Below are 125,186 nucleotides of genomic sequence, written 5' to 3'. Positions count from 1 at the left end.
GGCTGGGGTTCTAGTTTAGCAGTAGAGCACCTGCTTTGCATGAGGCCCTGGGTTTGATCCATGGAATCACAAAAAAAGTAAACTGGATTTATGAAATTAATTAAATGTAATGTGCGGAGCTTGTTGCCTCAAACTTAAGAGTCCAATATACAACAAGCTGTGAGTAATACCTAAGGACTGGGGAGATGTAAGCATAGGCAACATGGGTCATGTTATTTTTTTCAGGTGCAAGTATTTTGGGTAGGGTTTTTTATTGTCCCATAGATGGGACAATAAGGTGCCAGCATGTAGTCAGTCCTTGGAGCAATCTCTCCCATCTGGTTTGTAGGGTACTTTTATTTTGTTATGGAGCTATGCCCAGTAACGCTCGGGAAGCACTCCTGGCTCTGCACTCAGGAATAACTCCTGGTGGTGCTTGGGGGACCCTGTGGAATGCCGGGAATCAAGGCAAGCGCCCTACTTGCTGTCCTATCTCATACCCCTGATCTGGAGACTTTTAATGAAAAAAACTATTGGGGCCAGAGTGATAGTACATTTGGTAGGGAGCTTACCCTGTGTGCAGCTGACCAGGGTTCAATCCCCGGTATCACCTACAGTCCCTAACCTCTGCCAGGAGTGATCCCTGAGCACTGAGCCAGGAGAAAGCCATGAGTATTGCTGGGTGTAGCCCAAAATTTAAAAACAAGCCTTACAGAGAGTCATATTTCTCACCCTGGAACACTGACACTTGGACAGGGAAAGTGCTGCAGGGCATCAGAGGAGACCTAGCAGCATCCCTGTCCTCTACCCACTAGATGCCAGTAGCACCCCCTGGTTGGAACAAGAAGAAACATCTCCAAACACTGCCCGTCTCCTGGGGGCAAAACTGCTCCATGTTGAGAAACACAGTTAGAGAAGAATACTGACGCAGTTATGGTTGGAATCACACTATATCTGCGGTTTGCCCAAATAACCCAAGGGGGTGTGGGAGAGAGCGGTAACAGGGTGGCCAAATACAGTAATTGAGTCTGCGGGTGGACACAAGGGAGTTCATTAGATTGTTCCCTCTGTTTATGCTGGGAGTTTTCCATAATACAAAGGTTAGAATATTGAAATATTTCTATTTTCCCAAAGCAGCTTTAGGATCTTTGGTTAAACAAGTTGTCTCTAAGTCAAAGGTTTCAAGTACAATTTGAAGTCATTTAAGAGTCTGAGTAATGCCTTGTCCAACTGTCCCAAATCCTGAGAAGCAGAAAAATCTAAGGAGCATACATTTTTTTTTTAAATTTTTGGGTAAGATCCAGCAATGCACAGGGGCCACTCCTGGCTCTTGCACTCAGGAATTACTCCTGGCGGTGCTCAAGGGACCATATGGGATGCTGGGAATCGAACCTGGGTGAGCCGTGTGCAATGCAAACGCCCTACCCGCTGTGCTATTGCTCCAGCTCCATAAATTTTGTTTTTAATTTTGGGGCTACAGCCTTACTCCTGGATCTGCACTCAGGAATCACTCCTGGTGAGTGAGACTATATAAGATACTGGAGATCAAACCCAGGCTGGCTACATATAAGGCAAGCGCCCTATCTGTTGTACTATTTTCTGGCCCCAAGGAGCAATAAATTATTTTGTTCTAAACCATCCCTTCCTAACCTCTCCAATTCTTGTCATGTTATTGTCTTTTATTATTATATATATTTTTGCTTTTTGGGGGTTATACCCAGTGATGGTCCGGGGTTACTCCTGGCTCTGCACTCCAGGGACCATATGGGGTGCTGGGGATCAAACCCAAGTCGGCCACATGCAAGGCAAACACTCTCCCCGCTTTATTGTTGCTTCAGCACCTGTCTTTTATTATTGATCACTGAGATATTTTCATTGTAACTAAGAAGTTCTAAGAATGGGTGCTGTTGCTATAGTAAAACAGGTATTTCCACATGCTTATTATGACACTAAGTTTTCGGAGCTTATATAAGGTGGAAAATCAGGGCCGAGACTGCCTCAGCAACAGAGTGCCTTACAGCCATGAGGCAGAGGGCAAACCCAGTGCCAGCTGATGGCAATGCCTTTCATCTCTGGCACACTGTGACCCAGTGTGTGCGAGCACCCAAAGCAAAGAGTGCATTCTCCCACACACACAAAGAAAAATGAGAGCCAGTAAGGACAGGGCTTAAGGTGCAGCCTTGTACGCAACTGACCCTGGTTTGGTCCTTGGCACTGCCAGTGTGGCCTGGGTAATCCCTAGCACTGAAGGCCTCAGGCAGTTCTATATCCTTCCTGCCAGCCAAGAGGGTTCCCTGGGTCTCAGGAGGGCCACTGGAGAGGCCCCCTCAAAAAAAGTAAACTAGTAAGGCAATAATGAAAGCTCAGAGTTGCTGATAGACAAACGCTTAATTAGAACACTTCTGAGAGATTAAACTGGTTGAGAGGGACCAAAGCAACAGTACCAAGGGCAGGATGCTTGCCCTGCACATGGCCAACCCAGGTATAATCCCCCACGCCCCACAGGGCACCCTCTAGGAGAGACCCCTGAGTGCAGACTAGGAGGAAGCCCTGAGCTCAGCTGAGCATGGCCCCAAAACAAACAAAACCCCCCATAAACAGAAAAAAGAAAACAAACAAAAAAAAGATTTGCAAAAAGTAAAAAAAAAAAATTAAAATTTCCCTGTAGGTCTATTTCTATTATTTACCACAATTTTTTCGATTCAATAAAGTTCTTATAATCGAAACTATAATCAAATATTAAAAGTAAAGTGCATCTCACACCTTTGGAATTACTGAAGAAAAGTAATCTATCAAGAATTATTGGTCAAGGAGCCAGAGAAAGAGTGTTTGCCTTGCGAGAGGTCAATCTGGGTTTGATCCCCAGTACTCCAAGTGGTCCTCCCTGAGCCCGCCAGGAGTGATTCCTGAGTGCAAAGTCAGGTGGAAGCCCTGAGCACTGCCTGACGTGTGGCCTAAAAACCAATTCAAAGATAAACCACAAAGAATTATTGGTAAAGACAAAAATACTTAATCAAGTCTGTACTAACAATAATTGATACTAAATATTTTTATGGTTTGAGATAACTACCTATGACCACAGAAATTTAAGTTATTTTTGTTACTAATAATTATCACAGAATGACGAAAGGTAAGACATGCTTTAAAATATTACATTGGGATGAATGTCTAAAGTATAATAGGAACAAAAACTTTTGCTCAAGCCTCTCTGAGAAGGGCTATATACAGGCTTGCCTGAGGTCACTTTCAAAGGACGCTCTGTGGTCCCTCAACATGGTCAATTTCTGCAATTTCAGTGGTCAACTGCAGTCTGAAAAGATTAACTACAAAAAGATATTTTGAGGGGCTGGAGCAATAGCACAGCAGGTAGGGCATTTGCCTTGCATGCGGCTGACCCGGGTTCAATTCCCAGCATCCCATATGGTCCCCTGAGCACCGCCAGGGGCAATTCCTGAGTGCAGAGCTAGGAGTAACCCCTGTGCATTGCTGGGTGTGACCCAAAAAGCAAAAAAAAAAAAAAAAGGTATTTCTCCTGTCCATGATTTCAAACATCTATCTACTAGGTACCCTGGAACATATCTTCCTCCCACAGATAACAGAGATTTATTACATTTTGGGGGTGCGAGGGATCAAACCCAGGTTCTACACATGCAAGTCTTATGCACTGAACCACATTCTTGATCAGAGATTTCAACTTTTGATCTGTAATTTTCATCTTAAAATTTCAAATGTGGGGGTGGGAAGCAGATGGCATAGGGGTTAAAAGATGCTTGCCTTGCATGTGGCTGATGCATACTGGATCCCTAATGCATGAGAACCTGAGAACTAGTGATCACTGAGTCTGGAGTAAGCCCTGAGCACAGGCAAGTATGGATCCCGAAACAAGAAAAGCTCACAGTACACTGGCAATTATACACTTCAAAATTTACATATTAAAAAAGAAAAACCTTAGATGTGAACTTCAAGATGCGCAAAAGGACAGAGTTTGTAGAGTCCTTTTCTGGGGGGCTACACAGGCAGCTCAGCCTTTGCTGGCTGCAGGGGCCACTCCAGGCTCATCTCAACCTTCCTCCTCCTCCTTACCTTTTGCACTGGTTTCTTTGATAAGTACCTTTCTAAATTTCTCTGTAGGACAGTGGAGAGCAAAGTTGCTAAAACCATCTGCAGGTTTCAGAGACATGAGAAAAGGGAGGGTGAGAAGGCACCCTTCACCAGGCGTCCCCGTCCCCATCCTCCGGGGCTCACACACTATCACCTCCTGTTCTCTCCACTTGTGTCTACCTCAAAACAATTCCATTTCCGTCCACCCTTCCTGCCACCCAGTTTCCAACAGTCTGGCCAAAGAACACTGAGGAGGCTCATGACCTAGTTATATCTTTAAGTTAGGCTGCCCCCTGGGGTCTTAGTTATAAACAAGCAACTTCTCCCAGCTTTGCCTCTACATTCTTCAAGTCTTTTCTGGTGCCTTAGGTGTAAGCCCTGGAGGGACATGTTAGGACTCCCCCATACAAAGCTGCCTCTGTTCATAAAACAACCTCACTCACCTGCCAAGGAACCCTTCACCACTAGCATGTCAGCATGAAGCAACGAGAGGCTGGCCTCTACCCACCTCTGCTAGGAGGAGGACCAAGATCAAAGAATATTACTTTTTTTTTTTTGCTTATTGGGTCACACGTGGTGATGCACAGGGGTTATTCCTGGCTCTGCACTCAGGAGTTACTCCTGGCAGTGCTGGCACCATACGGGATGCCAGGGATCGAACCTGGGTCAGCTGCATGCAAGGCAAATGCCTTACCCACAGTAGTATTGTTCTGGCCCCCAAAATCTTTAACCTTTAATAAGCACCAAGATTAAAGAAAGTGAAACTCACATGTTAAAAACTGCTAAGAGAATTCAACGATTTGACAGCAAGGGGCTGTTTTCAGTCACAATTGTCAACACTGGCTCTCCCTCTAGTCAACACAGTTTTGAAGGCCTGGCTAACAATGAAACCGAGAAAAATAAACACAAACATGAACAAATGACCTTTTATTTCATACAGAGATACAAAGGCAATTGTGTGCAGCAAAAATCTGACGGGCAGTCCAAATTCTTGGGAGGAAGTAAACTCACGGTAAATGTCAAAGGGCTGGTGGAGAAGGTCAAAGGAGAGAGATGAGACAGAGATAAAAGCGATAAATAAAAGTAGGAAGAGCTACATGGCTTCAGTCTCACAAATAGAGATCACTGGGGCATTCTTGATGCTACAGAACTGTAATTTGATTTATTAACCACCTCATTTTTTCAAGGGCATTCTCTGTCCTTTTGCATTTAAAATTCTATCAAGGGAATGATAATTCTTAGAAATGACTGAAACACTGTCTTTATTAGGAGTTCGAACCCTCTCTCTCTCTGATGAGCATTTGGGCTCAATATCTTTTAGGAAAAAGGGATGTGCCCTGGCACTCTGGCTAGCCCTAGTTTGAGGGGCAATGGTATTGAATAAATAACAGCACCTACTTTTATTTTTATTGCATTTTATGAAGTAAAATAGTTTTTAGAGAAATAAAACTATTTTAGAGATACTGAGAGAAAAAAGTATTTTAGAGAATGAGTTGACAGTACATGTCTCAGATTGAAACATTTTGAGAATCTCAATGAGAGCACATAAGAAATTGAGACCCAGAGCTAAAAGTACACGTCTCAGGTCCATGATGTGGGTAAATCTCCGAGAGAGAGAGAACACCTGAGCATCTGCCTTTAATCGGAGGAAATAGTTCCTTTATAATGGTCTTCCAAAACACAGCAAAAGACATCAGGCACGTGGAGGTGGTTTGCATCTGCCAGGAGGGCATCTGGGAAAGACTCAGACCACCCCCCACACACACCCATGGCCCTGACCGCTCAACAGTCTGTTCCAATGCTTTCACTGTCAGAGAGCATGGTCTATAATCTGTTACTTATAAAACAATTCATTGGCTTTAAATATACACTGATCAATTTTTAGAAGTTAATTTTCTTAAGTTTTATGTTTCATGATGAAAAAGAACACTGAACCCAAACAGCAGGGAAAACAGAGGCTCAGTAGCATGATTTCAGTATATTTTCTTAGAGAAGCTTTAAAAAAAAAAAAGTATGACTTTGGTTTTGTTTCATTCTATTTAAGGCGGATTATTTCCCTGAAGCCCCATAGATAATTCCTAGTGTTTCAGCTACAAGAAAGTATTAAGAGTTCAGATATACAGATAAGCATTTTTTTTTTTAAAAATCTCTTTTCTTACAGTATTCTAAAGTCCTTCAAAGCATTACATAAATCTTCAAAAATTCCTATCACCCACATTTTAAGAAACAATTCTACACTTCAGCAAGGCACTTAAGACACAAAACAGCTTAGGAAACAATGACACAGGACACTAGGGCTAAGTCATTCTGCCAGGACACAAAGTAGATGTTTTCCTACATGGAAACATCTGGGCACTATCTGGGCACTAACACGAGAAGAGATACCTCAAAGCAAGGGCTGAATTCAATCAATGGAACCACAGCTCCTTGCTCCCAAGGAAAACAAAATGAGAACAATGCCTCATCTCTTTTGATTTTACTGATGGGAAAGAAATACAAAGGAATTCACTTTTCAGCAACAACTTAACTACAGATAACCTGACACTGTGTGTCTTATATCTAGTATGTCACTGGTACTAAAAAGCTTCCACTACTAATAAAGAGAAGTCAAATCCCATCATCACTATTGCCGATTAAAACAAACACCAAAGCATACACTAGGGCAATGCAACCTCTACTACCAAAAACAACACAGATTTCCTCAGTGTTTCCATCTTTCCTAGGACAGAAGGAAATGAGGGAACAAGATGGGCCAGAAAGCCTGAACTACAATGAAGAAAGGGAATGAAGGTCCTGCCAGAGCAGTCAGAGTTGAAAACTTGGTGCCAGGAGTGATCACAGGAGGCAAGGCTGTGGGCTGGGCCTTGCTTCACAGAGCTGGAAAGGGCCCTGAAGGGCAGCCTGAGGCTTCTTGCCTTCATCCTTCTGGCTGGCAGCAGATGATCAATTACTTCCCGTAGAACTTTTTGTTGAGAAGGAAGATCAGAAGGTTGACATTTACTTTAGCTCTATCAAATAATTTCATGACTGCAACCCCTTCATATTGCAGCTGTAGCAGGTCCTGTTAAAAAAATAATAAAAATAAAAACACATTCTGACAGTTAATCAAGCCCATGGGACAGAAAATAAAGGACAAGTGGGGCAGGAGCCAGCCAGAATGAGGCCAGTCTGGAGGGCCAAGGGAAGAGTCCCAGCTACCCATCCACTGTGCTGCTTCTCTGGTCCACCTAGTTTCTGCTTCATTGGGGTGAAGAAGCCAGGTGGGTTATCTCGAAATACATAGGGTAGGGAAGGGAAAAGCAGTTTCTTGGGTCCTCACACACAATGCTGGCTCATCCATTAACACTTGTCAGAATTCCCACATCACAGGGGAAAGAGTAGAAAATGTTTGGGGAATCTCTACAGGTCTGACACTGTAAATGCCTTAAGAGTCTTCTTTTCTAAAAAAAAATTAATATTTTTTTTGGCTTTTGGGCAACACCTGGCAGTGCTCAAGAAATGCTTACTCAGAAATGCTGGTTCTGCACTCAGGAATTACTCCTGGCGGTGCTCAGAGACCCATACTGGAGATAGAGCCTAGGCTGGCTCTGTGCAAGGCGAACACCTTCCCACTGTACTGTCTCTCTGGCCCTGACAGTGCTACTATGTCAGGTTTAAAGACAAGGCTAGGTAGGTGCTTCAGGTGGGAGGTGCTGGGTCTAACCCCTGGCATCAGAAAGGTTCCAGGACTGGTTGGGCAAGGCTGTATACAGTGAGATATGGCTGCCAAGCCCCAGCCTCTCCCAACCCCTCACTGTCCACAACAAATATAGAGTATTGGAATGGTCTCACCCCTAAACTTCAGACGAATGATGATGACAAAACCAAAGTCAGAGTTGAGAAGTACACTTTGTTGTTCAACGAATTCATCTTGGGCCAGAAAGACAGTACAGCAGGGAAGGAGTCTGCCTTGGAGGCAACTGACCCAGGTCCAATCTCCAGCACCCCTTGGGATCCCCTGAGTGCAGAGCCAGGAGGAAGCCCTGAGCACTGCTGGGTGTGGTCACAAAACAAACCAAAAAGTACCCCAACTCAGCTTTGGAAAAAACTGAGCACTCCATGAGGACGAGGACCCTGTTGGCCTCCTAGGTCTAAAAGAAGCCCTCTACTCGAACATGGCCAAATCCACAGCCCAAGGCAGACTGGCTGGCTGGTGAGGATTGGGCAAGGGGGAATAGCAGAGCCTTTCCTGGTGTGACACATGAATTGCTGATGTGAATCCATAAGCATTTCACTTGTGCTCAGCTGACAGCCCAGAGGAGGAAACAGAAATGCTGCCTGTCCAGAGGGGTAAGTCTGGGCACGGGGACCAATGCCAACACCTATGAACAAAGGCTGCCACAGGCTGTGGAAGACCATAAGAAACCCCACATCAGGGGGTATGGTGCTACCCAGCAGGTCAACCTATACCTGCAGGGTGAGTGCATCAGCAGCCTGATGGTGCCTTCAGGCTTCCTGATACCCCAAAATTGCTGCTGTGCCTTTGGCCAGACCCCAACAACTTGGGACCAAGTTTACCAAGAAATTGAAAGGCCAAAAGTTAGGTATGTGGGAGTCATGACCACAAACCACCTCAGGTTCATCTATACAAGCTCAATAATCTATTTAGCTCTTGCCTAAGGGGCAGGATGCGGTGATAGAGGGAAGACTCAATGGTGGTAGGAAGGTGCAATGGTAGTGGGACTGGTGTTGGAACAATGAATGCCTGAAAAAGCTGCATTATAAACAACTTTGTAAATCAGGCTGTTTAAATATAGTTAAAAAGAAAAGAAACCCCACATCATAGTTGGGGGAGGTCACACACAACCAACCAATAAGTGATGGAAGACTAAGGGAGTGCCTGGTTAAGGGGGAGCAGCAGGGACAGGGTAAGCCCTACCCTCTGTACTATACTGTTCCATCCCCCAGACTCGTATTTTAAATTTAAACCTTGCTCCCCTGTTAAATTCAAAAAGCACTGAGCAGTGAACCACTTTTTTACCGTAATGACCTCTGGTTTTCATTCTCATCTTTATGCTTTTAAAACATGAGGGCGGGCCTGGGAGAAGGTGCAGGCCGCTGTGGCTTGGTGGACCCTGGGACTCAAACGGGGCGAGTGCAGAAGCTGCACCCCTGAAGGCCAATGATGCTGGGTTGAGGTGAGATGCGCACTGCCGTGCGATCTCAGGCGGGGACAGGCCACGCCAGGCCCGCTGCTGAGGTGCTTTTTCCACCAGGACTCCTTTCCATCTAGTCTCTTGCCTCAACCAGAAGAACACAACTTCCACATCTCCAGAGCTTCTGGTTCCTTCTACCTGGTATATACCCACCTGATAATGTAACATGAAAGTCTCCATCTGAACGCCCATGAACTTGGCTTTCACTTCAAAGTCTCCAACCTCTTCAGTTGGATTGATTTCAAAGATAACATTTTTAAACCTGTTGAAACATAACAGTGAAACGTTGTGATTTTTATGCTCCCACATAAAAATGTGGAAAGGAGACAAACAGTCTGAGTGAAAAAGGGCCTGAAACAAAGGCCCCTCCTGCAGCACCTGCAACCTCATGAGAGATGCTTGGATGACCTCAGAAGGCATGACAGAGACGTTTCTAGGCCTCCTATGTGGCTACCACTAAAAAATGAGGAAAGGAGAATCAGGAGAAACATGGCTAGAAGGAGAGGGAGGAAAAGGTCGTGTTCAAATATGCATGCTTAGAAGATATAAGAAAAAGTCCTGCAGGAAGAACTGAGAACAAGACTCTGGAAGGGCAGGGTTAGGAAGGAATGCCACTGCCCCTTTTACAGGCACCCACCACTCTTGAATCCACTCTGCCCAAAATGCTCATGGCACTGTAAGAATGTAGGAGTGTATCGTCCCTGAGGTGACCAGAGTGAATAACACCGCCAACTTCTAAAACTCAGTTGTGGAGGTGCTGGAGGGCACAGAGGGGCTAGGAGGGAGGGTACAAAATTCATGCCCTGAAACACACGTTTAGCCCACCAGAAGAGACGAGGTGTGCTTTCAAGAAACTTATTAGGGGCGCATATGCTGCCCGAGCCCATGTGCTGCTTATGCCCACGCGGCCGAGAACATGTGTCGCCGGCATCTCCCCTCGAGATGTGTACTTTCATGCTTTCATGTCTAATGCTGGTATGTGTGTAGAGGCTCTCTCTGCCCGTGTTCTCTCTTGAGTACGTTACTCTCTCTCACTCTCTCCCCCTCCACACCTAAAAACCCTCCAAATAAAATCTATTTATTTCAGGGAAAAAAAAAGAAACTTATTAGGACTGGAGAGACAGTATGGAGATGAAGGCACTTGCCTTACATCAGGCTGCAGCTGTTAACAATGGTTCAAATCCTAGTACTGCATATGGTCCCCCAAGCACCATAAAAAGTAAATTCCTCTTTTTGTCTATCTTACTTATTCTTGGTTTAGACTTCCTGCTTTAAAATGACTTCCCGCTCTAAAGAGGAAAATACAGAGCCAGTGAGATAGCTAAACAGGCCTGAGGACACTCTGCACTTTACATATTTTGCATAGAGGATAGGATTCCACTCCGAGTACCGAATGGTCCCCCAAGCTCTGCAGAGGGTGACCCAAAACCAACACCAAAATAAAATCAAGGGGAAAAAGGTTGGGCCCATACAAATTATATGAATGCATCCTTAAACAACTGCTCCACGACAGAGAGACTTTCTCTTCTATGTCAGATATGTCTGAGTATTAGATCCAATCTGCACAGAGAGACATAGAGACATATACACAGAATAGAAAAATGACCATCCAATTTAGAAGAGAAATAAGAGCAATAAGGGCTGCACAGTAAAGGCAGAAATTTAAAAGAAAAATCAACATATAAGATGGTGTCAAGAGTTAAGACAAGACTGGATGCTCACTGGTTAGCTTGCAGGTCCTCGATTTCCAGAAGAACCCCCTTCTCATGCAGTCTTGCTGCTGTGTATTTCAGAGAGATCTTCTTGCTTTTCTTCCCTTTCATTTCCCTCGGCTTTTTAGAGACCCTGTAAAAGTCATATTGTTACTTTCAGTAACTGCCAATTCCAAGTCATTATTGGTAATTCAAAGATAGGAAGTCAGAAAACAAACTTCCATGCACAAGTGTAGTGAGTGAGCTATTGACTCTAAAATGGCAAAGCAAAGTTAGAATCAGCCTTAGCTCTACCTCTAAGGCTGAAATAGGGGAGACGGCACTAAATTGCTCCTCTTTAAATTATCTCTGAGCATGCACCAAGAATCCACAGCGTCCTATTCCTCCCCTGTTCTTCTCAGGACCCCAGTGTGAGAGTATCTGACACACCCGCACTTGATGCCCCTTGGTTGTTCAGGGAAACACACAAATAAGAACTTTTTAATGGCATGTAAGTGAGACAGCAATGACAGAGAAGTGGGAGCAAATAAAGAAAAAAGGAACTTCAGAGGCTACTGAGATCTTCAGAGCAGGCAGCAGTAAGAAAAAGGAGACACAGGAAGAGCAACTGAGAACCAGGGACTGGACTCCACACGTGGGACTCCCAACCAGGAGCGGCCCTCTGACAGGAGCATGAAGAATCCTCACGAGCACCCTGTGGAATCACAGCCACAAGGACTTCTGACCAATAATCACACTTCTAGGTTATTTCTCTTTAAGATATATATATATATATATATACACACATATATACATATATATATATATATATATCTTCACATTTACAAAATGAGACATCAAAAGGTAACTTGTCGAATTTTTCGCCCCACCCCCGGCAGTGTGGAGGAATCCCGGAACCATGCCCTGTGATTCTTGGCCACCAATGAATCCATGCGAGGATCACAGAAGGAGATGATGCTCAGGTGCTATGGAGCTGGGGACCAGGGGCTCTAGGGCTACATCCAGCACTGTCCAGTAGGCCATGTGGTGCTGGGGAGGGGTCAAACCCTGGTTGGGAGCATGCTAGGGTAACATCTTCCAACCCTGAAGATTATTTTATAACAAGTGACTATAAAAAAAAAATCTATCAGTGAAGAACTGATTAAGTAGCTGTATAAGCCAGGGACAGCTCAAAGAACTAAAGGGAATGCTTTGCAGGCAGGAATCCTGGCCTCCCCACCCTGAGTGACACCTCCCCTACCACAGAAAAGGAGTTCGAGACCAGAGACATACTCGAAGGGCAGGGCACTTGCTTTGTGTGCTGGAGGCCCAGCTCAGTCCTTGGCCCTGTATGGTCCTGTCTCCTGAGCACAGAGCCAGGAGTGGACCAAACGCTGCTGGGATGGGTCCCGGTCCCACTCCCTTCCCCACAAAAGCTCTACATATCCTCACAGTGGAACAGCATGAGCTCATCAAAAAAAGAAATGAGAACCTGTTGTCCCTACAGAAGACTGGAAATACTAGTAATGCCTTGGCAATAAGCACACAGAGCACCTAGCTCTCGAAGTTCATGGGTCACTCCTGTCTGCACTGTGGGCACATCTGTGGTGATGGGGAATGAATGGGGTTCTCTCCACCTATACTCTCTCTCGAATCCCAGATTTCTGTCTCATACCACTCATGAAGAGAAACCAGTGACCCTTGGGGAAAGAGCTCTTTCCAAGCGTAAGATATACCACAAATGGGACTGGAGCAACAGTACAGTGGGTAGGGCATTTGCCTTGCACGCAGCCAACCTGAGCTCAATCCCTGGCATTCCATATGGTCATCCAACACTTCCAGGAATAATTCCTCAGTGCAGAGCCAGAAGTAACCCCTGAGCATCACTGAGTGACCCAAAGAAAAAAAAAAGATATACCAGAAACATCTTGCATCTGAGGGTGAGGATGTGTTCCAAGAAGAAAGAGGACAGGAAGACAGGAGGCAGCTGTGGAGCTGGGCTGGGCTGGGTTGGGTGGACCTAAAACATTCCCTTAACGTCTACTCCCCCTCCAGGAAGTGGGGGTAGCGGGTGGGGTGAATGCAGCAAGGTAAAAGTAGTGCATCTAGGTGAAGGGTGCATGTGAGGTTCCTTCTTCGCTTCTGACATCTGAATATTCTTCAAATGAAAAGGCAGGAGTGTCGAGGGTATGGTGCCCCCAATAGGTCAATCTGTACCTGCGGGCGAGTGCATCAGCAACTTGATGGTACTTTCAGGCTTCCCGGTACCCCAAAAATGCTGCTGTACCTTTGGCCAGACCCCAACAATTTGGGACCAAGTTTACCAAGAAAGTAAACAGCCAAAGGTTAGGTATGTGTGAGCCATGCCCACAAACCACCTCTGGCTCAGCTATACAAGCTCATTTATTGGCCTTATTTCAGAGACCGATAGATAAATCTCAAAAGAGATCAAAAGCCACAGTTAATCGTGAACCCGCGCATGGCTGAACAGACTGGGATGAACTTGGCGGGGGGGCAAGTTGGCCTGTGCCTGCCCAAGCAGAGCTCCCAGCAGCCATTTGCTTCCACAATCCAAAACTGCTACCACACCCCCAGCCTGACTCCACCGTCCTAGGACACACCTCACCAAGATGTAATTTGCTGAAAATTTGGGTATGTGGGTTTTGTGACTGAAATCTCCAGGCTTTCACGAAGTTGAGATGGGCTACCTCTCCCCACTTCCCAGTACACATGGAAGCAATGGCAGTTACCCCCACGAACCAACTCCGGCACCACCCTATAAACTCTATTACTAGTCTTGCTTCAGAGACCCATAAATAAATTTCAAAAGAAATCAAAAGTCAGAGACACAGCAGTGAGTCCCAGAAGACACCACAGAGCCAGAGATCTCTCCAGGTCCCATACCGAGCCAATTTCACCAGGGCACCCCATATGGAGCAGGTGTAGTCTCCCCGCCTACTCCAGATGGAATCCTGGTCACCAAGAGCTTCCACAATCAAGGCCCAGGTATGTGGGGTCCGGGACTAAATCTCCATGCCGCATGGCAGCAGAGGTGCCAGGCTGTCTCTCCTCAGCTTCCTGCCCACTCGTGGGCCTGGCTGTCACCCCACACTGTGCCTCTGGGCACCATCTTAGGGCACCAACAGCCCTAGTCCAGAGACACCCAATTAAATCCAAAAATGGATTAATTGCCCTACAGAAATGTCTCTGGAACCCAACTATCTACAATCTAGGATTCCAGAAGCGTAAGGCTGCAGTACCCATGATATTCAAAATGAGCAAGGTAAAATAAATGATCTAGCATCTGCTCCTTTCAGGCAGGCTTGAATGGTGGTGGGAAAATTTGAGCAAAACATAATGCCCAAAAGTAGAGAGAGAACATTGGGGAAATTATCTGCCATGGAGGCAGGGTGAGGCAGGCTGAGGACTGGGATGGCAGGGGGTAGGGAGAGAGGATATACTGGGCACACTGGTGGTAGAAAGTGTGCACTGGTGGAGGGATGGGTGTTCAATCATTGTACGGCTGAATCTTGAACATGAAAGCTTTATAACCGTATCTCACGGTGATTCATTAAAAAAAAAGTTAATGTGGAGTTCATGCCCAATTCAATCATCTTAATCAATGGCTGAATAAATAGCAGTACTCCTACGTTAAAAAAAAAACTCAGGGGTGAAAACACATACGAATCCTGTACTGAGAAGCTGCAGTGTAACCTCACTTCCCTGGAGACCATTTCTCTCAAGTAATACGCGCATGCTAATGGTTTGTGTCAGGCACTGAGACAGCTATGTGAGCTTCCGCTTAGCTGCCAGGAAACACAAGGAGCTAAGCTGTGTGCCCAGAAGGTGTGGGGAAAGTCTGGGGAGTCAAAATACTGACATAGTCCCTCAAGTGGCTTCGAGGCACATCTAGGTTTGGGGGATGAAAATCTTTCCTGCTTCTTCAGTTTCTAGGACCAAGAACAGATTTTGGAGCAACAGCTGCTTGGCAACAAGGACCCTCAGGATCTTCTCTCTTGCATTTTCCCCAGTATTGAATGGAACTAGGGGAATGACTGGAAGCAATTAGAGCACTAGTGGGGGGCAGGGACTGGTGCCAGCAAGCGTGGGGCTGTAGTCCCCAGGTGTAGGCTCAGAAAGCAACACTCACTTGCCCTTGCTGGCTAAGTTGTCCAAGCAGGTTTTGATGTAGCTCTTGTAGTAATCCACCTGCTCGCCATAAAAGGTGGCCTTTGAGTTAAGGGCAGAGTAAGTCTGCTGCAATTTCACTAGCTCCGCCTTTCTCCTCTGTCGGTATCTCCGCTGATTCCGAATGTCCTGAGGCACAATTATGAAAATGAGAAAAATAATGAGCCATCATGTGCTTCTGAATCATTAACACCAGAACCCAGTAGAGCCTGACTTGGCCTCGCATGACCACTCATTCTCAATAGGCACCAATCTATGTTCAAAAATTAACAAAGAAAGATCTCATCACTTTCCCCGCCCATACCCCAACTTGTACTTTCTGCAGGCAGGAAAATATATTAGACTTCCACATTCTTAGACTTTACTTGCAAGGTTGGTTTAAGCCCCTTACATAAGACCAGAGAGATGGTTCAGTAGTAGAGTACATGCCTCACATATATGACTTTGAATTCCAGCACTGTTTAAAACATAAAAAAAAAGCAACAGCCAAACACATAAATGAAAAATGAACAAGCAAACAAAACCTCTTAAGTATGTTGCCAAATGAGGAAGAAAAGCTGATTTTCCAAGAGCAATGGCTAAGATCTCACAGCATGCATGGTATGTTTTCAGGGCAAAAGCCAAACACCTCCCAAGCCTCAGCCAGGATGTGAGAAGATTCACAAGGGTCAGAAGGATCAGGAACGTGACCAGTTACCTGATGAATTTAAACTTCAGGAAAGTCATGATAGAGATCAAAGGGAGGTAGGGAGAGGCTCATGGGGATGGAGCACAGGTTTTGCATGTGGGAGAACCAGTTCTACTGCCAGCACCACATGGCTCCCCAAGTAATGCTGGGAATGATCCAGATACTGATTTGGGAGTGACCCCCTAAAGCTAGGAGTCGCCCCCAGCTAGAGTTATGAGAAACACCTGAGCACTGCCAGGTGTGACCCTAAAAAAAAAAAAAACAGGTTGGAGAGACAGCTCCCTTGAGTGAGGGCATGAGAGAAAGCTCTGTGCAGTGGAAGGCATGAGAGACAGCTCTGCAGAGTGGAAGGTATGAGAGATAGCTCCATGGAGTGGCGAGCATTTCTTCCTGCAGGACAGGTTTCAATCCCAGCACCACATGGCAAGAAAACAAATTCTACAGGTGTTCTGGACACCGAGACTGGTGAACAGGAAGTTCTATTAGGGTCTTTATCTCCACAGCCTGGGCTGCAGAACAAGCAACAAGCATGGGGAGAGCTTCAAACCAGTCAGAATCAGCTCCCAGGAGAGCCCTTTCATCCGTCCCAACCCCTGCAGGCATGCTGGTTTCTGAAAATCTCTGTCCCGATCCCACGACCAGCCTCTGCGCCAGTGCTGGCCATGCCACACCGGCACTGCTCCCCGAGACAGTACCCTGGCAATGTCGTTGATCAGCTCCTGGTATCTGTTCTTTGGGTTGACGGTCCCAAGCTCTGAGAGCTTCTTCAGGCCTGACTGGATCTTCTCCTTCTTCTCCTGAAGCGTGAGGTTGCTGTCCTCTTTCACAGACTTGGACTTCTTCATCTTATCAGGGGTCTTGGCATCACGAATAGCACGTCTCTGCATTGCCCTCTGATGTTCCGCTTCCTACAGGTAAGACAAAGGTCCTGCGATAGTCATACTAGCCAGACCCCAACTGACACAGTTTAGCTGCCCTGGGAAGTGATCTCCTCTAACTTTGTTCCAAAGACAGAGGAGAGCAGCAAATAGCCCTCACAAACTGTCACAAGCAGAGACAGATTTTTCTCAAATGCCACCTTGTACAGCTTCTCTGCATTTTCCTCTTGCTCTAAGCATGGGCTTGGCACTCAAGTGGCCAGAGATTATCTCTGAGAGCCTCTGCAGATGAGGGTCTGGCCCCTGATTTCAAACTGTTTGTACTGGAATGTTAACAGTTGAAATTTCTCCCAAACTAGAACAATTCCCTTTTCCTCTAACAGTTAAGCAGCCACCTCAGATAACAACTTTCTTGATTTCCCAGACACCAGCATCTCCCAAATTGTGCCAATTTTACCTGCTTTGAAATGCACTGAACTGGCGCCTGCTGTCATTACCAAGAGTATTCGCAGGCTCAGAATTCACAAACCAATGAGCAGACCTACTTGTATCTTGGCTCACAGAATGTGAATCAGGAGTAAAACCCCAAGCGACTCCCTTCCCACTGCCAGGGTCCCCCCAGAGGATAGGGCTGGCATGCTGCTGAACGCCCCCAGTGACATGGCTGGATGGCAAGAAAGCCACACAGCTCCTTACCCTGCAGCCCTCTCTGTTCAGGAGTCCACACATTTGTTCTGCAGCTATCCTCTCTGCTACGTGAGACCTTGAGTCTCACCTGCAGGCCAGTTGGGCCACCCTCCTGCCATCTCCTCCTCTAGGCTGATTTCTTCTCCCCCCAGCATGCCCTCCGGCCCCCTCCTGGCTACCTTCCTCAGTCTGGCTCAAGCCCTCTTCTTTTTGGTGCTTTGCTCCTCACTGGACTCCTTGAATCGTCACATTATCCAAAATCACAGGGAATTTCCCACCCTCTGCTGATCTTTCCAGGGTCACAGTTGGGCATGCCTCCCCACCTTGAGCAAGCACTGGCGGTATTTAGGAGCCACCTTCCATACCTTTCAACCTACCAAGGCACTCAGTCTAACCTCACAAGTGAGCTTCCCATGAACACACCCCACATCCTGCACCCAAGCTGCCAGGGGCCGCTGTGCCAACAATGGTCTGCATGTGGGTTTCTGAGAACCTCCACTCAGGAGGCCACACCCCAACCTGCTCCCAGTCAGCCCTGGGTGGGGTCACCAGGGTCTCTCCTAGCAGCCCGAGCCTGAGTACCTCCCCTTGGGAAAGCCCTAAGATACCTGCTCACTGGTGGCTGCTGTTTCCAGGATTTCTGTTAGGGTCTCTCCTGGCTGGAAGCGGATGACATCCACGATTAACCGTTTTGTGCTGCAAGGAGAGCAGGGCGGGAGCATCCAACATCACCAAGTGTCCCACCTCCTCCAGGGAGCACCAGTTATACCCCATACAGTGCCCCACTAGCTCATCCAGATTTATTTATGCAACTACAACAGAGCCGGTACCCAGGTCAGGATTCCCAAGAGAGGGAGTTCATCACGGCATCTCCTTAGCAAATCCAGGCAGTTAAGTCCTGGATCAAGTATGATACATGAGGTGAGCAGACAAAAAGGCAAATCCAGGTCCAGGGGTTTGCTTAGCAGTGGACCCATGTCTCAAATGTGAGGCCATGGGTTCGACCCCTGGCACAGGGAAAAATAAAAGGCCAAGACCACCACTTGGGGTACAAGCAAGCAAACTTATTCACCAAGGCTCCAGGCTCTCAGATCACATGTACTTCCCTTTTCCGCTCCGACACTCACTTCAGTAAGATGGTCCGAGCATCCATTTCTGCGTTCTCATCCCCAGGCACATCAAACTTGTTGGTCAATGTGAGAGACACTTCTGTCTTAGCCAGCACCTCCTTATTTGGGTCATTTACATTGCCAGCACTTTCTCCTGTGGTTCAGGAGGGTATAGTCAGTATCCAACAGACAAGAGACAGTAATACAAGTAACAGACAATGCGAGTCTAAGAATATATTTGAACAAGCCAACAGTGGTAAGGATTCTTTCTAATGAGAAATAGATCATCCCAATAGTAAAGGCGAAGGATCCAAATTAAATTAATGACCCAAATATCTGAGAGATCATCTGAACACTATGATAATGTAATTCTCTCTCAAAGTCTCTTCAGTTCTCTTATGGGATGTCTAATCTAGTTTTAGGAGGATGCGTGCACGTGTATGTGAAAGTCTATCCCACTGGCTTCCGCTTCAGAGCGAGAGCACCTCAAGGTGTGAGCAGGGCCCGAATGGTGCAGAAATGGGGGAGACAACACTGCTACCCCACCCCCTCTAGCTGGGGAACTTTACCGATCAGGGATTCAATGGTGGGCACCTCGCCCAGGTCATCCAGTAGCTCGTGGATTGGGTCATTGTGTTCTGGCGCAATGGCGTCCTGGTGATCCAACAGGAGCTGTACCAACACCCAAAAGTCAACTCCATCACCACATTTAGACTGCTGGCCTCAACCCTGCATACCCCAGAGTGATGCCCCATAGGAAGCTGGCTGGCTAACAAAGCTCCAGTAGCTCAAACTGACAAGTCAACTGTTAGCAAACTAACCCAAGGAAGCAATATAATACACAATGCATCATGCTGGCCTCTCTTGAATGATATAGGCTGTGATGTGCACAGAGGAAACATTCATGGATATTTCATATATGTATGAAAATCAACATGACCCAGACATCAAAATTCACAGCCATCTGTTATAAGGTAAGAACCACTTGGAATAACTTAACTCAGAGAAAAGCGCACCACGTTAATGCATCATACATAGCAGCACTCATGAAAATCTCTCAAGATGCTGTAACTCAGGGCCAGGGGACAGCTCAAATGGAAACATACAGCGTTTCCCTACCATGCAGGAGCCTTTAGGCTTGATTCCAATACCCAGAGGGTCCCCTAAGCACCACTGGGAATGACCCAAAAACAAAAAAAGATGTTATTATCCCAATGACAATCTCAGAAATAACAGCAGCTAAAATGTGATGCACATTTTATATATTGCTTTTTGTTTATATTTCCCCAAAGGGAAATTAAATGAATTATACAAATTTGGGCGAGGTGGGGGCGAAGTGATAGTACAGTTTGCTTTGTATGTGGCTGACCCGAGTTCAATTCCCTATCCCACATGGCCTTCCCCAAGTCTGCCAGGAGTGATCCCTGAGTACAGCTGGGCTAGGATCACTTCACAAAACAATGATAGTTAAGAATAACAAACAGAAGCAAGGAAAACAAGCAGGCAGGTGTGACATGAATAAGATCAAAGGGAAATTAGGTTATCTGGCTTTCAGAGGCGGTAGGCAGCAGCAAGGACATGAAGTGATTAAAGAAAGCCACGAACCGTGTGGGTGTTAATGATCTCCCCGATTGAGATGTAGATGACTGGCTTGGTGAGAGTCACCAGATCCGAGTATTCATCCACATTAAATTTATCCTGAAGCTCAGGGACATCACAAGCAGACTGGAAAAACCGCCTGAAAGTAAGCACAAGGGCCTAACACGTGAGTCACATGTGAGGCCAAAAGTCCAAGGGAGCAGTCAAGATGGTTCATCGTGGAGGGACTGCTGCACCCTCGGGCTTGACACCAAGGCTGTTTGGGTACTAATGACTTTGTCTGACTATCACTCACCCAGAATGCAAAGCAGCTGTAAACACCTCTACTATTAGAACCCTCATTTCTAAGATAATGCCACAAATTGACAATGAGGGGTAAATTTTCAACTATTAAATGTTCTCCCCGATGCGTCTCTGAAGACAAAGAAGCAAGGGTTGAATGTTTCCAAGCCTGGCTTTTACTGAAGGTCTGTCTATTTCTCAGGCAAACATTCCCAGGGCTGAAGAAGTCCACTCTCCATCTCTTCAGAGCTGAGCCCACACCAAGAGATGGAAAGGCATCTGCAGAATCATCCAAACACCTCGTCCCTTACCCCTTACCTGAATTTCTGGTAGGACTGGGAAAGATATTCGTTAATGATGCTTAAGTGAGCGTTATCTCCCAGAAACATCTTATTGGAAGCTGCGTGCTGCAGCATTTTGGCAATGGAGCCAAGGTTCCGGCGTTGGTCGGTGGTGAGTTGGCCTCCTGCTGACAGGTCGATGATGTCGAATGCATCAGGAGCCACAATGGCTGGATTCATGTACCGATAGTAAAGCAAGTTACCAATAATCTGGGAACACATGAGACAGGACAACAGCTGTTAGAAACCACTCCACTCACAAATCCACAAGTGACTTTGCTAGCAAAGAAAACCAGAAAAGCAGTCCTGTGAGGTACAAATAAATACCACACAAAAGCATGCATGCATGCATACTTTTTCTTAAAGCCAGAAGATAAGATAGCCAAACATCCCTTGATGGATGCAGAAAACAAAGAGAATAAGAACAGAACTGGAAATCATGAAAACGAAAGAGCAGATTCAGGAGGTAAAAACAACAGCTGTCAAGTCTTTGAGCAAGGGGTGGGGGCAGCCTTGGAGCACATCACAGCAGCAAATACAGCTACTGTCACCCGTACCATTTTGCAATTAATTGCACAGAGCTGGACTTGCATTCTAAGATGCAAATGAACATTAAGGGACTCTGAAGTCCGTAGACATGGCCCAGGGAGCATAATGCCACCTGCCCAACCCTCATCGTCCTCATGCCATACACTTCAAAGGTGGACAAGTTCATCCCTGTAGAATTCAGGTCAGTCAACCAACACACATCTTGTCCACAGAAGAATTCAATGACAGTTATTTCCCCTAGAGTTTCATTCCAAAAAAAGAAAAATTAATTCACCTGAACAGAAAGTCTATAATCGAGGCCTCACTGTAGGAAAGCAGAGAACTAGGAGAGAGAAGAAAAAGGCATTCAGATTAAAAAGAAAAGAAGAAGAAAAAAAAAACGGAAGGAGCACAGTTGAGTAAGAAAGTGATTTATCAGCAATAGTTGCAGCAGAAACAAGGGTGCTTACTACAGTTCACTGGGGCACCAGCAGAGGGAGTAATTCTTCAGCGAAAGACAGGTCTCAAAGAATATGACTGTAAGAGCTTGTCTTCTAGACTTGTGATGTCTGTACCAGTCAAACCACATAAGAACCTCATAGGAACCATCTTGAATGATTACAGTCTCTCTTGAAAACTCACAATCAGTGGTGCCGGATCAGTGCTAAAAACTGGGCCTCGATGGGTAAAAAACTGGGGGGGTCCCTTGGAGGTTGCTGGGAGGGACAGGAGGTGGCAGCTTTTAGGATCTTACCTTCAGCAGCTCATCCTCACCAGCGTCGGGGAACTTCTCATGCAATGAGTCCTTCAGCACTTTGGCGATGAAGCGCATCCCGTAACTGTGGGCAGACAAAATGGAGTGAGACGGGCGGCGAACAGAAGGGCCTGCCACCCGGCTCTACACTAGCAACCACATGAACAGTACTCACGGAATCTTGTCCACAGAGCTGACAATGGCTGAGAGGAACTTGTCGGTCACGGCCCGCATGTTCCTGATGGAGCTGTCGAGCCGGGTCTTTACTTCTTCATGCGTCAATGCCTGCTCAGGGGTCACGTCGTAGGGCAGTTTGCTGGGAAAGCAGAAAGTTCCCCCCAGCCAAATCAGCCCAACAGCTGAGGTTGCCCTGAGGTTACACCATGTTCTCTCAGCACCAGAAAGACTGAATATCAGGAAGCGCACTCATGCTCCAGGGACTGCTAAATGTGAGGGTGTATGCAGGGGGTGGGAAACAGAGGAGTCTGAATTTTGAGGGAGAGTGCTGGGGCCTACCACATGGAATGAAGGAAGGAGGGCGTCCACGAGATGAGGAGGTAGGAACAAGAGTGCTGTGGTGGGGGCCCCGGGGCAGTGCCGAGAGCTTGAGGAGGCATTGTCAATGCTCCCCTTTGGGTCCTGCTTCGGGAGGAACATATTGGATGTGAAGGCAGAGGAATATACAGGAGCCCTGGGGAAGACAGCTGTGCTAGGTCCTGCTTCTGAAACTGTGGGCCTCACTCAGTGTATCATCGGTGGGTGGGAAGAGGGGGGATAGAGGCAGGGGAATAGGAAAATATCTTAAAAATTTGTTTTAGAAGAAATCTTTATGATTACCAGTAAAGTTTTCACTTGAATGCCTATTTTATTTCTTAGGTTTCTGGGCGATACCGGGCAATGCCCAGGGGTTACTCCTGGTTCTGTGCCCAGGGATTAGAGAGCTCAGGGGACCATATGGGATACTAGGGATCAAACCTAGGTCAGCACTGTGCAAGGAAAGCACCCTACTCGCTGTACTATCTCTGACCTTCCCTTGACTGCCTATTATATATGCCTAAGTACCTGGATCGCATAATAGTTTCTCAGGCTAAAAGGAGTGGTGAGTGGAGAAACTGATGGGCTCCCAGCTCAGAGGGCTAAAAGAGTGTCCTTTGGGCTCTTTCCATGACCTGCTCCCACCATCACCCGGGCTCTAGTGCCACAACACACTACACCTGTGCTTCAGATGCGAGAATCTCATTCACGAGCAGACCTAACACATAACTTCCTGTAAGATGCCTATGATTGAGTTCAACCCAGCCCCACACCACTTCCTCCCTCCTTAAGACACACAGAAACCACACTTGGCCGCCACACTCTTCCCTCCAGTCACAGTTATGGGGAGACCAAGAGCATCCTTTCTCCTGATTCCTGAACTCCTTCTACTAGAAGCACTCACACAGGAACTGGCCCACTACTGGCAAAGATGCCCCACTTCAGGCCTTTCTCCTTGCTTTAAGGTACACCCTCTTGAATTCTCCATTCCGGTTCCCGATGCAAGACCTTAAAACTCCCCCAACTTATGCTTTTATTCTCAGACATCTATTTGTGATCTCTGCCACTCCATAAACTATGAACAGAGAATAGGCAGCATGTGACGTTCATGAATATGTTTGCCTTGTGACCACATAACTGCACACGGCACATAGAAAGAAGTATTTGCTAAAATAATGAATCTATTACTATGTCAACAACTTAAAGACTTCTAAGGAAAAACTGAACAATTACTAGTATGTAAATCTAATGGGTGAAAGAGAGAATAATGAGAACACAAAAGAGAAGCTATCCTACCTTGCCTCTCCTGTCTGTGACTCCATCTGGTTAACCCACGATTTGTAAATGTCCACAGGGTCGGTTTTAATGTTAAGAGATTTGTCATCCATAATCTCCTTCACGACAGGGGCCAAGATCTGTCTCAAGGCATTCTGGCCCCGGGCACCACGGTTGAAACTCACAACCATCTTAATAACTGTAGGATTTCCTGTCACAATCTCTTGAATCTGATCTACTTTTGACCTGTAAAACATTAAATACTCAATGAAAATAAATCACAAAATATTTACCCTTAAAGAGCCCACCCTCTCTAAGCCAAGAGGAAGGAGAAGGCAGACACTCTCCCTAGACACATTTCTCACTCGTTGCTGACAGATCACAGGTCCTGTCTGTGACTGCTACAACTCAATAATGGCAGATGACAAGGTTCTTTATTAGACAGAAATGGGGTCTCTTCGTGTTTGGATTAGACCTTAAAAAACTATTTATCAAAGTAGACGTTTCCTAGACCAATTTAGCAAATCTCTAAGGATATAGGTAACAGATACATTTTTCTATACCAGAGCAGCAACGTGCTATGATTTATAAATTATAGATTGGATGCAGCAATCCACACAGACCCAAGCTCAGGCTCCAGCTCCCGACTCTCATGCCAACTACCCCACCCCTGCAGAAAGCTGCTCACTTGATTTCCTCCTGCAGCGCAGTTTGAAAGAGCCGCAGCAACAGGTACTCCTCTCTCTGGTTGGATGCATAGTTGTAGAGGGTGAAGATTACAGAATCCATAAACTTAGTAGACTTGTTCTGGGGCATCTGAAAAATCAGCTTGGCCAGGTACGTGGGGTTGGTCTGAAATGAGAACAAGGGGTAATTTCAAAGATATATAAAAGCAGGCAAAAAGACTCCAGTTCGGGAGTCTTGTGGACAGCAGGTTTGAGCCGGGGGCGGGGGGCGGCAGGGGCCTCATGGGAAGGGGGGCGTTCTGGGCCGTCCTTCACGCCCGACCGAGGTCACCAGCTGCCCCCCACGAGCGGCTCTCCGGCACGGCCATGACTCCAGAGCACAGAAACCAATCTCTTAACTATCTAACTTTTAATAGAAATACTTCCAGGGTTAATAAGTAAAACAGCAGAAATCCAAAACCGCACGGCTGCAATTGCGGCCGTGCGACATCATTTTATTCTTAAACCCAGCTGTAGAAAGCAAATCATTTCACAACGCTGTTTCAGCATATCTGATTGGGGGGGGGGGGTCGTAAACTCTAAACAATAAATGTGCATCTCCTATCGAAACAATGTATCTAGTCAAAGTAGATGGAGTATTAACTAGAACTCATCTGCCTCACAGGAATAGGGAGGGGTGGGAGGTGGGGTTCTATTGGGGTTTGCGGTTAAAAATAAGTATTGGTAAAGGGAAATGTGTTTGATACTTACATGACTGAGACCTAAACCCGAAAGCTCTGTAACTTTTCCCACAGTGATTCAATAAAGAAATAAATTATTAAAAAAAAAAAGACTCCAGTTACCTAAATGATTAAAGAAAAGACAGTTTTTCGCTTACTCCTTGTTGGAAATCAGAAATACCTGGACAGCTCCAGAGATAAGACTTTTGTATGAAAATGTAAACCAGCTCAATTCTATAAACCTGATTCCAGGAGTCACGCACCTGCAGTAAATAAAACAGGTGCTGATAAGCTTCCAGCTTCTCTCTCTTCTCCTTGCTCAGAGCCTTGAGCCCGCCCTTCTGCTTACTCAGCATCATCATATCAGACAGCTGCTCCTTATTTTTCTTGGTGAGTTTCTTACTGTGAGAAACCACATCCTATAACAAAACCAACATGTAAATCAGAAAGTTCTTGAAGCTGGCCACTCTGTAAAAGTCGTTCCCTAAAGTCGAGCATCTATCCTTGTCACCACACTGTAGCTCACATCAAGTCCAGCCAACGGCCAGCTGAGAAACCGAACCGAGCGGCTATGGATACGACTTAAGGAGCAGAGCGCATTTCTGCAGGCACGGGGTCCTGGGTCTGGTCCCCAGCTTATTCCTGTCCCAGCACTGCTGGGAGTGAAACCCCCCAACTACCAACAATGACAGAATTGTAAGAATGTCCATTGGCTCTAGAAATTAACCGCGACCTGGAGCGACAGCACAGCGAGCAGGGCATTTGCCTTGCACGTGGCCAATTCGGGTTTGATTCCTAGCATCCCATATGGCCCCTGGAGCACTGCCAGGAGTAACCCCTGTGCATCACTGGGTGTGACCCAACAAGCAAAAAAAATTAAATAAAAATTAATTGAATGTTCTATGTAATTTTCTTGGAATACAAACTTAATGTCCAAGAGTTGAGGGGGTGGGAGGAAAGTAAATCACCATATACCTTTCTAACGAATTCTTTCTATTGTTGCTGTTTTGGGAGGCTGTACCCAGTGGCAGGGCACTACTCCTGGCTCAATGCTCAGGGAACCAAGGACAGAACACTGACAAGTATGTACTCCAGCCTAGACCTAGCTCTCCAACCCTCTGATAGTCTTTGTTTGGTTTCTTGGTCTTAGGGCCACACGTGGCAGTGCTCTGGGCTTATTGCTGGTCCTATGCTCAGGATCACTTCTGGCAGAAATCAGACCACCTAGGGTGCCAGGAATCAAACCCAGGGCAGCTTCTTGTGGGGCAAGTGCCCTACCACTGTACTATCTCTCCAATCCCTCTGATAAATTCTTTTTATGCTCATTTGGTTTTCGTTTTGTTTTGGGGCCACAACCAGCAGTATTCAGGGCTTATTCCTGGCTGTGTGCTCAATGATCACTTGTGACTGGCTCAAGTGCCAGGGATTGAATCAAGGTTGGCTGTATGCAAGGCAAACACCTTACCCGCTGTATTATTGCTCCAGTCCCCCCCATAACAAATTCATATGTATTTGGGGTCAGAGTGATAGTACGCCAGGTAGTGTACTTGCCTTGCATGCAGATGATATGGATTTAATCCCCAGCACCCTGTATGGTCCCTTGTTCCCTACCAGGAGTGATCCCCGAGTACAGAGCCAGGAGTAAGCACTAAGCATTGCTGGGTACAGCCAAAAAAACAAAAAAATAAAAATTATAAACAGTACTTAAGGGGCTGGGAAGACATCTCCAAGGGGGAAGAGGACAAGCCTAGCATGTGCAAGATCCTGGTTTCAGACCCTGGTACTACAAGGTGCCCTGAGCACTGTGAGCAAAGCCCCCTCAAAAGAAAATATTTAAGACTACCATGTGGAAAGTAGTTCATCCTCTAATATTAACCTAAAATATAGCATACAAAAGGATTGTGGGTGGTGAAATTATAGGAGTGTTTTTTGGTGTTTTTGTTTTTGTTTTTGGGATCACACCCGGCAATGCTCAGGGGTTACTCCTGGCTCTGCACTCAGGAATTACTCCTGGTGATGCTCAGGGGCCCCTGTGGGATGCCAGGAATTGAACCCAGGTTGGCCATGTGCAAGGCAAATGCCCTCCCTGCTGTACTTTGCCTCCAGCCTCTAGGAGCGTGTTTTCATCTCATTTTCTTTCCTCAACCATTCCAGTGGAACAGATGCCAGCCTCCTCCCTGCCCTATGGGAAGGTAGAGCTAAGCCCCGAGGCCCCAGGCCTGGCACCTGCCTGCAATGTGATCTTGTTCTTCACCAGCAGTCCGATCTTGATGTCCATGAGGTTGAGGTCATTCTCCAGCTGCTGGTTAGAGCGGATGAGGGTGACAACCTCTTCCCGCATTTTCATGAGATCCAGCTCCTCCTGAAAATCCTGGTCACTCTGGTCGAGCAGGTGGACAAACTTTCGGACGACAATCATAGGCGGGTCCTCGGCATTGACTGACAGAGAGATCAGGTCAGTGCAGGATGCAACCACAGGCAGGCCTGTAGGCTGTGGGAACTAGCAGCACCACCTCGAAAAGGCAGCTCTGTTCCCACAGGACATGTCTGCTCATGACTTTTGCTTTGGGGGCCACCAGCAATCCTCAGGTCTACTCCCAGCCAGGTGCTAAGGGAACCATGCAGTGCCGGGGAAAGCAGCTGGGCATCCTGCATGCAAAGCTTCTGGCCCACCCACTGAAACAATCTCTCACTTCTCCATTGGAGAAGTGCCAAGACAATTCTCAAGGGCAGCTGTGCCTTGCTGTGCTATGGCCACAGCAAACAGAGCAAGCAACGGGTTCCAGCATAGGTTAGGATGGGAGAGATGAAGGGGAGATGCGCCCCCTCCCCCCACCCCCTGCGTTACTCACTGAGGGTCTTGTAGTCATCACGGGCTTTGTTTGCACGAATGAAGGCCTGGATTTTGATGATGTCATTTATCTAATGGATAAAGAAGAAAAACTGCCTATGTGCATCTGTCTGCTAAAAAGAAGCACCAAAGCTCATTCCTGTCTCATATGGGGCATTCCCAAGGGTACATACGTGGTCTTGGAAGTACTGCAGGCGGTCTCGATATCGCTTTCGAGCTTGATGCATCCTTGCTAGGGACTGCAGCTGAGGGACAGGGACCCCAGAAGTCAGAAGAGTCCTTCAGCTGTGCTCATGCTGTTCCCCCACACCTGGCCACTGTAGCTTGGCCCCCAGGCCTACCTTAATCACTTCATCTCTGTGGGCACGCAGGTAAGCCAGCCGGTCCTGATATGCCTTCTTCTGCCTGTAGCCTCGCCACTGTGACTGAAACCACCAAACAGCACAGGCGGTACATTATTTCCCAAGTATGGATGGAGGGAGAAGCCTCCCCTTGGAATGCAATCCGAGTGCTGGGCAGGCAGGAGCTCTCAGGATAAGGGCATCAGGAATGAGCGAGGGTCTGAGAGGCACCTTCACTAGGAGGCCTGGAGGCTGAATCCAGTCCCGGACATGAGTACAGCCCAAGCCCCTCAGTGCATGACCAAGCAGATGCCCTTTAGGCTCCTTACAAAAAATCCAGTAAGGAAGATAAAGTGAACACCACAGGCCTCAAATAATATCGCCTTTCAATGTGTTTTGTGTAGAACTCTGAGGAGAAAGCAATCCAGCCTACAGAGATGTAGGCCCTGCTTTCCTTCTATGTTTTATTTGAAGTCAGTTCCAAGAACCAATATTGGGGCTGCTGAATGAGGATGGACTATCCTGGGCACCCAGTTAGTCGGGAAACAAGCTTGGGCAGAACATGAGTGAAAGTTATGCCCTAAGCTAACTCCCAGTCCTCTTTGGGAAGCTGTGCACTCCTGTCACTGAAGCACAAGCTCAAGGTTCAGATCTGACACGAGGGTCTGTCTGAAGGAGACAGAGAAAGTACTGTCAGAGGAAGATGAGGTAAAAGATCAGAAGCAAGGAAGACACAGGAACATTCCATAGTAAAAGCAGACAGTTTATTGTCCCTGTGCTAGACACCCACTTGTTGTCTGGAGAGGCTCTGAAATACCTGGATGCAGGTGATGGCAGGGACTTGTTTCTTTAGGAAATTCATCCGGGACCGGAATTCCTGTCGAACGAGGTACCCCCGGCAGCAAGCCTGCAGCTTGGTGATCAAGCCCTCATTGGCCAGCCAAAGCTGTTCCCGGTTATATGCAGCCGTCACCCCAGAGATGGAACTCTGCAAAGGCATTGGTCGTGTGAGAAGACTTTTAAGGGGGGCCAGAATGATAGACCAGGTAAGGTGCTCACCTTGCACGTGGCCAACACAGGCATACCCCAGCACCACATACAGTCCCGAGCACCACCAGGAATGATCCCTGAGCACAGAACCAGGTGTGGCCCCAAATCAAAATAAACAAACAAATAAAGGAAAGAGGTAAAAGAAAGACCAGCAAGGGTAGGAATGGACACTCTGACAGTACCACGCAGAGCCAATGCCCCTCTGCGTCCCAGGCCCACACCAGATCTTGGGCTGTGCGAGCCGGAGGGAAGGCTTCACGTCTACTTCTCCAGCCCTGGGAGTTCTCACTTACAGAGACAAGTCTTCACCCACAATGGCAATCCTGCTCATCTGCTGTGTCAATCCCTGACCCACTCACCAACACAGCACTATTGCAGGTGACCTGGGGTTACTGGGGACAAGAGGATTGTGACAGATGCCAACCCTAAAATGCCACAGGGGAGGAATCTGCTTGGCCAGACTGCAAGTGGGCTGGAAAAGTAGTCTGGACTGCAGCATGGGCCCTGGACTCCAACCATAAACAGGGACCCAACCAAGCTGACAGGCTTGAGGCGTAGTTCTCAGTGGATCAATCGGATACTGCTGTCATGTTCCACAGGGACAGCCTGGGGTGGGTGTGGCTGCAGTGAGAAACACCACTGAAATTTACTGAGCAGAATGTCTGTCACTGTCACTATCACTGTCCTCCCGTTGTTCATCGATTTGCTAGAGCGGGCACCAGTAATGTCTCACAACAAATCATGAGACTGTTGTTACTGTTTTTGGCATATTGAATTTGTCACGGGTAGCTTACCAGGTTTTGTCGTGCGGGCGAGATACTCTTAGTAGTTTGCCGGGCTCTCCAAGAGGGGCGGAGGAATCAGACCTGGGTGAGCCTCATGCAAGGCAGACGCCCTACCCAATGTGCTATCGCTCCAGCCCAAACAGAATACCTACCTCAGTCAGTTCTATAGTCTGATATTTTACTCATTCATTTCCCCTACCCTAGAGGAAAAAATTACTTCCCATTTCATTACAAACCTAAGTTTCGTCTGAGGATTCAGACCACATGCCTTGATCCTAAGTAACATCAGCTCTGAAATATTCCTCCTGCGGGGGCCCTCGGGACAGTGAGAAAGGACACTGAGAATGGAAATGGTGAGAGGCACCTGGGACCTACCTGGATTTCCTCCCGAGAGAGCTGCATGGAATTCTGCACAAAGCCCTGGGGCTCGTCCCAGCCTCCTGCCTGACTCTCCAGATTGTGGTAATAATAATATCCACCTTTCACCCAATGCTTCACCCACTTGCTGCTATTGTCTCCTGGCAGAAAACACAGAAAACATTAAATAAGCCAGAGTCATGCCTGCACCTGTGCACGGAAGGGCTCTTCTGCTGGGGCTCAACAAGTAAGGTAAAGGCAGCAAACACCTGTTTCTGGGATCCAGGTGAGCCAAGAGTGTACCAAGTCCTCTCCAATCATGATTTTGTGAAGTTCTCTTTAGCCCACTCCTCTCCATTATAAAAACTAAATGCCCATGCAGTTCATCCAATTAGCAAAGGCCTTTGACTTTGCTCCTTGCGAAAGCCTATTTAAATTCTAGTGTGTGAGAATATCTGGACAGATCTGTACCCAGGGCTGGGGAGAAGGCTGAAGTGCAGGCTCTGCATGTGGGAGTCCCTGGGTTTGATCCCTGGAACCACCAGGAGTGACCCCTGAGTACTGCCAGGTGTAAATCCAAAAAAAAAAAAAAAGACAGTCTGCAATCAGTTCAATTTAAAGGTCATGAAACGGGCTGACAAATCTTCCCTTCATTCCCCTCTTTCTGCAGATAAAGCATCTACATGCTCAGATAAGGGAAGCACTGAACCTTGCCAAGCTTTGGGAAATTTTTCAGAAACAGAGACGTTATGTCCTCCGGGTTTTAAAATAAGTGTTATTACCAAATGAAAGATGCACACGGATCACCTTTCCCTATGGCAAGGCCTCTCCTCTTCTCTCACCATATGCATGAGTTCACATCTCCAGGGCATACACTCACCCACGGCCAGTTTTTTCTTCTTGGCTTCAGCCAGGTCACTCTGGTAAGTTTCGCCACACTCAGGTATAACGCCATATAAACCCACATCAGGGGAGCGAAGAGCACTCAGAGTTCTGCCAACGTCTCCGCTGTCCACTGCTGCATTGATGGTGTAGATTCCTAAGGCAACTATCCCGGGAGAGAAGCAGGCAGGACTGTTAGGAGGCACCAGCATTTGCACACTGCTCCCCTATGGCTGCTGCGTAGCTCTCACCCCTCCAGGCCGCCAGCCACTCTATCTTGGGTGAGCTGACCAGAGAGGAGGCCCCGTACTGCCCCAGCCTCTGCTGAAGGAAAGAAAACCACGTACATTTTTGGGCTTCCTGGGTGTCTCTGTTGGACTGATGGATTCCACCTTGGATCTCATCCAGCCATAGCACGGCTGACTCATCCTGGGTCTCCTATACACCATGAAAAGTGGAACAAGGTTAGAGCACTGGAACCAGGGTACATGTGAAAGAGAAGTGAGAGTCACTCCAGTCTGGAGGGAAAGGCTGAAACACAGAAGACACACAGGAGTACAATGAAAGGAGGAAAGAGAGGGGAAAAAGTTACAAGAGAAATCATCAGTTGATGTGACAGATTCACAAAGAGGACGCAAGCAGCTGAGATAGAAACAGTTGTGGGGGGTGGGGGCCTTTAACACAGGGACACAGAACTTTTGAGAAAGATGCTTCCTTTGCCAGAGCTATCCAAGAAAGTTCAGTCTTTCCAGTGGCTGTCTTTAAGGTACCAGAGGGACTCAGAAGATTTGAGCAAACATAGGGGCAGATTCTCTGGTCAACTGAAATGATTCAGTCTTAGGAAAGCAAAGAAAAAGAAACTAAGGAAAAAGAGGACACCACCCGAACAGATGCCATCCTAACACCCACAGAATGGCATCCCAGGAGGCCTGGAGCAAGGGGAGGGGGGCAAGAAGATGCTGAAGGACCTGGAATGGAACCAAACTAAGGACAGACAGGGAATTTCACAAACAAAAAAAAGATACAGAGCTGCACAGGCTCTAACTAGTGAATTTTACAAAAAGTTCAAAGAGTTAACACCAATCCTTGACAAACTCTTCCAAAACACAGAAGGGGGAAGAATGTTTCTGGATTCATTCCGAGACCAGTACCACCCTGATACCAAAAACAGACCCACCAGCAATCTAAAAAGAGAAAACCATAGGCCAAATTTAAATTCAGACATTCCACAAGCTAAATCTGGAACTTAGCGGATTATTATTTTTTTAAGAGGATTATTTTTAAAACCATTAAAACCATTCCAAGATGGCCCAGAGGAGCTTAAAAGCTGAGCTGAGTGCTGAGAAAAGACAATTTCACCTCCTGTATCTATCCAGCAAGGCAGCTGGAGCTGGCAAAACTCAGCAAAATTTCCTCTCACTGCTCCGTTTCTCCACCTCTGATGAACTCTGAAACATTCGTCTATGGTGAAAGGAAATGCTTCAAATTGTAGTCACATCCTCTAAAACTTTAACTCCCATGACCCAAACAAAGGAGCAACAGAGAGGGGAGAAGCCCTCATCTAAGTCTGCTTTCCGTTCTCAGCCATAGAACCTGACGCTGCATATTCTCCCAAAGTCCACTGCTCTCCTGGTCAGCTGCAGGCTCTTTCAGAACTGAAGCCACTGGCCTTCATGGTATCACTGCCAAACAGGCCCCAAGGTTGCAACTGTGAATCAGCACAACAGAATTATTTTGAAAATGACTTTTCAAGTGTTCTAATGATCAGTTTGGGAAGGCCCGAGTCAGTAAGCTGACTTCAAAGACAGACATCCACTTTCAGCTTCCCGACACACTAAGAAAGGTATGTTTACTCCCAGCTTGCTAAACAGTTTTATACACTTTACCAGCGGATTAGCACCTCACTGCTATTGACCAAATGTCATTAAGAGAAGCCTGGCTGCACTTCAGGTCGAGGTCAATGGAGGCCCTGTAGGTTGACAACAGCTACTCCAGGCTCAGTGCTCTGCGCCACCCCCAGATCACGCACTCCAGTCCTCTGAGTCACCTTTCTGATCCTCATGAGCAATTCTTGTTTAGGGCTCTTCTGTGCTCAGGGCTGACTCCTGGCTCTGTGCTCAGGGACAATATAGGATGCCGGGATCAAACCCAGTCAGCTTCATGCAAAGCAAGCACCCCACCCTAGTGGGTTACTGGTGGGAGGTATACCATCTCCTCCTGCTGTACTATCTCCTCACACTGTACTATCATTCTGGCCTTCTCATGAGAAATTCTTACCATTCCCTTAACTACCAAGAAGGATGAAAACTGGGGTCTTGGGGCTGGAGCAATGGTACAGAGGGGAGGACATTTGCCTTGCATGCAGCCAACCTGGGTTCGATCCCTGGCATACTATATGGTTTCCTGAGCACACCAGGAGTAATTCCCGGGTACAGAGCCAGGAGTAACCCCTGAGCATCACTTAGGTATGACCCAAAAAGCTTAAGAGTCAAAAAAAAAGACAGAAAGAAAATTGGGGTCTTGCCAAGAATTAGGTTATTATCAAAAATGACCTATACGAAAATCCTCTCTCTGACAGGACAAACATTTCATCACAAAACATCTGCTCTTCATCATGTGAAACCCCCCTACTTTGTTGGCTGAGTTTCCTCCTTTCCCTCTGAGGGGTCAGGCCCCTGTTCCATTATTTATTTTTTGATGGGGCAAGAGGAATTTAAGCCATTTCCAGTGGTGCGAGGGGTTCATTCCTGGCAGTGCCCAGGAGACCATGTGGTGCTGGGAATTAAATTGGGGTTGGTTGGCTGCATATAAGGCAAGCACCTTAATTCCTGTACTATCTCTTTGGGTCCCCCTATCCCATTTCTTTGTTTTTTGGACCACACCCAACAGTGCTCAGGGCTTACTCCTGAGTCTGCAATGAGATAATCACTCCTGAAAGCCTCAGGGTCCATATGGGAGCCAGGGATCAAACCCAGTCACACACATATAAGGCAAGTGACCCACCAGATGCACTATCACTCCAGCCTCCCATTCCATTTCTTAGCTCAATACAAAGCCTCCTATTTTTTGCTTCACTATCTTTGGAATACACATGTTAATTTAGATCCCCCACACTTACACAATTAATTTTTTCCCTCCTAAACTACTGGGGTTTCATTACTCAACAAAAGCCCAGAAGAATCCAGAGGGACAGAAGGAAGCCCCCTTTTCTCCCCAACAGGGCCAAGACAAATGGTGTTATAATTATTTTGGAAAATGTGAATGTCCATAGCAGCATTATCTTAATAATACTTCACATTCTGCAGAAAAATCCCATGTCTATCAACTCATAAATTAAAAATTAAATGTGATGACAGAGCCATATAATGCAATAGTCTTAGCCACTTAAAAAAATTAAAAAGCACTAAGACATGTCATGGCTTGTATAAACCAAGCAAAGTGTTAGATGACAGCCCAGAAGAGCATGCATTGGTATGAGGAAGGGCCCAGATGAGGCAAATTCATAGATAGGAAGCAGAAACTATGGATAGTTGCCTAGGACTAGAAAGAAGATGAAGAGGCACTACTAATGTGCACTGGATTTCTTATGGAGGTGATGAAATGTTCTAAAACTGTGATGGCTGTACAATTCGGTGAACTAATTACCACTGACATACACTTTAAACCTGGATGGTTTGTACCTTACTTTAAAAAAAAAAGATATTTTATGGAACCATCAATTAAATCCTAACAAATATGTATGTATACTTTACCTTTACACAAATTCTACATCTAAATGCAGACCTAACAGAAAGGAATCCATATGCTCACCAAGACAAATACCAGAGAGTTATGAAAACACTATTTGCAGTAGCCAAAAGTGGGAAGACACCAAAACCAGACCAATAGAACAGAGAACTCTGAGACAGAATCAGCCCAACACTGAGAATGAAGGAATCACATGAATGCATTTCACTAACAAATTTGGCAAAAGATGCTACACCAAAAAGAGTAACTAGGGGGTATGGTGCTGCCAGCAGGTCAATCTGCACCTGTGAGGAGAGTGCATCAGCAGCCTGATGGCGCCTTCAGACTTCCAGATACCCCAAAATTGCTGCTGTGCCTTTGGCCAGACCCCAAAACCTTGGGGCAAAGTTCACCAAGAAAGTAAATGGACAAAAGTTAGGCAAGTAGGAGACACACCCACAAACTACCTCTGGCTGAGCTATATAATTGGCGGCATGGCTCACTGGTTCCTGATTGGACTGCTTAACAGCCATGATCCCAGAGACTCAGAAACAAATCTCAAAACCCAACGGCTTTTGGCAGAAATGTGTCCAGTCCCTGCAGTAGGTTTCCGGTGCTGGGCCACCCCAGGTGGGAATAGGTTTCGTGCCTTGGCCTGTTCCTATTCCCTTCTAGTGGCCGCCATCCTCTAGAAGTCACTGGACAGTCAAGTTTGGCCCGCAGTGACGAGACACACGGGGCCTCATGGGATGGGGGTGGGGCTGGCCCTTTCCTCCCAGTCCCAACAAGACCCCGAGTCATCACCCACAAACGCCCTCTGGCTCCTGATCAAGCTGCTTAATGGCCATGATCTCAGAGACTAAGAAACAAATCTTGAAACCCAGTGGGTTTTGGCAGAAATGCATCTGGACCCCGCAGTAGGTTACTGTCACTGGGCCACCCCAGGGGGGTAAGGGTGCTGTCCCTCCACCTGCTCCCCCTTGGCGGCTCGGTGGCCGCCATCCTCCAGAGGCCACTGGACAGTCAGGTTTGGGCCTGCAGTGACGAGACACACAGGGCCTCACGGGATCGGGGTGGAGTCGACCCTTTCCTCCCCATTCCAAAGAGACCCCAAGTCGCCGCCCACAAATGGCCTCTCTGGCTCCTGATCAAGCTGCTTAATGGCCATGATCCCAGAGAACTCAGGAACAAATCTCAAAACCCAGCAGGTTTTGGCAGAAATCCCTCCAGATTTAATTGTTAAGATTTTGGAATTTCAAAATCATGTGGCCACTACTGCTGCCACGCGACATCATATGTTATTCATAACCCGCAATAGAAAACAAATTGTCTACTGTTGCCTTTTCAGCATATCTGAGCGTTGGGGTAAAATCCCAAAGAATAATGGTGGGTCTGGTGTCAAAATATTGAATGTAATCAAAGAAGAGAGAGAGTAATGTGGAAATCAACTGCCCCACGGTAGGAGGAGGGTGTGGGATGGGGGAATACTGGGGTTTTTAGTGGTGGAGAATGGACACTGGTGAAGTTACAGGTATTTCATGGTGAAGGTACAGGTATTTCGTTGTGTGACCGAGACTTAAACCCGAAAGCTTTGTAACTGCTCTCACGATGATTCAATAAATAAAATTATAAAAAAAATGGAAAAAAAAGTAAGGTGGAGTTCATGCCCAATTCAATCAGCTAATCGGTGGCTAAATAAATAACAGTACTCCTACATTAAAAAAAAAAAAGAGTAACTAATGTCTGATCTCCCTTAACTACAGCTCAGAATCAACAACTAAGGTGCTGAAATAGGGACAGTGTTACCAATAAGCGAGAGGACAGAGAGGAATATGAGGGCTTTCTCGGAAGTTCATAATCTGGTAGCATAACACAGGAAAGCACTTTGAAAAACTCATCAACTGATACTTGGGTAACAGGCATTTTTCTGTCTCATATTTCAATACAGACTTTACTGATAAAGAGATGCAAAGAGGCCCAGGACACAGTCATTGGAGGAATCAAGATCAATGTTCCTTTTCTCTCTCTCAGTCGTGGGAAAGTTGGGGATATCAATAGAAAGGCCCATGGCCATGTCACCCACCTGGGCTTTCTCCCGCTTGGCTCTGATCAGTGTGTCTTGGTAATGCTGGGCCACTTCCTCGAGGACTCCCTCGAGCTTGGCTGCAGGAATCTGCAGTGCCTGCAGAGTCTTCTGGGCGTCTCCTTCATCCAGTGCTTCATTGATCAGGCCAATGGCTAAAATCCCTAAGGATGAAGGAACACAAGCCCTCTTTAAAAATGAAGAAAACAAATGTCCATAGAAGTTATACAACTGAAAGGCATCATGAGTCAAACTACAGCTTGTCATCCAGACTCGAGTATAGCTGTGTAAAAAAAAACAGGCCCGATTCACCAAACTTCAACACTTTATAGTTGGAAAGATAAGGCTTCAGGATGGCTTCTCCAAGAGCCCAGACAAACACGAGGGGATAGAGGGCCCAAGTCCACAGGACCTCACCATTGTAAGGCAAGGCTCTTTATACTACCTACATCAATGTAACATTTCCCATAACCTCCACTTTTCCAGCTGTACTACCTTTGTAAAGACTCTGCTGCATAATGTAGATGTACCTCATTGAGTTGAAGTAATAATAGGTTCTTTTACAAGCTCAAAAAAATAATTAGTTGGCAAGTCTTGGTCCCTAGTTCCTGGGAAGGAGCTACTCTCTAGATCTTGGAATTTCCCAAGTGACAAGACCATCATTGTTATTCCTGAGATAACCCAGTGGCCCCCAGACAGTTTCAGGATGCAGCAGCCCTGGAGGAAAGGCCGACCATGTAAGAGAAGACAGCTATGTGTCCTACTTCTCTTCTCTGCTTCCAGGGAGGAGTGGATGACTAGAAACTGAATTCAATCGCAGGGCAAGGATACCATCAATTGCACAAAAGTAATAAAGGCCCTGGGCTCCCAGGCTCAGGGTGGCACCACACCTACGTGGCAGCTGGGAAACACGTCCTAAGGACACAGAAACTTCCCCAGCTGGAGCCCTCCCAGACACTGTCCTCCTGGCCTCTTCACTTACTGGTCCCAACTTGCACCTTTTATAATAAAACTGTAACCCTAAGTATACCGCTTTTGTCAGGTGTGTGAATCATCAAGCAAATTACTGAACCAGAGGAGGAGAAGGAACCCCTGGGTTTACAGCCCATTGTTGGGAAGCATGGTCATGTGGGAACTTGGAGCCGAAAGCCTGTGTCTGAACTCAGGAGTGGAGTGCAGGACTCCAGGTCAGAACCACTCATCACTGCACTGCATGCTCAATTTATCTCCTAAGTATCATCCGGCAGTGCTGGGGGCAATTCCCAGTACAGTGCTTAGGGCTCCATGTAGTGACAGGGATGGAGCCCGAGGTTCCCACATGCCCGGCATGTCTTCTCGCCCTCATGGCCATCTCCCAACAGGTGTCCGGTTGTTTTGAAAACAATATCCAACCTTCACTTTCTGAATGACATATACGTGTGTGATTTTTTCAATGTTCCCTCCTCCCCCTAAAAAGAGAAAACCCCTCCCAGGAGTAGTCATCACCACCAGGTCGGGATCCCATTATCTTTAACAGTGGGGGTATGGGGTGAATCAGTACTCACTTTCATGTTCCTCCTGCACCACCAGGTTCACATGGTCCACACAGGCCTGGATGTCGTTCCATGTAATAAATTCATTATTTTCAGCATGTGCCTGCGCTTTCAGTTTCATCAGCTCATCAAGATACCTGTCTCAGGGCCCCCCAAAACATAAGGGTTTTATGAATAACAGAAACAAGAAGACTTGAGAGCAAAGGACCCAAGGATCCAGACAGCCTAGGCACTCCACCCAAACAACACACGCTAGAGACCAGCTGGAGGGCCAAGGAGTTTCCCTAAACCTGGTGAGCAAGTGCAAGACATGCCTCAGTGTGACTGGCCTGCCACATGGCTTCACTCCACGGAAGACCAAGTCTAGAATTAGAGGCAGCAGCCCAAGCAATTGCTCCAATGACAAGAAAGCAAGATGACACCAGCTAATACATATAGGAGTGACAGACCAATAAATCATTTAGCCACTTGCATAAAGTCTTGCATTAGTAAGAGTTATCACTGGGGCTAACACACTAGATGAATGGTTAAGGGGTAGAAAAGGTATAAAAGAAATTGTGTTCAGGATAATGGTGACAGGATAATTGTGGGGCTAGCAGATTTGATACGCCTCTTGGCAGGAAAAAAGATGAAACAGACATCACTAAAAATCGAACTGAAGCAATAGTACAATAGGTAAGGAGTTTGCTTTGCACACAGCCGGCCTGGGTTTAATCCCTGATACCCCATATGGCCCCCCCGAGTACCACCAGATGTGATCCCTGAACTCAGAGCCAGGAGTAAGCCCTGAGCACTGCCAAGTGTAGCTCAAAACAACTCTTTAATGTTGAACTGAGTCTCAACCAGCTAATTTTCATTGTACAGAAGAAACCAAATATAAGAAGCAACCTGGACCAGAAGATGAACTATCAATAAAACTAGTGTTTCCAATTTTTTACAGGTCAGCTTCCAGAAAGAGATGATTCTAGATTTAAGATGCCTAAAGGACAAAATAGTAAGCAACAGAGAGTCCTAGACTGGGTCCTGGTTAGAGGAAACCGCTGGGAAAGGGACTTTTTTGGGAACCATTGGGGAAGCATAGGAAGGGGCGAGGTTTAGAGGGTATTGGAGAAGGGATGCTGCTGTGTCCAGGCACAGGCTAGTGGACAGTTATTTAGCAAGTCGCCACATGAGTTTAACAAGCATCCTTGTGCACTGTGAAGTGGGATGTCCCAATATCTAAGTCACTAAAAATCCTTCATGTAATTAAGAATGAATTGAATCGAGAGAAAGAAAGGTTCTATGAAAGTCCCAATGCCCATGATGGAACCTGGGGAGAAAGGTAGCCCAGAGGTCCCACCCACCTCTGACTATTCTCCTCTTCAATGTTGGTGAGGCCTGTCACCGAATTGCTCAGCTGTTTCCACACTGTGTTCATGTCTCCAGACTCCAGTGCCCTGTTGATGAGGGCCACCGAGGACAGCATCTCCACTGCCACGGAGAGCTCAGGATGGGTGAGACTATGCTGTAGGGAGGAGACACATGACAGAGCATGGGAGGTTACGCATTCAATCAAGCCTTAGGGACACATTTCCTATGAGGGAAAAAAAAAAGGTGGAGGCAAGAGACACAGGGCAGTGAGGAGCATGCTTGACTTGCAGATGGCCGGACCAGGTTCAATTCCTGGTATCCCATATGTCCCAAGCACTGCCAGAAAGTGAGCATTCAATTCCCTCTTGCTTTGTACAATAAGCAGGTGGGGCTCACTCACTTCAGGGCTCTGCTGTTGCAGTGTGGCCAGCTCCTTCTGGTAGAGCTCAGCAGCGAATGGGTACACCTGTGGCAGCTGGGCTTCAGGGTTCATAAGCTCCAGAACAGTCTTTTCAGCAGCCCCCTTCTGGATGGCAGCATTGATTGCTGCCACTGCAGCCAGTCCTGGCAGGAAGCAGGAGGTCAGCAATGCAATTGTCTTAGAATTGCCTTTCAGAAAGGAAAGTCGTGCCCTGCAGGAAACTGTCAGCCTGATGCTAATCTGAGACTCATCTCTGGAAAGCAGCCTCCAGTGGGCACGTGAGCTGTCTCTCTATGACTGCTTATGGTCTGGGGAGAGCTGAAAGGGCTGGGCCCCAGGCTCAGTCCCCAACACAGCCAGATGCGGCCCCAAAAAACAACTAGCTGGTGAAGAAAGCAGTCTCCTGCTCTCCCCGTTGCCCCAATCTACTCTGTAGCCACCACCTTCGCCTCTTCCAGGAGGCCCAAAGCACCAGTTTCTTGAGCTTCTCAAGTTTTTTTCCTACACAACTCAGCTGCAAACAGTCAAGAAAGTCTTGCTGTGCCTCTGTTTAGTACTTCTTTTTTCTTTTCCCTCTCATGCCCTGGATTAGGAGCCACCCTTCCTCATCTCTCTCTGCAGCCAAATCTGCCAACTGACCTGATTCTCACCTCCTCCGATTTCTCTACTCCACCCATGCCTTCACTGTTGTAAAATGGGTGATCAGGGAGGCCCTACTGTCGCCAAAGAGACCTCATAGTTGGTGAGAGCCAATGGGCTCGAGGTGGAGTGAGGGGTGATCAGCCTAGTCTCAGACGTCCAGAAACACAGAGCCACTCTCCTCCCCTACATAGATTCCAGTGGCCCTCAGCAGAAATCTCTTACTTCTCTGATACTGCTGGGCACTGAGGTTTGCAGCCTCCACTCCAGTCTGCAGCTCCTCCTTCTGCAGGGGATCAGCCTGGCCTCCCTGAGAAAAGCAAAGAACATGATGAAAAAAAATGGCTGCCCGTGGCCCCAGGCTTGCCTCTTATCTCAATCTGAGAGGCGGTTCATTGGGAGAGGGCCACTGGGCGGTCACAGCAGCCCTGGTGAGAGAAAAAAAAAAACCCTGTAAGTTGAGGGTAGAATGACTTTCCAGATACTGGTCCAATAGAAAAATGTTTTGTGCAAGATAAAATGTTTGTGAAATCATAAGCACATTCACACTGCTCACTTTGTCAATTCCCACATGCTGGAAATTTGTAAAATGTATAAGTGCCCTTAGATAAAAAAACAAAGTTTCTTTTATATGTCCTAAAAACCCCCACATGAGAATGATGTCACAGACTGCCTTCACCGTAAAGCACATAATTACTCAGTGTGGGCCAAGGGACCCAGTGGAGCCCAGTGTGTTTTAACTTATTCTTACTCCTAGAGTAAGAAGGTCCAAAAGGGGGCTGGAGAGAGAGCACAGCGGGTAGGGCATTTGCCTTGCACGAGGTCAATCCGGGTTCAAGTCCCACCATCCCATATGGTCCCCTGAGCACCACCTGGAGTAACTCCTGAGTGCAGAACCAGGAGTAACCCCTGTGCATCGCCGGGTGTGACCCCCCCCCCAAAAAAAAAGAAGGTCCAAAAGTGCAGTTTTTTACAGAAGCTTCCATCAGGCAGTAAGGGGTGTACATGGAAGCCCATGCAATGCACACTCTATCTGAGGATAGCTAAAAACCCAATCAGTGGGCCAGAGAGATAGTCCAGTGGCTGGGCACTGGCCTCGCAGGCAACCGACCCAAGTTCAATCCAGCTCCACATATGGTTCCTTGAGCACCACAAGGAGTGATCCCTATGCTTAGAGCCATGTAAATCATCTGGTGTAGCCAGGTGTGGGCCATCCTTACATCCCCCTCCTCCCTGACGCGCCCATGGCTCACCTGTTGCTTCTGCTTCCGGTCGCTGAGAAGCTGTTTCAGGTACCAGTCCCCATTCTGCTGCTGCAGCCCCCGCAGGCCCAGGGCCGGGGACTGCAGAGCCCTCAGCAAGGCTGGCGCAACTTCCTGATCTAAAGCCTGGTCCACGTTTGCAACTGCAGAGACAGCTGAGGAGGGGAAAGGCAAGAGCTTCAGAAAAACCAAAGCTAACCTTACAGCTCGGGCTATTTCTCTTTTGCCAAACCATGCCAATCTTGGTTTCAGATTAGAGACATAATACAGACAGCCTTTTTTTCTGGAGTCCCCCAGAAACATGTACTGGATTTGCAAATGCACCTTATATCACCGAGCCCAGGGGCTTCCCGTCAGGCCACTGGCCAGACTGCACTGATCACCCAGACCTACTTCCACACTTCCAGAGGCAGAGCTGTAAAGATGGCTCACAGGCTCCTAGCATGCAGGAGCCCTTGGTTCGATCCCAGATGACGCGAGCACCACTGAGAGCAGAAAGCATCCCCTCAGGAAAAAAACACACCTGTGACTAATTCTGTCAAAAGCAGTGACAGATCTCATCTGGAGGGGGCACACTCCTAAGCAGAGAGTCTGATGACCCCCCAAACCACCCTGGACTACCACTCTGAGTGCCCTCATTACCCTGGCACCTCCTGAATGACCCCAGCTCCCCCACCCCCTCTGCTGTGCAGATGCCTGGGGGTTTTGGGCTCCTGAGTCCCTATCTCAGTAGAGAAGCAGGGCGACAGGCCAGAGCGACAGGCCAGAGGTTGCAGTGCATGCTTCACACATGAAAAGTTCACCTCCAGCAACACGTCAGGAAGAACCTCTGAGAAAAGAACCAAAGTCACACCAGGTTCTCAAGTAAGTACTGACGCTGTGAAAATCCAAGTGTTCCTTCATCTGAAAATGAGGAGACACACTCCTCACAGGGTGACTGTTCAGATAAAATGCAATCATGCACGCAGAAGCATTTTGCTGAACAAGGTATAAGGATGAAAGTCAGAATAAGGAGTTTTTAATTCCAAAAATAATAGCCACTGATGAATCAGTATATTATTTTCTGTTTTCCTCATTTATCTTTTTATTTGTAGAATTATCTAGATTCCTAAGAGACTGTTCACTTCCTCCCAACCACTAATCTCCACACCACTATGACTACTGAGTCACAGTGAAAGATGATCAGGACCCGTGACCAGCTAACCATCCATCCCTCCCACAACATTCACCATCTGATGCAGGCCGCAGACAAAACAGACCAAGAGCTCCATCCTCATGGAGCTTCTGCATGATGGGAGACAGAGAAATAAGCTAATACAAGAAACAAAGAGGCTTCCTGGGGCTGGAGCGATAGCACAGAGGGTAGGGTGTTTGCCTTGCATGCGGCCAACCCGGGTTCAATTCCCAGCATCCCATATGGTCCCCTGAGTACCGCCAGGAATAATTCCTGAGTGCAAAGTCAGTAGTAACCCCTATGCATCCTCAGGTATGATCCAAAAAGAAAAAAAAAAAAGAGGCTTCCTCCAGGCTTCAATGCAGAGCTTCAGACCAGCAAACATAAAGTCACCAGTGTCCAACAACACAGAGCTTTCTTAAGAGGCCTGTACTAATACCAGGGTCTGAACGGACATGGGAGAAAATTAGGCAGATGGGCTTTCTGAGGGCGATGTCTGCAGAAAGAACACCATTAGACTAGGGCCTGGACTTTGGCAAATAATAAGGAACAAGTGCAGGTGCCTGTGACAAGTGGTTCTGCCACTGTTTCTACCAGCACAGTCAGCAAAGAGGTGCAAACCCTGACAACAAAACTTTCAAGAAATTAGTTTCTCTAAGGTATATATACATATACATAAAAACAAAGAGAGGGGTCCATGTTTGACTATTCCATCTTGGGACTGGAGAGATAGTACAGAGAGTAGGGCACTTGCCTTGCCCACAGCCAACCCAGGTTCAATCCTCAGCATTTAGGGTACTCTGAGCACCCGCTAGGAGTAATTCCTGAGTGCAGAGCCAGGAGTAAGCCCTGAGCACCACACAGTTGGCCCCAAGACAAACCAAAAGAAGATTGGCTCTTCTTGTCGGGACCTAAGTTTTATTTGCTTATTCTGAATTTGTATTACTCTATGAATAATAAAACAAAGTACAAAATTATTCTGAAAACAGGAACAGAAGAACCTGAGGGTGCACCTGAAGAGTGCAGTGCCTTAGGATGCTGCCCCGCATATGAGACTGTGAGTTCAGCCTCAGAGCTGTCACATGCACTGAGTGTGATACTGACCGCTCTGCTGCCTGTGACCCGTGGTGCTGCCATGGTTTCTACCAGCACAGTCAGCAAAGAGGTGCAAACCCTGATGAGAACCAATGACAGAAGCATGAGCCCTGGGGCGCACTAGAACAATCATCCTCACAAAATGACACAAGCCACAATGAGCACAGTCTTTTGTGTGGCTCCTGGCTAGCACCATAACCAAGATGTCTGTGTGCACCACAGCCAGACATATGCGCATGTACAAGCCCCACCATGGAAGAGAAGGGGAAATAAGAGGAAAAAAAGTCCCAGTTCAGGAGGCTCAACTCAGGGACACACTTACTGTTGACTTTGTTTATGTTGCCCTGGATCTCCGCCTGAGTGAGCAGCTCCTCGTAAACATCTCTTTCCCGATCCGAGTTTTCTGTCTGAGGATGAGTAAAAGTGAAATCGTTATCTCTGGACTCTTAAGAAGATCACAGCAAGGCTTATGCTCCTCCCCAAGTATAGAACCAAGAGAATGCAAACCCTTCCAGAGATGACAGCAGACACCACACAACCACATACACGCCAACACAAGAGGCAGGTCTGGAGGCCTTTCCTACCTCATGGCGCTTCCTGGCGAGCAGAGCTAGTGTGCCCATAGCCGCACTCGGGCCTGGTGTGGTGGCTGCTACTTTGCCTGGGGGGCCAGAGGTCTGCTCTAACATCAGTGCTACTTCCGTCTCCTCATCTGACTGCACCCCACAACTGTGACAGTTCAACCACTAACTTGGACAAAAACTGAGTCTTGTGTGAAGTCTTACTTATTTGTCTGTTATTTGAGCCAACCCGGCAGTGCGCAGGGCTTACTCTATTGCAACTAGAAAATGTAAGCTCTAGTGATAAGAATGGCAATTTCCTGGGGTCAGGGGCAGAATATGGAGAGCAGTAACAAGACAACTAGAGGGGACATGGGAACTGAGGTGGTGATGGTCCCATTAACAAACACACTTGTCAAAACTCATCAAACTACACTTAAAATACATGAATCTTATTGTTCGTAACTTTTAAAATGAAGCCATATTGAAAAATAAAAGAATATAAATCGGGGGCTGGAGCGATAGCACAGCGGGCAGGGCATTTGCCTTGCATGTGGCCGACCCGGGTTTGATTCCTAACATCCCATATGGTCCCCTGACCACCGCCAGGAGTAAAGTGATTCCTGAGTGCAGAGCCAGGAGTAATCCCTGTGCATAGCCGGGTGTGACCCAAAAAGAAAATATACACACACACACACACACACACACACACACACACACACACATATATATATATAAATCAAATAGAGATAACTGGTTCTTCTTATTTACCCTGTTTTTAGCATTTGTCATTTTGTCCTGCTTGGCCTGGTAAAGTACATCCTGGTAAGTGGAAGCCAAAACCTCCTCAAGATTCACAAGCATGGCATTGGGGTTCCTCAGAGCTGTAAATGTGTCTGCAGGGATTCTCCGGTCCACAGCTTCGTTAATCGCGATAACGGCAGCATGCACTGAAGGCAAAAAGAGGATACAGGGTGAATACAGGTTGAAGGCACAACGCAACCCTCCTGCCCAAGAGATGTACCACTTTCACATGGAAATGATGCCAGGCTGGGGCTGAGGGAATGGCTCCCTGGGTCATTAGATTCTCACAGGGAAATAATCGCAAGATCCTTGGGAAGAGCATTTGTTACAGAAATACTCATTATTCTTGATCTTTCTCTAAATACCATAAGGAAATAAGCAATACAAAGAAGCAGTGAAACTGAAATCAATCACTTATTCCAAATGACAATAACATAGAGAACTAATAAAGCAGTGTCTCAAATTGCATCTACTAACCCGACTACTAAGAAAATTCCTAGTGTTCAGAACCATCCTCACAGCATTCATTATGGAAAGAAGTTGCAACTATCCCATTTGAACCCACAAAATCTTTCTTCTTACATGCAGCTTCATCCACTGAGAGTTCATTAGCAAGGATGCCCCCAATCTTGCTGAAGGCAGGCATCTGGATCCCATACTTCTCCAACTCAATCTTCATGTTATTGATTTCTTCTTCTACAAGAAGGATGAAGATCTGGTCAAGCAATGTAAACTCCTTTCCACAATTCAGAGAAAGAAACAGATTTCTCAAACAAGTGATATTGACCCCGAATTATGATAGGATTTATGGAACTTAACACAGTTATCAATAATGTCAACAGATATTAACCATTTTGCTGCTAAGAAGAGGATAAGGAATAACACAGAAATCCCCACAGGAAATAAGATTATGGAACTGTTGCTATTATAGCATTTCCTCCAAGAACTTAAGAATGGACATTGCTCAGGGATGACTCCTAGCTCTGAGTTCAGGGATCTCTCCTGGCAAGGCTCAGGGAACCATATGTGGTGCCAGAAATCGAGCCTGGGATATCAGTTTGCAAGCGAAGCACCTTACCCAGTGTACTATCACTCTGGCCCTAAATTGAGCAGCTCTAAAGGGAGTTCAGTGAGAAGTGAACCAGAAGCCACTAAGTTATCTCAGTCCTTATAATCCCAACTTCCAGTTATGACATAGTTTCATTACTAAGGCAGGAAGCCAAATGATAAGGAAAACTACATGTAAGGCTTGGCCCTTGCCCCAGGGCTGAAGGACAACTTCCCTGGAAAGAAAAATACCATAGATAAAAATGTATTACTAATTTTTTTAAGTCCCAGGTTTACAAAGGACTGGCTGGTTCAAAAGATTTGCATCTCTCTTACCCCAACCCACATTACCACTGTTCTTTTCCTCCCAAGCTGTCATCTCTTCAAGAATCTGACACACAGGGGCTGGAGCGATAGCACAGTAGGTAGGGCGTTTGCCATGCATGCAAGGCATACCGGGGTTCGGCCCCCAACATCCCATATGGTCCCCTGAGCACTGCCAGGAGTAATTCCTGAGGGCAGAGCCAGGAGTAACCTGTGATTGCCGGGTGTGACCCAAAAAGGAGGAAGAAAAAAAAAAAGAATCTGACACAAAGAAATGAACTCCCAAATTCACTAAATTTTAGAATGAACGAAACTGTCATTTGCACTATAGCCCTCATTTTGCTTTGCCCTTAACAGGTGTTTTGGAAAGAAAAGTGAAAAACTGCTATGAAGTTGTTTTTTTTTTTTAAGAGCTAAAACTTTAATAGGAAAAATAAGTATAAATCTTTCTGACTTGAGTTTTACAAAAGTTTCAAAGATAGAATATCGAAAGTACAAGCACACAAAAAAGTACATTGGATTTCATCAAAATTAAAAACTTATGTGCTTCACAGGAAACCATAATGACAGTAAAAAGACAGGGATTGGAGGAAAACTGCTTCAAAACTTATATTTGATGAAAGATTTGTATCTAATATCTATAAAGAACCCTTATAATTCAACAATAAATGACAAATAATGCAGTTAAAAATTGAACATAAATAAAAACTACTCCAAAACACAAGCAAAAAATGTCATTAAACTCATAAAAAGAAGTCCGAAATCTCTTGTGATCAGGGAAATGTAAATCAAAACTATAAAAAGTGCTATGAAGTTTTTTTGTTTTTTACCTAACCCAAACATCTAAAGACAGATGTCAATATCACATTGCAAAAATTGTTCCATCTATTTAAAAGTATCAGTTATTTAGTTGGCATTAATTTTTGTTTGTTTGGGGGCTACACCAAGCAGTGCTCAGGATTACTCCTAGCTCTGCATGCAGGGCTCACTCCTGGCAAGGCTCAGGAGACCATATGGAGTGTCAGGGATTGAACCGAGATCAGCTACATGCAAGGCAAGCACTATACTGGTTCTACTATCTCTCTGGCCCCATAAATTGTATTACTAATGTCTATTTGGTTACTGAGGGCTGGGGCTGGAGTGATGGCACAGCGGATTTGGGCATTTGCCTTGCACGCGGTTGACCCGAGTTCAATTCCTCTGTCCCTCTTGGAGAGGCTCTTCACACGCTACCTGTCTGAATGCAAGGTTCCATCCCAATGGAAAACCAGCAGGACTGTACTACTATACAAGAAGGGAGACATCCACGACATTGGCAACTATCGCCCAATCTGCCTATTGTCTGTCGTCTACAAACTGTTCACTTGAGTCATCCTGAATAGGATTAGCAGAACACTAGAAGAAGGACAACCATGTGAACAAGCTGGATTCCGAAAAGGATTCAGTACCATCGACCATATCCACACAATAACCAAGCTCATTGAGGTATCTCGGGAGTTCAAGATGCTGCTCTGTCTAACGTTCATTGATTTAAAGAAGACCTTTGATTCTGTTGAGACGGAAGCGGTCATGGAAGCCCTAGTCAATCAGGGCGTACAAACTCAATACATCAGGATCCTTCGTGAGCTCTATTGCGGATTCACTACCAAGATCTCACCATTCTACAAAGAAGTAATCATCCATATCAAGAGAGGGGTTCGGCAGGGTGATACCATTTCACCAAAACTCTTCAGTGCCACCCTCGAGAACATCATGCGACGACTGGAATGGGAAAGCATGGGAGTGAAGATAGATGGTCGGCAACTACACCACCTCCGCTTTGCTGATGACATCATTCTAATAACACCAAACATCAGTCAAGCGGCACAAATGCTGAACGACTTTGACCGTGAATGTGGAAAGGTCGGACTACAGCTGAATCTTGCGAAGACAATGTTTATGAGAAACAGCCTTGTTCCTGACGCTCCATTCGCTCTCAACAGAACCACCATCTCCGAATGCAACAGTTATATATAACTAGGTCGAGAAATCAACATGATGAATGACCTGGCACCTGAGTTGCGCAGGAGGAAGAGAGCGGCTTGGAATGCCTTCAAGAACGTTGAAGAAATAACTAAAAGGACAAAGAACCTCCAGCTACGAGCACATCTCTTTGGTTCCACTGTTCTTCCTGCATTAACATATGCCTCAGAGACTTGGACCCTACGAAAACAGGATGAGAACGCTATTCGGGTCTCTCAAAGAGGAATCGAAAGAGCTATGCTTGGAATATTACGAATCACTCAAATGAGAGATAGAATCCGGAGTTCTGATCTTCGTCAACGCTCAAGAATCAGGGACGCTGTCTCATTTGCCAAGACATCAAAAATCAGATGGGCTGGACATATAATGAGGTTTATAGACAACCGCTGGACTAGAGCCATTACTGATTGGATTCCATGGGACATCAAAAGATCACGTGGACGCCCACCTACAAGATGGTCAGACTTCTTTGTCAAGACCCTGAATGATCGGTTTGAGGCTCTGCATGTTCCTAGAACGAACAGATACCATTGGGCTACGCTAGCACACAACAGGGATGAATGGAGACGTTACTGGCACCCGCTCGAGTAAATCGATGAATAACGGGGATTAAGTGATTAAGATTAAGTGAATGTTTATTTGGTTACTGGGGCTGGAGTGATGGCACAGCGGGTTTGGGCAAATGCCTTGCACGCAGTTGACCCGAGTTCAATTCCTCTGTCCCTTTTGGAGAGCTCAGCAAGCTACAGAGAGTATCTCGCCTGCACAGCAAAGCCTGGCAAGCTCCCCATGGTGTATTCAATATGCCAAAAACAGTAACAGCAAGTCTCACAATAGACATGTCACTGGTGCCCGCTCAAGCAAATCGATGAACGAGAGGACAGTGCTTGGGTTACTGTATCTCGTCTATGTTAATATCATTTGATATCATTAATATCATTCCCAAATGAATTAAGAAAACTAAGGTTCCCCCAGTTTGTGGGTTATCACACCCATGACTTAATAGGGAGATGAAAACCGGGAATGCCAAGTTTGGTGTTCCTCCTACCATACCTCCACAAACAAGTTATTCACTCTGCTACAGGAGTACTTCTTTGTTTTTAATATTTTATTAAGATAAACTATTATTTGGGATTTTTTTTTGCCTCCAGCACTGTGTTCAGGCATCCCTGGAGCTATTCTCATGACACTGGACAGACTGTGTGGTGCTGTTCCCCACAGCACTGGACGACCAGGCTCACAGTCACCAGTACTGGGGTCATCACAGCTACTACACACAAACGACAGTGCTGGGCAGAGGGAGGAACTATGTGGTCTCAGAGCTTAGCACAAACAAGCACGTGCTGAACCCTCTGAGCAATGGAAAGCCCTGCCTAGCAAGTGCAGGGTCTGGTCTGATGGGAGAGTGTCTCCCAGGGTGCAGAGGCTTCAGGCTATTTCCACATAAATTAAGCATTGATTGCGAAATGTTACCTGTAAAGTCAACCTTTCCGTACAAGTCTTGAATCTGAGGAGCCAGGCCCAGTTTGAACAGGTACAAACTAGAAGACACAAGATGCCAAAGAGTTAGTCCTCCCAGCTGCCCCTTGCTGGTGCTCTTAACAAGGAGGCAATCAACATAAAGCACCAATGTATTCCATACAGATTCCCAGCTCCCCACCACACTTCCCTTGGAATTACCACACTTGATCTTGGAGTTTTTTGAGTTTCTTTTCTTCCTTCCTTTTTTTTTTGTTGTTGTTGATTTGGGGCCACACCTAGTGGTGCTCAGGGGTTACTACTGTCTCTGCACTCAGGAATCACTTCTGGCAGTGCTCAAGGAAGGATCATATAGGGTGCCAGGCATAGAACCCAGTTCAGCCATGTGAAAGGAAAAGCTCTCTCCCCTGTACTATCTCCCAGGCCTGCCTTTTTGAGTTTTATATAATATAATCCTAAAGAGTCACCTATTACAATGCAAAATGCACTGGCCTGGAATCAAGAGAAAACAGGCCAAGGCCAGCTCTAGCACAAACTCAATGTGTGATGATAAAAAAAACAGTCTCTCTACTTCCACTTATCTTCCTGTGATCAATGAATTTTAGGCAATAAAAATATTTTAGAAAAGGCTCATAAAGTCTCACACAGTAATTATGTGAAACATAATTGTGAAATACAATTATTTTATACCAATCAAATAAAAACATATTACCAATTAAACAGGTTAGTTCGGATAATTTAAGAGCTTTTATTTATTTTGGTTTTGGGGATACACCTGGCATGCTCAGGGGTTACTCCTGATTCTGCACTCAGGAATTACTCCTGGTGGAGCTCCGGGGACCATATGGGGAGCCGGGGATAGAACTGGATCATTCACAAGCAAGGCAAGTACCCGATTGGTGTTGCACTATCGCGCCAGCCTTCCAGCCCCTTATTTATCTATTTATGGATTTATTTATTTATTTATTTATTGGGTTTTGGCCACACCCAGCTGTTCTCAGGGCTTACTCCTGGCTTTGCACTCAGGGATCACTCCTGGGGGGCTCAAGGAACCATATGCAATGCCAGTTTGGAACCTGGGTCAGCTGCCAGCAAGCCAAGCATCTTACCCATGATACTATCTCTCTCTGGCCTTAATTTAAGATTTTAAGTGAAGAATATAAATATTAATCACATTTTCACAATTAAATGAGTAGATGGACATCTATATGTAAACTTGAATTAAGTTAACTGAATTGTAAGGCCTAACAGATCAGAATCAACAAATTAGAAAAGAGAGCCGGAGCAATAGTACAGGAGATAAGGTGCCTGCATGCTCTGAATTTGGTTAAAATCCCAGCACCACAGAGTCCCCTGAGCACCACCAGGGGCCACTCCTGAGGCAGAGCCAGGAACTGCCCCAAACCCTGCTGTATATATGGACCAAACTATTCTGAAGAAAAAAAATTAGAAAAATTTAAACAGTACTTTTAGGGATAGACATAATCAAGACACACAGACTAGCAGTAAGGAAACAATAAGTTATCCACATAACTAATTAGAACCTAAATTGTATATATTAAATCAAAAGGCATAGTCTAAAAAATTAAATATTCTGGAAGCACATTTGAATTTATACATCCACAGTGCCAAACATATTCTCAAATGAAATAGGATAAGCCATACGCTTTGATGATGCATGTTTCCTTAGAATAAAATGCTCAAGAGAGAACTATAACATTTTTCTCTTAGATTTAAATATTCAATAGTTTCCAACGAATAGGAAGTAAGTTCTCATACATGTAAAATATTTCCTTATATATTTTTCCCAATTCATAAAAATACTTTTCTTCAGGAATTTCCTCTTTTATTTCTACTTTAAAACAGAAATGTGGCTGCCATACTTCAAGAAAAATATCAGAAAATGTCCCTTTCACAGATGGCCCAAGAGCCGGCTTTAATCACTTTTCCTGGCCAGGAAAGGTGCTATAGGGATGGCACTAGCTGAATGAAAGCACAGGAGAGGGTTGGATAGTACAGAAGATAAAGTGCTTGTCTTGCACCTGACTGACCCAGTTCGGTCCCTGATATCCCATATGCTACCTCAAGTACAACCAGGAGTGATTCCTGAGTGTAGCACCAGAAGTAACTGCCTAAACATCCTGCAATGTGATTCAAAAACTTACAAGAACAGAGGGAGCTGGAGCAACAGTACACTGGGGAGGGTGTTTGCCTTGTATGCAGCCAACCTGGGTTCAATCCCCAGCATACTATATGGTCCCCTAAGCACCTCCAATAGTTCCTGAGTGCAGAGCCAGGAGTAACCGCAGAGCAATGCTGGGTGTGACCCAAAAAGCAAAAACTAAGTAAGTAAATATATTTAAAAAAAAAAAAGTAGAGGAGAAAGTCCATCCTGTCTGGGGCCCTTTTTCTTTTTAATCTTATTTTCGTTACTAGGAATGCTAGAACTATAAATAAAATATAATGACCTCTTTGACATCCTACCCAGACTCAACAGCTGAAATTTAGAAACTCGAACAGTAAGCATCACTTTCCAACCTTCGTTCCTGTATCTCATCCAAGCTTATTTACAAATAAGTTCCTGGGTACCTATCAGAGGCTGTAATTGAACTCAGATTTCTTTCTCTTCTCCTTTTCCCTATTTAAGTTGTACTTATAAAAGAAAGTTTTCTCAGTCTGTTTGGACTCCAGTTATCTTTGCTGAGTAGCAGCTTAAAAGAAACCACAATACCAATAGGGAAGTTTATTAATAAAGGCTGTTAAACACAGCTGACCAGGTACACGTCCAAAGTTACTTATCTGAATTCCCTAGTGCTAGAGATAACATAGGATTTCTCAGATAATAGAAGAACTTTACAATATAAACAGTATTTAAAACATTTCTTGGGACTCAGTCTCCGCTCTTCGCATCATAGCCTACAATGTGTACTTCATCTCTCTTTTAATCCTTACATTTTTCAAAATAAAGTTATCTTGCTTCAAAACATTTTAAATAAAGTTACTTTTAAGCATTAAATAAAATTTCTTGGGGAAATAAAATGCACTACTCTTCTGCAGAAAAAAAAATGCATGGTTATATAAAATATTTTAAGTAACCTCAATTCATCCTCCTCAGATATCAGATTTATTGGGGGTGTGTGGCACATATGTCAATGCTCAGGGGTTACTCCTGGCTTTGCACTCAGGAACTACTCCTGGCAGTGCTCAGGAGACCTAGGGGATGCCAAGGATTGAATCTGGGTCAGCCACGTGCATAGCAAGGCTTATCTGACATACTATCGATCGGCTCCCCCACCCTCATCAGATTTTGCCAATAAATGAGTTTTAAATAAAATAAGACTCAGTTTTCAGAGATTTCAGGGCTCTTCTGAAATGAAGATAAAGTACCATGAGCCAAATCAGTTCTTCAATAAAACGTCCCAGGAATGGAATAATGGAAGGTTAGGGGGTCTCATCAGTGTAATCTCTGAGTAATTTAATATGACTAAAGAACTCTAGAATGATGTCAGTCAAGATGTCTTCAAAAGACAGGAAAGGAGGAAATGAGGCAATAATGCCTGTCTGCACTGTGGTTCCAAAAGGGAACCTGTCTCACCCAGTTCAGTGTGATAAAGAGCTGCCTTGAGCACTGACGGTAAAGGAGAGGCTCAAACAATTACAAATACTTCCTGCATGTTGTCACGTGTTGCCAACTCACCCTTCCAAAAGCCCCTCAAGAGAGGAAAGAAATCATAAGCCACCCACCAGAACACCTGGTTCTGTCCATACTTTCTAAGCATGAACTCAGCAATAGCTGACTTCTTGGATAATTGCTGGCTTCTTTCCTTTCCCACTCAAACCTTCACTGGATGACACTTAGTCCTTCACCTCTCCTGGAGACCCAGGCTACACTGCAGAGCAGTGGCTACATGAAGAGCAGAGGAACCTGCCAGTCAAGTTCAGGTGCCCATCATGAGGCTCAGCTTCAGGAGGCGATCAACACAGACAGATCTCAAGGAACTTTAAGCCAAGCACAATACTCAGAATTAATCTGATTTTGGCTCTGATACACACCACACACACACACACACACACACACACACACACTCCCCAGCACTGCCAAGAGTAATGCCTGAGTACTACTACCAGGTCTAGTACAAGAACAGCAACAACAAAAAAGTGACTTTTGTAACTCAGCTCATAAAAATGAAATGAAATGATAAAAGTTTTCAAATATATATATTACTTTTTTAAAGATCATAATTAAAAAACAAGACTGTATTCCAAGTGAAATATCAAGTTCACAGAAAAACCAAATGAATGACAGAAGATTGTACTCTGCCTCTAGAATAATATTATCTGCTCTTACAGAAATAAATAAATCCCCTTACCCTTCTCTCGCAAAAACACAGCTGTGGGCTGGAGCGATAGCACAGCAGGTAGGGCATTTGCCTTGTGCGCAGCCAACCCGGGTTCGATACCCAGCATCCCATATGGTCCCCTGAGCACCTCCAGGAGTAATTCCTGAGTGCATGAAAACAGGAGTAATCCCTGTGCAATGCCGGGTGTAACCCAAAAAGAAAAAAAAAAAAACCAGCCGTTTCTCATCATTCTGTTATGATAATAGTATCCTATATAAAAATTCTGAAACTGATGCAAAAAAATTGTGACACATGGGCAGAAAGTTACATACTTGACCCAAATCACAGAGCCAACAATACTGAAGGCAGGAGACCCAAACTACAACAGGGTCAGAGAAACAGCACAGCAGGGAGAACACTTGCCTTATATATTGCTGACTCAGGTTCAATCCCCAGCACCCTATAAGGTCTCCTGGGCCCTACCAGGAGTAAGCCCTAAGCACAGCCAGAGGTGACCCAAAAAACAGAGACAAAATCAATCTACAACAACCACATTTTAAAATGGACCTGTAGGGGCTGGAGTGATAGCACAGCAGGTAGGGCGTTTGCCTTGCACGCAGCTGACCCGGGTTCGACTCCCAGCATCCCATATAGTCCCCCTTGAGCACCGTCAGGAGTAATTCCTGAGTGCAGAGCCAGAAGTAACCCCTGAGCATTGCTAGGTGTGACCCAAAAAGGCAATAAATAAATAAATAAATAAATAAAATAAAATGGATCTGTCAAAGAGGTAGTCTGCAGGGACTAGGAGAGCATCTGGAGACACTGGTGGAGGGAAGTTGACACCGGTGGTGGGATTGGTTTCCAGTCATTAAATACCAGAAACTCAGCTATAAATAACTTTGGAAATAATTTAATAAAAGTTAATTTTACAAAAGGTATTTAATTGAGATGTTACTCCTAAACTTTTCTTTTGAGGTACAACTGACAGAGAAAATTAAACTAGTTGGGGCTGGAGCGATAGTACAGCAGGGTAGGGTGTTTGCCTTGTACACGGCTGACCCGGGTTTGATTCCCAGCATCCCATATGGTCCCCCGAGCACCACCAGTAGTAATTCCCGAGTGCAGAGCCAAGAGTAACCCCTGAGCATTGCCAGTTGTGACCCGAAAAGAAAATTAAACTAGTTTCAGGTTTACAAAATAATGGTTCCCTATATGTATAAATTGTACAATCACTGCCACAGCAAAGTCTAAATTGTAGTTCAACCTTTTTCTCCATGCTGACGAGCATTGGTCCCAAAGACAAGCAGTTGAAAAACAATGGTCTAGTTACTACCATCACTACAGACATTTTTTCTAATAATGGGAACGTTTACCATTTACCCTCTTAGCGACTTTCAAATATCAATACAGTTGTATTAACTATAGTCTCCAGGTACTCCACAACACCCCCAGGACTTAGTTTATACCTTCTGACTTTCTCCCACTTCATCTTCATCACCCCCCTCACCCTCTATCTCTGGCAACCTCTCATTTGCTCAGTGTGTCTTTATTACTTAATCCTAGTAAGTAGTTAATCTATATTAATGAATTCTATTAAGAAGACACGATTACCTGAGTGCATGAATACAGTAGATGCATCTAGGCATGTTCTTCCTATCATAGATATCTGTAGTTTCCGGGTAAAAAATCTAAGGAGAAATGAAAGCAACAGAATTAGGTACCCATCCACAGGGTGCATTTGATCATTCATCAATCACAATTCAGATGAACCTCTGGCCTTGGCATTTGGCAAATAACTGCATTCGGGCGGCACTAGTACTGCAGCAGTTTCTGTTTAATTCTACTGAAGCATCTAACATGTAGTGCTTAGTAATTTGATTGTTTGTTTGGGGCAATACCTGGCAGTGCTCAGGGCTTATTACCCTGGCTCAACACTCAGGGACCATGCCTAGCAGGTCAGCTGTGTGCAAGACAATTGCCTTAACTGCTGTACTATCTCTCCAGCTCCTCTAAGGTTTATTTTATAGGAAAGAATCTTCAAAATAATCAAAATCAAGAGAATGCAGCTAGAATGAGGGTAGAACATCCATCAGAAAAGCCTACACTGGGTACAGAAAGTAGAATGGTTAAAGAAAATAGAGAACTAGTTTGGCAAATTAAAAAGTTTTTGATCAAAGTCACAAAATACTTTACAGAGGAGGAGCCAGTTGTCCAGATATAAAAGAGACTAAAAAAAAATAAATGCACAAAAAATTCTAAGTCTACAACTATACCTCATGGTGTTTCACAAAAAAAAAAAAAGTAAAGCACACACACACACAAAAAGGTAAGAACAACAAAAATTATACCACCTCTATGAACAGCCTCTGTGAACCATATAAGGTAGTTAAACCCAATATGTATACTCTATGCACTGCCAGTTACATCCATATCTTATTATAGTTTTAGGCTAGCACCTTCACCCAAACATCTCCTAGACCTAAACCACGTATAGGAGATACTTTGAGGTCAACAGCCGGGATTGCAACCTTGCTGCCCCAGAGCACCTATGAGAATTTGTGTTTGCTGCAGTGCTGTGTGATCCATGACAATGCATTACTGTTAGTGAACAAGGTATAGTAAGCGTTTAAATCATTAAAAGAGCACTTTGCAGTAACAATACCACTAGCAATTGTTAACAAAGCTCTTAGTACCACTCACACCATAACTATGGTTAACCTGTAGCTGCCCATTGAGAATTGTATGAAAAAATGGGAACAGGAAGTTAAAGTGCACGCACAGACCAAGGAACTATGAGAACTTGATGGACTGCATTTCCTGATGCCTGAACTTCAGCACTTTGCTCTGTAAAAAAGAGGACAACGGCTAGTCTGATGCCAAGACCAAGCTCCAATTTAACTCAGTTCAACAGATACCTGCACAACAGTGAGTTCAGCACTGTGCTTAATTCCAAAGACTCACTTCCAAGTTGTTTTGCGCCTTCTGATACTTCACCCCATCCTCTTCTCTCTCAACTTTCTTTTGTTATACTTACAGGAAAGCACAAAGAAAATAAAAACCACCCCAGAATCCCATCCTATTGCTCCTCATAGATTTCCCCCAAGAATATGTCTTTGATTTTTACACAGAAATAGTGATCTCATCTTGGCCAGAAAACAAGCTCTTACACTCTTTGCTGGCTTTTTGTTTTGCTTTACTTTGTTTTGTGTTTTTTTTTTAGATGAACAATCCACTGATAATTTCCTTTGTTGATTGTTTTATTGACTATCTGAACACAATTAATACCCTTAGGAAAGAATATGGTTTCTTTTTAAAAATTTTTTTGCTTTTTGGGTCACACCCGGCAATGCACAGGGGTTACTCCTGGCTCTGAACTCAGGAATTACTCCTGGTAGTGCTCAGGGGACCATATGGGATGCTGGGAATTGAACCCAGGTCGGCTGCGTGCAAGGCAAATGCCCTACCCGCTGTGCTCCAGCCCCGCAAAGAATATGGTTTACCACCCAGTTTGCTGCTTGGAAAGTCACTTGCAGTGTTCCTGAGGGAACCAAGTGGTGACAGGGACTAAATCTGGGGCTCCTACATGTAAAGCATGTGCTCCAGTCTGTAAGCTATCTCCTTAGCACTAAAAACTTTTTCCCCCTTTTTTTCTTTTTCTATTTTTGGGTCATACCCTGCAGTGCTCAGGGCTTACTCCTGATTCTGCACTAAGGAATCACTCCTAGGGGTGCTCAGGAGACCACCTGGGATGCCGAAGATCAAAGACAAAAGCAAGACAAGCATCCTACCCACTTTACTATCTGAAGATAAATTTTAATACAAGTTTGTGACTAAAAACTAATGAACATTTTTTTCTTAATCAATGAAGTTAATCCTTTAAAATGGTAAATTTCATGGTATATGAACTTGAAGTCTACAACAATACAACAATAGTAATAACACGGAACTTCTCTAATGAAGTGAAGCAGACATATGAGGAACAAAAAGAAAAAGAACAAAACTATTTCCTAAACAATCAGAAGAATTCCTTTATAAATTAAAAAAAAATCCACTAAAATTCAACTGAGACTAATTCCAGAGTTAAAAGCATCACATGATCACTACCTTAGGCAATCCAATATCCTCCATGGCATTCAACCACTGGATCACATTGTCAGTGTGCCTGAAGTGCAGGCCGGTTGCCTGGAACAAACAGAAGATCATTAGGTGCTGCTCATCGTAGCATTATGTTCATACTCTCTGGGAAGGCAAACCTAACCTGATCATCAACCTCTGAAGAACGGTCTGGAAAAACTTCCTGTGTCCCACAGAGCATTTTTGGAAATAGCCTGGCAAGCTACCTAGAGTATCCTGCCCGCACAGCAAAGCCTGGCAAGCTACCCGTGATGTATTCAATATGTCAAAAACAGTAACAACAAGTCTCACAACGGAGACGTTACCGGTGCCCGCTTGAGCAAATCGATGAACAAAGGGAGGACAGTGCTATAGTGCTATTGGCTTGACTCAACTACTGAGGGTACAACTAGTGCTGCACTGTGAGGTCCGATGAGCATTATGTTGTGGAGTCCAAGCACCCCTGCGTCTACTGAACAGTGGGCTCCAGGCAGCTGTTTCTCCTGAACAGTGGGGTCCGGGCAGCGCTGTGTCTACTGAAGAGAGATCTGGGGAGAGCTGTGTCTACTGAACAATGGGTGTGGGCAGAGCTGTGTCTACTGAACAGTAGGGTCCAGGCAGAGCTGTGTCTACTGAACCACTAGTGGGGTTTGGGTAGCTACGTCTACTGAACAGTGGGGTCCGGGCAGCACTGTGTTTACTGAACAGTAGGGTCCGAGCTACACAGTCTACAGAACAGTGGGGTCTGGGCTGTGCTATATTGCTGTTGCCACAGTCTCTCCTCTGCCTTTAACTCCTTAGAGTTGTCTTCAGAATAACTGCTTAGTTTCAGCTCCAATGAGACCCATCATTGTTACTGGTATTTGGCATATTGGGTACGCCAAGGGGAGTTTGCCAGACTCTGCCCTGTGGGCAGGCTACATTCGGTAATCTGCCAGTTTGTTCAAAAATGATGGATCTCATTCTCCTAAAGAGCCTTGAATATAATCTCAGGGCTAGGATGAAGGAGACGTTACTGGGGCCTGCTCGAGGCAATCGACGAATTCAGCTCCAAAGTCCTTTATTAAAATAATTAAAACAATTTCTATTTGGGATGCTAATATTCCCAATATTGGTTTAGACCCTGTAGTTTTTTTCTTTCCTTTGAATTTATACAAAAACTCTCCAGAGGACTGTCTTTGTCCACTCATTCTGAGTTTTGGTCCCAAGCTTACAATCGGTCACTCTTACTTTCACTCTTGGTTTACAAACTTTCACCTCTATCTCTTATATTCATCGTTTTACAAATAAAAGCTTTTAGGAAAGCTCCACAAAGTTTCAACACAGAATTGGTTCCTGTAAACATCCCAACAAAACTAAGCAGTCTTTTCAAGGCCTTTGGCCACAAAAATCAACCCTTCCTCTTACTTCAATTTGTAAAACTGCGATTGGTTAAGATTTCTAAATACACATCATCATAAAAATTCTACCAGTTACACAAACAAATTTCTTATACTGCTGTCATATTGTAACTGGTAGTTTCTCCGCTCTGTCAGACACTTAATTCTGCTGTAACAAACACACACTGTTGACCGTTGAACCGTCTTACACATAGAATCATGATGCTAATAACCTTCTCACAAGCTTACAGAAATATGAGCACCAAGCAGGGCGAGCTCACCTTGTATCTGGTCTGCTCTCGATCATAGATTTTCTTCAGGGATACCACTTTGGGTGAGAAGAAGTTGCCGAGTTTGGCCAGGTAGACGCCGTTCCTTAGCCCCTCCTCCAGCTCCGTGGTTGGAGGCAGATCTTCCCCGAGGCATGCTTCCATCCACCTGCACAGATAGAGGGAATGGGAATTCTTCCTTTAGGTCTCCAGCTTAACTTCCATTCTCTCTAGAGACAATTCAAATACATTTTGTAGATAATCTCAAGATCTAATTTCACACAGAGTCTTGGCCTGGCACCATAAAATCTCAAAGGCAGGCAACTTTTGGGAAAATTCTTAAGCATAAATGCCACCTTCTTCTCTACCCACTTGCCTCTCCTGCCACAACAGAGCCAGCTGGCTCCCCAGATCCTAATGAGCCATGAATGAGGGAACCTCTCTCACCCTCACAGACTCCTAGGAAGCCATCAGCTCAAGTTCAGATGCTTGAATCTGCTGATGTTGTCTTCTGATTTCAGATGTCAAAATTCACAGTGATTTGTTAGGCTCAAGTTTTAAGTTTGTTTGGGGATAGCAGAAATAGTCAATGATCTCAGCTGCAATACTGAAACAGCAAAATAAATTCTTATATGTATTTCAGATGGAGAAAGGTTGTAAAAGAAAATGATTATTTCTACCTCAATCATCTCTCACAGGTTCCGGGGAAGCTCAAGGTAAAACAAAACCAAGTTTATTTGCATATGTTTTCTCTTCATAGAAATACAGGAAACTAAAAATAATTGAGGGCAACAGGTTTTCTTGGGAGTTTTTTTTAGAGGGGGTGTTGGCTTTTTGGGTCACACCTGGTGATGCACAGGGGTTACTCCTGGCTCTGCACTCAGGAATTATTCCTGGCAGTGCTCGGAGAACCCAGATTGAACCCGGGTTGGCTGCGTGCAAGGCAAATGCCCTACCTACTGTACTATAGATCCGGCCCCCATAGGACAACAATTTTTAACCATGTTTGATAAACAGAATTCTTTGATAATTGTCTAAGGAAAGCTACAGTTTCTTCCCCAGGGAGAAAAAAAAGCACTTATAAATTTAATGTATAATTTCGGAGACTTTGTGGACTCAAGATTATTTTATTCAAATTTTACAAAACAAATTTATTTCCTTATATTTTTAACCATACTAGGTAAAACAAAAACAAACCCCAGGGGCTGGAGAGATAGCACAGCGGGTAGGGCGTTTGTCTTACACACGGCTGACCCAGGTTCGATTCCCAGCATCCCTTATGGTCCCCTGAGCACCTTCAGGGGTAATTCCTGAGTGCAGAGCCAGAAGTAACCCCTGCACATCGCCGGGTGTGACCCAAAAAGAAAGAAAAATTAGTTGTTGCCTGTTCTATTTCTCTAGTGATAAATCCTGAAAAACCAAATTTTGGTTTTTAAAAAAACCAAAAAAAAATTTCAAATATACAGCTGCCTGAATTAAAAACAACATTTACTGTCAACTAATACAATATTAAAATAAAACTTTCATAATGTTTCTTGAGGCAAAGAAATTAGGAAGCAAGAGAAATAGTTCTATGGGATGAGCTCAGGTTTCCTTGCAGGAGGCAGGGATTTGAGCCTAAGGCCACAGGGTTGCTGAGCATTGCCAGAAACACCCCCAAGCACAGAGCCACCCTCCCACTTCTCCCCCTGCCAAGCACTACTGGGTGTGGCCCAAACTCCCCCACACCACCACCGATTTTTTAAAAAAGGAAATGAAGCAATTTCCCTGTGTTACTCTACAGATTGGTCAACCTCTCTTTCAAACCTGTTTTCCTAAAAGCTAGTACACTGGAACCTAGAGGTAAATACTGGCTGCAGAGAAGGAGCCAGAACACTCCGGTTATCTTCTGCACCCAATGAGAATAAGTTTTCTCCTCTGACTTCTATAGGGAACAAAACTTAAATGTCAAGAGGAGGGAGAAAAAGACCTTCTGGACAAAAAAATCAGAAAGGCAGTGTGGAAATAATTCCGTCCAAGAGTACATCTCAGGGGCTGGAGCGGGTAGGGCGTTTGCCTTGCATGCAGCCAACCCGAGTTCGATTCCCAGCATCCCATATGGTCCCCTGAGCACCGCCAGGAGTAATTCCTGAGTGCAGAGCCAGGAGTAACCGCTGTGCCTAGCTGGGTGTGACCCAAAAAAGAAAAAAAAAGAATACATCTCACATACTTACCTTTCAAGTATTATTGCTAAGAAGGATGTGCCAAAGAGCTCCTAGCAACACCAGCTCTCGGGGACAGTCTACCATGTGTTCTCACGAAGGGGACAAAATGAGAACAACACTAGGCTGAGTCAAAAATAGTCTTTTACCCAGGTACTGCTATAAAGAGAAAATGACTTTTCTCTTGCAAATGATGTCACCTCTGAGGGGAAACCATAGCTGAAGACAAAGTGGGTGTCTCTGCCTGAGTCACTCAGAGCTCATGAGTGACCAAACTGTTTAGCTTCTCTTTTTGTCTGAGTTACTAGATTAAAAACCAGTATAAGGGGCTCAGAGACGTAGTCTGGAGGCTCCCCAAACACCACTGCGGTGGGTGTGGCAATCCCTGGCAACACAGGGCCTTACAGCACTGCATCCTCAGGTCTGGCTGGTGGAGTATTACCAGAGTGGTGCCCAGCCCCGGAGGATCACTTGGGAGGTCCTCAAAAACATCAAGTGAAGGGCACAGTGGGGAGGGTGCTTGCCTTGCACACTGCCAACCCAGATTTAATCTCTGGCATCCCATATGTTCCCCCAAGCACCACCAGATGTAATTCCTGAGTAGTGAGCCAGGAGTAAACCCTGAGCATCGTCAGGTATGGCCCCAAACAAAACAAAAAAAGTCAAAGTGGTGACCATAGTAATCCTCTCCTACAAGTCTTTGTCTTTGCCTTCCCTTCTGTAAACTGTCCTGATAAATGCCAAGTCTCAGAACTTTCTACTTCACTCACAGAGTCTGTCGATGGGTCGGAGCAATAGTATAGTGGGTAGAGCATTTCTGTGCATAATGCACACCCAGGTTTGGTCCCAGGCATCCCATATGATCCCCTGAGCATTGCCAGGAATAATTCCTGAGTGTAGAGCCAGGAGTACCCCTAAGCATTGCCCTGTTTTTGACCCAAAAAGTAGAAAGAAAGAAAGAAAGAAAGAAAGAAAGAAAGAAAGAAAGAAAGAAAGAGGGGCTAGAGCGATAGCACAGCAGGTAGGGTGTTTGCCTTGCATGCAGCCAACATGGCTGACACAGGTTCGATTCCCAGCATCCCATATGGTCCCCTGGGCACCGCCAGGAGTGATTCCTGAGTGCATGAGCCAGGAGTGACCCTGAGCATCGCCGGGTATGACCCAAAAAGAAAAAAAAATTGACTTAAAAAAAAGAAAGAGTCCATTAAAAAGTTGATGTGATGTGGTGAAAGGGAGAAGCTGGGCGAGGGAGAACAGAAAAATCAAACAGAAACAGCACTGTCTGACGAACCTAAAGCCCATGCCCCATGGCCACATACGCTGCATACTGCATATCATCTATGTTCTAATGTGCTGTGTACTGCATATACACATACTGCATACTGCATACTCTGCATGTGCTGAGTATTGCATGTACACACACTGCATGCTGCCTCCTTCAAATATAATTAACAGCTGCCAGGACTGAAACTCCAGAACCAGAGCATCCCACACAAGGCATGATTAATGACCTTTATTAGCCACCCAAACTACTAGCACTAAGTATCAAATGTTGGGAGGAGGGCTGGGTGTATGGCTCAGTGGTGGGGAAAGTGAATGCCTTGCAAGTGGGAGACTCTTGGCTTGATCTCAGCACTGAAGAAAGTAAAACGAAAAACTTACAAACACCTGTGAAGTTGAACATCATTAGTGCAAAAAAATGACTACCTACATAAGAGTCTGTCTTTAATATACAATACTGTTTATGTTACAATGTAATTTTTATCTGCTATTCCTAGCTGTTTTCTTAGAGCTTTGCTTTGTATATATCCTAAATGAGTTGTCAAAAACAATGATTTGCTTGATGGTCACAACTGGCTCAGGAACACTTCAAATAGACAGCTCTGCGTGTGCTAATTGGCAGCTACAAGTGCTGAATGCCAGTTCCCATCAATCAGAACACCCCCTCTGAAGAGAGAAACAGAGAGGCTTCAACCACAAGCTACAACAGAAGATGATCCTTGAATGAGGCTTTGTAAGTGCACCTGTATTTACAGAGTGAGAAGTGGGGAAAAGCCATCTAAGGTAAAGGAACAGCAAAAATAAAGGGCAAAATACAGAACAAATGGCAAAGCTGGAAGGGACAGAGCATGAGGTAAGTAGAATTGCATCTAGACCATTAGTGTTCTGGTCAGCAGGCATGGGAAACACAACAAATTCTGAGAGAAGAGGGGCTTGACCAGGTCTCAAACTCTGGTAACTAGGACAACAGCATGAAGGAGAGATTCAAGGGATAAATATGAGGCAACCACGTCAGGAATCTGGGTGAGAGATAATAAGGTCTTTAAGTAGGGCAATGGCTGAAACAGAAAATGCTGAGTGATGAATTATAAAGGGAGAACTGACCCTATTTGACAGTCTGTTAGATGGGGGTGAGGGAGAAATGGGGTTCTAGAAAACATTGGGGGGAGCTTTATAGGAAACTGGAAAAGAAAAACCTGACAACTCCTGATCTTATATATGTCCCTTACCTTAAATACTAATGGCTTAGAAACTTAAAAAAAATAAGAGGAAGAGACAGGAAGATGGGCAAAGGACTGGAGATCAGACTTTGTATGTGAGAGTCCCAAGTTCAAGCCCTGCAAGCAACCCGAAGAATGTGACAGGGAGCAGCCCCAGAAACTACTACATGTGATCCAAAAGCAAAAAAGTAAAGATAAATAAATAAAAGGTGGGAGAAAACAGATATCTAACCTTGAATTATGAAAGTCCTTTCCAAGAAACTATGGAGGCAGAAATCTTAAAGGGAGAGACAAACTGGACACATGAAAAAGTAGTTGAGGGAAGGAGGGAAGGGCGGGGAGAAAAAATAAAACAGTTGAATCTCTATAAGGTAACTTAAAAAGTAAATATGTGGAGGGAAAAAATGCTGAAAATGTAGCTCAGTGGTAGAGTTAATGCCTTGAATGTATAAGGCCTTGGGTTCATCCCCAAAATAGGGACAGGGGGTGGTGGCGTGGGGGTGAGAGAAACTGGGGGTACTGGTAGTGGGAAATGTACACTGGTGGAGAGATGGGTGTTGGAACATTGTATGACTGAAACCCGGTCATCAACAGCTTTAAAAAAAACTACTAATAGTAAAATAAATATTTTTAAAATTAAGTTAGAAATAAAGGAAAGATAAATTGAAGTGACATATAACAAGTATAAACATTTTTAAACACTTGAAGCAAAATTACAAATATTTCCTTTCAAAAATGACTAGAGGGCTGGTCTGGTACAGTGGGTAGGGAACCTTGCATGTGGTGACCCAGCTCACCTTATATGGTTTCCCAAGACTGCCAGGAGTAAAATCTAAGCACAAAGCCAGGAGTAGGGCCTGAACACCACCAGTTTTGGCCCAAAAACTTAAAGAGAGAGAGAGAGAGAGAGAGAGAGAGAGAGAGAGAGAGAGAATGGCTAGAAACACAAACAGGTAATCCACAAAGAATATAAAGCCCAAAGCTTATAGGAAAAAAATACAGACCTCATTATTAATCATAGAAACTCCATTTTTCTCTATCAGGGTAGGGAAGATTTTAAAAAGAATGCTAGAGATTAAGTATTGTCCAGTGTGTGGTGAAACCCCAAATCTCAAACAGTTCCAGAAGGAAGTCTGGAAACATCTACCATCCACAGTAAGAATGCAGAAACTTCCATAAAAGGAAAAAGACTTAGTTTTATTTTTAAATGATGATTTAGTGACTTATGGCATGGATGACGAAATGAAAGATGATGCCACAAGCGACAGCAGCGGTGGCAAGGCAGCATAGTAAATTAATCCTCAAACATGGTCAGCTGGAAATGTCAGTGGGACAGCCAGGGGCTGGCATCCTGCAGGCAGGAATATACCTCAGAAATGCCCAGGAGCCCAGAAAGATAATACAGTGGAAAGGGCACTTGCCTTGCACACAGCTGACCCAGGTTCAATCCCTAGCACCCCAGACTGTCCCCCTGGCCCTATCAGAAGTGATCCCTGAGTGCAGAGCCAGGAGTAAATCATGAGCATATCTGGGTGTGTCCCAAAACCCAAGAGAAGAAAAAGAAACTCTCAGAACAGAAACGCAGGCCAGAGACTGTGGCACCAGGAAGTGGATGAGCTCACAGAAATATAAGTGACAGAGAAAAACCATGAAAGTCAAGAGCTGTACCTTTTGAAACATCAATATGTCTGAGGAGAATGGGAGAGAGAGACATAGAGCAAATGAGAGAGAAAGAGACAGAGAAAGACAGAGAGAGCAAGACACAGAGAGATGAAGGAGAGAACCACAGAATGGCATCAAGGAAGGAACAACCTTGGAGAACAGAGTTCAATTCTCAATGCTGCAGGAAGGCTGGGCCAGAAGGTTGTCTATGAGACCCACTGGAGCAGTCTCAGGAGTGTGGAGAAGCAGAAGTAGAATACTAGAAGGAAAAAGCAATAGAAGTGGGGAAAGAGACAACAAAGGTAGACATTTCACGAAGTTTCTGATGGAAAGACAAGAAACTGGGAAAGAGGGTAAGGGTTAGTATGAGCAGGTCATGTTCAGGGAAGATACATCTGTCTATGTCTGTCGGTCTCTCTCCTGATGAAAAAAGAGGCACATACATGCAGCCTTCAAGGAAAGTACAAATGAAGGAGGAACAAGAGAGGAAAAAAATAAAGAATAAAAGCATGGGGCTGGAGCAAAAGCACAGCGGGTAGGGCGTTTGCCTTACATGCAGCCAACCTAGGTTCAATTCCCAGCATCCCATATGGTCCCCCCGAGCACTTCTAGGAGTAATTCCTGAGTGCATGAACCAGGAGTAACTCCTGTGCATTGCCGGGTGTAACCCAAAAAGAGAAAAAAAAAAAAAGCAAGCAAGGTTCCAAAGAACAGGGAGCAGTGAGTGACTTAAAGGAACATAGCCCCTTGGAAGGAGGAAGCAGAGCAAGGATGCCATGGTGACTAGCCAACCTCTTCCTGTTGGCAACAAAGGCAGCAGCTAACAAGCCTGCTGTGAAGAGTATCTGAGATCATGTACACAAGTGCTAGCAGGCTCTAACGGTGGCAAGCTACCTCTGTCTGAGCATGTGTGAGTACGTGTGAGTATTGTATGAGTATGTATGAGTATGTGTGAGGATACTAGAGATCAGAAATTAACCTACTTCTCAAGCACGACACTCGGTACAACTTGCCCACCTTGTCCCACTGATAACATCTGTCCAAGGGAGAACAGACAGGGCCTACCCATGCTACCAGTCAGCAAGACAGAATTATTTGGAGAACTCTACTATGTTAGTTTTAAAACAAGCCCAGGCCAAGAACACATAGTGAGAAGCAGCTAGGAGGGAGTCGAATTAGGGGTCTGTGAAGAGGAAACCAGTCAAACAAGTTCCGCAGGACACATGACTTGTGTGGTTTCTCTGTGCAATGCACAAGGGGAACACACCAATGCCGGAACTGACTCCTCCACACCATTGAGATTCAGTTCCTCCAGAAGCCGCTCCCCCGCACCACACCCAGTCCAGGGCATCCAGGAGCAAATGCCAGGTTTACCTGTGGCTAAAATCTCCACAAGGGGCTGCCTCTCTCCTCACAATTAAGATTCTAAGTCACTAACAGTCAAGCACCATTGAAGCTCTGGAAAGGCCCTAGTAATTGCTATCTCACAGTAAGAATAACTCTTGAGAGAAAGGAATGCAGAGTATTTAATAAAGCACTCCTCACCACGTGAAGGGTGAAGGCAATCAGGAATATTTTCCCAGCAAAAAGTAGCCATCTAGGTCTTGAATATGTGTGTGTGTGTGTGTGTGTGTGTGTGTGTGTGTGTAGAGGGGGGAGAATATGTCAAGTCAGGGAAGGAAAATCTAAAGAACCTTTGAAGAATGTGGAACGGGAATGAAACAATCACCTCTAATCTAAAAGATCACTTGGTGTCTGTATTGCAAACCATAATGCCCAAAAGTAGAGAGAGAGTATGGGGAATACTGTCTGCCATGGAAGCGGGGAGAGGGCGGGACGGGGGGGGGTATACTGGGGATATTGGTGGTGGGGAATGTGCACTGGTGGAGGGATGAGTGTTTGATCATTGTGTGATTATAACCCAAACATGAAAGCTTGTAACTATCTAATGGTGATTTAATAAAATTTTAAAAAAAGAAAAAAAAGAAATAAAAGATCACTTGGGCAGGGCATCCTAAGGACGTGGGTCAGTGGCAGAGCACCTTGCCTTACAGTCGTGAAGCCAGTAATTCAATCCCCAGCACTACCCAAGGGCCAAGTGTGGTCCATGCAGCCAGTAGCACTATCCTGTCAGCACTGTGTGTGAACTTCACACCAAGTGTAAGCACTCCAACCAAGCATCTGGGCACCCTGAACCCCATATCTGCATGACAACAATGTGGAGGAAAAGAAAAAAAATCGGAGCAGTATGGATTAGGAGAAGGGATGGAGAAGGAGTAAGGAATTACTAAGGAAGTACTGCAAAAATCTGGGCAGGAAAATGATAAACTCTTGTTTCCAAGCCATGCAAAATGAGAAATCTTTTCATCTTACTTCTTGTTGAAGTATCACAGTTCACAGTGGTATTGAAATCATTGCTTTATATTTGCAATGGGTTAGCGAGGCAGTACAAGGGTTAAGGCTCTTGCCTTGCACATGGATAACCCTGGTTCTATCCTGGACCCTGCAGGGCATCTTCTAAGACCCACTAGGAGTGATCCCTGAACACAGAGCCTGCAGTGAACCCTGGGCAAGCTGAGTGTGACCCCAAGAAACCAACAAAAGTGCCTTTTTATTTCTGTAGTGAGGATATACCAATCCTTCCACCACGGTGCCAGGACCCTCAGTTTCCAGTTCCATGAATCTGATTCAAAATGAGATACTGTGATTACTTTAATAGTAACTTCTGAGGGCCAGAGAGATAGTCAAGGGGTTAAGGCACTTGCTTCTGTGTGGATGACCTCAGCTGCATTCCTGGAACCTCATGATGCTCCAAGCACTGTGGGTTATGGCCCAAGACCAGCCCGCACCCCCTTGCTGGAAATAAATAAAAATAACAAAAACTACAATAAAGATGCACAGAGGAAGCTACAAAAACACAAGTGAGGCCCAAATAATTCAAGGCTGGCTAACTAGTTCAGGGGGAATGAAAGGTATCCAGGGAAACTTCATAAAGGGGGTACCTGAAGTTGTTTCTTACAGATAGACAATAAAAGGGTCAAAGACACAGTACAGAGGAGAAGGTGCTTGCCTTGCATGTGGCCAACCCAGCTGGAATCCCCAGCGCCACATATGGTCTCCCAAGCACTGCCAGAGATCATTCCTGCCTGAGCCAGGAGTAGCCCCTGAGCATTAATGGCTATGACCCCAAAACAAAATGAAGATGTATTTCAGTAGGAGAAAGTAGGAACACAAATCACACCCACCAGAGTTAAGATTGAGAAGTGAAGAGAAGAAAAAGACAAGTTTTTCCTGAAGACAACAAGGAAATTGTAATCATAGAAAGATCCAGAATTAGAAGCTAAGGAGAAAGAATCAGCAGATAGGGAAAATGTTAAAATATTTCTGGATAAGAAACTGATAAGTTGGGAAGAAGACTTAAAGGTAGTACACAATTTGCATGCAGGAGCCCAAGGTTCAATCTCAGGCATTGAAAGGTCCCTTGAGCACTTCAGAGGTCAACTCGAGCACAGTGGGTTGTGATCCCCTCACCCCGAAAAAGAAACCTAGAGGACAAAGAGGGTGCAGGTACTAGACCACAGAGAGAAGACTGAGTCTTAGAAAAAGACTTCTCCCGCTACTACAGGGAAAAGCAAAAAATGGGGTGGGGAAATTTTGTGAGGAACGAGAGACAATTCAGGGAATAAGACACTTGCATTAGATCTCCTGCCCCACGTGGTCCTCCAAACACTGCTGGCAGAGACCCCTGAGCACATTCGCTCTCTAATGCTGAGGAACTGCCAACAGTTATGCCACATCTGCACAAATGATTACAAACTCCTTTCGGAGAAGGCCTTTCACATATTCTCCAGTCCCTGGAGGAGCATGGACAATGAAAGGCATAAAAGCACCTTTTTTTCCCCCTCTTTCTTTGTTTCCTTTTATTGGAAATGTTTTTCCCAACATTTTTTAGTCATGTCAGAAAAAATAAACAATGGAATTTTATCAAGTCATTCAATTTTTTTAAATACCTTTTAATAACACAGGAAATAAAAAAAAGTTTGTTTTTTTTTTTTAACTAACTCAAGAAGGTACTTAGGTTAGAACAGAATCTTCCAATAAGTGTTAAACAGGCCTGAGCTACCATACAGTAGGGAGGGCATTTGCTGTCCTCATAGCCAACCTAGGTTCAATTTTCAGCACCCCATATGGTCCTCCATGCTTGCCAGAATTGATCCTTAAGCCCAGTGAGAGTTAAACAGTTTATGCCTGAAAACCATAGGCAACGTGCACTACTCCCCCCGCAGGTTTTCTGAGAACTTTGAGGGACACTGTTGGATAAAGCTCATCTCATTTCGTACTGCACAGATTCTACTGCTCACTTCACTCACTCACTACTGATGGGACGGGTCCACAGGCAGGAAACTGAACTTGCTGGGGACCACATGTAGTGCCGGGACTCAAACCAGAGAGAGTCACAGATGCAGCTGCATGCTAGGCGATTGCCTTAACCTTTCTACTATCCCTCCTGCCCTGGACCTTCTTCCAATTGATTGGTTTATTTTTGGTTTGAGGGGCTACATCTGGCAGTGCTCAGTGCTTACTCTGGCTCTATGGTCAGGGGTCACTCCTGATAGTGCTCAGGAGACCAAAACTGGCTTGGTCACATGCAACTCCTTGCTCTCAGTCCTGCACTACCTCTCCAGTCCCTGCTTCCAATTTTCAGAAATTCTTAAATAAAACCGACGAATCTTAAAGTTGAATAAATTCCTACAGTGGGGGAGAGGCTGAACTTCGGAGATTCTATGATTCTATGTTCTCTCTGAATCCTGTTTCCATATTAAGTAATCTCATCCTTCCCATTTTCCCTCATACATCATAATTTACAGACCCATAATTTATAGGCTGATGAGGCTCATCCAACAGTTTCTGGCTCTGGGGTAGTAACCAAGTCTCCATTCAGAGACAAGGCCTCATGGACTGAGTGTTTTCTTGAGCTCACCAATGAAAAGGAGTCTGGTCTCAGCAGTACCCTGAGGGGAGCAGGGACAACCCACCCATCGAGCCACTATTAGACCATAAAGGTCCCTCCAGGTGGCTTTAGGCCCAGGGATGTGGCTAGGCAGTGGAGTTTGGTGGTTTTTAGCACACTCACAATCTGGTGTCATTATCAGGACTATGTACTTCCCTCCAGAAAATGCTCACCACCCCGAAAGAAGCCTCACTCACACCCATTAAGCAATCACTCCCCACCTAACAGCTTTGTGAATAAGATCTGTGCAAAGAACATTGCAATGAAGTCTCCATTCACCCGGACTGTCTTCCAAAGAATCCAGACAATACCTCGTACCGGAGCCTGGGCCCTGTCACACACAGCGTGCATATGACAGGACTTTCTCTAACTCTAGCTATCTCCTCACTTCTCACTGAGCACTTCTCTGGCCTCTGTGGAAGCTGGCCAGAGTCCTGTTCACAAGACCAGAATAGTTGCTTTCACAATGCTTCCCGTTCAGCAATTACATCTACCCAATTAGTGCAAGCATGGCCTGAAGTTAAGCCCTCTAAGCCTAGAACATAAGAACTCAATGGAGAATGAGTTCTCTGGAAAATGGACAAAACATCAAACAGTTATTAAGAATGGACCCTGGGGACTAGAAAGATAGTACAGTGGAGAGGACATGTGCCTTGCACACAGCTGACCTGGGTTGGATCCCTGGCAACCCAAATGGTTCTAAGAGGCTGCCAAAAGTGATCCCTGAGTGCAGAGAATGAAGTAAATTTTGAACACTGCCAGGTGTACCCTTTTGCCCACCCCAAAAAGAACAAACCATGAACTTACCCCCAAATCTTACTTGAAATACTCCCCCAAATGCATAACTCTGAGAATTACACTTATGCCCCAGAACCCTCATCCTTAGGAAGGTGATCTGTGAGAAAAGAATCTGAGAGCAATCTAGGCTTGAGGAATTTTACTGACAGTATCACCTATTCTAAGTCACATATCACTATCCTATCACTATTCTGAACAACACTTGGAGATTCAGAATTTGCAGCCTCATGCAAAAAATCATAAATAATCCAACTGGTTTTAAAAATCAGTTTAACTTGATTTCATCTCCTATTTCTGAAATTTGACCATTCAGCCCATTCTTACTGTCACAGCATTCATTAATAAAATATACCTCAAAAAATAGTAATAGTCACACAGTTTCCTTTCCCAAACCTAAATTTTTCTTTAACACAATCATGTTAGCATGGCAAGTCTATTCAGCTCTTCACAGTCTATAGGCCAAAGCTTTTAATCCAAAACCAGTCTTCTCAATACCAACTTCATTATGCACTAATCTGTTTAACATCACAATACAACTTGCTTGAAAGCACTCTGGAAAATTCTAGGCAATTTAGCTAAAAGGATATTTAAGACATGTTTTTAAAAAATCTCAACACTTGAAGTTGCCGATTTCTAAAATACAGCAACAAAATTCAGTTTACTCTTGTGATGGTTGTGGTATTGGAATAATGTATTCATGTAAAGTATGATTAACAATATTAACAATATTGTAAATTCCAGTATCTACAAAAAAAAAAAACCACCAGCAAGTTAAGACTAGAGTATATGGGAAACTCCAGAGTACATTTCCTTAGAAAGCTACTGATGCTCAAAATTTAAAATATTATCCAAATACTATCTGGAGAAAATGGAATAATAATAAAGCCAGGCATCTACCACAGTCCATACAAAAAAATTAATTTCAAATGGGTCAAAGGATTTCACGTGAAAATACTAGAAGAGGGGATGAGTTTTTGTATAATTTCAGGACAGATTGGATAAGGACTACCTCTGACATGACATAAATCCCAAAAGTTGAAAGTAAAGGATTAATAAAGTCATATGCTTTAAAATTATAAACGACTTTGGTCCAGAGTGATAGGACAGCAGGGAGAGTATTTGCCTTGCAGCAAACCAGGGTTCAATCCCTGGCATCCCATATGATCCTCTGAGCACTACCAGGAGTGATTCCTGACTGCAGAGCCAGGAGTAACTCCTGAACAAATGTGATTCAAAAAGAAAAAAAATTCTAAATGACTTTAAATACCCTAAAGTTAAAGAACAAAATAAAATATTTGCTATGATAAGTCATGAAAAATGCTGATTTCCTCAACACCTAAGAGTTCTTACTAATCAAAACAAACTGTCCTCCCGTTGTTCATCGATTTGCTCGAGCAGGCCCAGTAACATCTCCATTTTTGAGACTTTGTTGTTACTGTGTTTGGCATATTGAATATGTCACGGGGAGCTTGCCAGGCTTTGCCATGCGGGCGAGATACTTTCAGCAGCTTGCCGGGCTCTCCGAGAGGGGTGGAGGAATCAAACCTGACTTGACCAGGCTGGCTGTGCACAAGGCAAACGCCCTACCACTATGCTATCGCTCTTACTAATCAATTTTTAAAAATCCAAGAGAGGGGCTAGAGAAAGAGTACAGTGGGTAGGGCGCTTGCCTGGCATGCAGCCGACTTGGGTTCATTCCCCAGCATCCTATATGTTACACTGAGCATCACCAGGAGTAATTCCTAAGTGCAGGGCCATGAGTAGCCCCTGAGCATCTCCAGGTGTGACCCAAAAACATTTTTTTTAAATCCAATTAAAAAATCAGCAAATCAGCCTGCAGAACAAAACAGAGAAATGGCTTTGAAGCATTAAAATGTCTGGCTTTTGCTCAGAATTTGATAATTTGAAAATAAAATTACAATAAACCACCACTTTCAACTATGAAATTGGCAAGTACTTAAAAAAAAGTCTGGTATTGCAGGCTGGTGAAGTCATCTTCTCATATAGCAGGATGGACAGGTGTGTTCCCACAGGTAGCAAACAGACAATGTTTACCCAAATTAACATTCCCTTTAACTCAGAAGAAATTCCACTTTTAGACATTTTCCCTGCAAGAATGCTCACACACCCAAGAAAGCCTAACAACCAACTTTCCTACTACAAAACTGTCCCAGCAAAAGCTATGAAGAAAATGTCCATGGATAGTTTACATCCATATCAAAGGTATTTGTACTGATAGGCATAGAATCTCGTGGGACGATACACTCAGGAAGAGGTTGGACGTGGTTGGATGTGGGTGCGGGGAATAGGACTAGGGAATTTTCCCCACTGTGCATCCAGGCAGGGCCTCACTTCTTAATGAGTAAGGAAAGTTTTAATTTTTTTAAATTTTTATTAGTGAAACACCATGAGGTACAGCTGTAGACTTACAAATTTTTGGGCTTGGGTTTCAGTTATACAATGATCCAGTACCCATCCCTCCACCAGTGCCCATTCTCCATCATTTACATTTTTTAAAAAATTTTTGTTAGTGAAAAACCATGAGGTACAGTTGTAGATTTACAAATTTTTGTGCTTAGGTTTCAATTGTACAATGATCAAACACCCATCCCTCCACCAGTGCCCATTATCCACCACCATGGGTCCCAATATCCCTCCCACCCCCGATCCCCCCGGCCCACCCTACCTCTGTGGCAGGGTATTCCCTTTTGTTCTCTCTCTCCTTTTGGGTGTTGTGGTTTGCAAAAGAGGCATTGAGTGCTATCATGTTTGGTCTATAGTCTACTTTCAGCATGCTTCTCCCATCCTGGGAGGATCCTCTCAACACCCTTTATTTGGTGCTCCTTTCTCTATCTGAGCTCCCTTTTCCCCTAGAGTGTGTGGCTGGCTTCCAAGCCATGAAGCAAAACTCCTGGTACTAATCTCAGCCACTCTTGGGTGTCAGTCTCCTATTTTGTTACTTTATGTTCCCCAGATAAATGCAATCTTTCTATGTCTATCCCTCTCTTTCTGACTCATTTCATTTAACATGATAGGAAAGTTTTAATTTTAAAACGTCACTGTCACTGTCCTCCCGTTGTTCATTGATTTGCTCAAGAGGGTCCAGTAACGTCTCCATTGTGACACTTGTTACTGTATTTGGCATATCGAATAAGTCATGGGTAGCTTGCCAGGCTTTGCCGTGCGGGTGAGATACTTTCAGTAGCTTGCCCGGCTCTCCAAAAGGGGCAGAGAAATTGAACCTGGGTTGGCCGAGTCAGCTGCGTGCAAGGCAAATGCCCTACCCACTGTGCTATAAATAATAAGATGAAATGCACCTAAATGTTTTTTGGGAATTCTAAACTTTAAAAGTGTGGGCCGGAGCGATAGCACAGCGGGTAGGGCATTTGCCCTGCATGTGGCCAACCTGGGTTCAATCACCAGCATCCCATATGGTCCCCCAAGCACCGCCAGGAGTAATTCCTGAGTGCAAAGCCAGGAAGAATCCGTGAGCATCGCTGGGTGTGATACAAAAAGTTAAAAAAAAATTTAAAAGTGAAACCCGGGGGTTGGAGCCACAGCACAGGGGCATTTGCCTTGCACGAGGCCAACCTGGGTTCAATCCCCAGCAACCTATATGGTTCCCCAAGCACCAATAGGAGTTAATTCCTGAGTGCAGAGCCAGGAGTAATGCCTGAGCATCGCTGGGTATGACCCAAAAAGCAAAAATAAACAAATAAAAGGTGAAACTCACTAGGCTGGTTGATAGTGAGTACAGCGGGTAGGGCGCTTGCCTAGCTCCTGATTGTCCTGGGTTTGATCCCAAGCATCCCACATGATCTCCTGAGCACCGCCAGGAGTGATTCCTGAGCAAAGAGCCAAGAGTAACCCCTGAGCGCCACCGGGTGTGGTCACAAAACTAAAAGTGAAACTTTAAATGTAAATGTAAAACTCTAGTCAAGCCATTGTCAAGTGCTTCCTTTTCAAACTATCAATGATTAAGCAGCATAGTGCAAAGTAAGGTCAGACCACTATGTCTCCAAGGCAGAAAGTATTGTTTAACAGCCAGGTAAGTGGTAGGTAACTTTCGTTTCCTGTTAATTGTTGTAAAGTTTTGCTACTTTTCATGCTCACTATTTCGCTTTTATTTTGGGGGTTTTGTTTTGGGTTTTGTCCCCCTCTTCCCAGTTTTTCCTTTCCTAATTTTGTTCCATTCTCTCTTTTTATACTTCTTCCTGCTCCAGTTTTTAGGAACACTAATCCTATCCTAGAAAATATTCACAGTTAGGGGCTGGAGTGATAGCACAGCGGGTAGGGCGTTTGCCTTGCATGCAGCCAACCCTGGTTCGATTCCCAGCATCCCATATGGTCTCCTGAGCACCGCCAGGAGTGTTTCCTGAGTGCAGAGCCAGGAGGAACCCCTGAGCATAGCCGGATGTGACTCAAAAAGAAAAAAAAAAAAAGAAAGAAAATATTCACAGTTTCACACTTTGTTTGTTTTTTGTTTTTTGCTTTTTGGGTCACACCCAGCGATGCACAGGGGTTACTCCTAGTTCATGCACTCAGGAATTACTCCTGGCGGTGCTTGGGGGACCATATGGGATGCTGGGAATCAAACCCCGGGTCGGGCTGTGTGCAAGGTAAACGCCCTACCTGCTGCGCTACAGCCTCTCACAGTTTCATATTGCTGATTTCTGATTCCTCCCAATGGGCAGACACTTCTTAAAGTATAACTACTTACAATAATAGTATTTCTTTCTGCTACAAAAGACTCACAAGTTTCCTTTTATTTTTGGGGGGGGGGAGGGAGGCAGGGGGCCGGGGCAAGTGGTTGAGTCACACCTGGCAATGTTCAGGGGTTACTGCTGGCTCTGCACTCAGGAATCACTCCTGGTGGTGCTCAGGAGACCATATGGGGTGCCAAGGATTAAACCTGGCTCTGCCTCATACCTTACCTGCTGAACTATCTCTCCAGTGCTCTTTTAAAATTTTGTTGTTGTTGTTCAGTTGGTTGGTTGATTGGGGGCCACATCTGGCTGTACTCAGGACTTACTCTGACTCTGTACTTAGGGATTAGTTCTGGTAGGGTTTGGGGGAGCATACGGGGTGCTGGGGATCGAACCCAGGTTGGCCACATGCAAGACAAGCACCTTCCCAGCTCTGCTGTCTTTCTGGTCCCCTCAGTTTTCTTAAAACCAGTGCTCAGTCCCTAGGCCTCAGCCTCGAAAGAAGCCACCAAGTTTGATCATTGTATAATTGAAACCCAAGCACAAAAATTTGTAAGTCTACAACTGTACCTCATGATGTCTCACTAATAAAAATTAAAAAAAAAAAAAAGAAAAGAAAGAAGCCACCAGAGCCAGTGGCAGCTGACTCTCTACCGTTCCCTTCTGCTTTTCGTTATGATTTCCAGTGAGTCAACAGGAAGGTATTCTGAGTAAAGAAGAAATAGAGGCCTTTAGACAGGCTTTCCTCCACCCACAATACCAAAAACTGCAGTTCTTGCCAAATGAGCCAAGGCAATTTCCAATCCAATTTGCCACTCCTGTCTGCATGAGGTCATGCTCGAAGGAGTGGGGGGGGGGGGGGAGAAAATTGGAAGAAGGACTATTTCTAAGCCGAATCAAAAGCAGATCCTAGATTGTAGAGACGAAACCAGTTCACGCCTCCCGAGAACTCTGGAGAGACGAGCTGGAACTTTCCTGCCTCCCCAGAGCCGCGCATATGAGCTCTGCGCCTCCACTTCCATAGAGACTGTCTTAGTGAACGGGACTCAGGTCAAAAGAGTAAGCTGTATACACACATTTACGACAGGCTAGTTACTGTGTTACTGTCTCCAGACACCTATAAAAATCACTGTATTTGGATGTCTACCGATTTCTTATAAGCATGCATATCAGCTTGCTCCACAAGCCCATGTTTTCTCTTGAGCATGTATTTTGCTTGTTTCAGCCTCTTTATTCACCTATTTCCACTCTAACACACACACTTCTTGCTCTCTCTCCCCTCACATCTTTAAGTTTCAATAAAAACTATCTTCACTAAAGGGGTGGGGGGGGAGCATATACACTAGTTTACTAGTGAACAAATGGTCAACAACACAAATTTGTGACTTCCAACACATCTGTGGCTTTCTTGAGCTCTGTGCTGAAGAGAGAGAGCTCTTTTGAGAGAGACAAAAATGACAGCAGGCAGGTGAGAGAACAGAGGCAGAAAACAGCCCGTGGGATGGTGAGCAAATCACAGTGTATCTGGGAACTAGCAGGCTGCATGCAGCCCTCTGGCAGCAGAACCAGCAGAACCATTCCATACTTAGGTGATTTTGAGACAAGTGACACTACCTCGTTCTCGTTTGTTCCCTCTTTCAAAGAAGGCACAGGAACGGTGTCTGCCTTGTACCTGGGACTTACTGTCCCCGCACCATTACTTCGAGAAGCAGAAGTTGAACTACCATAGCAGACTGACCACGTGGATAAGAGGAAGGTTTTTGGAGTCTGGGCAGACCTGAAATCTGGATCTACCACTTTCCAGATAGGCGGATCAACCTCTCTAAGATTTGCTTTCTTTTCTGTTAAAAGTAGGTAAGGATAAACACCTCATGGGACTTGGTGAACTGCTAATGAGACAAGCAGTTTTCAACTGCCAGTCCACTGGCCTGGTGTCAGTTGACCGAAACTTCCTTCAGATACCAAGAAACTGTTCTGCCACTAAACTAAATGTGGTTTTCAACCACCAGCCTGAACCAATAAAGCGCATGGTTCACAGCACAGAGCAGTAAGTACTCAATACATGGTACTGAGGATGGGAGGAGGGAAAATATCCAACAGTCTGATGTCCTTGCAAATTGCAGGGTTGGCTTTTGGGGGCTTGGGACGGGTGTCTTTTCAGCTGTTGAAAAGATATTTTGGGGAGGTGGGGAAAAAATTAAAAAAGAAAAGATATTCTGAATTACTACTGAATTCAAGTTTCCTACTAAACAGCAGATTAATACTTCCAACGTAAAATTATTTTTAAAAAAAGTTTGAGGGGCTGAAGCAATAGCACAGTGGATAGGGCGTTTGCCTTGCATGCAGCCAACCCGGGTTCGATTCCCAGCATTCCATATGGTCCCCTGAGCACCACCAGGAGTAATTCCTGAGTGCATGAGCCAAGAGTAACCGTTGTGCATTGCCAGGTATGACCCAAAAAAGAAAAAAAATCTTAAATAAAAAAGTTTGACAACATTTACATTTACACATCTCTCCTTAAAATAAACCATTAACCAGAATTTCATCTATATGTATGTTTTTTGGCTTCAGGGCCCAGAGAGGTCAAAACAGCAGGTAAAGAAGATTGCCTTGCACACAGCTAAGCCTGCTGGGCACAATCCCTGGCATCACAGAAGGTCCCTGAGAACCTTGAGCTCAGAGCCAGAGTAAGCCCAGAGCACCACCAGATGTGGTCCCACAACCAAATAGAGTAAAATAAATGTTTTAAAAGATGTCTTGGTTTCAACTGTTAAAGCACAATAATCAACTCGAATACCAGACATCTAGAAAGAAAAATCAGAGCCCTGACTTGATCAGGGAGGCAATGGGACCTTTGTGTTCAAGTGGCACTTCACCGGGCTTGCTCAAAGATATGGTCTCTAGGCAACCAACTTCGGAACTAAACAAACAGTCCCAGTCATATGAATCACTTCCGGAAGTCTTGCTTTGCCCGTCCACACTTTCTTACACGAATACTTCCTGTGAAGAGGTTTATTTAAGAGCCCCCATTGGAAACAACCAAGAGTCCAACAAATACCACAAAGCTTTGAAATGCTCAGAAACAAATTCTGCTCCTTCAAATTGCTCATATGTGAAAGAGAAGGAATCATGCAGAAATCTGAGCCAAGGAAGAACTGTAAGCAGAACATCAAATTACTAGAACATACCACACCTTAAGCCCCCAAGAGTATTTTCAATATTTTTTCATTGGAAACATTAAATACATATGAACAACAGGCTAGGGAGCTGGCTTAAGGGCTAGAGCACAAACATATGCAAACCACAAGCTCAATCCTTGGCACCCCCTGGTTCCCCAGGTACCCCACCAAGCACTGTACAGTAGTCTCCAAGTACCACCTGGCGTAATGTCACAACCAAAACAGGCAAAATACTTCAACATCTGATCTCCAAGATAAGAAATATATGATGAATATATATCAAATTAGTGATCCACTTAGCCCAACCTCAACTGGTAGACAATCAGCAAGTCAGAAAACACTGATTTTATATGGTCACACCCACTCTAAGACTTATTAAAAATAAGGGGAATTGGTAAAGAATTTGATCCAATTCTGGTGGTTACTGGGCTGGAGCAATAGCACAGTGGGTAGGGTTTTTGCCTTACACGCTGCCGACCGGGCCGACCCAGGTTCGATTCCCCTGCCCCTCTCAGAGAGCCCGGCAAGCTACCGAGAGTATCTGGCCCGCATGGAAAAGCCTGGCAAGCTCCCCGTGACGTATTCAATATGCCAAACACAGTAACAAGTCTCACAATGGAGACGTTACTGGGCCTGCTCCAGCAAATTGATGAACAACGGGAGGACAGTGCTATAGTGCAGTGCTAGTGGTTACTAGTTCCCTTTTTCATTGAAAAAGACCTGTCACACTATTTTCAGGGGCTCATCAAAGACTGAGAAAAGGTAAAGGTAAAGGTAAAGGCCCTCCCGTTGATCATCGATTTGCTCGAGCGGGCCCAGTAACGTCTCCATTGGAGACTTTGCTGTTACTGTGTCTGGCATATCGAATACTCTCGGTAGCTTGCCGGGCTCTCCGAGAGGGGCGGAGGAATCGAACTCGGGTCGGCCATGTCGACCGCGTGTAAGGCGAATGCCCTACCCGCTGTGCTATTGCTCCAGCCCTAAAGACTGAGAAGAAAGGAGTTAATAACCACAGCAAAAACCACAATAGACAAGGTAACTACCAAGATGAAAAACAAAACAGTAGAAAAATCAAGATATAAAATCGATCCAGAATGTTTATTTAATATAAGCATACAAACAAAATGAAGAACCGCTGTAAAACATAGTGCAATTCTAACATAAAGACACCTCCAAGGGGCTAGAGTGATAGCACAGCAGGAAGGGCATTTGCCTTGCACACGGCCGACCCCAGGTTCAATTTCCAGCATCCCATATGATCCTGAGCACCGAAAGGAGTAATTCCTGAATGCATGAGCCAGGAGTAACCGCTGTGCATCACCAGGTGTGACCCAAAAGCCAAAATAAAAAGACACCTCCAAGACACAACTAATTAATCAAAACCAATTGTTATAAGGATTAACAGACAATATCCTAAACTAAATTAAGCAAAGATATCAGAAATAAAAAGTTGGGCCAGAGAGGTAGTATAGTAGGCAGGACACTTGCCTTGCACATGCTCAACCCAGGTTGGATATCCAGGCACCCTGTATGATTCCCTGAGCCTGCCAGGAAAGAACCCTGAGTACAGAACCAGGGATATAAGCCATGAGCACTGCCAGGTATGGCCAGACAAACAAAGGAAATTGAAAGTCTACACATTACAGGTTAATGATTACTAAGTCCCCATAAGTCCTAACATTCAATTTTAAGGAACAGGAATTTTATAAACTTCAAATCTGGAAAATAGTTACCTTCTATGGACTAAAATCAAGCTAGTTTCAGAAGTTTCTTAGCAATAAGTATAAGAAACTACCTCATAATTTCTCAAGAAAACTCAAATGCAGGAGTGAAAATGATATTTCAGTGGATAGAGCCCTTGTCTTGCACGTGGCCAACCCAGGTTCAATCCCTGGTATCCCATATAGTTTTGAGCACCACCAGGAGTAATTCCTGATAGCCAGGAATAACCCCTGAGCATTGCCAGGTATGACTCAAAAAAAAAAAAAAATCAAATGCAGTTTTGCCATGACAGAATGAAAAGTCTAGAACTATGATTTAGCACTTAACACTTAATATTTTAAAGAGACATCAATTGCTAATTAGCACATTGATTGTTTTCAAATATCAAAACTTAGAAACACATGGGGCAGGAGTGATAGCACAGCGGGTAGGGCATTTGCCTTGCAAGTGGCCAACACGGCCAACCCGAGTTCAATTCCTCCGCCCCTCTCGGAGAGCCTGGCAAGCTACCGAGAATATCTCGCCCGCACAGCAAAGCCTGGCAAGCTACCCATGACGTATTCAATATGCCAACCACAGCAACAACAAGTCTCACAATGGAAACGTTACTGGGCCCGCTCGAACAAATCGATGAACAATGGGAGGACAGTGCTACAGTGCTAGAGAGTCAGAGCAATAGTACAGTGGGTAGGGTGCTTGCCTTGCATACAGCTGACCCAGGTTCAATTCCCAGTATCCCATATGGTCTCTGGAGCACGGGCAGGAGTAATTCCTGAGTGCAGAGCTAGGAGTAACCCCGGGGCACTGCCACGTGTGTTCCCATCCCCACTAAATAAATAAAGCCTGTAGAGTGAGGAAACAAAATTAAAAAATTAAGGGAAAGTGATTGCAGAAAACATGACAAAGAGCTGATGTGCATAACAGCTGCCAAAAGATAATATCAGGCACCAGGGATGCAGCTCAGTGGCAGCCACATGTAAGCCTTGCATGTGTGAGGCCCTAGCTTAGAAAATAAATAATTGGGGCTGGAGAGATAGCACAGCAGGTAGGGCGTTTGCCTTGCACACGACCAACCCAGGTTCGATTCCCAGCATCCCATCTGGTCCCCTGAGCACTGCCAGGAGTAACTCCTGAGTGCAGAGCCAGGAGTAACCCCTGTGCATTGCTGGGCGTGACCGAAAAAGCAAAAATAAATAAATAAATAAATGAGGGGCTGGAGCAATAGCACAGCAGGTAGGGCATTTGCCTTGTACGCAGCCGACCCGGGTTCGATTCCCAGCATCCTACATGGTCCCTCGAGCACCGCCAGGAGTAATTTCTGAGTGCATGAGCAGGAATGACCCCTGTGCATCACCAGGTATGACCCAGAAAGCAAAAAATAAATAAATAAATAAATAATTGACACCTTAACCCCTAGAAGATACAGACTCATCACCTACATGCATAAAGATTAATTTGGTTAGCAAATGTGAAATATTTAACTTTTCTAGCAGTCAAAACAATATAACATTAAACTAGAATAAGCCTAAATGTACTCTGGGTATCATGTAACTATTGAAAATAACAATCAAGGGCCATACAGCAATTTTAAAACTTGAATTTCTGATTACTACTATGGAAAAATTTTGTACCTGGTTCTTACCTTTTTTTAACCCTTTCCTTTTCCCGCTATTATAAAATTCCTGATCAGGGGTAGAGCAATGATATAGCAGGAAAGGAGTTTGCCTTGCATGTGGCCAATTCAGGTTCGATCCACGGCATCCCACCCGGTCCCCTGAGCACTGCCAAGAGTGATTTCTGAGTGTAGAGCCAGGAGTCACCCCTGAGTGTCACTGGGTGTGACCCAAAAACAAAACAAAACCAAAAATTTCTGATTATTATAAAAAACGTATTTAATATTCAGAATGTCACTAAATACAAAAGGGAAGTCAGGGCTCAATTGGTGGGGCACATGCCTGGCATTTGTGAGATCCTGGCTCCCCTGGGAGTGGCCCTGGCACCCCAGCATGCTGGGCTGGGCCCTTGAAATAATAAGAAAAGTTTTCTCACACCCTCCACCCACTCCCATTCCACTCCCAGAGAGGGAGCCTGTTTCTGGTGCTTCCTTCCAGACAAAGTGTTAAGCCTGAAGTTTAAGAACTAGAAATATCAACCTCTGAGACCCTGAAAATTCCCCAGAAGTGTTGACATACTTTTACCTTCCCTACAGATGAAGATAAAGATGACTGATGTTGGTGCTGTGCCCCACACAAACCCTCACAGCCACTCAATAGCCTGCTCGCTCTCCACTCTGTGGAGGACAAATTTAGCCTCACTCCTTGAGGTTAAGCAACTTGCGAAACCAGAATTAGAACCCACACCTGCCAGAACTGAAAGTCCTCATTCTATTCACTTTGCATATCTCAACAGTAAAGATTGTGAAAGATGTTTTATTGAGACTTAAAATTTGTTTTACTTAATTATGTGTATTATGAATTCATCATGACTTTCTGTAGTAATAACATCAGGTACTACTTGGTGGATAGATTACTTACTACATTACTTAACTGCTTTTTGTCCTTTTATTCTTTTTTTCTCTGCACTTGTCCTTTTATTCTTTTATCTCTGCACATTTGTTAATCTTAATTTTTGCTAAGTCTCAGCTACAGGACAGGGTAAAAGCTTTTGGTGGCCATGCTTGAAACTAATCATCACTAGCAACATTGTTACATTGTGAAAAATACTCTAATTGAACCACTTGAACAAATTCACTTTTAAATGCAACGCATTTCTTACTATAGAGTCTGTCCAAGGAAGTTTCACTAAGGCAAATTTCAGAAAATACGGAGATTTCCATCTATGTCACCAGGTTATAGGTCATGAATGAAACTGACCCTGTGAGAGAGAAAAGGAAAGTGCCAGGGGCAGAGGGAGTAGAACTGGAGACACTGGTGGTGGGAAATGTGCACTGGTGAAGGGATGGGTGTTGGAACATTATATGACTGAAACCCAATCATGGAACAACTTTGTAACTGTGTATCTCACAGTGATTCAATTAAAAAATAAATTTAAATTAAAAAAATAATAAAAGTAAAATTGGGGCTGGAGCAATTGTACAATGGGTAGGGCATTTGCCTTGCATGTGGCTGACCTGGGTTCGATTCCCAGCATCTTGGTCCCCACAGCACCAAGAGCAATTCCTGAGGACAGAGCCAAGAGTAACCCCTGTGCATCGCCAGGTGCAACCCAAAAAGCCAAAGTAAGTAAGTAAATAAATAATTAAAAATAGAAAAATAAATTGCTCGAGCGGGCCCAGTAACGTCTCCATTGGAGACTTTGTTGTTACTGTGTCTGGCATATCGAATACTCTCGGTAGCTTGCCGGGCTCTTCGAGGGGGCAGAGGAATCGAACTTGGGTCGGCCATGTTGGCCTCTTGTAAGGCGAACGCCCTACCTCTGTGCTATCACTCCAGCCCCAGAAAAATAAATAAGAAAATAAAATCGACTTTGTACCTCCCCTTTATAATGAGACCTTCAAGGCCCCCAGCTTTATAGCTGCCTGTGCCATTAAGAAGCTGCACACAAGAGGTGGGGGACAGAGTGATAGTAGAGTTTGATAGTACACTTGCACAAGCCTGACCCGGGTCCAATCCCCAGCATCCCATGTGGTCCCCCGAGCACAGGCAGGAATGATCCTTGAGCATTAGTGTCAGGAGTAAGCTGGGTGTGGCTCCCTACTGAACCCCCCAAAAAAGAGCCTTCTTCCTGTGACCTCTAATCTAACTGAATTTTCTCTCTAGTACTAACCACATGTGCTCCTCGCCAGCTGTACCTGATGTCCTTGATTCTTTTCACCTGCACCTTTTGATCTTTATTACTTCCTCCTGTCTAAGACTCAAGCACCTATCAAACCGCACATGTTTCAATTTCACTGTATTCCTAGGAAAAAAAGCTATTCCTCAGTCTACAGTACTGTTCCATGGACAAATGTATATCCTAATCAGAACAGGGAAAGGGATTAAATAAAGCCATATTTAAGCATAAATACATAATTGACAATGTTACCCTTTAACCCTTTAAAATCCTCAATTTGCTGTGCAGCCCTTTTAGCAAAAGTCCTGAATCCTTAGATACTGTTTTATTAGAATAACTTAATTTCCATCTTAAAGCAATAAAAAAAATAAAAACAGAATCGCTCTATTTTACAGTTTTCAACCATTCCCACAGCACACTTTATAGAATCATTCCTAAATTTTCCACTTGACCTTCTAGGAAAACATAAACCCATGCCCATAATATTCTCATTTCTCTACTACACGTACTTTCTCCACACATTCACATTCAGCCTCTCTCCACTCTCCTCACATCCTCCAACAGAGAGCTCTTACAGGTACTGGAGAAGCACAGTGCCCTGGGGTACACAATGGAGCCACTGTACTAGGAGGAGGAGTTTCGAGTGGGAGGGGCAGAGTATTATAAATAGAACTAAAGAAGTGAACCTTTTCTCCCTTGGATCTTTCTGATCTTTCTTCCTGACCTTGGAAATGGTGTAAATTCCAGACCTTGGGGCTCCCGCAATTTGGGAGGGGTGGAGATTCCAGAGAAAATAGGATGGGCCCCATTTGGAAAGACAAACTGGGCTTGTCTTCGAGGGAAAGAGGGGCCCAGCAGCACACGGGTATTGCCCAGCCCATGGAGGTAGAAGATGCCAGGGCAGGGAGCTAATTAGGAAGAGAATGTGTCTGTCTGCAGTCTACCTCACATACTTCTCAGAGGCAATGGCAGGCACAAGAGTTGGCCAAAAGGAATCCGAGCCTTTCCTCAACCTCACATTCCCAAGAATCTTTTCATAGCCCTCTCTGGATACAGAGACAAAAAGAGAGAAAATGCATATATATGTGTATATATACACTCACACACACATATATATGTATGTATAAGTAGCCTGAAGAGGTGCTTTCAACATTATTTTCTAATCAAAATTTTAAATCACAACAAAATAATCATTTCATCCAGATTGCTTATAAGGGCCTCCAAAAATTAATACATCTCCACAGAACCAGGATCATAGGCAGACTATACCAGGGAAATATGCCACTCTTATGTCCTGCCTTAGATCCCAAAGACTAAAATATAGAGATAATTGCAAATACCTCACTGCCTCAGTCACTCCTAAGTAGTCAAAGCACCCAACTGAAATTTGATGCAGGGATTGGGTCCCTAGGATGTAAAGGAAAAGGGCTGGTTTCCTTACTGTAAAAAAGAACCTGACATCCTCACTATTGCAATACATTCTTTGAAAATGTGGCTTTATGCAGACTGACACCGAATAAATGACACAGCTCTTTGGATAAGACCATTTTGTTCAACTCTGGGCCACACCCCACAGTGCTTATGGCTTATTCCTGGCTCTGAGTTCAGAGGTCATTCCTGGTGAGGTCTAGGGTACCACATGGGGTGCCAGGAATAGAACCTGAGTCAGCCACATGTGGCAAGCACCCTACCCACTGTACTAGCTCTCTGGCCCCTCTTGGGTCTTATCAGTGTTATAAAGAAATCACAGTGGGAACAACAAATGAGCAAAGGCAATAGGACCTGAGACCTAGTCTATAGAACTGATCTTACTGTGAGAGGCTGAGAGATAGTACAGCAGGTATGGTGCTTGCCTTGCACACAGCCAATTCGAGTTTGATCCCCAGAACCCCATCAGGTCTCCCCAAGCCCCATCGGGAGTGATCAGAGAGCCAGAAGTAATCCCTGAGCATTGCTGGGTGTGGCCCAACCTGCCCCCCCCCCCAAAAAAAAGAAAAAAAGAACTGAGCTACTATGATGGGCAGATGTGGCCGGGTGGGGTGACCCTGAAAGAGTGGGGAAGAGAAGCAGATACTCTGATGGGGTTGTGGTGTCAGAATGGTGTACACATGAAACTCTAACATTAATAGTATTATAAGTACAGTGACCAAAATAAAATTTATAAAAAGAAAAAACTATAAAAGGAGGCAAACAAGTGTTCAGGCAATAGAATAACTCTCCTCAGTTTCTTACAGAGGTGAGATGATTGAAGTAGGTTGAACTAGATTGCGATGGCAAGGAGTGAAGACACTCAGTAAAAGTACATTTTACAGTGGATGGGACTGGAGCCATAGCACAGCGGGTAGGGCGTTTGCCTTGCACGCGGCCAACCCGGCCTCGATTCCCGATTCCCAGCATCCCATATGGTCCCCAGAGCACCGCCAGGAGTAATTCCTGAGTGCATGAGCCAGGAGTAACCCCTGTGCATTGCAGGGTGTGACCCAAAAAGCAAAAATAAAAATTTTTAATTTTTAAAAAAAAGCCTTCCTGTAAGGTCTGTGGACATAGAGTGGAGACACGTATTAAAACAAAGGCAGTTTGGGGTAAACAGGAGAGGGTAGCCAAGAGATTCAGGGCTCATCCGAAAGTCATCGCCATAGACACATCAACGTTTTGGACTATAGGTTGGTCTCTCAGACCACCCACATTTTTCACATTTGGGCTTCTGAAAAAAAAAACAGTTTTGACCTGCCACTTAAGCAGCAGCAGATTTCATATAAAGGTTCATAGGACCTTTACAAACTGTGTAGGAGAGACAATTCCTTTCCTAATAACACATTCACCTCCTGCCTTCTAACCTTGCATTTAGAAAGATGTGTTATTATCATTCACCTGCCTAAGTCATCACTAATCCTCCGTCCATACACCCCTCCCCCAGTCTCCAGGACAGAAGTGAAGCTCAGAAAAACAGCCTAGGGGCCAGAGCAATAATACAGCAGGGAGAGTGTTTGTCTTGTCACCATAGCCTTGCACCAGGCTAACTGGGGTTTGATCCTGGCACCCCATATGCTCCCACAAGCCCCAACAAGAGTGTTCCCTGTGCGCAGAGCCAGGAAGTAAGCCCTGAGCACTAAAACGAGTGTTGTCCAAAAACAGGGGGAAGAAAAGGAAAAACAGCCTGGATTCAAGAAATACTAAAGGCACGTTGGTGGTAGCTCCAAAAGGAAAAACGGGGAGAGGCACAGGGACTAGAGCCTGAACACAGCTGAACACCCTGAACACAGCTCAGTGTGGCCCAAAATTTAAAAAAAAAGAGGGAGTGGAGGCACAAAGGGGACTCCAACTGTGTGTTTTGAGAGGAAAAGCACAGCTCCAAAGGGTTAACATTCCTTACAGAAATACAGGAGTGTTTGTTAGTTCTTCAGACTTTCCTGTGGTGCTGTACACAAAATACACAAAATACAGGAGTATTTGTTGGACAGTTCTTCAGACTTTCCTGTGGTGGTGTACACAAAATACACCAAATAAAGACACTCCTGCTTATGGCGCCATTTGAAATATCCCAATTCCATTAAACTTTGATCACAAGTACCTTTCATTATCTCTTGCTGACCTTTTCCACCAGAGCTTGCTTATTGGAAACATGATCTGTAATTACATCTATCTACCCTGAGCTACCCTGAGACCTTGCAAAAGAAACACAGGCATCAGAACAAAAGAAATGAATCACTGGGAGCAAAATGACACTCTAAGTATAAGAGCACATGATCTTGGAGCATCTGAAAAAGAAAATTAGCAATGATGTGAACGGCCACTTCACAAAGAATGCAAAGGATGCAGTCTTTGGTCAACTGTCTTTGAATTTTTTTTTATTATAATGTAGGAGCACTGCTATTTATTCAGCCATTGATTAAGCTCTCTTTGAATTTTGCCAAATGGATAGGCTTATACCCACAACACTGCCAAAGAGAAGTGATAAATCTCATATATGAATCAAAACCAGTAGAGAATCAGTGAAACATTTAGGTCAATAGCCTTAAAAATACTATAAATGCTATTTTTCTCCCCCTCGGCTCACAGTGCCCCAAACACACCACATAAGAATAAATAGTCAATATAATCAAACCACACATATCTGGACATTTTTTAGGACATCCAAAAGCCCATCAGAGTATTTCATGATAAACTACCATCAAGGCTACTCACACACATGAATAAATATCCTACCTATACTATTCCTTCAAACGAACAGCCTCCTACAGGCACTGACCACAAGAGACGCCAAGAGATCTTTATCCTTCTTCAACCATACCAGCTCTCCTCCCAATCTTCTCAGCCAGCAGCCAATCTTACCTCTTTGCTTCTTCCAAATGACAGAGGTACTCATAAGCCACATTCTGACGCCTCCTTTCATCCATCTCCTCTGCAGTAAGTCTCTCATTATCCAGGACAGCTACAACAGGAAAGAAAGAATGTAAACACAAGAATCTTATTTTTCCTATGAATAAAAGTTTCCTAACCTTCCTAAGCATAAAAAAATAAATAAAAGAATGAGTGCCAGAGCACCAAATTCCTGCCAGTCCCTGAGAGAAACAGGGGACCCCAAGGAGATGTGGACAGCAGGTACACTACACATCCACCTTTCTGAAACAGGAGCCAGGGGGTGGATTCCTCTTGCCCTCTGTAGAAGTCCAACAATAGGAACAGGAACTAATTTTAATCAAAACTGAAATATATTACTTTGAGACTGTGACGCAAATTTGTCCAGGCCCATCTGCTAGGCTCTTGTTAAGTCTGTATCTGAGGGGCTGGAGAGGCAATACAACGCAGAGCGCTTGCCTTGTGGCCAACCTGGGTTGGGTCCTTGGCACCCCATTCGGTCCTCTGAGCACTGCCAGGAGTGATTCCTGAGTGCAGAGCCAGCAGTGAACCCAGAGCACCGCCAGGCGTGGCCCAAAAACAAAGCAAACCCAACTACATCCGAACCTGATCATGCTGTCTTTTATTAATCAACCACCAAAACCACGACGGACGACCTCCCACAATCCGGTGATCACGGCTTTACAACTGACAGGTGAGGGTACAGGCGTAGGGGGAGGGGCGCGTACGTGGTGGGTCCTGGATTCACACCCGCGCGACCTGACTGGGAGCTTAACCCGGACGCTACCTGCCTCCTTCCTGGAAACCCCGCGCGGGGCAAACCCTGGCTCCTCCTGGGCTGATACTCAGGCCCTCCCACGAGGGCCTCAAACGGCTTTTGGAAACGTCTCCCTCCTCACCCACGCCCCCTGCCCGGGTGCAGGCCCCAGCTCCGCGCCCGTCTCGCCGCAGCGGCCGTGCACCTGTCCGGCCTCGCGCGGACGCCCTTACTCGGCTCACAGCTCAGCGCGGCGACACGCCGACCCCCTGTAGCTGTCCGCACGTCGCTCCCCGACAACCTCAAGCCTCCCAAGGCCGGGCCTCCTCCGGGGCCCCGGGTTCGGGAGAGGTGCGGGCCGGCCGGGGAGGAAGTCGGAGTGGGGCTGGAAATCCCTGCGGGGAGCTAAAGGCCGCGGGGCCGCCGCGACGGGCAGGCGGGGGCTCGGGGCGCGCACGCGGGCGCCCGGGCAGCTCCCCGGCTCCGGAGCCCGGACACGCCCTGCGCCCGGCGGCTGCCACCTCAGCCGGGCCGCCCCTCGATCTCGGGGCGCCGCGGAGCAGGCGGCGCGGGGTGGGGCCCTACAGCCGGCCTCCCGGGCACGGGGGCACGGGGGCCTCGAGGGCCGCCCGCCTCGCCTCACCCATCTTCCGGGGCCGCGCGGCCCGGAGCCGCCCACCCGGCCGGCCCCCAGGGACAACCGCGCCGGGACCCCAAGCCCGCCGCGCCGCCGGCCCCGCACTCACAGCCATAGTGCGGCCGAGCCACGCCCAGCCCGTCAACCTCCTCGCTGGCGGACATGGCGGCCGAGCCCGGGACGCTGTGGCGGAAGCCGGGAGACCGAAGAAGCGCGGGCGTCGGCGGCGGCGGCTCCTGCCGAGTGCGCGGGCTGCCCGGGACCGGAGGCCCCGCCCCTCCCCGCCCTACTACATAGAAGCAGTCGGGAGGGGCGTGTCCATGCCGCCAAGCACCGCCTCTGTTCCCGCCCCATCCCTGGGCCCCGCCCTATCAAATAAAGAGCGGCGGTAAGGAGGGGCGTGCCCATGCCGCCAAGCCCCGCCTTTTAATCCCGCCCTTCGGTCCCGCCCTACCGAATAAAGGAGCGGCCGGTAAGGGGGCGTGCCTATGCCGCGAAGTCCCGCCTCTCTTTTCGCCCTCTCCCGAGCCGCGCGACGCCCTCCGTGGGCGGAAAAAGGAGGCGGAGCCTGAGCATCAGTTGGGTTGGCTGTCGGGGCCGGGGCGGGGAAGGCCTGCCCCACCCTCGGCGCCCGGCCCCTTTCCCGGACACCGCCCAGTCTTCACCTCCGGAAAGGCTGCGGTGTCTGGTGGGACGAGAACCTGGGCCCCTCCCTTCCCCTGCCTGAGCTACTGAGCTCCTCTGCACCCAAGGCCTCCTGTAAGGACACTCAGAGAGTTCTTGCGGGATTGGCACGGGCAAACCCAAAATGCCTTAGGGACACACAATCTGGCTATTCGGCCTCAGTCGCCAAATCGGAACTAGTCAGCCGCCCCTGGCACTTGAAAAGTGGATGCCAAATCTAGAGAACCGGTTTGTCCCAATTTCCTTCCCTTAGAACTCCTGACATTGTTTCTTGCAATTTTTTTTTGCTTTTTGTTTTGATGGAAAGTCTTTGTTCCTTTAAGGATCTTCACACCCCTTGCACTCTGTGGCCTGCATTTAAAATAGGAGCATTTTAAGGAAGTCTGTCCTGGCCCTCTCCATTTCTCAGGTTGCCAACTCTGAGTAACTTGATCCACGTACGTACGCCTTAAACTGCTAAGAAGCCCAAATATGTGTCCAGACTAGTCCCTAGGAGCCCTAACTTTACTTTCAGCCTTGTAATGGCCATTATGGACATTTTCTCAGACAACCCCTTCACCCTTACCCGTCCGGAGAGCTCAGGGTCTCCACACCTCAATCACAATGCTGGCAGCTCTGCAGTCTGGTCCCTGAGCTACCTGCACCCACAACCAGGTGTGGAACAGCAATATGGATATTCCACTAGCAATGTTCAAAACCAAGCCTGAGTGCAGAGGCAGGAATAAGCCCCGAACACCAACAGGTGTGACCCAGCACCCATCCCCCATGAAGATGTGCAGGCACCATGGGAAGGAAGGGCATCTCCTGAAACCTGGTAACAAGTATCTGAACTCCCCTGCCCTGGCAACCAGCACTGCAACAGGAAGATGCAGAACATGTGTAAGCACTGTGGGGGCCAGAGCCATAGGATAGTGGTAGGGCGTTAGCCTTGCACACGGCCAACCCAAGTTCAATCCCTGGCATCCCACATGATCCCCTGAGCACAGCCAGGACTAATTCCTGAGTGTAGAGCCAGGAATAACCCCTGGACAGTGCCAGGTACAAAAAATGAGTATTAATGACACTGATCCCAGCCAGCACCTCTGCAAAGCCTGTGGTCACTGCAGCTTGATGCAGGACCCCACTGAACTCCACAACTAAAATCTTCCAGCACCACCCCCAGGTGCTGAGGGCACACAGCAAGAGGCAGAGTTGGAATCCAAATCCAGGTCTAATGAGAAAATTCATGTAGAATCAAAGAAGTGCACTGGCTGCTCACCTCTCCTGGACTATCAGATAACAGACAGCACTACAATAGAGGGATTTGAGTCTGGGGCTATTCCTGGCTCTGTGCTTCTGAATGCCCCCTGGCAGTGCTCAGGAAACCACCTGAAGTACCAAGGATGAAGCTGGCGTCCTTGCCAGAGCAGCCACAAGCACAGCAAGTATCTTACCTCCTATAGTTCTCTGGCCCCAGCAACATTTTGTTTTGGTTTATATTTACATTCTTTTGAAAGGGAACGAGAAACAACTCATATATAATATATATGTACATCAGGGTCCTCCCGTTATTCATCGATTTGTTTGCGCGGGCACCAGTAATGTCTCCATTGTGAGACTTGTTACCATTTTTTGGCATATTGAATACCTCACGGATAGCTTGCCAGGCTTTGCTGTGAGATGGGAATACTCTCGGTAGCTTGCCGAGCTCTCCAAGAAGGGCAAAGAAATAAAACCAGAGTCAACCGCATGTGAGGCAAACGCCCTACCCGCTATGCTTTGGCTCCAGCCCATATATATGTATATATTTAGAAAATCTTTCTGGTTTTTTTTCTGGAGGGGGTGCTATACCTGCCAGATCTGCCTTTAGAAAGGTTGTGTTTGGATTGTAGCAGGTCAGAGAGAAAGGGCCCAGTGGGCAAGGATGCAGATTTTGCATACAGGAGGTCTGAGTTTAATCCCCAGCACTGCATGACCCCCTAAGAAACACTAAAAGTGAACACTGAGAACAGAGGCAGGGTAGCTCCTATTACTGTAAGCCTCGCACATGCCCAATCTGGGTTCCCCAGAACCCTATATGGTCCTCCAAACCCACCAGGTTCCTGAGCACAGAGCCAAAAATAAGCCATGAGCACCACTGGGTGCAACCCCCCAAAAATAAAAAATAATAACTATTAGGAAAAAGGGAGGGAGGGAGGCATCTATGATAAAGATACATTTGAGCTAGAACTGAAGCATAAAAAATCAGGACTAAAGAGCTTGAAAGCTTGACTCTACCATTTGGGGTAACTCTGCTTCTCCAGGGTCTGCTCTGCTCCCTTCTTGAGATCCTCCCACACCTTCCTCCATTCTAAGGTTTCATGTTTCCTCACAATCTTGACTTCTATCTGCTTATCATGGTCTTACTTTGAGACCATGCATACCAGCTCCTAGAGGAAATCTCATGCTGCCAAACTCCATAACTTAGTGGCATACAATTTAGCAACTTATCTTTTCATCCACTGGTCTGTCTCTGGCCATTCACAAATCAAATGTCTATCCTGAATTTAATTCACAGTGGTTGGGGCCAAAGCAATAGTACAGCAGATGGCTTACCCGGGTTCGATCCCTGGCATCCCATATAGTCCCCCCAAACACCACCAGGAGTGATTCCTGACTACAGAGTCAGGAATAACCCCTGAGCACCGCCAGGTGTGACTCAAAAAGATAATCACTTGATCACTTGATATCCGGCATCGATTTGTTCGAGCAGGTGCCAGCAACGTCTCCATTTGTTCCTGTCGAGTGCTAGTGTAGCCCAATGGTGTCTGCTCGCTTCAGGAACATGAAGAGCCTCAAACCATTTGTTCAGGTTATTGATGAAGAAGTCTGACGATCTCGTAGGTGGGCGGCCATGCGTTCTTTTGACATCATGTGGAATCCAGTCGGTAATAGCTCTAGTCCAGCAGTTGTCTTCAAATCACATTACGTGACCAGCCTATCTGATTTTCAATACCTTGGCAAACGAGACAGCGTCCCTGATTCTCGATTGTCGATGGAGGTCAAAACTCCGGATTTCTTCTCTCACTTGAGTGAAGCATGATATTCCAAGCATAGCTCTTTCGATTCCTCTTTGGGTGACCTGAATAGCGTTCTCATCCTGTTTTCGCAGGGCCCAGGTCTCTGAGGCATATGTTAGTGCAAGGAGAATGGCGGAGTTGAAGAGATGTGCCCAGAGTCATAGGTTCTTTGTCCTCTTAGCTATTTCTTCGATGCTCTTGAAGGTGTTTCACACTGCTCTCTTCCTCCTGCACAGCTCAGGTGCTAGGTCGTTCGTCATGTTGAGTTCTCAACCTAGGTACACAAAATAACATCATTCAAAGAGATCGTGGGAGACTGCCAATTCTGTTTTTTTTTTCTTTTTGGGTCACACCTGGCAATGCACAGGGGTTACTCCTGGCTCTGCACTCAGGAGTTACTCCTGGCGGTGCTCAGGGGACCATATGGGATGCTGGGAATCGAACCCGGGTCGGCTGCGTGCAATGCAAACACTCTACCTGCAGTGCTATCTCTCGCGCCCGAGACTGCCAATTCTGGAGAAAAATCTGTACTGGGCATTATTTCCTTCAGTGGGAGGCTGGGACTGCAAATGATGGTACACTAAGTCAGCGCTCACTTAGAAAGTCAGTTTAAGGGAAACAACGTACAATAAAACCAATCTGACCATCTGTTCATTAATATAAACAAGGGTTAAGCTTCCTGACAGAGCTAAAATTTAGTGGTAAGGCCCTGACTTGCATGTGGCCTGTCTGGAGTATGATTCCTGCATATGGTTTCCAAACAATGCCTGGAGTGATCCTGTGAACAAAGGTAGAGACAGCCCCTGAAAACAGGCAGGTGTGGTCACCAGAAACCCCCTATCCCTCCTACTCTGTGCACTTGCATCACAAACACACACACACACACACACAGACACTGAATAAAACAGTTATTCCAGCAATATTTTTTCTTTTGTTGTTTTGTTTTGGGCCATACCTACAGTGCTAAGGGATTACTCCTGATTCTGCACTTAGGAATTAACTCCTGATGATTCTCTGGAGACCACATAGGATAACAGGGATGGAACCCGGGTCCTCAGTGTGCAAGGTAAGCAAGCACCTTACCTGCTATACTAATTTTCCAGTCCCCTCTATTGTATTTCTTAACAAATTATTAACTAACATGATACCACTTTTGCTTGAAAAAGTATGTAAGTAGATACGGAAGTATGCCTGTGAAGAGGCAAGGCCTGGAGGTATTACCTAAGGAAAGCTTCAAGGAAAGAGTAAGAAAGAATATAGGTTGGGGACACACAGCTCTATGTTCGAGAGGTCAGGGCACTGGTGGTCCATGCATCAGACCTTGTGCTACAAAACAAAAATAAAGAACAGTTACCCTGTGACTGGAGAGTTCCATTCTTAGATATACAGCTCTGTGTGTGTGTGTGTGTGTGTGTGTGTGTATGTGTGCGCATGCCAAATGTGCACTAAAGAAATGCTGAACATTAAAGCCAGAAATGACCTAAATGTTGATAGAAAATAGATAAATCTGAAAACAGATTTCATACTGAATATTAAAACAAGGAAATTGATACTTTGTAAACTATCTGAGTCAATATGACATACCGTTACTCATCAACCTACTCGAGCAGGCACCAGTAACATCTCCATTCGTTCCTGTTGTGTGCTAGTGTAGCCCAATGGTGTCTGCTCATTCTAGGAACACGAACAGCCTCAAACTGATTGTTCAGGGCCTTGGATTTTTTTCTTTTTGGATCACACCCGGCAATGCTCAGGAGTTACTCCTGGCTTTGCACTCAGGAATCACTCCTGGCAGTGCTCGGGGGACTATATGGGATGCTGGGAATTGAACCCGGGTTGGCCGCGTGCAAGGCAAATGCCATACCCGCTATGCTATTGCTCCAGCCCCTCGTTCAGGGTCTTGATGAAGAAGTCTGACCATCTCATAGGTGGGTGGTCACGCGATCTTTTGACATCCCGTGGAATCTAGTTGGTAATGGCTCTAGTCCAGCAGTCGTCTCCAAATCTCATGACGTGTCCAGTCATCTGATTTCGACGCCTTGGCAAACAAGACAGCATCCCTGATTCTCTATTGTTAACAGAGGTCAGAACTCCGGATTCTTTCTCTCATTTGAGTGAAGCGATACTCCAAGCATAGCTCTTTTGATTCCTCTTTGGGAGACCCAAATAGCGTTCTCATCCTGTTTCCATAGGTTCCAGGTCTCTGAGGCATATATTAACGCAAGAACAGTGGTATTGAAGAGATGTGCCCAGAGCAGGAGGATCTTCATCCTCTTAGCTATTTCTTCGACACTCTTGTAGGTGTTCCAAGCCACTCTCTTCCTCCTGAGCAACTCAGGTGCTAGGTCATTCGTCATGTTGACTTCTCGACCTAGGTACACATAACTTGCATTCGGAGATGTTCTTCCCGTTGAGAGTGAATGGAATGTCAGGAACAAGACCGTTTCTCATAAACATTGTCTTCGTAAGATTCATCTGTAGTCCGACCTATTCACACTCACAGTCGAAGTCGGCCAGCATTTGTGCCACTTGGCTGATGTTTGGTGTGATTAGAATGATATCATCAGCGAAGGAGAGGTGGTGTAGTTGCCGACCATCTATCTTCACTCTTATTCCTTCCCATTCCAGTCATCGCATGATGTTCTTGAGGGTGGCACTGAAGAGTTTCAGTGAAATGGTATCACCCAGCCGAACCCCTCTCTTGACATCAATGATCACCTCCCTGCAGAATGGTGAGATCCTGGCAGTGAATTTGTAATACAGCTCACGAAGGATCCTGATGTATTGAGTTTTAACGCCCTATTTGGCTAGGGCCTTGATGACCGCTTCCGTCTCAACAGAATCAAAGGCCTTCTTTAAATGAATGAGCATTAGACAAAGCGGCATCTTGAACTCCGGAGAAACCTCAGTGAGCTTGGTTATCGTGTGGATATGGTCGATTATGCTGAATCCTTTTCAGAAACCGGTTTGCTCTCATGGTTGTCTATCTAGTGTTCTGCCAATCCTATTCAGGATGATTCGAATGAAGAGCTTGTAGACGACAGACAACAGGCAAATTGGGCAACAGTTGCCAATGTTGTAGATATCTCCCTTCTTGTACAGTAGAACAGTCCTGCTGGTTTTCTATTGGGACAGAATCTTGCATTCAGACAGGTAGCGTGTGAAGAGTCAAGCCAGCGTATTGATGAGTACTGACGGCAGGTTCTTCAGCTGTTTGCTTCTTTACTGACGAAATGGCGTGTCAGATTTCGGAAGGGAGAATGTGGGGAACGACAAATCCATCCTGCAGAATTTGGTATGTGGGCAGGTGGACATGGCTATTGAAGAGATCCAAGCAGAAGTCACGGACAATACTCTCCACTGCCCCGGAAGACGTGACAGATCCATCAGGACGTCAAAGGGCAGTCATCTTGGTTTTGTAGGCTCAACAGACCCGGGAACAGAGATCCTCTGCCTGCTCCCAACAGCCCAACAGACCTCCACTACCTCCACTACCCAGCGCCGCCACACTCCAGGACGCTTTCCAGACACTCAGGCCGAGACTCACGCATGAGTGAAGCCCCACAGAACCAGGAAAGCGGAACTCTGTGACCTTGGACTCCAGGCTCAACGGACCCAGGAACAGAGATCCCCTACCTGCTCCCAGCAGCCCGGCAGACCTCCATTACCTCCACTATCTCCACTACCCAACCACTGCCACACTCTAGGATGCTTTCTGGACCACGCGGCTGCAAAGCAGCCATGTGACACTTCATAAGAACACTTAATATATGATAATATACGATTACCATACCATTTTGATGGAGTCAAATATGGTTTGAACCATGGGAACACCAGCAAGGATGATTAGAGGCCGCCCTGAAAGCCTCTATCCCTCTCAGAGAGCCTGGCAAGCTACCGAGAATATCCCGTCCGCATGGCAGAGCCTAGCAAGCTATCCATAATGTATTCGGTATGCCAAAACCAGTAAATACAATGGGTCTCATTCCCCTGACCCTGAAAGAGCCACCAATACGGCAGCGTTTAGAAGGATGAGGAAGGAGAGGCTGATAAAATCTCAGAGCCGAACTAGGCTGCCAAAACAAAGAAGGACAAAAATGACTGTCTGTACTTTCAATGCACGTTCGCTGGCATCAGATGCATCCATCGAGGACCTGATGGTGCAAACGCGAAAGATCAAGTATGACATCATTGGTCTGACCGAGACAAGAAGGCATCAATCACATCACACCGTTTTTGACACTGGGGAAGAACTGTTCCTCGAAACATGCGACAAAGGAGGTATCAGTGGTGTTGGTGTCCTTGCCAACAGGAACTTGGCCATAAACATTGATTCACTTGCATGCCTAATCAACGATTACACCTGAATAGATGTGGCTCACTGCTAGCTGTTTCTATCTTCGTGGTCTACGCTCCAACATTCAATTATGATGAAGGAGAAATTGAGAAGTTCTACATGGAGCTGGGGCTGGAGCGATAGCACAGCGGGTAGGGCGTTCGCCTTACATGCGGCCAACATGGCCGACCCGAGTTCGATTCCTCCGCCCCTCTCGGAGAGCCCGGCAAGCTACCGAGAGTATTCGATATGCCAGACACAGTAACAACAAAGTCTCCAATGGAGACGTTACTGGGCCCGCTCGAGCAAATCGACGATCAACGGGAGGGCCTTTACCTTTACATGGAGCTGGAGAAGTTCTATAAAGAAGACAAGATCATTGTCGGTGATTTTAATGTCAAGATAGGACTGAGAAGATCAGCCGAAGAATTCCACATCAGGACCCATGGCCTAGAATGGAATGAACAGGGTGAAAGACTGTCTGAGTTCATCATGTCGACCAAGACCATCCATGGTAGCTCACAATTCCAGAAGGCCAAATCTAAATGTTGGACATTGGAGTCTCCTGGTGGATGGTTCCACATGAAATTGACCACATCATATTCAATCCACAGTCTTGCCTGACCAATGTTGTCCCAAAATTTCAAACAGGATCAGACCACCGTCTCCTTCGTGCAAAATTCTACTTCACAGAGTGGGGAGAAAGGGCTACAAAGTTTAAGAAGAGAACTCCCAGAATGACCACCAACTGGAAGCTCTTTGGCACCATTGTGGCAACATGGGAAGATGCCGTCATTGACAACATTGACAAGGAATACAATCAACTGGTTCAGCACCTCCATGATTGTGTGAAGAACGCCGAGAGAAAGAGATAGCCACAAAAAGACATCTGTCTTCGAAAATTTTCGAGCTCATTCGCCAACATGGCTTGGCGCAAGCCTCAGGCAACTGCAAGTGAACATCTGAGCTCACAAAGCAGTGCAGAGAAGCGATAAAGGAAGACCTCAAAGAGAGAAAAGCAGCAGTGCTGGCAGATGCAGCAGAAGCTGGGAAAAGCATTCACAACGCCTGCCTGTCCTTTGCCAACTACAAGACCAAGAAACAATATTGAGGGGGGAAAATACAGAATAGTTACTTTGATACCCATTCATATAGAGTTTAAACAAGTTTATGCAAACCAATATTATCCACTGATCAGGGCTCTCTCACTATCAATATATGTGTAGAAGAAAGCATAACGTCGGAGACGGAGAAAGCGGATCTTTGTACAGTAGGAAAAGGAGATCCAGAAGTGTTTCAAGAGATAATATCCTATATCTTTCTGGAGATAATTTCCTGTACTTTATAAACCATCTTTATATATCCAAGTTGATTTCATTATAAATTCAAGAGATTTATTTTTTTATTTTTTTGCTTTTTTTGGGTCAGCCCTGGCGATGCTCAGGGGTTACTCCTTTACTCCTGGCTCATGCACTCAGGAATTGCTCCTGGCAGTGTTCAAGGGGACCATATGGGGTGCTGGGAATTGAACCTGTGTCTGCCATGTTGGCTGCGTGCAAGGCAAACGCCCTACCCGCTGTGCTATCACTCCAGCCCCAAGAGATTTATTTTGTAGATGAAATGACCCAGAAAGTTCAGGTACTATATTTGTGAATATTTTTTGTTAGGGAAAAATGTTTAAAAGGATCTAGAGTAAATGTTTATTTTTGGAAGGTGGGCTAACAGGTGTCTTTATCTTTTTTTTTGTTGATTATATTTTTTATTTCAAAACAATTTCATATAGAAGTTATGAAATAAAAATAATAATAAAGCAGGCAGGGAATTAAGGGGAGCTGGAGAAAAAGAACTTCCTTCAAGTCAAAGAATCCTGGGGTCAGAGCATGGTACAGTGGGTAGGACGCTTGCCTTGCATGCGGCCAACCTGGGTTCAATCCTTTGCATCCCATATGGTCCCCTGAGCACAGAGTCAGGAGTAAGCCCTGACCACTGCCAGGTATGGCCCCCAAACAAACAAAAAAACCAAATCAAACTTATTCTGATCCTTTCTTTTTCTTCTAGGTACACAAAAGACAAACATAAAAGAAATAAAATAAAGAAGCTAAAGTGAAAATAACTTGAACTTCACTAGTAACCAAAGAAATGCAAATTAAAATATGTAAGAGCCATGTCTACTAAATTGGCAAAACTGCTTTCTAGGGTGAGGGTGTGGTGAAGCTGGAAGTCATTTATTGCTGGTTGTATAGTAAACTGGCACAGTTCGTTCTGAAAATGATTTGCAGCAAGTAACGAGAAAGCTATAAAAAATGTTCACACCCAAAGGAAATAATCTAAAATGTGGCAACATGTTTTTCCCCCTCCAGGAAAAAATGTTCACAAGAACATTATTAACAAAGTAGACTATCGTCTGTGCAGATCTGGCTCTTATAGGAAAGGGGCATAGAAGCTTGTGGGCATGTATTTGCACAAACTGATATATAAAGAAAAACATTTGTTGGGAATAAGTAGGAAAATGTAAGTGTGATTAAAAATAAAGATCAGTGCCTGTTTGGACCCATGCACTTAGACTTTTTTCTTAGTATAATTCAACTTTCTGAGATTTAAGTGGACTGTGATATTTTCCTATTTGTTTTTTATTCCTCATGAAATATCTTATAAAGTATTAAATAGTGCATATTAAAAATTGAAAAATTAAAATAAAAACAAAACCTGTATGACCAGCAGCAAGTTTTTTTTTCTTTATTTGGTTTTTGGGTCACACCCAGTGATGCTCAGGGGTTACTTCTGGTTCTTCATTCAGGAATTACTCTTGGTGGTGCTTGGGGGGCCATATGGGATGCTGGGGATTGAACTCGAGTTGGCTGCATGCAAGGCTAATACCCTACTTGCTGTACTATCACTCCGGCCCAGCAGCAAGCTTAAGAAACAGAAATTTGGGGTCAGAGAGATAGGTAGTACAGTGGGCAAGAAGCTTGCCTTGCCTTGCACCCCGCTAACCCGAGTTTTATCTCTGGTACTGCATAGATGCACCAAACACTGTCAGGAGAAAACCCTGAGCACTGTTGGGTGTGAAGGAAGGAAGGAAGGAAGGAAGGAAGGAAGGAAAGAAAGAAAGAAGAAAGGGAGGGAGGGAAAGAGGGATGAAAGAAGGAAAAGAAAGGAGGAGGGAGGGAGGGAGGGAGGGAAGAAGGAAGGAAGGAAGGAAGGAAGGAAGGAAGGAAGGAAGGAAGGAAGGAAGGAAGGAACGATGGAGGGAGAGAGGGTAAGAGAGAACTTTCAGGCTAGGGAGATGGTTCAATAAGCAGAAGCATGTTCTTTGCATGTAAAGCCCCCAGGTTTGACCCCCGGACACCATCAGGAGACCCCTGAGCACAAAGCTGAGAGTATCCCCTGAGCACCACTGGGTGTGCCAGAAAAAAAAATAGAAATAGCATCTTTTTTTGTCTACATTCTAGTTAACCACTGCCCTAAATTTTTTATTAATAAGTTATTTGTTCTTTTGTGACTGTATGTATCTCATTGGTCAGACTGTTTGTATGTTTGTGGGTGTGTGTGGTGCCAGGGGTCAGATTCAGGGCCTCATACATGCATGTGCACTAGTAAAAAGCTACATCCCTGGTATTCCATACCTATTTTTATCCTTTTCACATTTTGATCCTTACTAAAAGTTACTGGGCCCGCTCGAGCAAATTGATGAACAATGGGAGGACAGTAACAGTGACAGTGACTATATATTTTTCTGTCTAATATTTTTGCACTCAGTACTGAATGTGAATGGATTGTTTTTATCAACACATATAGATGTAGTTCATTCATTTTTTTAAATTTTTTTTTTTGCTTTTTTGGGTCTCCCCCAGTGATGCACAGGGGTTACTCCTGGCTCTGCACTCAGGAGATACTACTGGCGGTGCTCAGGGGACCATATGGGATGCTGGGAATCGAACGTGCAAGGCAAATGCCCTACCCGCTGTGCTATCGCTCCAGCCCCTGTAGTTCATTCATTTTTGCTGATTGATGGTCTTGGCTCCTACTCTGAGAAATATTTTTAGAGGACAAAGTTCAAGCTCCTGTCCCCCAGCCTCCCTGCTTTCCACCTCAAGCTTTAATTTCACCTAAAGTGTCACTGTCATTGACCTCCCATTGTTCATCAATTTGCTCGAGCGGGCCCAGTAATGTCTCCATTGTGACACTTGTTACTGTGTTTGGCATATTGAATACGTCATGGGTAGCTTGCCAGGCTTTGCTGTGCAGGCGAGATACTCTCAGTAGCTTGCCGGGCTCTCCAAGAGGGGCAGAGGAATCGATCCTGGGTCAGCCGGGTCGGCCGCATGCAAGGCAAATGCCCTGCCGCTGTGCTATCGTGCCAGCCCAAACTACTACTACTACTATTATTACTTTTTGGGTCACACACAGCAGTGCTCAGGGGTGACTTCTGATGGTGTCCAGGGAACATATGGGATGCTGGGAATCGAACCAGGTCAGCTGTGTGCAAGGCAAACGTCCTACCTACTCTACTATCTCTCCAGCCTCTAATCACTTAATCACTTAACTTCCCGTTAGTCGTCGATTTGCTCGAGCGGGCGCCAGTAACGTCTCCATTTGTCCCTGTCGCGTGCTAGTGTAGCCCAGTGGCATCTGTTCGCTCCGGGAACATGAAGGGCCTCAAACCGATCGTTCATGATCTTGACGAAGAAGTCTGACCATCTGGTAGGTGGGCGGCCACGTGGTCTTTTGACATCCTGTGGAATCCAATCAGTAACAGCTCTAGTCCAACGGTCGTCTTTAAATCTCATTACATGACCAGCCCATCTGATTTTCGACACCTTGGCAAATGAGACAGCGTCCCTGATCCTTGATTGTCAGAACTCCGGATTCTTTCTCTCATTTGAGTGAAACGTGATATTCCAAGCATAGCTCTTTCTATTCTTCTTTGGGAGATCTGAATGGCGTTCTCATCTTGTTTGCGTAGGGCCCAGGTCTCTGAGGCATATGTTAATGCAGGAAGAACAGTGGAATCAAAGAGCTGTGCCCGGAGCCGGAGGTTCTTCGTCCTCTTAGCTATTTCTTCGACGTTCTTGAAGGCGTTCCAAGCCGCTCTCTTCCTCCTGCGCAGCTCGGGTGCCAGGTCATTTCTCATGTTGACCTCTCGACCTAGGTACACATAGCTGTTGCATTCGGAGATGGTCGTTCCATTGAGAGCGAATGGGGCATCAGGAACAAGGCTGTTTCTCATAAACATTGTCTTCGTAAGATTCAGCTGTAGTCCTACCTTTCCACACTCACGGTCAAAGTCGGCCAGCATTTGTGCCGCTTGGCTGATGTTTGGTGTTATTAAAACAATGTCATCAGCAAAGCGGAGGTGGTGTAGTTGCCGACCATCTATCTTCACTCCCATTCCTTCCCATTCCAGTAGTCGCATGATGTGCTCGAGGGTGGCACTGAAGAGTTTCGGTGAAATGGTATCACCCTGCCGCACCCCTCTCTTGACATCAACGATCACTTCTTTATAGAATGGTGAGATCCTGGTAGTGAATCCGCAATACAGCTCACGGAGGATCCTGATGTATTGGGCTTGAATGCCCTGATTGGCTAGGGCTTCAATGACCGCTTCCGTCTCAACAGAATCAAAGGCCTTCTTTAAATCAATGAACGTTAAACAGAGCGGCATCTTGAACTCCCGAGAAACCTCAATGAGCTTGGTTATTGTGTGGATATGGTCGATGGTGCTGAATCCTTTGCGGAACCCTGCTTGCTCGCATGGTTGTCCTTCATCTAGTGTTCTGCCAATCCTATTTAGGATGACTCGAGTGAACAACTTGTAGATGACAGACAATAGGCAGATTGGGCGATAGTTGCCAATGTCATGGATGTCTCCCTTCTTGAACAGTAGTACGGTCCTGCTGGTTTTCCATTGGGACGGAACCTTGCATTCAGACAGGTAGCGAGTGAAGAGCCGAGCCAGTGTATTGATGAGTACTGACGGCAGGTTCTTCAGGTGTTCAGGTCTGACCTTGTCTGGGCCGGGTGCTGTTTGTTTCTTTACCGACAAAATGGCGTGTCGGATTTCGGAAGGGAGAACGTTGGGAACGACATATCCATCCTGTGGAATTTGGTGTGTCGGCAAGTGGACATGGCTATCGAAGAGATTTGAGTAGAAGTCATGGATAATCTTCTCCATTGCCGTTCTGGAGGATGTGATGGATCCATCAGAACGTCGGAGGGCAGTCATCTTGGTCTTATAGTTGGCGAAGGACAGGCGGGCGTTACGAATACTTTTCCCGGCTTCTGCCGCATCTACCAGTACTTCTGCTCTTCTCTCTTTTTTTTTTTTGTCTTTTTTTTCCCCTTTATTGTATTTTTTTTTAAAGTTGTAGATTTACAATTTTTTGTGCTTTGGTTTCAATTATACAATGATCAGATACCCATCCCTCCACCAGTGCCCATTTTCCACCACCATGGATAATATCCCTCCCACCCCCATCCCCCCATCCCCCCTGTCTCTGTGGCAGGGCAATCCCCTGTGTTCTCTCTCTTCTTTTGGGTGTTGTGGTCTGCAAAAGAGGCATTGAGTGGCAAACATGTTCAGTCCATAGTCTACTTTCGACATGCATCTCCCCTCCTGGGAGGATCCTCCAAACATCCTTTATTTGGTGCTCCCTTCTCTATCTGAACTGCCCTTTCCTCTAGGATACCCGGCTGGCCTCTAAGTTATGGAGTAATCCTCCTGGTGCTGATCTCAGCTATTCTTGGGTATTAATCTCATACTTTGTTACTTTATATCCCCCAGATGAATGCAATCTTTCTATGTCTATCCCTCTCTTTCTGACTCATTTCGCTTAGCATGATACTTTCCATATTGTACCACTTGTATGTAAATTTCATGACTTCATCTTTTCTAAGAGCTACATAGTACTCCATTGTGTAGATGTACCAAAGTTTCTTTAACCAGTCATCTGTTCTTGGGCACTCAGGTTTCTTCCAGTTTCTGGCTATTGTAAAGAGTGCTGCAATGAACAAACAAGTGCAGATGTCACTTCGACTATACATTTTTGCCTCTCTGGGATATATTCCCAGGAGTGGTATTGCTGGGTCAAATGGGAGCTCAATTTCTAATTTTTTGAGAATCGTCCATACTGTTTTCCAGAAGGGCTGAACCAGTGGACATTCCCACCAACAGTGAAGGAGTGTCCCTTTCTCGCCACATCCGCGCCAGCATCGGTTGCTTTTGTTCTTTTGAATGTGGGCTAGTCTCTGAGGTGTGAGATGGTATCTCATTGTGGTTTTGATCTGCATCTCCCTGATGATTAATGATGTAGAGCATTTTCTCATGTGCTTTTTTGCCATTCGGATTTCTTCTTTGAGAAAGTTTCTGTTCATTTCATTGCCCCATTTTTGGATGGGGTTGGATGTTTTCTTCTTGTGGAGTTTAACCAGTATTTTGTATATCCTGGATATCAACCCCTTGTCAGATGTGTATTCGGTGAATATCCTTTCCCATTCTGTAGACTGTCTTTGTATTTTGGTCACTGTTTCTTTGGAAGTGCAGAAGCTTCTTAGTTTAAGATAGTCCCATTTATCTATCTCTGTTTTCACTTGCTCGGCCAGTGGCGTGGCATCTTTGTTGTTTTTTTTTTTCCCTTTATTGTATTTTATTTTTTTTTAAAGTTGTAGATTTACAGTTTTTTGTGCTTTGGTTTCAATTATACAATGATCAGATACCCATCCCTCCACCAGTGCCCATTTTCCACCACCATGGATAATATCCCTCCCACCCCCATCCCCCCATCCCCCCTGTCTCTGTGGCAGGGCAATCCCCTGTGTTCTCTCTCTCCTTTTGGGTGTTGTGGTCTGCAAAAGAGGCATTGAGTGGCAAACATGTTCAGTCCATAGTCTACTTTCGACATGCATCTCCCCTCCTGGGAGGATCCTCCAAACATCCTTTATTTGGTGCTCCCTTCTCTATCTGAACTGCCCTCTCCTCTAGGATACCCGGCTGGCCTCTAGGTTATGGAGTAATCCTCCTGGTGCTGATCTCAGCTATTCTTGGGTATTAATCTCTTACTTTGTTACTTTATATCCCCCAGATGAATGCAATCTTTCTATGTCTATCCCTCTCTTTCTGACTCATTTCGCTTAGCATGATACTTTCCATATTGTACCACTTGTATGTAAATTTCATGACTTCATCTTTTCTAAGAGCTACATAGTACTCCATTGTGTAGATGTACCAAAGTTTCTTTAACCAGTCATCTGTTCTTGGGCACTCAGGTTTCTTCCAATTTCTGGCTATTGTAAAGAGTGCTGCAATGAACAAACATGTGCAGATGTCACTTCGACTATACATTTTTGCCTCTCTGGGATATATTCCCAGGAGTGGTATTGCTGGGTCAAATGGGAGCTCAATTTCTAATTTTTTGAGAATCGTCCATACTGTTTTCCAGAAGGGCTGAACCAGTGGACATTCCCACCAACAGTGAAAGAGTGTCCCTTTCTCGCCACATCCACGCCAGCATCGGTTGCTTTTGTTCTTTTGAATGTGGGCTAGTCTCTGAGGTGTGAGATGGTATCTCATTGTGGTTTTGATCTGCATCTCCCTGATGATTAATGATGTAGAGCATTTTCTCATGTGCTTTTTTGCCATTCGGATTTCTTCTTTGAGAAAGTTTCTGTTCATTTCATTGCCCCATTTTTGGATGGGGTTGGATGTTTTCTTCTTGTGGAGTTTAACCAGTATTTTGTATATCCTGGATATCAACCCCTTGTCAGATGTGTATTCGGCGAATATCCTTTCCCATTCTGTAGACTGTCTTTGTATTTTGGTCACTGTTTCTTTGGAAGTGCAGAAGCTTCTTAGTTTAAGATAGTCCCATTTATCTATCTCTGTTTTCACTTGCTCGGCCAGTGGCGTGGCATCTTTGAAGATACCATTAGCTTCAATGTCATGGAGGGTTTTGCCAACTTTATCTTCAATGTACCTTATGGTTTCTGGTCTGATGTTGAGGTCTTTAATCCATTTTGATCTTTTGTACATGGTGTTAGGCAGAGTTCTGAGCCTATTTTTTTGCATGTAGCCGTCCAGTGATGCCAACACAATTTATTAAAGAGGCTTTCCTTACTCCACTTCACATTACTTGCACCTTTATCAAAGATTAGATGAGCATATGATTGAGGAGAGATGTCAGTGTATTCAACCCTGTTCCATTGGTCTGCAGTTCTGCCTTTGTTCCAGTACCATGCTGTTTTAATTATTACTGCTTTGTAGTACAGTTTGAAGTTCGGGAGGTTGATTCCTCCCATTTTCTTTTTCCCAAGAATTGCTTTAGCTATTCGTGGGGGCTTATTGTTCCATATAAATTTCAGGAGTGTTTGCTCCATTTCTTTGAAGAATGTCATGGGTATCCTTATAGGGATTGCATTGAATTTATACAATGCTTTTGGTAGTATTGCCATTTTGACAATGTTAAGTCTCCCGACCCATGAGCAGGGGATATCTTTCCATTTCCTCATGTCCTCTTTTATTTCCTGAAGTAGCGTTTTGTAGTTTTCTTTGTACAGGTCCTTTACTTCCTTAGTTAAGCTGATTCCTAGGTACTTGATTTTCTGGGGCACAATTGTGAACGGGATTGTTTTTTTCATGTTGCTTTCTTCTCTCTCACTGTTTGCGTATAGGAAAGCCATGGACTTTTGGGTATTGATTTTATAACCTGCAACTTTACTATATGAGTCTATTGTTTCTAGGAGTTTTTTGGTGGAAGTTATTGGGTTCTCTAAGTAGAGTATCATATCATCTGCGAATAGTGAGAGCTTGATTTCTTCCTTTCCTACCTGAATGCCCTTAATATCTTTTTCCTGCCTAATCGCTATTGCAAGTACTTCCAGTACTATATTGAACAGCAGTGGAGAGAGTGGGCATCCCTGTCTCGTCCCTGATCTTAGAGGGAAGGCTCTCAGTTTTTCCCCATTGAGGATGATGCTTGCTGTAGGCTTGTGGTAGATGGCTTTAATTATGTTGAGGAAGGTCCCCTCTATACCCATTTTGGCTAGGGTTTTCATCATAAAGGGGTGCTGGATCTTATCAAATGCTTTCTCTGCATCTATTGATATGATCATATGCTTTTTATCTTTTCTTTTGTTGATATGGTGGATTATGTTGATTGATTTCCGAATGTTAAACCATCCTTGCATCCCTGGGATGAATCCTACTTGGTCATGGTGTATGATCTTTTTGATGAGTAGTTGGATTCTATTTGCTAGTAGTTTGTTGAGGATCTTTGCATCTGTGTTCATCAGGGATATCGGCCTGTAATTCTCTTTCTTTGTGGTATCTCTGTCTGCTTTTGGTATCAGTGTGATATTTGCTTCGTAGAAACTGTTCGGAAGTGTTTTTGATATTTCAATTTCGTGGAAAAGCTTAAAGAGCATCGGGAGTAAGTCCTCTTTAAAGATTTGGAAGCATTCACTAGTGAATCCATCCGGGCCAGGACTTTTGTGCTTGGGGAGACTTTTTATTACCATTTCAATTTCCTTGATGGTGATAGGTCTGTTCAGGTATTCCAGGTCTTCTTGGTTCAGCCTTGGGAGTCTGTAGGAGTCTAGGAATTTATCCATTTCCTCGAGGTTTTGATGTTCCGTGGCATAAAGCTTTTCAAAGTACTCCCTGAGGATCCTCTGAATTTCTGTGGTTTCTGTTGTAATGACCCCCTTTTCATTTCTGATTCGGTTTATTAGGGTTTTCTCTCTCCCTTTCTTTGTGAGTTTTGCTAGAGGCTTATCGATCTTGTTAATTTTCTCGAAGAACCAGCTTTTGGTTTCATTGATCTTTCGGATTGTTTTTTGGGTTTCCATCTCGTTAATCTCTGCTCTGAGTTTTATTATTTCCTTTCTCCTGTTCGGGTTGTGCTCCTTTTTTTGGTCCTTCTCCAAGCTCTTAAGCTGTGAGGTTAGGTTACTTATGTGTGCTCGCTCCTCCTTCCTGAGGAATGCTTGTAGAGCTATAAACTTTCCTCTTAACACAGCCTTTGCTGTGTCCCATAAGTTTTGGTAACTCGTGTTCTCATTTTCATTCGTTTCTAGGAATCTTTTGATTTCCTCTTTGATTTCCTGTCTAATCCACTCGTTGTTCAATAGTGCACTGTTTAATTTCCAGGTGTTTGATTTAGTTTTCTGTTTTTGTGTGTGATTTACTTCTAATTTCAGCGCATTATGGTCTGAGAAGATTGTTGATACAATCTCTACCTTCTTAATTTTATGGAGGCATGTTTTGTGGCTCAGCATGTGGTCTATCTTGGAGAATGTTCCATGTACGCTTGAGAAGAATGTGTATTCAGCTTTTTGTGGATGAAGTGTCCTGTATATATCTACTAAGTCCCTTTCTTCCATTGTTTCCCTCAAATGAAGTATGTCCTTGCTAAGCTTGAGTCTGGTTGATCTATCAAGAGGTGACAAAGCAGTGTTGAAGTCTCCCACTAGTATTGTGTTGCTATTGATGTCTTTTTCCAAATCTATGAGTAGTTGTTTTAAGTACTTTGCTGGTCTCTCATTAGGTGCATATACATTTATTATTGTAAGTTCTTCCTGTTGTACAGATCCTTTGATCAATAAGAAATGGCCTTCACTGTCTCTTATGACCTTCCTCACTCTGAAATCGATGTGGTCTGATATAAGGATGGCTACCCCAGCTTTTTTATGGGAGCTGTTTGCCTGTAGGATTGTTTTCCAGCCTTTGACTCTGAGTCTGTGTTTGCTTTGACTATTGAGATGCGTTTCTTGCAGGCAGCAGAATGTTGGGTTCAATTTTCTAATCCATCCTGCCACTCTATGTCTTTTAATTGGTGCGTTTAGCCCATTGACATTGAGAGAGATTATTGTTATGGGATTTTGTCCCATTGTTCTGTTAAAATTTGGTGTATTTGAGGGGCCTTTCTTGCCTTAAAGTAGCCCATTTAGTTGTTCTTGTAACCATGGTTTTGAGTCTATGAAGTTCCTGAGCTGTTGTTTGTCTGTGAAACTGTGTGTTGTTCCTTCTATTATGAATGAGAGTCTTGCTGGGAAAAGTATTTTGGGGGAGGCATTTATTTCATTGAGTTTTTTTACTATGTCCCACCACTGTTTTCGGGCCATGAGGGTTTCATCAGAAAAATCAGCTGTGAATTTTAAGGTAGCTCCTTTGTAAGAGATTTCTTTCTTCGATCTTGCTGCTTTCAGAATTTTGTCTCTGTCTAAGGTTTTGGTCATTTTGATCAGAATGTGTCTTGGGGTATTTTTATTCGGATTTCTTCTAGCTGGTACCCTTCGGGCCTCCTGAATGTGGTCACAAGTTTTCTTCAGCTCTGGAAATGTTGTAGCAATGATTTCTTTGACAGTTTCTTCTTCATCGAGGTTTTCTTCCTGTACCTCTGGGACTCCAATAATTCTTATGTTACCCCTCTTGGCTTCATCACGATCTTCTCTTGCCATCTGTTCCCGAATTGTGAGTCTCTTTTCCATTTTCTGCTCTTTTCTGGAGAGTCTCTGAACTTCATCTTCGAGCTCACTGATTCTGTTCTCAGCAGCTGTTACTCTGCTGCTGAGGCCTTCCACTGAGCTTTTCAATTCGCCTACGAGATTTTTCAGGTCTGACATTTCTGATTGCATTTTCCTCATTTCTGCCTTCAGATCCTCTTGTCTTCTATTGGCATTGTTTTCCATTGTTTCTTTTAATTCCCTAAGCATCCTAAGTAGCTCCCTTCTGAATTCCTTGTCAGAGAGGTTGTCTAACACTACAGTACTGTTGGTGTCATCTGGGCTAGACTCTTCAATATGAAAGTTTGGTGGGCTTTTGCGTTGCTTTACCATTGTGAGAGGTGTGGTTTAGTCCTTCACGTTCACTGTTACTATTCTGCTTTGATATGCAGTGTGAGTTAAGATAGGCTTATGAGTTATTGGCTACTGTGTTTTAGTGGCTGAGCTAAAATAGAGAAGTTTCCATCTAAGAAGTTAGCTTATGGTTCCTATGGCATATACGCGGCCGCGGCTCCGGAAAGAGTCCCTGGCACTAGGCAAGGAGTTGCGAAAGTCTCCTGTTTGGAATTGGAGCCGTTCAGCTTTGTTGCCTGGAGCTGGGCCTCTGTGCCCGTCCCACGCAGATCAGGGGTTGAAAACCGGCTGTCTAGGGGCTGTTTCTAGCTGCGCGTGCCCAGAGAGGGACCCGAGCCCTTGGGGGCGGGCTGTACCTGTTGGAATTGGAGCCGTTCAGCTTTGTTGCCCAGAGCTGGGCCTCTGTGCCCGTCCCACGCAGATCAGGGGTTGAAAACCGGCTGTCTAGGGGCTGTTTCTAGCTGCGCGTGCCCAGAGAGGGACCCGAGCCCTTGGGGGCGGGCTGTACCTGTTGGAATTGGAGCCGTTCAGCTTTGTTGCCCAGAGCTGGGCCTCTGTGCCCGTCCCACGCAGATCAGGGGTTGAAAACCGGCTGTCTAGGGGCTGTTTCTAGCTGCGCGTGCCCAGAGAGGGACCCGAGCCCTTGGGGGCGGGCTGTACCTGTTGGAATTGGAGCCGTTCAGCTTTGTTGCCCAGAGCTGGGCCTCTGTGCCCGTCCCACGCAGATCAGGGGTTGAAAACCGGCTGTCTAGGGGCTGTTTCTAGCTGCGCGTGCCCAGAGAGGGACCCGAGCCCTTGGGGGCGGGCTGTACCTGTTGGAATTGGAGCCGTTCAGCTTTGTTGCCCAGAGCTGGGCCTCTGTGCCCGTCCCACGCGGATCAGGGGTTGAAAACCGGCTGTCTAGGGGCTGTTTCTAGCTGCGCGTGCCCAGAGAGGGACCCGAGCCCTTGGGGGCGGGCTGTACCTGTTGGAATTGGAGCCGTTCAGCTTTGTTGCCTGGAGCTGGGCCTCTGTGCCCGTCCCACGCAGATCAGGGGTTGAAAACCGGCTGTCTAGGGGCTGTTTCTAGCTGCGCGTGCCCAGAGAGGGACCCGAGCCCTTGGGGGCGGGCTGTACCTGTTGGAATTGGAGCCGTTCAGCTTTGTTGCCCAGAGCTGGGCCTCTGTGCCCGTCCCACGCAGATCAGGGGTTGAAAACCGGCTGTCTAGGGGCTGTTTCTAGCTGCGCGTGCCCAGAGAGGGACCCGAGCCCTTGGGGGCGGGCTGTACCTGTTGGAATTGGAGCCGTTCAGCTTTGTTGCCCAGAGCTGGGCCTCTGTGCCCGTCCCACGCGGATCAGGGGTTGAAAACCGGCTGTCTAGGGGCTGTTTCTAGCTGCGCGTGCCCAGAGAGGGACCCGAGCCCTTGGGGGCGGGCTGTACCTGTTGGAATTGGAGCCGTTCAGCTTTGTTGCCCAGAGCTGGGCCTCTGTGCCCGTCCCACGCGGATCAGGGGTTGAAAACCGGCTGTCTAGGGGCTGTTTCTAGCTGCGCGTGCCCAGAGAGGGACCCGAGCCCTTGGGGGCGGGCTGTACCTGTTGGAATTGGAGCCGTTCAGCTTTGTTGCCTGGAGCTGGGCCTCTGTGCCCGTCCCACGCAGATCAGGGGTTGAAAACCGGCTGTCTAGGGGCTGTTTCTAGCTGCGCGTGCCCAGAGAGGGACCCGAGCCCTTGGGGGCGGGCTGTACCTGTTGGAATTGGAGCCGTTCAGCTTTGTTGCCCAGAGCTGGGCCTCTGTGCCCGTCCCACGCAGATCAGGGGTTGAAAACCGGCTGTCTAGGGGCTGTTTCTAGCTGCGCGTGCCCAGAGAGGGACCCGAGCCCTTGGGGGCGGGCTGTACCTGTTGGAATTGGAGCCGTTCAGCTTTGTTGCCCAGAGCTGGGCCTCTGTGCCCGTCCCACGCAGATCAGGGGTTGAAAACCGGCTGTCTAGGGGCTGTTTCTAGCTGCGCGTGCCCAGAGAGGGACCCGAGCCCTTGGGGGCGGGCTGTACCTGTTGGAATTGGAGCCGTTCAGCTTTGTTGCCCAGAGCTGGGCCTCTGTGCCCGTCCCACGCAGATCAGGGGTTGAAAACCGGCTGTCTAGGGGCTGTTTCTAGCTGCGCGTGCCCAGAGAGGGACCCGAGCCCTTGGGGGCGGGCTGTACCTGTTGGAATTCTGCTCTTCTCTCTTTGAGGTCTTCCTTGATCGCATCTCTGCACTGCTTTGCGAGCTCGGACGTTAGCTTGCGGTTGCCTGAGGCATGAGCCAAACCACGCTGGCGAATTAGCTCAAGAGTTTTTGAAGATAGGCGATTTTTTGTGGCTATCTCTCTCTTGGCGTTCCTCGCACATTCATGGAGGTGCTGAACCAGTCGATCGTATTCCTCGTCAATGTTGTCAACAATGGTATCTTCCCATGTTGCTGCAATAGTACCAAAGAGTTCCCAGTTGGTGGTCATTCTGGGAGTTCTCTTTTTGAACTTTGCAGCCCTTTCTCCCCGCTCTGTGAAGTAGAATTTTGCATGAAGGAGACAGTGGTCCCATCCCATTCGAAATTTTGGGACAACAGCGACATCAGTCAGGCAAAACCGTCGATTGAATATGATGTGGTCTATTTCGTTGTGGAATCGTCCACCGGGAGACTCCCATGTCCATCGTTTAGATTCTGCCTTCTGGAACTGTGAGTTACCATGAATGGTCTTGGTCGACATGATGAACTCAGACAGTCTCTCACCCTGTTCGTTCCATTCTAGGCCATGGGTCCCGATGTGAAGTTCTTCAGCTGATCTTCTCGGTCCTATATTGGCATTAAAATCACCCACAATGATCTTGTAGAAGGTGTGGTCTTCTTTATAGAACTTCTCTAGCTCCATGTAGAACTTCTCGATTTCTCTTTCATCATAATGAGATGTTGGTGCATAGACAACGAAGATAGAAACTGCAGGCAGTGAGCCACATCTATTCAAATGTAAACGTCCGATTCGGGTTGTTAGGCATTCGAATGAATCAATGCTCTTGGCCAAGTTTGTGTTGACAAGGACACCGACGCCTCCAACACCTCTTTTATCGCATGTTCCGAGGAACAATTCTTCTCCAGTGTCGAAAACAGCATGGTGAGATTCGTGCCTTCTTGTCTCGGTCAGACCAATGATGTTGTACTTGATCATTCGCGCTTGTACCATCAGGTCCTCGATGGATGCATCTGATGCTAGCGTACGTGCATTGAAAGTACAGACGATCATTTTTGTCTTCCTTTGTTGTGGCAGCCTACGTCGGCCTTGAGATTTTGTCGGCCTCTCCTTTCTCATCCTTCTCAGTGCTGCCATGTCGGTGAAGCCTTCTGGGTCAGGTGAATGGGACCAGTTGTAGTTACTGGTTTTGGCATATCGAATACACAGCGGATAGCTTGCCAGGCTCTTCCGTGCGGGCGGAATACTCTCGGTAGCTTGCCAGTCTTTCCGAGAGGGATAGAGGCTTTTGGGGCGACCTTAAATCTATATATCTATAAATCTTTTCAGCCTCTAAATTATGATTTATTTATTTATCTCCTTAAGGAGAAAGGGCCAGGTATATCACTAAGGATACAGAAATTGCCTTGCCTATGAAGGCCCTGAATTTGATTTCCAGTGCACACACGCACGCGTGCACACACACAAACACACACACAGATTATCATTATTATTGTTGTCATTGACATTTCTGGAGCAGAGACCATAAATAGAGTTTTTCCATAGTGTCATACATTTTTCAGCAGTGTTTTCATTAGTTACAAAAAGCCACAGAGGCCAAGGGAGTGCCTAAAGCTGTATTCTACAGTTAGGAGTGGGATTGTTCATCTAAGTATACTCTATAGAGTTCACATGAGGAAATCACCCGACACATTTCTCAGAATGAATTCCCATCATTAAGCTGTGCCTCACTATACATACCCATGATAAAGTTTAATTTATAAATACAGTGACGTAAAGGAGGGACAACCATCATTCATAATAGAATCATTACAACAATATACTGTAATCAAGTTATGTGAATATAGTCTCTCTCCTTCTCAAAATACCTTATGATAGGTCATATTTTAGACTGCGTTTGACAGCTGACAAAAGAAAGTGTGGGAGGTGGAACCACAGATAGGAGGAGGCTGTTCCCTGGTTTCAGTTCCATTTTACAGATGCAGGCAGAAGACTGAGGGAGCAGATAACAAGGTGGCCTCCTCTCCCCACTGTATTCGTCTCTGTGCCCCCGGGGTCCTGTGCATGACATCAGGGCCATTCAATATGGGAGGATCAAATAAAAGGTGTTGGGAGGATCCTCCCAGAATGGGAGATGCGTGCTGAGAGTAGACTTCAGACCGAACATGATTGCCACTCAATGCCTCTTTTGCAAACCACAGCACCCAAAAGGAGAGAGAGAACAAAGGGGAATGCCCTGCCACAGAGGCAAGGTGGGATGGGGGTGATGGGGGGTGGGAGGGATGCTGGGATCCGTGGTGGTGGAGAATGGGCACTGGTGGAGGGATGGGTATTCGATCACTGTATAACTGAAACCCAAGCACAAAAATTTGTAAATCTACAACTGTACCTCATGGTGTTTCACTAATAAAAATCTAAAATAAATAAATAAATAAATAAAATAAAGGAGCGATGAACTAAAAAAAAATTAAAAATAAACGTTTGCTGAGATGAACTAAGGGGAAAGGTCAAGCCACACAACGGAAGACCCTCCTCCAGTTCAGATGATGGAGGGAAGCTGCAGAGAGGCACAGAAACCATGGGGGAGGTTGGTGGCTGGGGTGCGAGGGTTAGAGGGGGGTCCGGCTATTACAAAGCTGACTTTAGGGCATGGGGAAGAGAATGAGGAAGAGAGCAGGTTCTTCCAGTGTTGTTTGAGTATGAAACTGGGGAAATTTTTACCCTCAAAATGCCAGGCAGTGGATGGAAGGGAGAGAGGCAAATACGGAAGGAGGAAGAGCGCTAAGCTGTCCAGGAGGCCTCGTATGCAATGAGTCACCGGCAGAAACAAATGTCAAAAGAGATGCGTGGGGAGAGGCTGGCTGCTCTGGGGAGATTCTGGGCTTGGAAAGGTCCTTCTTGGGGCCGGTCCCAAGCAGCTGGACTAACAGACGTGGCTTTCAGGAGACAGCCTGAGCCAGACTCATGTTCTGAGAGATGGTGAAGTCAGAAGATCAAGGTGGAGAAAAGGAGAGAAAGGAGAAAAAAGGCAAAGATCTGAACAGTGAGGGACAATGGGGCGTCTAGGGGAAAGACGAAGAGGAGCAGGGAAGGTGCTTGAAGAGCAGCAGGTGACACGTCCCCCACTTCCTGCCACTGAAAGGAGAAGTTTCAAGAAGCAGTATGAGATAGCAAAACATACCTCCTGTGGAGTAGGAAGAAGACTAGCATGAGGAGTCTGGAACAAAAGGCAGGGTGTGGTAGAAGCCTTACAGCAGAGCCTCGCTGTGGGGCCTTGAACGGAATTACCTTTCTGGGCAAGGGAAAACCCAAGGTACAAAACAAAAAAAGCCAGGAAAGTAACTTGGAAGCATAGGCTTTGTATGCAGGGGTTCTGGATTCCATCCACAGCACCACATGTTTTCATCCTGAGCACCTCCAGGAGTACTCCTGAGTGCCAAGCCAGGAGTGACCCCTGAGCATCAATGGCTGTAGCCTAAAAACAAAAGAAGGGGAAGGGAAGAAATGACACTGGGGTCCTAGGGTCTAAGCTCCTAGGCTTGCTCCACTGTGAAAAGATTGGTTTCCCTTTTGGGTTTGGCATCTCGAAGACTGCCCTGGAGTGGTCATTTATGGGAGAGCCAGGATGGGCGAGGCTCTGTGCTAAACCTGGACATCATAGACTGTCTCAGTATCTTCCATTTTCCTCTATAATGATTTGCCCAGAGCTACCAAACCAAACTTCTCCCAGTGATCAACTCTGGTGATGTTCTTAACTATATAAACATAGCAACGGTCCATTTTCCTGAGGACAGTGAAACGTCAGGCTGGGCCAATGGAGCCCAGCCACTGAGACAGGTTTTGCATATTTGAGGTTCTAGGTTCTCTCCCCAACACCCCCACCAACCCTGCCCAAAAATTCCTCACAAAATACAAATTCACCCTCTCACCGGTGCAGCTGCATCTCCCACAGGTAACTTCCTGCATTACAAACACCTCTCCTGTGGCAAACATCACCAATCTTGTTTTGCTTGGGGGCCACACCCAGTAGTGCTCAGGGCTTACTCCTGGTTCTGTGCTCAGGGATCACTCCTAGCAGGGTTCAAGGGGACCCTATGTGGTGACAGGAATCAAACCGTGTGCAAGGAAAATGCCCTACCTACTGTACTTTCTCCGACCCCAGGGGCTCACTTTTTTTTTTTTTGCTTTTTGGGTCACACCTGGCAATGCACAGGGTCACTCCTGGCTCTGCGCTCAGGAATTACCCCTGGCGGTGCTCAGGGGACCATATGGGATGCTGGGAATCGAACCCAGGGTTAGTCGCGTGCAAGGAAAACACCTTACCCACTGTGCTATCGCTCCAGCCCTGGGCTCACTTTTTTTCTTGAGAACCACTGTGCTGGATTAACTAGATTGCCCGCACCCAACCCAGTCCACCCTTGTCTTGTATGTTTTTCAAAGAAGGAGTTAAGGTTGAGGGGAAAAGGCTTCAGTCCACTCCTTTTCTCTTAAAAGAGTGATTAAAAACCTCCTTTCCCCCTTGTATCTGCCTTATCTTAACCCTCTATCAAACTCCTTAAGAATCAAGGATGGGGTTGTGAAAACTCTGTTGAATTTAGGCTCCAGACCTCCCATATTTCCAAATCCAGAGTGGTTGCCCAAATATGTGGATTCCCGAGTCCTGGGATGTCTGAGAAACCCTTTACCATCCTTGAGCTGGAATGTTCCACGTTTTTGAGGCTCTTCTGTCAACTATGTGATATCCAGTAAGTTCTTTAGTATTTTTAGCCTTAGGTTTTCAACAGGTAAAATAGAAGCTCCTCCTTATGAGAGGAAATGGGACATCTGGGACATATTAGTCACTATTCCTAGGGAAAAAGGACACTCAACAATACTAACATTTAGAGATATGACAACACAGAGTAATAAAAAAAAGTGCCATGTGTGCCTATGTGCACACATGTGCTTCAGACCCTGAGGCCAGTGATGTAAGGAGAAATTTGGCCCAGGACTCAAAACCCTGACATTCTCAATGATGTCAGTATTCTTTATAACACACTCCCTTCCTTCAACTTATTTCAATCAAATATATGAATCTTTATTAGGGCTGAAGAGAGTACAGCAGGTAGGGCACTTACCTTGCACATAGTTGACCTGAGTTTAGTCCTTGGCATCACATTATGGTCCCTTGAGTCTGCCAGGAGATGCCTGAGTATAGAGCCAGGAATAATCCCTGAGTACTGTCAGATGTGGCCCCAAAACAAAAAATTAAAATTAAAAAGGAATATACTGGTGCATAAAATGAATGAATGCAGAGAATCAAAGAGTTGCATTGACTGAAAATTTAGAGCTGATGATATAGCAAATTAGAAAACAAGAGTTTCCTTCAGCTAGAAGCCAGGAAGAAGCACTGTAATAGCATTTAACACACTTGGAACTTTGCTTCCAGATTTCCAGTCTTCCTCCAGGTCTCCAGCTGGTAGGTCAGGGGGTACTTCTACACCCTGATAGTGGAGACCTCCAGCAGCTGAGTCTCAGAATTTCAGCAAGGGGCTGCTGAAATTCTTCCACCCTCTAGGTCACAAGACCGCAAACATCCTCACCAATTCTGCATTGTCACAGCAGTGAGACATCTGGTGACTAATGCATGTCTCACACCGGATGAGGAGAGACTGAGGAGAGTTTTTTCTGCTAGATTGAATCTGTCTGTGCAACCCCACACCCGCAAACTTTCCAGTTCCAATTCAATCCTGTGCAAATTCTAGAAGGGCACAGAACTAATAAATGCCTTATTGAGTAACTGGGTGAGTAGAGGAATAAACCCTGTGTTGAGTGCTTCATAAGGCACAGGCAATATACTAGGGGTTTTTAGATAAGACCTCAGGTTCATGAACACAGATCATGTGACCATTCAGTTACTGAGAACCTGATTATTGTGGCAGTCCTAGAGTTAAATACTGCCCAGGCCACATTTCTCTCACTTCTCTTAATGATCAGGCATCCACTGTTTCACTTAAGATTTCCCTAAGGTGGGGCTGGAGCAATAGCACAGCGTGTAGGGCGCTTGCCTTGCATGCGGACAACCCGGGTTCGATTCCCAGCATCCCATATGGTCCCCCGAGCACCGCCAGGAGAGATTCCTGAGTGCATGAACCAGGAGTAACTCCTGTACATTGCTGGGTGTGACCCAAAAAATTAAAAAAAAAAAGATTTCGCTAAGGGTCACCCAAGACACAGAAGGTGGTCTGGAGACATAGCTCAACAGCCTGAGCTTTGCATGCTGGAGGCCCAGGTTTGACCCCTGGCACCTCAATTTTCCCCATAACTGTCAGGGAAAATTGCTGAGCACAGAGCAGGGAGTAACACCCCTATGCTGCTAGGCGTGACCTCCCCAAAATAAACAAAAAGAAAAAACCAAAATGAAGGAAAGATTTTGTGTTCAGAAAATTATTTGGCCCTTGCAGGTTTCTGAGAGAGAGGGGAAAAGAGACAGCAGAGAGAGGAGAGGGTAGAGAGAAAAAGAGAGGGAGACACACACACACACACACGATCAGGGCCAAGTGAAACGTCTAATGCCTGGGTTAGAGTTTTTTCTATTTGGAGTGCCTGGAGACAGTGGCCATAAAATTTGGAAGGGGACAGGAAACTACTAAAGATTATTCCAAGGGTTGGGTAGGGAATTTGCCTTGCACACGGCTGATCCGGATTTGATTCCCAACATATGGTCCCTCAGCACCCCAGGAGTAATTCCTGAGTGCAGAGTCAGGAGTAACCCCTGTGCATTGCCGGGTGTGACCCAAAATGCAAAAAAAAAAAAATCATTCCAACACCAAATGGGTGTTTTGGTGGCATAAAAGACATGCTTTTTTTTTGGGGGGGGTCACACCTGGTGATGCACAGGGATTACTCCTGGCTCTGCACTCAGGAATTACCCCTGGCGGTACTCAGGGGACCATATAGGATGCTGGAAATCAAACCCGGGTCAGCCACGTGCAAGGCAAACGCCCTACCCGCTGTACTATCACTCCAGCCCCAAGACGTGCTTTCTGACGGAAGCTCTTGTCACACTTGCCACAGTGAGAAGGTCTTTCTCCGGTATGTGTTCTCTGGTGTGTGAGGAAATGGGAGCGTTGGCTGAAGGTTTTGCCGTACTCAGGGCACCTGTAGGGTCTGTCCCCAGCATGGATTCCCTGGTGGGTAATGAAGTGCAAGCTCTGGCTGAAACTTCCCACACTCGTTGCATTTATAGATCTTTCTCCCATGTGGACTCGCTCGTGTTTAGTGAGGGTAGAGCTGTCGGCAAACCCTTTCCTGCAGCTGTGGCACTGAAGGGCCTCTCACCTGTGTGCGTTCTTTGGTGTGTGGCCAGATGGGAGTTCTGACTGAAACTTTTGTGGCAGTGAGGGCAACTGAAAGGCCTTTCTCCTGAGTGAATACTCATGTGAGCTACAAAATGAGAACTATCTTGAAAGCCCTTCTCACATTCTGGGCATCTGAAGGGCCACTCTCCTGTTTGCGTCCACTGGTGCTTAAGCAAATCTGAGCTCTGGCTACAACTCTCCCCACAGATACCACACTCAAAAGTACGGCTTCACTCCTGAGTGTGTCCGCTGGTGGGTGAGGAAGTTTGAACTCCGACTAAAGTTTTTGTGGTATTCAAGACACATATAGGGCTTCTCTCCTGTGTGGGTTCTTTGGTGTATAATGAGGTGTGGCTTCCGCCCTAAGGTCTTGCCACATTCTAGGCATGCCAAGGGCCTCTCACCTCTGTGGGTCCTCTGATGTCTGAGGAGGGCAGAGCTGTCTCGGAACCTCCTCTCACACCCACCACACTTGGAGAGCTTCTTCCCTGTATGAGTTCTGCAGTGGGTGACCATGTCTGACCTCTACTTGAAGCCTTGCCCACACTCAAGAGATTTATAAGGCCATTCTCTGGGGCCTCTGGATAATGACCCTGCCGCTTCTCCACACACAGGCTCCCCTCCGACAGAACTATCCAGATCCCGCAGCTCGTCTGCTAGAAGGGATCCACGTTGTCCTTCTGACTCAAAGTCCCTCTCCCAGTTTTCTTGCCAAGTTGCAGTCGGAAAATCCTTTCACTGGCCCTTCTGAGGATGTTGAACACTGTTCTATTTCAGAAATGTTCTCAGTGAGTTTTGCCAACTGGTCTCAATGTCTGAAAAATGAACAGAAATTACAGGAAATAAAGTTTTCTGTTATATAATGAGAAAACACCAAAGCATCCCAAGAAAGACAAAAAAATTAGTGTTTTTTTAAATAAATAATTGAACAATTTGAGTTTTCACTTTATGAAATTTACTGAGGTGTAATTAGCATACAAAAACTGGAATCCCAGGGGCCTTAGCAATAGAGAGTATAGTAGATAGGGCTTTTGCCTGGTGCACAGCCAGCCCAGGTTCAATCACTGACTCCAGCACTATATATGGTCCCTGGTCTGCATGAGGAATGATTCTTGAGTGTGGGTTTGCCCTCCCCACTACCCAAAAAAAGAAAAAAAATTTTAACGTTCCCCAAGATGATTTTTTTTAATCATCACAAATAAATCACATACTGTCCAAACTGGTAAAGGTAAAGGTAAAGGCCCTCCCGTTGATCGTCGATTTGCTCGAGCGGGCCCAGTAACGTCTCCATTGGAGACTTTGTTGTTACTGTGTCTGGCATATCGAATACTCTCGGTAGCTTGCCGGGCTCTCCGAGAGGGGCAGAGGAATCGAACTCGGGTCGGCCATGTTGGCCGCTTGTAAGGCGAACGCCCTACCCACTGTGCTATCGCTCCAAACTGGGCAACTTATTTTTTTTTTTAGCGCAACTTATTCTATTTATTTCTTTTTGGCAGGGCCATACCCAGCAGTGCTCCAGATTCTGTGTTGGGTCATTACTGGCAGTGCCGGGAGGTGGGGATTATGCAGTGTTGGGGACAAAACCACGGCTGGCTGCTTGGACAGCAAGCACCGCGGGCTCTGTTCTAGCTATCTGTGGGGAACTCCCTTAAAGATGTGGGGGTGGAGTGACAGTACATCATGGAGGAAGGTGCTTGCCCCTGTCAGGAATGATCCCTGAGCACTGAGCCAGGAGTAGGTCTTGAGCACACTGAATGTCACCTACCCCCACCTGAAAAAAAAGATGTAATGATTTAAGCAAAAATGAAATGCTTACTTAAAAGAAAGATTTATTTTGTTAGGGCCACATCTGGCAGTTCTCAGTGGTTCCTCCTGGGTCTGCACTCAGGAGTTACTCCTAGCGGTGCTTGGGGGACCATATGGGAAGCCGGTGATTGAACCCAAGTCAGCCGTCTGTAAGATAAACACCCTGTGCATTGTACTATCATTCCAACCCCCGAAATGCAGACTTTTTAAACCAATTACCACTTACCTAAGAAGTCAAATTTCTACTTCCAGTGTAAAGAATGGGCAGCAGGGATGGAGCATGGGGAGCATTCCAAAGTCTTTATCAAAGTAAGGGGTGAAATGCTGTTTCCTCCCGCTAGGTAATACTTCACATCTCACCACCAGAGTGACTTTCCTTGAGGATCTTCCTCGCCTCAGAATTGAATAATGGCAGGGATCCTCCTTGGGTTCCAGCTGGCAGACTGTTCTTGACCTGGAGATCCAAAGCAGAAAGACAGAGT

The 125,186-nt window shown here is 45.7% G+C and overlaps 1 protein-coding gene across 1 annotated transcript; it reads right to left on the bottom strand.

Moving 5' to 3' along the window:
- Window positions 1-4,992: 4,992 nt before the first annotated feature.
- On the bottom strand, window positions 4,993-92,672 carry IQGAP1 (IQ motif containing GTPase activating protein 1). The gene is made up of 38 exons (XM_056124538.1): window positions 92,554-92,672; window positions 91,024-91,123; window positions 61,132-61,288; window positions 59,463-59,540; window positions 56,970-57,046; window positions 51,013-51,080; window positions 46,729-46,842; window positions 46,114-46,292; window positions 45,105-45,189; window positions 42,505-42,668; window positions 41,477-41,561; window positions 40,592-40,755; window positions 40,185-40,345; window positions 38,854-38,978; window positions 37,310-37,473; window positions 31,848-31,938; window positions 31,499-31,666; window positions 30,637-30,779; window positions 29,244-29,414; window positions 28,427-28,510; window positions 28,259-28,330; window positions 28,087-28,156; window positions 27,465-27,673; window positions 25,498-25,653; window positions 24,518-24,681; window positions 23,851-24,075; window positions 22,196-22,336; window positions 22,021-22,105; window positions 20,716-20,948; window positions 20,122-20,254; window positions 19,086-19,188; window positions 18,535-18,670; window positions 18,016-18,103; window positions 16,538-16,750; window positions 15,117-15,283; window positions 10,998-11,120; window positions 9,429-9,537; window positions 4,993-7,141 (listed from the first exon to the last, which is right to left on the bottom strand). Exons 1-38 carry the CDS (start codon window positions 92,606-92,608, stop codon window positions 7,028-7,030), a joined length of 4,974 nt encoding a protein of 1,657 aa, XP_055980513.1. The 5' UTR covers window positions 92,609-92,672; the 3' UTR covers window positions 4,993-7,027.
- Window positions 92,673-125,186: the final 32,514 nt, after the last annotated feature.

The sequence above is a fragment of the Sorex fumeus genome, unplaced genomic scaffold (genome assembly GCF_029834395.1).
Source record: "Sorex fumeus unplaced genomic scaffold, SorFum_2.1 ptg000051l, whole genome shotgun sequence".
Taxonomy (NCBI): Eukaryota; Metazoa; Chordata; class Mammalia; order Eulipotyphla; family Soricidae; genus Sorex; species Sorex fumeus.
Note: the sequence above shows the minus strand (reverse complement) of the source record. Positions and strands in the feature narration are given on the sequence as shown.

Coding starts and splice junctions, on each gene's coding strand:
- IQGAP1 (XM_056124538.1), bottom strand. CDS start 92,608: ATGTCCGCCAGCGAGGAGGTTGACGGGCTGGGCGTGGCTCGGCCGCAC. Junction 46,293..46,728: donor CTCAGTGGATGAAGCTGCAT/GTAAGAAGAAAG, acceptor TTTTGCCTTCAG/TGCATGCTGCCGTTATCGCG. Junction 27,674..28,086: donor TGATGACTACAAGACCCTCA/GTGAGTAACGCA, acceptor TCTCTCTGTCAG/TCAATGCCGAGGACCCGCCT.